Source organism: Barbus barbus (genome assembly GCF_936440315.1).
Source record: "Barbus barbus genome assembly, chromosome: 43".
Taxonomy (NCBI): domain Eukaryota; kingdom Metazoa; phylum Chordata; class Actinopteri; order Cypriniformes; family Cyprinidae; genus Barbus; species Barbus barbus.
In genome coordinates, this window is record NC_136721.1 from 19,255,905 (window position 1) to 19,400,083 (window position 144,179).

Sequence of the window (144,179 nt, forward strand, 5' to 3'; positions counted from 1 at the left end):
ACGGACCAAGAAAAATATTCCTCAGGTGTTGTTCCTCTAAAGAAGAAATGAAGAAATCTCTTCTGGTCATCAAGACTGTATTTATTCGATCAAAAATACAGAAAAAAAAAACTGTAATATTGTGAAATCTTATTGCAAGTTCTAATATTGGTTTCCTATTTTAATATACTTTAAAATAGAATTTATTTCTGTGACGCAGCGCTGAATTTTCAGCATCATTACTCCAGTCTTCAGTGTCACATGATCCTTCAGAAATCATTTTAATATGCTGATTTATTATGAGTCTTGAAACTGTTGTGCTGCTTCATATTGTTTTTTGGAACATGAGATATTTTTCCTTTGATTCTTTGATGAAAACAAAGTGAAACGAGCAGCATTTGTTCAAAACAGAAATATTTTCTAACAATATAAGTCTTTACTGTGACTTTTTATTCATTTAACACATCCCTCCTGAATAAAAAGAAAGAAAGAAAAATGAGCCCAAACTTTTGAATAGCATTGTATATTATAACACAAAATTATACTTTTTTTAATAATTGCTGTTCTTTTTCAACTTTTTATTAATCAGAGAATCCTAAAAAAAAAAAATATCACAAATGCCCCAAAAATAAAAAATGAAGCAGCACAACTGTTTCCAACATTGATTATAAATCAGCATATTAGAATGATTTTTGAAGGATCACGTGACACTGAAGACTGGAGTAATGATCCTGAAAATTCAGCTTTGATCATAGAAATAAATTATATTTTGAAGTATATTAAAATAGAAAACTTATTTTAAATTGCAATAATATTTCACAAAATAACATTTTTTTCTGTATTTTGATGAGCAGAAGAAACCTCTTTAAAAAAAACATAAAAAATCTTACTGATCCCAAACTTTTGAGCAGCAGTGTACATTTCCTACTGCAATCAATCTGTCATAACCAGCTATGAGGGTTAGCCATAATCCATATACCCTACCCTGAAGCACTCCCCAAAATGCTTTGGATGTCTGGGGGCGTTGGGTTGACTGGAATGTGCTTCTGCCAGCTAGAATCAATTCAAACCAGCTCATCAAATGCCTTCATGAGAAGAAAAAGCTACAGATGCCATAGACTCTGAACAACAGTAAAGGAAATTATCTTGCCATTAATGACACATTCTGGATTTTTTTTTTTTTATAATTCACATAATGATACAGTCTTCTTATTAACTGTATATATAAATAGTCTACACAAAATAATTTTGAGAAGTTAACGTAATGTGGTGTGACATACCATACAATAATTCATAAAACACATCAAAATTATGACATTTCCCAGAAGTCCTCTGATGTGGGACAGTTCCAACTGTTTAAAATTAGTTACTTTTCATGCTAAATACTAGTTTGTCAAACATATCTAATAGATCTCACCACAAAAATGATTTATGCCTTTTAAGCTTCAAAAAAATAGTCATGGAAAACTGCACTCTATTCATGAAATGTGACATGCATCTTAACTTGAAACTGGCACAGCTGCCATCATAATTTACACAATATACGTAAAAGTTATTATGACAAACGCAACATTATGTCCACCAAGACATAAAATTTTACGTATAACATAAAGTTATATAGTTGCAGTTTGCTTTGACATCAAACGAAGATTCATACACTGTTGTGTGTGATTTTTCATTTAGAAAAAAAGTTTTAAAGGCCTAAATTGCTCTTTACCGACAGAACTGATGACAATCGAGCTGGAAGAATAAACGACATCGATCGAGAAGAGGACAATGACTTAAATGACATTTTACCTTGCGTTCCTCGGAGAACTTCCTATGGACGCATGCTGGCGTCTTCATTATAGAAAAGAAAATAAACGCCTTGAAGGAGTATTAAAAAAAAAAAAAAAAAAAAAAGAGACACGTCTTTCCGATTCTCCGGCAGCGGAGTGATGCTTGTGTCTCCCAGCAGAAGCCGAACGCGATGTGAAGCTCGGTCACGCCTTTTTTCAGTAAATTGACAAAATTCCAAAATAAAAGTCTTTGACAAAATTTGCTTCTGCCGAAGAATTTATTTGTATTGTAGACTGAAGACTGAAGTGTGTGCGGTGGAAGAAGAGGAAGGACATTTGTTTAAAATAATTTTTTTGTAGTAGGCCTAGTATGTAGTAGTGGTTAACAGTTAAAAAAATCTGGGGTGCTAAAACAAAGGTTGCAGGACATTCCCAAATTTGGATGACCCAGATCAAAGGACTAGTATTGCAGTCTTCACTTTAAATGAAAAGCTTAATTATAGTTAATTAAAGACAAATAATCTCTTTCATAAAGATACTTCCCTAATGTGTGGTTGGCTGTAATTTAGAAACCACAAACTATACAAGCATAAATCATAATTAAGCTCTATCTGGACTCAGATAATACTGCTAAAGTCCGGCATCACTGTATTTTGAATATAAAAACGAATACTGAATAATTTAATAAAGTGATATATGAATTTGCTCAAAGCTTTTAGTTTAAAAAACAAGACAAGTCTGTGCTGTAACTCATATTAGGTGAAATATGAAATATGGCGTTCACCAAAGAAATATTAAATTGACAAAAGTGACAGTAAAGACATTTGTGACCCTGGAGCACATATTTGTAGCAATAGCCAAAAATACATTGTATGGGTCAAAATTATCCATTTTTCTTTTATGCCAAAAATCATTCAGATATTAAGTAAAGCTCATGTTTCATGAGGATATTTTGTAAATATACTACCGTGAATATATCAAAACTTAATTGTTTAGTAATATATGGATTGCCAAGGACTTCATTTGGACAACTTTAAAGGCGATTTTCTCAATATATTTAGATTTTTTTGCACCCTCAGATTCCAGATGTTCAAATAGTTGTATCTCAGCCAAATATTTGTATTAAATATCCTAACAAACCATACAATGGAAAGCTTATTTATTCAGCTTTTAGATTATGTATTTAAAAAAAACCTACCCTTATAACTGGGTTTGTGGTCCAGGGTCAAATAATACAAAGGAGCAGCACAACTGTTCTGAGCATTGATAAAAAGTAAATATATATATATATATATATATATATATATATATATATATATAAATATATATATATTTACTTTTTATCAATGCTCAGAACAGTTGTGCTGCTCCTTTGTATAATATATATATATATATATATATATTATTTAGCTCCAAATCAGCATATTAGAAAGATTTCTGAAGGATGTGACACTGAAGACTGGAGCAATGGCTGCTGAAAATTCATCTTTGCCATCACAGGAATAAATCACATTTTCAAACTGTTATTTTAAATTGCAACAATATTTCACAATATTACTGTATTATTAATAGAACTAATGCAGTCTGGAAAAGAGATTTCTATCCAAAACATAAAAAATAAAAAAATCATCAGTGTTTTTTATAACAAATATTCGATATTTATGTTAATTCCATTTTTACCAAGTGTGCAAAATATTTTTCTGCCCCAATTAACTCGTGTATTATTATTATTATTATTTATTTTAAATATTACCTATCCAAATATTATATTATGATATCATATTAGGCCAGGAGGAGGAGGCGTGGCTCTTTATTCTCCTGGCGCGCGTCAGAAAGGAGGAGGAGCGTGCTGTGATACGCGTCTCTGGTTTGAGTGCGCGTGTGTTGTATTTGTGGAGGGGAAGCGCAACACACGTTGTGATATTCGCACTTGTAAACTGAGCTAGAACCAACTTTATTTCCCCTTCTTTCGCTTTCCTCGAGCAGAGGAGGACGTCCCGGAGTCTTTGTTTTAGGAGTAAGAAGGCAAATCCTCGGCTGTGGGGGAATAATGTCGGCGTCGGCGGCGAAAGTGAGCCGAAAGGAGCAGAACTCGAATCACGACGGAGCGGACGAGACCTCGGGTAAAGTAATGGCGGCCTCCTGCGCACCGCCATTTTCAGTAACTTGCACTTATTGCGTTTAAAGCACGAATATCAGTTTTAAATAGCCGCTTGGCGTTTATTTGAACCTTTAAGCGAAGCCCGAGTTTGTTCCCGTTTAATCCTGCAAAAGTCGGTGTGATTTTAGTAAAGGGATGTTGCGCGCACCGGAGGCCATGTTTCCTCGCGCGGCGGCTTCATTGTGCCACGCGCGACGAACATTGCGCTCTCACGCCGTTTAGTTTGATAAAACATCACATTTCCCGGTGGTTTCTGCTAATTTATGTGCTCAGCTGTGTGTTTTTAAAACCAACGTGGCTCGAGTGCTATTGTGTTGCGCCCATGTTGTGTGCTAATAGGCTAACTGGTTATTGTGTCTCCCCCGCCATCATGTGTCCCCAAACCACGCCGCCGCTGCATCACAAATCACCTAAGAGGTGTTTAATGACGGTAAAGCGGGTCGAAATTACAGTCTGATCCGATCTAACTTTTAATGCCCGGTAGTAATGTGTAATTCATTGGTAGGAAGGTAAATGTGGCCCAGCGCGTGGCCTCCTCCCCCGTTTAAACCTCGCGGCCTTGCGCAGCTGCTGCTGAAACTGCACCGGATTGAGCTGGTCGTCCGGCGTTAACACCACGCTTTCACTTTTAATTTATGTGTATGGTTTTGAATCGGTTGAGGCTGCGTAAAATAATGTTGCTTCGTTTTGATATAAAAATTTGTGAAATAGATCGTGTTTACATTGTACGAATGCATTGTTTAGTATGTAGTTGCACGTGTGTAATTTGTGAAGTCATGTTTTTGTTAGTCCGTATATAAGGATTGCAAGCACGTGTAATTTTGTCCTACTTTTCGCAGAATATTAATGGCATAGCGAATTAACCTTTGTGTTAATTTGACTATTTATTGCTTTTCAGAAAAAGAGCAACAGGAGGCAATTGAACACATTGATGAAGTACAGAATGAAATCGACAGGTAAGTTTGCCAAGTTTTTGGAGCATCATTTATAAGTTTAGGTTTAATGCTTATTTTATTTATGAATTTGTATTTTTCTGCTTATGTTGCTTTCCTCAGATTGAACGAGCAGGCAAGTGAGGAAATTTTAAAAGTAGAGCAGAAGTACAATAAGCTACGCCAGCCATTCTTCCAGAAGAGATCAGAACTCATAGCCAAAATTCCAAATTTCTGGGTCACAACATTCGTCAACCATCCACAAGGTGAGACGATGCTTATAATATTGAGATTAGTTGGTTAAATCTGGTTTACTTCTGAATTAGATTAATGTATTGTATTCTAATATTTTATTTTTGACTTCTAGTCTCAGCCTTGCTCGGTGAGGAGGATGAAGAAGCACTTCATTACCTGACCAGAGTGGAGGTCACAGAATTTGAGGATATCAAATCAGGTTACAGAATAGATTTTGTAAGTACCCTTTTTCGTCTGGTTGAGTCTGAAAGTAATGCACAGCTGTGGCAAACCAATTGTGTGACCTGTGTTTGTATCTTCTCTGCAGTACTTTGATGAAAATCCATACTTTGAAAACAAAGTCCTCTCAAAAGAGTTCCACTTGAATGAGAGTGGTGACCCGTCTTCAAAATCCACTGAAATCAAATGGAAGGCTGGAAAGGTGGGTTAACAATTTTTGATTTTGGGGTCTGCCTGATGCCATTTCCTATTGGGTGTCCGTTAACTGGTTATGCATGATGCAGGACCTGACAAAGCGTACTGGACAGACACCGAACAAGGCAGGGAAGAAAAGGCAACATGAAGAGCCAGAGAGCTTCTTCACCTGGTTCACCGATCACTCCGACGCAGGGGCTGATGAACTCGGGGAGGTCATTAAAGATGACATCTGGCCCAACCCCCTGCAGTACTACCTGGTAAGAAATAACATTGCATTACTGCAGGTGTATTTTAGTGTTAGCAAGTCAGAACTTGTACTTATCTTTTCCCCTCTCTTCTCAGGTTCCTGATATGGATGAAGAAGAGGGTGAAGGTGAGGAGGAAGACGATGAGGAAGAGGAGGAGGGTTTGGAGGACATTGACGAAGAAGGGGACGAGGATGAGGGAGAGGAAGATGAAGAGGAGGATGATGGAGAAGATGGTGAGGTGAGATATAATTAAAGCTTTGGCTTTAATTTGAGGGCTAGTTACACTTACATTGTATTGTAATGCATGGCAGTTATTGTGTTTTATATGGGACACTGATTTAAAATGTATTTGTAACAGCTTCAGAAGCTGGTACAGTTTGACCCTAAATTTATTTTTCTTCTATTCTTTCAGGATGATGGTGAGGATGACTAAAGGCTGATAAGGACATATTCCAACACTCGTACCTGTTCTTTCCTTTTTGAAGTCATCCTCCAACCATGGGAGCAAAAAGCTTTGTTCTTATTTTTATTTTTTTTGTGCTCCATCTTCTGTTCTACTGAAGCCTCTCCTGTCCTGACCATGTCTAAACCCAGTTAATTCCCTGGACATACAGTTCCTGCATTGGAAAACTAGTGGCATCTCGTTGCTGAAGCCTCTTGCGTCATCTTTAATTACAACCATCTTCAAAGACAAATATGAAATATTAACAATCTGCACGTCATCCTCTGTAGACTAAACCGAAGTAAATAGCAGTTTATATATTAAGTATATGAAATGAATTTTTTTTTCTGTGAATGGTTGTGAGTTGAAGTAATAAGCCATGGTGCAGTGATCTAATCATAGCGTACATACCTAGCCACTCTTCTTTTTTTTGTATATTTTCTTTAATGCAGAGGTGGGCCCCAAAGAGTTGACACTGTTTTTCCTATGTGATATATTGGACAAAAGGAAAGCACCAGCTAGCTCCTGTCACCTCTTGTAAATGTTTTGGGGTCAATATCAGGGTATGGCAGTTATTATTGTTGACAGTTCAATGGGGTCGGTTGGGGCAAGTGGGCATTTGACATCAGCATTTGGGTTTCTGTTGATTGAATTTTCATTGTAATGTTTTACAGACACCCATGAGGTTTGAAACATTTTTAATAAAAACAAAACAAAAAAACTTGTAATTTTGAGCTTGGCTAATTAAAGGATTATTTAAATGAGATAATAAAGCCTGTAGAATCTTAAAGAACTCTACAAGTGGTCTTTTCTCCACCTGTTTCCTTTATTGGACATGTATAAGGTGTTTTTGTTCACTTATATAAATGTTTAAAATTTTATAGCTTAATGTTGAAACTTTTTGAGGTATTGCAAACAGCTGGGTTATTACTACAATTGAGTCCCTTTTAACTCCTCCAAACACATTATGACTTTTATAAGGTTACATTTTAACTGCTTGGTGCTTAAAATGAGACAAAAAAAAAATAATTACATTACACACTACTTTTTGACCTAAAAACTCCATTTAAGTCATTTAGAAAATATTGGACTGGTCATTTTTCCAGAGCTACACCAAAATATCCATTGCATTTTCATTGAACGGTATGAAAAAAAAAAAATCAGTTTTTTACTTTAATGGTGGTCTTTTTTTATTTTGATAATTCTAATTATTATTTGGGTGTGGGTGTGTCTGATTGTGATGCTGATCATTAATAGTGAAACATCATGTACACCAGGTTACTGGATATCCGAGGGAAACTAATATTTTATCTCTTCAAATGATTCATAAATTCCTAAAAGTATAATTCTACCATTAATAAGATGGCTTATCATTCACACACCATATGCATGTAAATTTAATCAGTAAGTCACCATGTCACCTCAGTCCCAAAAAAATCACCAAAATGTTAAGTGCTCAGTTTATATATAATATAAAAAAAGAACGGCGACACATATTATTTCGTGATGAAAATAAAATGTTGATATAAAGCTTATATTAGACGCCTGAGGCTATTATGTATTTTTTTTCCTGTGCCAGTCAGTTTTACACGATGTTTTTGTTTGTATAACTTCTGAAAACGTTCATGTCCAATAGCATTTTACCAACTAACTTAGTGCTTTAAATATGCTGATTTATGAGCATTTTACCAACTAGTGTTAGTGTTTTTTTGTTTATTTTCAAAGCCCAAAAGGCACCGAATTATAAGAATGACCCAGGAAAAATGTCATTTTATAAATTAAACCTAAACTGCGGAAAGTAGGTTGACCAATCAGAAGCTAACGCCAGTGACGTAGCGGGCAGCCAATCGTTGATTGGCTCACGGTATCCATGGCAGCGTCGTCACGGATGTCACTTCTAGGGTAACAATGGAGGAACGAGCAACGCTGTGCAGTGCCCAAATACAATCAAATAACCTGCTAAATTAGCGGTAAGAAGTGTTTTCCCCATCATACAAGCATAGAAGCTGTCAAACTCTTCCAGTTCACACAGCAGAGGCTGAAACACAAGCCAAAGATGTGATCAAGACCAGATCATTCAAACACTTGCCCTAGATCAAGACCTATCTCACTTTCCTGGTCTGCTGGACTTCTTGCATAGAGCTGAAGACGTAGTTATCAAAGAACTGGTGAAAAACTTTGTCATGCTTTTGATGTGTTTGACGTGAACTGGGAGGATTAGATTGAGTCGGTGAGAGCCTTGAATGCAAAATATATTAAAAATTGTATTAATCATTTTTTAAAATTATCTTACAACTGGTGATTTTTTTGCACAGGTGTCCTGCATGTACCGTCTTCAGCATGTTGATGCTCAGGAAAGGGGTCTGCAAGTCACCAGTGTGTCCTGGAACTGCACCGGCTCGGTCATAGGCTGTGCATTTGGCCAGTAACAGCCCTTTCCCCATACAGACACATAAAACCACCTGCTGTCGTAATGTTAATGTTGTTTTTTTGGGGGGTTAGTGTGGAGGATGGTGATTGGAGCAATGAGAAAGCTTACGTGTGCATGTGGAACCTGGACTGACAGAACCTCAACCCAAATCGGCCGGATGTGATCATAGACGTGGCCACTCCAGTCATGTGTCTGTGCTTCCATCCTCTGAAACCGTCTGTAGTGGCTGCTATGGACACACATTTACAAAATCAAGATTGTTTTTTTTATCTCTTGAAAGGTGAATCACAGATGCTTGGTTTATTTTTACCTCTAAATAAATAAAATACATAAAATGTGTAATATTTGCATAAAGAAAATGGCATAAAATGGACATTTTTGGTGTTGTAAAATTATTTTCATGTCAGTTAATTAATACAGAAATAAAAATCATCCTGCCTGGATGCAATGTTTTTATGTTTTAAATTAGCAATATTAGAGGCAGATAAACAACTATCACTATTAAATATGGATGGATGGATAGAATATTATAATGACTAAAAAAACATTAAACAGAACAACTGTTTTTGACATTGATAATAATATGTTTCTTGAGCAGCGAATCAGCATATTAGATTGATTTCCGAAGGATCATGTGACACTGAAGACTAATTATGTAATGATGATGAAAATTCAGCTTTGCCAATACAGGAATAAATAAAACAGTTTTTACATTAGTTTAAAAAAAAAGTATTTCAAAATATTGTTTTTCTGTATTTTCAATCAAATAAAAAAGCCTTGGTGGCCATAAGATACTTTCAAAAATACTAAAAAATATTACCCCAAAATTTGAACATTTTGTACTTTTGTATGTAAATATGAAAATAGAATTTTAGAGATAAATGTACTTAATAGTCATGAAAATAATGCCACGGTGCTAAAAATGTAAATGGCAAATAGACTTTATGGCAAGTTTAATTCTTAAGCATCCTGAAAAGAGCTAAAGAGCCAAATATTTATCAATAAAATAAGTCTCATGCAAGTGGTATTCTAAAATATTTTCATACTGCAGTATTTGCCAATTATTCTCCTAAGTGGAATCCTAAGCTTAAGTTATTAGGGACATATAAATATTGATGGCTCATTTCATCAAGTTCATTTCCAGTGGTCCTCTTTATGGTGTTTTTAGGGGGGTTGTACAGTGGTGAGGTGCTGGTCTGGGACACCAGCCGCTCACAGGACCTCATTCTGGCTCAAACAGGAATGTCTGCAGATACTCACTGTGAACCAGTTTATCAGGTATTTAACATATTAAATAAAAGTCTTTGACTGAAACGTGATAAGTATTCAGTGAGTCATAAATGCAGAGTGTTTCTGTGTGCACAGGTCAGCTGGGTCCCAGGGGCTCGCCGAGGGGAGTTTACTGCACTGAGCGCCGGGTCAGGAGGAAGAGTTCTGTTGTGGACTGTTGATGGAGCCAAAGCCAAACTCATCTTGAGTTCTGGATATGCTCTTGTCCAACAGCAAGTGCCTCAGAGTGGAGCAGCAAGCAAAGTGGGTGTCACAATATGGTCTTGGCAAAAAAATGATTTAGTAAAAATTGCAATCTGTGCAGTTTTCTTTGTGAAGATGATGTAATGAAAGAAGTACCCTAATGAACCGCATGGTTTTTACACAAATTAATGTAATTCAGTTTAGAAGTGATATCTAATTATTATTGCAACAGTCCCAGATAAATCAGAATGAGAAAAAGAATGTGCTAATGGCCTGGTAAATCTCAAAAAGCCTGTCATATACACATACATTATATTTAATCTCATTGGAAAAATATAACAAATTACATTGATAATTTTTTTTTTTTACTTTATATAATAAACACATTTTTGTTATTGTATATAGTATGTGACAATTTTATTTTTTGTATTATTGAGACAGTATAATTTTTTTTTTTTTTTGGTAATATTTTCAAATGTTTTATTTTTGCACTTTCTGTTTTCATTTACATTTTGGTAAAATTTTAGTAATTGTGTTGTGTTTTTGTCATTTAATGTTTAAAAAATATATGTTTATATAGATTTTATTATTTAAGAAAAATAATTAAATTCAAGGATTTTTATTTGTTTTTTAAGTTATTTTAGTACATCAGGTAAAACTAATTAAAATGAAAATGAGAAATGTTGCTTTGGCAACTAACTGAAATAAAATCATTTTTATTTATTTATTTTTACATTAATTCAGTTCCTGTTTATTTTACAACAAGTAACACTTTTTTTATGATTTATTTGTAAATACTTTTTAGCCATAATAACCTTGGTATGTAACGATAAATTGATATAGTATGTAATTTGTAAGGAAATTTGTATATATTATGGCAGTTTTTTTCACTGTGCAATAAAATATAATAATAATCTTTTGATTTTGGGATTAAATGTGACCATGACATATTTTTGCGCATTTCACCCTAATAATACAATACAATTGTTTCTCCCTGAAGACCCGAGGTAGCACCAATATAGGAGTAACCTCTGTTGCACTTTCCCTGTGGGACCTTGATATTCTTGGTGGGCTCAGAGGTAGGCCTTGTGCTCAAATGCTCCTTCAGCAGTGAGACAGTGGCAGCAGTGCCCCGTGATGGTGAGAGCGTGATACTGCGGGCCCCTGTACAATTCTCTTTCTCACAACGAGGGGGCCCAGTACACTCCGTCCAATTTTCACCATTCCATAGGTGAGCTTTGTGGTATTTTTTGTACTTTATTTACTTAGTATAATATCTACTTTAAGGCTAACTGGCAGTAATTGTAACATCTGGTGTTTCTGATTTTAGGAATCTGTTTGTAAATGTTGGGACAGATGGTTTGGCTCATCTGCACACTGTGCTCCAGCCCCGTCCCCTGCTGTCTCTACGGGTGTCTGATTCATACGTGTTTGGGGTGAGGTGGTCACCTACATGCCCTCTAGACTTTGCTCCAGCCACAGGACAGGGTGAGATGTTTGTAATTCTCCAACCTATACACATTTTAAATTTTTACCATTTTACATTTACATTTACATTTATTCATTTAGCTGACGATTTTATCCAAAGCGACTTACAATTGCTATATATGTCAGAGGTCTGTCGCACGCCTCTGGAGCAACTGGGGGTTAAGTGTCTTGCTCAGGGACACATTGGTGTCTCACAGTGGATTCGAACCCAGGTCTCTCACACCAAAGGCATGTGTCTTATCCACTGCGCCATCACCACCCCATTTTACTTTTTTTCCATAATTTTTAGGACTGGTTCAAATGTTTGATTTGGGTCAAAGGTCTTTAAGGCCAGTTACCACAATTGACCAGAACACAAGCGGTCAGCCAACGCATTGCCTGGAGTTCAACCCCAAACACACAAATCTGATTGCAGTCAGCAATACAGATGGTAGTGTCAACATTTGTCAGCTCAGTGGCAAGTTAATGGAACAAGGTACCAAGGAGACTGCAATGCTGGAACAGCTGGCCAATGAGGTGGCAGACTGAGTCTGTTTTAACTTTGTCATTAGAAACTGTCCTGCTTGAGTGTTCTTAAAACACATTTCTATATTCATTGTGTATATATATATATATATATATCTTCAACTGTACATTTACACCATAAATTAAAAACACTGACAACTCCTTCCAGTTATAACCAGTAGCGTTTATTTAAGCACACTGCAGTCTCATAGGTGATGTTACAGCATATCTTCTCTATAGGTTTGTTAAACAAAGCAAAGCACTTAGCGAAGACAACCACAATAAATGCAGACAGATCCACTACACTATTGTCAGTGAAGCACGAGGAAGTGTCAGATAAATACGCAGGGTTAAGAGTGATAGCAAGATACAGATATTGCTATACTGGGTGCTATAGAGAATTTAAATTCAGATCCATGCAGTTTGGCTGTGTGTTCTTGTGAAGGGGTGGAAACGCATCCCGATTGGTCACTGGCAGGCAGGGGGCGGGGAATCAGTTGACGAAGAGCGAGCGGGTGAATTCCACAAAGTCAAAAGCTGACGGGATCTCGCGGCCCTTGCTGTCCAAGTAGGGCTTCATATGGGAAATGCAGTAGTCTGCCTGTTCCTTTGTCAGGTTCTGTAAACACAGAAGGTTATTAAGATCATCTTTCTAACATCAAACATGAAACTGAGGCCAAAGGTTCAATACTATTTGTAAATGGCATGGGTTTGATATATTTTACCTGGTAGAGTTCTTCCTTTGTGACGTAAGGTTTGTTCTCAGCACTGAGAGCACGGAAAGCGCTCTCAATCTCCTCGCTTGACTTCACGTTCTCCGTTTCTCGGCTGATCATGAAGGCCATGTACTCTTGTAAGGACACGTTTCCATCCCTGAACAAAACAATTTGATGTTAGCTCCATGACAAAAACACTGAATATTTAGCTCATCCACAGATGACGTTTCTCACCTGTTCGGATCCACTATGTCCAGGATGGACTCAAACTCTGGGTCTGGTTCTCCTTCTTCAACCATGGGCAGGTCGTAACCCAGAGACCGCAGGCAGGACTTGAACTCCTGGTGATTGAGACGTCCAGATTTTTCTTTGTCGAAGTGCCTGAGAAACAAACATTTACGTTACATTTTCAAGAACGCTTGAGTTCAGCATTGCAATGTTTTGTTTTTCATTAAAGTGGATTACTCACTTGAACATCATGCTGAACTCCTTCAGGGCCTCTTCTGTTACTCCTGTAGTGTTTCTAGAAAAGAATTACAAGAAAAAGATTAAGTAAAATTACATGTAAAAAAAAAAAAAGAATAATTTATAAATAACAAAAACAAGGGTTTAAAAACAAAATTGTATTATAATAAAAAGCAATAATATAATAATTAAAAAAAGTTCTTTAAAGTATTATATTATAATGAAAAATGGACTGGTTTGAGAAGTGTCACCTGGCTTGGATCTGTTGTTCCAGGTTGTGTTGCATTCTCATGCCCAGTTGGTCGAGTTGGTCCCACTGTTGGGCCAGACCCACGGTGCTGTGCTCTGTGTATTTGTTGTCCAGGATCAGCGCCTCCTCCATGGCTGCTCCCAGATCCTCGATCTTCTTCAGCTGACTGCGCATGGCACGAATCTCCTGGTGCTTGCGCTGCAGAGAAAACCCCAGGGATAAGACATGAGAACAGAGCATTTCACAGTTCAGTGTGACCAAGTTATCTCTTACTGTCTTAAGTGTTCTAATGTCTTCTTTCTTGCAGACTTATAAAGTGAAATGTTAGTACACTTTCAGGCCAATGAATTCCATTATATAAATAGGACACACGCAGCAAAGTTTCAATAAAGAAAAACTTGAGTAACAGAGCGTGACTATAAAAATATTGTACTTACTATGTATATTGTACGGAGGTGTCTTGCAGATGAAATAATTTAGAGCTCAACACAACTAGATTTGTAAAAATTAATATTTTTAGAATTTTATTTTCATGACTAGGCCTGGAATTTACCATTTTGCGCATAATTTGATCAGAAACAACACTCACTATTTTTTATAATTCACACTACTGTTTAAAAGGTTTGCTGTCAGTAAGTTTTTTTTTTTTTTATAATGAAATAAATCCTTTTATACAGCAAATACACATTAAATTGATCAAAAGGCAGTGATTTCTTTTTAATAAATGTTACAAAAGACTTTAAATACTGTGCCTTTAAACATTCTATTTATTAAAAGAATCCTGAAAGAAATGTATCTCGTATCTCAAAAATATTTAGCAGTTTAAATATTAAACTGATTTCAACATTGATAATTATGGTGGCCCAGTAGTGCACAATAAAATCACTACAACACAAAGCATAGGACTAATTTCGTTGAGTTGAGCTAATTTTGCTGTTGGAACTTATTTCCGTTGTGTTGTGCTAATTTTGTTGTTGCGACTTGTTTCTGTTGTGTTGTGCTAATTTTGTTGTTGCGACTTGTTTCTGTTGTGTTGTGCTAATTTTGTTGTTGCGACTTGTTTCTGTTGTGTTGTGCTAATTTTGTTGTTGTGACTTGTTTCCGTTGTGCTGTACTAATTTATTTGTGTTGCAGCTTGTTTGTTGTGTTGTGCTAATTTTGTTGTGTTGTGGCTTGTTTCTTTTGTGCTGAGCAAATTGAATTGTGTTGCGACTTGTTTCTGTTGTGTTGTGGAGATTTCGTTGTGTTGTGCACTACTAGGCCACCGTAGATAATAGGGGTAACTGACAGCTGGGATGTTCCCGTGACAACGCAGCACAGTGTGCGTCAGCAGAAAATGTAAAAAAATAAAAATAAAATACATTTTATATTTTAAAAAGTTGTATACATATTAGTTTTGATATATTATATAGCAAAAAAACTTTAAAAACGTTTTAAAATATAAAATGTATGTTCATTTGCAACAGTTATGCTAACAACAATAAAAAGACTTTTATGACATTAAAACAGCGACGACATCTGACGTTGTCACGGGAACATCCCAGCTGAAGATAATGAGGAAATTTGATCGCTCCCTTTACCAAGTGCATTCCAAACGACTAAATAATGGCATACGTGCCCCATTCACTCCAAAGTCCCCACTGCAAGGGGACAGAGATGATCACTTCCATTTGGAATTTGCCCCGTCAACCATACGGTTCGATATGCGTACCGTGCCACCCCATATTATAGATAATAATCAGAAATGCTGAAAATTCAGTTTTGCCATCTAGAATATTAAATGTACTGAAATAGAAAACAGTTATTTTAAGTTGTAATAATTTCACAATATTGCTGTTTTAACTGTATTTATTATCAAATGCATTATTTTTTTAATGGTATTAAAACTCACCTTAGTGGCCTCTAGCTGTGACTCTAGAGTTCCAGATTCTTCCACCATGCAGGACCTGCCCACACACAGAGTGATGAAACCAGCAGCAGGAGCCCGAGAGCACATGGCACATCCACCCAAAATCATCTCACTCACTCCACATGCCAGTCTATACCTTACAAGAGCGGCTCTCAAAAGACTAGCTCACTTATTAGATCAAAGAACAAAACCAATTGTATTGGGCAGAGTAGAGCTTAAAAAGGTAGTTTTTATTTTTATATGACTATGAGTTATACTATATTGTTTAAAAGGTTTGCATAAACATTACATCTAGTTCTGTAACCTGCATCTTCCGGAATTTCTTGTACATGATAATAGGACTTACCAATTTTGTAGTAGATATGGAATACAAACTATAAGCCACCCCAGAATGCACCTACAGTAACCAAAGTCATGCTAACGAAGCCAAATTATATCCATGGTAATCCAGACCATGCTTGATTAGGGCTGCTGTCAACAGGGTTAGAAACTGCTATATTTGTACCACTGCTTAGTTTGTTTTATCTTGCACACTTTTAAAAGCAAAATGTGCAAAACCAAAGATTCAGAGTTCGACTTGACTAGCCATATTGTAAATGTCCAAAAAATGTCAATGCACAGTTGTTTGGATTCAGATCAGGATATTGAAAATGTTTACAAGTACTTTTTCAATCATGGAAATCACATTGCAGTTTCCACCCTGGATCTGGTGCATGAACATTTTCCTCAAAATGGAGGGAAAAAACCCCCCAAAACAAATAACAGAAACATGGAAAAAAACTAAGTTAAAAAGAATGAGATGAAGTGTTCACACTCCTCAACATCGGTGCCAAATGTAGCCAAGGCTTGTTGGATTAAGAAGCTGGAAGGGTTCATCTAAAAAAAAAGCCTCACATTGCAGTGAATGTTAGTAAAAGGGAATTGAACACACACAGAGCCTTTACAGTGGGGGTCAGACTCGAGTGCATGAGGAGAAGAAAACCCAAAAGGTGTGGGGTGAGGGGCAAGAGGCCAATCAGAGGAGGAAAAAAAGGGAGAAGACCTTCCAGAAAGATCATCATCGACTTCATACTGATAGACACGGATTACCCTCCGATAGGCTATGCTATTCAGAGACGAGGGAGGTGGGAGATGAAGAGGGAATGGAAAAAGAGTGTGAAAAACAGAAACTAATACATCTGGAAATATATAGTCAAAACATACAATAAAATACGCAAAATATATGTAAAGTGAGAAAGTCCTTCTTGAGACACCCTGTTTTATTTCTCTATCCAAATTATTGTTCTATTCTAAACTGAAACTCCCAAATTCCTGGTTTATTTTATACCAAATGTGTGTTTCTATCACAACGCTTCCATTAAATGCTATTAAACAATACATACACACTCACACACAAACATACTATAGTAAAAGAGTAAAAAATGTGATATTAACCCATCCAGAAGGTATGTCCTGATTAGAGAAATGATTCCAAGCATCAGGGTAGCAGCGAGAAGGACGAAGGAATGGGGAAAGAGAGACAAATAGGGGAGGGAGAGAGAAAGAAACAGTTAAAACATTGAGTGGTGACAACAACGCCACTACTCAACACTCACATAAAAAGAAAATGTGACCAGCGCAAAGCCCTGCTGCAGTATATCAAGCCTAGATGGGTTTAAGTGGTGTGATCAATGTGAAAACCTACCCAAACAGAAAACATGGCAAAGCAGGCAATGACTTAAAGACTGCAGTCACAAAAACAGTCGATGACACAAATGAAAATGGGCATCTAAGAAAGTTACATGGAGATCAGGAAAGCTTGATCAAATCCGAACAGATGTGTGTGTGATGTCATGCAATCGAAACAAATGTGTAGCATGCGGTGTGTTTAACCCTCGAGCATAACTCTACTCTAGAGAACACAGCACTGTAAGTAGTGCATGCTGGTCCTCTGTACCTGGTCTCCTGCAGCCATTGGTGGAAGGCATTGGCATGTTGGGCGAACTCTTGTCTGAGTTTATCGTTCTCTTCCTGTCTCCTCTGTTCCTTCTGTAGCTCCAGCTCTCGCTCCTATAAATCATGTTTATATAATTATTGAGTTTTTTTTACTCTACTTTATACACATTCAATCATGCTTCAGGATTCCATCATCACCTTGATGATCTTTTGAAGGTTCCTCCAGGTCTCCTCTAGAGCCTCCATGGTGAACCAAGTGTATGGATTGGAGGCCACCTGGTAACTCTTGATCTGGCGATCAAGTTCTGCCAGTTGGTTGAAGTCGGCCTCTGCAGAGCTGAGCGAGGAGCGGAAGGCATCATGGGCATCCCGCAGGGCCCTGATCTCCTCCAAAGAGTTGCACCTTACAGGATCTGTCAGATCTTCTTCAGCATTCTCAAACCAGCTGTTGAAGGCTGAGGCCTTCTTGGCAAAGGTGAGGAACAGATCCTCGACCTGGATGGAGTTATGAACAAGAGTTAAAGACACAAAACTTATTTTCCTAACTTGAGGCAAAATTCCATTCTTCACACCTTTCTGAAGTGCTCCTGGGCCTCCAGAAGCTTCTTCTTGCGGGCAGCTGAGTTGGACAGGAGCTGGTTCCAGCGCTTCATCAGGGTGGCATGACGAGCCTCAATGGCCTTGGACTGCACATGTTTGGCAGCCAAAAGCTGGTCTTTCAGGGCTGTGATGTTGGTGATGCCCTCCTGCTGGAAGGCCTGAAGCCCAGCATCAAAAGTTTCCTATGGCAGAGTGGAATAAAAACATTCAGTTACAGCAGTATATGGATATGCTGTGCTATGGCTTACGATTGCGTTGTACATTATTTCACATACTATGTCACACCTGTTTAGTGAGCAGAGTCTGCACCGAGGAGAGATCTCGACCATAGTCATCGGTCTTCAGGCTGTTTTCCTTCTCGCCTAAGACACATTTGAGTTACATATTACAAAGAAGCAGAGAAAATAACACTTTATTTCTTATCAAACCCTCTTTTAAATGAGGTTTGATGCAAATAAGAGGAAACATTTACTCACCAATCCAGGACTCCACCACATCAGCCTTCCAGTTGAACTGAAGGAAGGCAGAGTTCTCATCCAGTTTAGATTTCCTCTGAGCTGCAGCTCTCTCCAGCTCTGACACCTTCCCACGCAGGGCCTTCATTTTAGCCATGATGTTCTCCACGTTGTGGTTTTCCTGCACAAAAAGCCCCAATATGATATTATGATATTGCTATCAGGTTACATTCTACTTCAAAAGAACGGTCTATAATAAAGCATTTAAGGGTCAAAGGGGTAAATTTGTAGTATATGTACTTTGTAATAGTTGTAGTATACCTTTTTGATAAGTTCATCTCCATTGGAACACACATCATTCACTCGGTCCCTGTGCACGGTAAAATCAGTTTCAAATGCTTCGTGTTTCTTCAGCAAGCCCTGATAAACGAGAGCCGAATAAAGAAACTTAAGATAAAAGCTAAAAAAACAAACAGCAATATGAAGGTGTGTCCAAGATCAAGCCATAATCAGCTAAATGTAGTTTATTTCACACCTGCACAGCTGCCAGAGTATCACCGTAATCCTCACTTCCGACCAGGTTCAGTTTCTCATTAATCCAAGCTTCCTCTTCCTCTACATTTGCCACAAACTGCTGGTACTCCAGCGACTCCTCAAGCCTCTGTCCACTAAAAACCAGAAAACCAAAGAATTTTCAAATTCCTATCCTAGGCAATATATATAATCATAAGATTTTTGTTGATGTTTTTGAAAAAAAAAAAAAAAAAAATCTTATTGATCCAATCTTTTGAATGTGATCAGAAAAATAGACCAAAAAAAAAGTTAAATAGTAAAATACAGTACTGACCGAGCAGCAGCCAGATCTTTTAGTTCCCTCCAGTGCTCCACAAACTGGGCCAGCCTCTGCTGGATCTCCTCCTGTCCAATGGTGTTGTCATCAGATAGCTTCTTCCCAGTTTCTAATACAGACTGCAAGGCCACAAAACTATGTTAGCATTCAGAATGATGATTCACTTGACCCAAGACTTTTTCATTTCTGTGAATTGATATGCAACCATGTTGCAGGTGACTCCTCACCTGAATGGCTGGCTCGTGTGCTCCAAGCTCAGCCTCCAGACGCTTGTGTTTCTTCCTCAGATTCTGTACTCCTGTCAAATCACGTCCGTAGTCCTCCGAGCTCACCAACAACTTCTTTTCCCTAATGGAAGAGAATGAATTCAATCTAGTGTACAGCCTCAAATAATGCAGTTAGTTTGAAAAATGATAGATCACTCAGAATGATGTAAACCATACTTGATCCAAGATTCCTCATCGTCCAGATCCCTGAAGAACTGGTGCAGACGATGCGACTCATTAAGCTTGGCACGGCGCCCAGCAGCCATGCTCTTAATTTTGCCAAAGCGTCCGTTGACGGCATCACGCTTGTCCTTAACCTGAGAGGTGTCAAAGGCATTGCTGGCCATCAGACTGTCAGCCTGGCCATTGAGATCCTTTAGACGATCCTATAAGAACACGAACATAAAAACAAGCATTGATCAGGACATATTGGATTTTGTAATTGCTTTGAATGAGTGATCCCTAATCAGCATGTCTGAAGAGCTACCTCATGAGCAGAGATGTCAGCCTCCAAAAGCTGGTGCTTCTTAAGGAGATTGTTGACTGAGGCCAGATCTTTTCCATAATCCTCAGAGGCAAGAAGAGCCTCAACCTAAGAGCACAGGAAAAATGTGTAATGGACATTATTATTATTAATATTATTTAATGAAACTTTTACATTTCAGTCAAGATTTAAGTCAAGAACTAAGTAGCTACTAAGTCATATCTCAATACCTCAGACAACCAGAAGTCAAAGTCCTTGATGCCAGTGTTGAAGTTCTGCTGCTTGTTTGCCTCCTTCAGTTTTTGACTCTTCTCTGCAGATTTGTTGACGAGGAACTGCCACTGCTCATCCAGAGCATTAAGACGAGCCTGAGTGCAAATGTGAGCACGACCACAGCAAAATGAGCATCGACTGTAACTCACCAGCTGCCTATTTCTGAAATACTTCTGAAATTGTTACCTTGACAGCATCCTCACTTCCAGCACAGGCACCTCTCTGGATGAGAGCATTGCCCGTGTCAATCACCCCACGGATACGATCAGCATTAGCGTGTAACTCAGCCTCAAAAGCTTGGTGCTTCTGGTGCTTGCTCTGAAAGTGGCAAGAAAGCGAAATACAGCTAAACTGAGCCACACAGTGAAGTCATGCGTGGGTGCAGCTGTGATAAAGAAATAGCTGGTTTTGTATCTAACACTGTAGATGTGTACATGATACTGATATAAACGTCTCTGTGTAAAAACTCAATTTCAGTAAAAGCAGTGCATATTCAATGCTATTGTAACGTATGTGTGAGCATTTTATGTATATGCCTTTGTGTAGACTGCTTGTGAAAGATTGTCCTTATTTGTAGCCATAAAAGAGCAAACCTTTTCAAAACATCAATGTGTACATTGTGGAAAAAAAAAGTGAGGTGACTGTGAATTTACAAACCACCAAACAAGGACCAAACATGTAACGTGGAACTCATACTATGAACAGGACACAATCAAAGCCTGATGGAGCATTCAATAAAATGAACTGTGTGAACACAATCCAGCACAAAATGAATTCTGTGAGGAACCTAGGAGGAGTTGGGGTGTTTTGCCTGAGATCATTTAATATTTTATATCACCCAGAGAGAATGGAAGAAGGAAAAAGCACTTACAAATGGCTTATCTAAGCATTTGCTGATAGACTCAAAGGAAGCTGGGCTGCTGGTACTGTAACTGCATATAGATTCTGGCCATAGCACACGTGTAACCGTTTCTGTTGTTTTAACACGGTATTCCACAAAAAAGCAAAGCAGAATTACTTGTTTGAAAGCACCTCTCCACCTTCTCTCTCTGGGTTGATGCAGAATTGCGGCTGTGTTCGGAACAGCACTCTAACGTACTATGCATACTACTTTTGCAGCATGCATATTATATGTACTAGGAAATATTTGTATGCATGTAATATCTGGATGACTTCCTACATTAATCAAAATGTGCAGTACAGTCAGGGGCACACTGTAGGATACAAAGAGTTAAGAAAATTTACACAATTAAAAAAAATGTAATTATTTCTGGGATGAAAACTGAAACAAAGCAGTCACGTGACCATAGGATTGCGTGATTTTGGAAAAAACTAATTGCGATATTTATGATAAAATGCAATTTAGAAAAAGCTCCAGGTTTGCTGTGCTTGTTTGTAGGGTTGCACAATTATTTTCAAACATCATGCCATCGAAATAAGTAAAATTGTAGCAAAGTGCTACAGTACTATATGTGTATAATCACATACAGTATATGCGTTTATATTAAGTGTAATGTGTTCTGATTCACAAAGTAGTACATAAAACAGTAGGCAGCATAATGCATATAATTCTAGTATGCTATTCTGAACACAGCCAAAAATAGTCTTTGCATACAACTTTTTAGTTTGCTCTCAGATCCACAACTCTGAGAAGCTCAGCTTTTCTGTGTGGAACAAATTTAAACCAAGACATCCCAACTTCAATGACACAACAAGAAAATGGAGGCCATACCCAGCAACTAAAAATTAAATGCTACAAACAACTGATGATGCTGTACAAAGCGAGACACATAATAGACATACGGAACTCAAATACACATTTACAGACAAAAACAATGAGACAACGGACAAGTGGAGAGACCCTATTGGGGTTAGTTAGCTCTGGCACACTACTGCACTTACCAGAAGCTTGGATAGCTAGAAATAGACAATGGGAACACAGACAGAGTTTCAGTTTAATTTCCTATATAATAAAACACTTGGGATTGGTTGAGGCGGGGATAGTAAGAGAAACACATTTTAATTTGCACTGGAACATATTATGCTATTAATATATTTACAAGGTTAGACTTAAGCAGGATATTCACCTTTAAAACATGAAACATAGCATGTTTGCAAAAATATTGACATATCTGTACATTACCTGGATGTTGGTGGGGTCCTTGTAAGACTCATCGGTGGCGGTTTGGAGTTTTTCACTGATCCATGCTTCGATCTCATCTACATCTCTGCTGAACTGCTGCAGAGTCTGGGACTCACCCAGCTTAGAGCGTTTCTCAATCATCTGAGCCTTGAGACGGCGCCACCTGGAGGTAAAAAGGACATACTGCTTTAACTTAAATGACACAAATGGGACAGATTCATTCAGTGAGAGAAGCATCAAAAAGAAGAACCCTGACCTGTCTAAGACCTCATTACGGCGATTAAAGATCTCAGGTTTGGCGTAGTGGTCAGCGCTAATGAGCTGGTCAGCAAAAGACTGCAGTGCTGCAATTTTCTCTTCCTGTGAGAACAGACAAATTTAAATTATCGCAAAAAACTCTCCAGATTCAAAATCAAATAATCTCAAGCATGACTGCTTTATATCACAATGGCGCTTGCTGACCTGCACATTGATAGCCTTATCAAAGTCCTCATGTTTCTTGATGAGAGCCTCGACGCTGTCCAGGGAGTCTCCCTTGTCATCGCTGGCCAAGAAGGCCTCGCGAGCTGCCATCCAGTTCTCAGCCTGCTCGCAGTCACGGCTGAATAGCTGCAGGAGACAAAAACAAACATGATATCATTTGCCATCTTAAAGTGTTCAAGTTTTCTGTATTAAATTTATACATGGTCCTTGCTGACCTGCAGCTCCAGGCACTGATCCAGCATCATCCTGCGCTGGACCCAGGCCTTCTCCAGGTCAGCACGTTCCCGTTCAAGAGCCTCCAGCTTCTGCTGAATCTCGGGGCTGGCATAGTGGCCACGGGCAAGCAGCTGCTGTCCAAATTGCTCAAAAGCCTGGAAGGTGCCTGAACGGGCATCGATCTCAGTGCGGTGTTCCTACAGAATGTGAATATGTGAATGCTTAACATGTTCATGAGCTGAACAGGATTTTGACAAATATTATCAAAGGAAACGAATCTTCTAAACAGCAACTGTAACAACCCTAGTAAAAAGGTAATATATTTAAAATAAATTTATTTCATACAAAGTATCGTTCAAATCTATTAACATATTTACTGACATATCGCTCGAGACTTACTGATATAAAAATTATAATTCAACTTTATTTGTAGTAGTACTTGTGCACAATGCATATTTCATATTATTAAGCCTAAAGTACACTTTTAATAGTCCCACTTAAGCACAATCAAATATCAAGTATATCTTTAGTTCAATCAAGTATATCTTTAGTTGGACTTTAGCACTACTTCTGCAATTAAAGTGCATTAAGTACAAAATTAGTTTTTCCAATCCAATTTAGCAGACTTTAAGTATACCAGTTTAGTATTTTTTTAGTATTTAGTATTTGTTTATTAATAAATAAATATGTAAATGTATTTGTAGTATAGTTAGCTTGAAATAAATATTTAAATTACATTTCAGTATATTTATTTTTCACAAGGGAAAGTACATATCATAGGTGTTTTTAAGTACCTGATGTCTCTCCAACAGGGCTTCAGCTCCAGTGACATCCTTGGCCAGCTCATCTGAAGACACCAACCCTCTGATTCCATTGATCCAGGACATGAGATCTCTGGGAGAGAGAAGCACAGACTTATTTAGTCTCTTCTATATTATTGCTCGGATGTCAGATAGCTTCTCGAAGTTGTTTGTTTTGCATGTTTTATACTCTCTTTCCATCCCTCTTTTTCCTCCTCCTCACCTGAAGTCACTGAGGAAGCGCTGCAGGTCGTGAGAGTTGCCCAGTTTTTCTTTGCGTTGGTCAGCACGACCCACCAGGCTGCTCCAGGCAGTGTTCAGCTCGGTGCACTTCTCCTGGATGTCGTCCACAGACTCAGGATGAGACTGAATCAGACGCTCTGCGGTCTCACCAAGAGAGTTCACCTGCCCCAGGGAGAAAATTATATATCAATCATGACAACTCTCAAAATAGTTTTAGCATGTTAATGGATATGACAATATTAATGTATTTGGTCTTGGTGGACTAGATCTGCTACACCTGCTACACCAGAGCAAGCATGTAAGATATGCTGCTGCTGTTGCATGAATAGGCACATATAAATCCTGTAGCAGATCTAGACATGTGATGCTGGGGGAGGTGGGAGGTTTCAGAGGAACTCTGATAGCATGCAGGAGAACTAATTTACAGTATTTAAAATGTTGAGCAAGCAAGCTCACTTGCTAAAGAATCAGCAGAGGACAATGAGCTTGTGCTATGTAGTAAATAGTGTGATTTTTAGCAGATTGCATGTAAAGGACCAATCAGCCTGTGCCATATAAATCTTCATGACTGAACTAGATATTTAGCAGATGTTATGTTAGGAATGAACCAAAAAAAAAAAAAATTTTTTACCTTGTCTCCTAGAGCAGCCAGGTCTCTCTCAAAGCCTTCGTGCTTACGCTGCAGAGCCTGCACACTGGCGAGGTCATGGCCATAGTTATCAGTGTTCAGAGCTTGGTTCTTCTCTTCGATCCATTCCTTGGTCTCATCTGCATCCCTGTAAATCACACACTGGGCTGAATTCCTCTGCACTTCATGTGGCTCACATCACACAACTATAACATGAACATAACAGTATAATTTTGAGGTTAATCAGTGGCATATATGTACCTGTGGAACCTCTGCACCTCATGAGCACTGCCCAGCATGTTGCTTCTGTCTTCAGCCAGCTGCTGCAAGGCCCTCCAGTGGTTGTTCAGCTCCTATACACAAACATTAAACCATTAGCAGTTAATCAGAGGGCAGGTTATGAGTCCAGTTAAAACAATGATATGATTCCTAGCAGGAGATTTGACTCCCTGAGGTCACATCTAAAATGATATAAAATGACTGATGAGAAACAAACCTTTTTTGGCAATATACATTCAGAAACATAAAATTTAACAGCCAAAACACTATCCAAAGCGCCACATAAATGGTTTCATATCCTTTGCGCCATACTTTGCTCTTCATATCAGTAGCAAAAGCAACAGTATGGGTAAGTGGCATAAACAGAAAGGCTACAACATTAAAGCATATAGGATGAGTGATAACAGTTAGCAAATATGGAAAACTTGGGTGGATGCATCGGCCACAAATTGAAAAAGAGGCGTTAATGCATTCTAGAATGGCTGTTTTACCTCCACCAAAACATACAGAATGAAGACAAAGGAGTTATTTCAAATGGTCGACACAGACTCATGAATGGAAACAAAGGGAGGGGGATGCAACCGCAGAGTTGATGGTTCAGTAACAGGACATAGGGAACAAGAGACCATGGTAAGAGTACAAGACCACCACGATGAGTTAGTCCTCCAGGTACACGGGGCACAATGCAGGATTTAGTGGGATTGGTTGAGGGAAGATTTAAAGATTGAAACTAAGAACCTAGAATCTTACCTTAATAGTATTAAAGTTGGCCGTTGTTTGAACAGCCAAGCGAACAGACTATATTGAGTAAAAAATGTTCAAAAAACAGAGAGAGGGCAGGAAAAGAACAGAAAAATACACCAGTCATGAGAGTGTCACAAGAGGAGTTACAAGAACCAGACTGTTTTTGTCGTCCTGTAACCAAACACCACTGTGGATGACATACAGGTCAAACAAGACCCTGCATAAAAGCTAAACATGCATCAAACTCAATGACCCAAAATTAGATGATATAATAGATTACATTTAAAGCATTTCAAATTCAGCATACTATATTACCTTCCATGGAGATGCACCTTTGGAATCTGCTTCATCCTGTGAAATATATCCAATAAATAAATAAAATCAGTTAAAAAACAAACAAAAAAAAACAAATAAATAAACAAAAACTTTGATATTCATGTGTTTGTTTCATGCAGACACCCCAACTGTTGTAGAGACGTGATGAATGGTATAAAACAATAATGACCTTGCCAGGAGCTGAGCCCAGCATCTCTACTTGCTGATGGTGGGATGAAGGGGTGGAGTGATGAAGGAATGGAGGGTCGAAAGGAGAAAGGGGAAAAATAGGTAAGACCACCAGATCTATAAATCTCATAAATCCAGGCATATAAATAAGAATATTACTCTGATGTATACTCTCCTAAGTTTCAATGTAAACATAAAATTGATGAGCGGAATGACTCAAAATCTAGAAAACATCATGATGTATACTACTGTCAAAAAGTTTGGGCTTGGTAAGATTTTTAAGTTTTAGAAATAAATCTCTTATGCTTACTAAAGCCACAATTATATAAACACAAAATACAGTAAAAACATTAATTTTGTGAAATATTATTACAATTTAAAAATAACTATTTTCATTTCCTTTAAAAATCATTGTAATATGCTGATTTAGTGCTCAAGAAATATTTAGTTTTATTAGCAATGTTATAACCAGTTGTACTGCCTAATATTTCTTTGGAAACTGCTATTTTTTAGGATTCCTTGATAAATAAACTGAAAAGAACAGCAATTATTTGAAATTAAAAAAATTCTAAAAAATTCTAAATGTCTTTACAGTTTCACTTTTGATAAATTTAATGCAAGCTACAAAGAAAAAAACTGACCCCAAACTTTTCAATGGCAATGTATGTTAAATCAAATTCCCTGTGTGTGTTAAGTGTTTTTCTTCATACCTGGGCCTGCACAACAGGAGCCTCTTCAGCCATCAGTCCTTCAGACTCTAGCTCAGATGCCACCTTGTTTATATCCCTCAGCCGAGATTCATTTGCTTTCAGATCCTAGAAAACAATAAAAAAAAATACAAGCGTTTAGAATCAGGGAACACGTATTAGCTAATGCTAGTGTCCAGTGATAAATGAGTCATAAACGTGTATGAGAAACATGCCTTCTGGAAATCATCAAACTTCTTCTGCAGCACTTCCACTTGCTCCAGATCAGAGCCGACCTCCTCATTAGTAAGCGCTGATTCTTTCTCATTGATCCACTGCTGCAGCTCGTTCGCCTCACGGAAAAGCATGAACTTCTTGCAGCTCTTCTCCAGCATGTCCTTCCTCTTCTCTCCAAACTCTTGCAGTGTACCATACCTACAAAGAGAGATCAGAGACTTTAATGCAACTGCCACCTCAACACTGGGACTGAAACATCTCCTTCTAGGAAAGGAAATAGGAGCTGGAAACACGGACAGGGGTTCAACAAACAGCGAGAAATCTGCACAGTCAAATGCAGAAAATGCAGAGTGAAACATCTAGACACCAACTCTACAAAAGGAAAAGCTCAGAATGACAACATCCTCAGAAGAGATGTGAACATCTATCCCTTGATGGAATAGAAGAGAAGGAAGAATGAGACAATGATCTGATGGACAGAGAATGATAGAAGACTTGAAGCATGAGAAAAACAGCAAGATGGATGAGGGGCATGTGGATGAACATTTTGCAATGATGGAGGCTTCTTTGATCAAATAAATGACATTGGTCAGGCCTACTCACAGTTCCTCCACCTGCTTCATGCGTACAGATACGCTGCACACCTCCTTGGTGACCACAGTCCTGCCACAGGGCAGGGCAAGCAGACACATGCAAGCATTTCAATTAAGAAAGAAAGAAAACAAGAAAGAAAAGAAAAAGGAAAAAGAGGAGTAACGAGGGGTCAGAAACATTAGTGTTAGTTTTTAACAGATGCCTTATTTGAGCTGCAGGAAGAGTAAAGATATAAAGATCTTAAGAGGCTTTGTGTTAAAAAGAAATGATTTTGTTGGAATGTAAGTAGGTTGAAAAAATAATTCCAAAAATGTTCACATTAGGGCCATCAATCAATTAAAATTATGAATTAATATTTCTTAATATTTTTATGGAAACTGTAATACTTTTTTTTAGGGAATCTTTTTCTTTGATGAACAAATTGTCTTTGTGAATTGTCTTTAACATTAGAAATGTATTTACTGTCACTTTTGACAGTAAAAATATTAATTTATTTTTTCTTTCAAAAATGTTTTATTTCTGACCTCAAACTTTTGAGACATTGACAGCCCGAATGCATATTAGACAAAGTAAGAAGTCTGCCCTCAATCATTTGAATGAAAACCAAAGGCAGAATAATTCTTACTGATTCTCAATCTGCTCCTGTCGCAGAGCGATGCTGCCCTGTTCGTTTAGCAGATTCTCACGAGAGGAAGATTGAGTCGGGTCCAACTTCTTCACGTACGCTGCGGGAACAAAGCCCTGCCTGTCGTTCACTTCCACTTTCCACCAGTCCTGAGAACAAGATACATATATATATATATATATATATATATATATATATATATATATATATATATAAAAAACTTACATAAGTCCAAGCACTCATCTGGATTCAAACTGGCATGCTAAGTAACACATGCAGCGTGCCCTATTAATCACCTTGTTGGTGCTGTTGAGCAGAGTGAGGATGTCGCCCTTCTTCATGGTGACCTCACGTGGACTCTTCTCCTGGTAGTCGTATAGAGCAAGAACCAGCTCCTTGCCAGTCTCATCATCAGTGGGTGCCACTTGTTGCTGTTGATTAAATCAATGAAAAAGGACCAAATTTTCATTTCCATAAAATGTAAAACATTTACGTGTTATTTCCTTTTGGTCAATGCAAAAGTGTTGTTATGTGATCTTACTCTGCAGGCCTCAGCTTGTTCTTTTAAGGCCTGGATGCTGCTGCCATACGCGCTCAGATCAGACATTAGTGCCTCGTGCTTCTTCAGAAGAGCCTGTAAATGATAACACTGACATGTTAGAGCCATCAAATTTTTTTTGACACCACAAAAGCAACTGAGTTTAGCTCTGCCAATTAAGCACTTTAAACATCTTATGATGTATGAGGGATGCTGTATGAAACGATCACCAGAAACTAGATAAAATTTATTTTCTTTTTTTTACCTTACATTGCATTTTTTGCTCAAATATTAGCATCAAATGCAATGTAATACTCTAACTAATTTCATTCTAAATCCAGCCCTCCTCCTTGTTTACCTCTGCAGAGTCTTCATCTTTGCCGTAGTCGGTGCTTCCTACAATGGGCTCCTTCTCTCTCATCCAAGACTCAGCCTCATTGGCATCAGCAAAGTACTGCTGAGCCTGAAGGGAGTCCTCCAGATCCTGTCTACGCTGGGCCGCTTTTCCCTTCAGTCCATCCCAACGATTGTGCAGCTCTTGCAGCTTAGCTTTCACATCCTCCCCTGCAAAGTGACCTGAAATTTTGAAAAAAAAAAGCATTTATTTACATTTACAATATTTCAAATTTATTGTTTGTACTTTGAATAATGACTGTGGTGTTCTAAACCGATGCCTAATAGAAAGTCAGTCTTATGAAAAAATTAAATACTACCTTCTTCAATCATGGCCTCCCCCTTCTGAGTAACAGCCTTGATTCGGGGTTCATGGCCAGAGATTTCCGCCTGCAGAGCCTGGTGTTTCTTCAGAAGGTTCTGGACTCCAATAAGATCTTTTCCTATGAGAAGAGAGTACGAGAAAGTGGTTATTTTAAAATATCAACAGTTTATAGTCAATTAAGATTTCAGTTCATGTAATTTAATCACACTAACCCCTGTTGGTGGAGGAAGCAATGGGTTCCTTCTCTCGGATCCAGGTCTCCTCATCTTCCACATCCCTGAAAAGTTGTTGAAGGCGCAGGGAGTCTGACAGCTTCTGTTTGCGGGCGGCCATGGGTTCTTTTAGGGCCTCGTAGCGTGCCACCAGAGCCTCTTGTTTTTTGCATATGTTATCAGCGTCAAAATGGCCAGCCTCCTGGAACTGCCTGGCCTGAATAGTAATACCATCAATGCGGTCCTGTCAAGAGGAGAGTTTAGATGAATGAAGTTCAGATGTAAAAAAAACAAAACAAAAATACACTGCCAGCTGCACAGAATCATACAAAAAACATTGTAAATGTCTAATATCAGTTACTTTGAAAATCATTCATACACTGTTACCTGGTGGGCAGCCACATCAGCCTCCAGCAGAGCATGTTTCTTCTGAAGATTCTGGACGCTGGTCAGGTCTTTGCCAAAGTCATCGGAGGCTAGGTGTCCCTCCACCTCATACAGCCACAGCTCGATGTCCTCTACATTACGATTGAACTGCTGCTGCTGGTTCGCTTCACGCAACTTAATCCCTGAACAAGTAAATAATGTGAGATCACTGAAAAATCTGCCTTTTGTTTCATATTTACCAGTAATAAATCAGAAAAATCAGTTTTTAACTACTGACAACTGTCTCTTCCTGTGAAATAGGCAGTATTGTCACACTGTGCTATTTTCTCACCTTTGAGTTCAGTTGCCTCTAGAAGTTTCTTCCACTGAGAGCTGACCTCATCCATTCGGGTGGACACCTCGCTGGAGGCGTAGTGTTTTCCATCAATCAGCTCCTGGCCTGACTTCTGCAGTGCATCAATGCGGCTCTGATTGGCAGAGAGCTCAGCTTCGAAGGCCTGGTGCTTCTGCACCTTCCCCTGCAGGTTGGATGGGTCCTGATAGAGAAGGAATATATGGTGAGAGTAAGAAGCAAATATAAACAATTGATTCCAAATGTGTAAAACAACTCTAGGACAACATACCTTGTAGGCTTCGTCAGTGGCAGTCTTCATCTTTTCATTGATCCAGCTCTTGAGCTCATCAGAGTCCCGGAAGAACTGCTGCAGATGGAAAGAGTCCTCCAGGGCGGCACGGCGAAACTGAGCGCGCTCGTGAAGAGCGTTGCGTCTGCTCAGCAGCTGAAGTAGAAAAAAAGGTGTTTAAGTCATAGTATTACCAGTGATTCAGCACTTCTGTCAGCAATAATTGAGGGGAGGAAAGTGCTTGCGGTGTTGAAATAAAGGACATTTCAGGGTGCTAATCTCCACTTACTGCATCTCTGCGAGTGGCCACATCCTCCTTGGCGTAGTGATTGTTCTGGATCAGTTTGGTGGCAAATTCATCCAGGGCCTGTATATTGCAGTAGAGAATTAAAAAGAAAACGGAGTAAGATTTGTAATCCTGATTATAACAGGTCTTGGATTTTATGTCAAACTGTGATTTCTTACAGTGATCTTCTCTTCCTGGGCACTAAGGGATTTCTCAAAGTCTTCATGTTTCTTCAGAAGAGCTTCAACGCTGTCCAGTGAGTCACCCAAATCTTCATTTAGCAGGAAAGCCTTTGGGAAAAACGGTTTGAAATGTTTAAATCTTTGCTCTCAGTTGTAAACAAAATTAAAGTGTTACACGTCATAATATAATAAGCCTAGATGAATTTGTACCTCTTGCTTGCTCATCCAATTGTCGACCTGCTCAGTGTCCCTGTAAAAGAGCTGCAGGTCCATGCACTGCTCATACTGCTGCCTGCGTAGCTCCCACAGCTCCAGAAGAGACACTTTCTCTTCAGACAGGATGCCCAGCTACACCAACAAACACAAAATGAGGGTCATTCAGATTCTCACTTTAGAATTAAAAATGCATGAATGATGATTTTAAGATAGCCTACAAAAACACAGGTCCAAGGTCAAACACACCTTTTCCTTGACTTCCTCGGAAGCATAATGTCCGGTGTTCAGCAGAGCCTGCCCAGCCTCATCAGTAGATTTGAAACTGTCCTCGTGAGCATCAATCTCACCCTGGTAAAACATTATGGACATTATGGTCTTTCAAAGTCAAGCATCCTTGGTAGAGCAATACTATAAGTGCAATACTAAATCAACAAATCAGTTTAGAAAAATACCCTATATTTACTATCCAAACATAATGCTCTACTTGTTTAGATTTTCAAAGTTCAATACCTTATGCTCCTGGTGGCGGTCAAGCAGGGCCTCAGCTCCGGCCACATCGTTAGCCAGCTCATCTGCATTGATCAGAGCTTTCATCTCCGTCACCCAGCTGGTCAGGTCACGGAAATCTGCAGTGAAGCGCTGGAGCCTACAAGCAAGAGAACCATGAGATCACAAGTAAGTATTGTGTAAACTGAGCTTAAAATCTCAACCAATTAATTTTAAGTGGTGATCAAAAGCAAAAAAAAAAAAAAGTGTATCTTAGCCTACCTGTAGGAGTCATTGAGCCGAGTGTGTCGTTCAGCTGCCAGGGTACGGATCTGCTCCCAGTTGGTAATGAGTTCGTCTCTTTTCAGATGGATCTGAGAGGCATTCTGGGGGTGCGTCTGCTGCAGACGGTCTGCCTCACCGCCAAGAGTGTTCACCTGAAGACAGAACAGAATGTCTATATCATACATACTGAATGACTGTACAATGCTTATACATTCTGTTGCACATCTCTGCAACAAATTAAATGTTCATAAATAAAACAATAAAAGAATAAGTGTATAAATGTGATGGGCAGCTAGGTATTGAGGGATAGAAAAAGAGAGTTTGTGGATATGCTGAGACGGACCTTGTCCTCCAAGGCCGCCAAATCTCTTTCCAGCCCCTCGTGTTTCCGAAGCAAGGCTTGAACGCTGGCAAGGTCACGACCAAAATCATCAGATGCCATCAGCTGCTCCTTCTCCTTAATCCAGCTGATTGTCTCATCCACATCCCTGTAGGTCAGAACAGAAAATTTTAGTGACTAAACATATTCAAATCAACAAATTTGTATAGTAGTGCTTACAAAGGCCTTGAATAACTCACCGGTTGAAACGCTGCACTTCAGCAGCTCCAAATAGCTTGCCCTGCCTTTGCTGAGCCAATCCCTTCAGCCTCTGCCAAGCAGCGTTCACCTCCTCCTGCTTCTTCAGGATGAGCTCAGTCTCGGGATGGTTCTCTTGGGTTAGCTTACCGGCTGCCTGGTTCACCTCATTCACACGCTCCTCGTGGGCTGCCAGGTCTGTCTGGAACTCTTCAAACTTCTTCTGCAGAACCTCCACATGCTCCAGGTCCTGGCCAAGCTCCTCTGAGGTGGCAATAGCTTCCTGCAATAAAATATCGTCAGTGTGTCTTCAAATATCGGATGAAATTATTTTTCAGCATTGCGCAAATATATACACAGCGTAATATATGATGTCAACTGTGGTTTCTCACCTTGTCACTGATCCAGTCCAGGGCATCCTCACACTCACGGAGGTACTGCACCAATTTCTGGGCCTGCAGCAGACGCACTCCCTTCTCTTTAGTCTTCTGCAGCAGCAGGTCCCACAGACGGTGAAGTTCCTCTAGACGGGTCTGAATTTTAAGACGTGATCAGAAACAAAAACATTATTCAAGGACAGCTCAGATTAAAGTTACTTGAGGTAGAATGAAAAGGAACACCGCACTCAGTTCTTTTAAGGGACATGCACTGTAAAATGAACTACAACTAATTAAAATTTCACCGCACTCAAGTACCTACTGGAATAAAAGCGCCATAATTGACACTTTTTACTATTGGTCGCTGAGCGGTCCGGTAAGGTGTGAAAGACTGATCCATATAGGATAAAGTTAAAACACTATAAATTTCACTTTTCTCCATTATGGAACTCTAGCATGTGGTATTAAAAAGAAAAAAAGCCTTACTCGAATGGTTTCAGATGCAAAGTGGCTCTCAGATATCATGAGATTGCCGGTCTCGTCCAGTTTAATGATGGCCCCAGCGTTAGCCTGCACCTCTGCCTCAAAGGCTTGATGTTTCTGGAGCTTTCCCTAAGAGATGGGGAAAAAATGCTATATAAGACAAAAATGCATCATATGCAGATTTTTATTAATAAACACTGTATATAGTGAAAATGCATTTCTTCTGAGAAGGTTCCAACTTTGTAAAGCCTGATTTCAACCAATTGCAGAATTCTCTATAAACGTATACATAAGTCACAACACAAACCTTGTGACCAAAGTCACTGCATGCATGTGTTCATTTACTGTATTCAGCTATTATAACAATCTGATGACTCTATAAAGTAATTCACTGCTGATTACAGCCGACAGACCCAGCCGAGGAATTTACAGCTTAAGGGAGGAGTCACTTCAAAAACAGAGGTGACAGCACATTTTTTGCTAAATGTGATTTTTTTACTCTCACCTGTAGGTTACTGGGGTCCTTGTAGTTCTCATCAGAAGCGATCTGTAGCTTCTCTTGGATCCATTTCTCAAGCTCGTCAGCATCTCGACGGAAGAACTGGAACCGGTAAGAGTCCTCAAGTTTCTGTCTGCGCACAACAGACAGATCCTTGAAGCGACGGTACCGGTCAAGAACCTGCTGACGGCGCTCCTGGATGTCGTCGGCTGACTCCAGAACTTTAGCTCCACTGACATCCATTTTCTAAAAGAGGGAAAAGATAATGAATAAATCTCCAAATGTCCATGTCCTTCCACATGAACTTGGGCTTAGTAAGCAAAAGCAAAAATGTGAATACACTTTTGAAGAACCTTAGTATGGCTTCCTGATCAAAAAGGAACAAGAGTACAGCAAGGGTGTTACTTCCATGGAAACAATGGGAACTTCCAGGTAATAGGCAAAAGGGACAAATTCAAGAGTTTATACAGCAACATTCATGTTTTAACTAAGACAATCTTGTATTGGCGCAAATAAAAAAAATAAAAAGACACCACTAAATCTGCGTGGAACAAACACTCACTCAAGGGAGGAACCTAAAACTAGGCAGACATTTTATGTTAAGACACAACTCTCCCCAGCAATGGCCAACAGCTGAGCACATGGGGGGCCGGCGGAAATTCCTAACGCTTCTGAGCAAACCGGCACAAAGAGAGTGCTGCCATCAGCCCCCCGCTGACATTGAACACAACCCCCACCAATCCAAAGCTACATCCACCCCAATCCAACGGCATCTGTTCCATACTGTCAGTGGGGAAGGGGTTGTGTGATTTCAGCTGTATTCGAGGGTGGAGGGGACGAGGTTATCCTTGTGTCCAGAATGAATGAACCAGGGAAAGACAGGTCACACCCAGGCTACAGCAAATGCCTCTAGCTCTTTTTCTACGAATAGGGTGCTGTTTTATGATCTTGAACTGTTCCGTTCGTTCTGGGTCAGAAAAATTGTCACCACAAAACTGCTAATGTCAGAGGTTGGGGGATGGAATAATCTCAACAACAGTTTATTTTGATGTGAAACAAAACTAAATTGCTCTCAATATAATCAACAAAGCTGTTGACAGAAGAAACACTGGAAAATGGCTCAAAACTCTTCTCAAAACTCTTTATACTTGTAAATAAATACCATTATGTGTCATGTTTATTGTAGTCAGGAAATATAATAACTAAATCTGTTATGTCAGGAGAATCGTAAGCTGATTCTCAAAGAGGTTTGCTGATTTTGAGCGCCAGACTGACTGGATTTCTGGGAATGCAGGGTCAAGTTGTTGGTCCATTTCAGAAGGGTCTAAGAATAGGATAATAAATACCCTGTTAATGCATTCAGACACATCTGGCTCAAATCAAAATGATGTTCAATGCTCACTTAGGACAAAGAGTAGAAGAATTCACTTCACACACAGGTGTGAACATATGGAGCCATTCCACACTGACGTGTGAACATCTGAGCATTCTTCATCTGTTTTAGAAATAGCATGGCAACGTTTTAACCCTTTCTTTGAGGATTATTTAGTTATTCATCAAATGATAAAGGCTAAAGGTTATTTTCTTGACCAGAATATTGTAATTTAAATTTAAATTAAAAAAAAAATGAATCGTACGATTTTAAAACACTAGGCACTGTAAGCTACGCTTCTCTTGCTTTTGTTCCAAACACAAGACACTACCAAAAACATGCACCTTGTTGATAGGAGACACAAGACAAATTAAAACAATTTGTTCTAAAATCAGCTCAAAATATCAGATATGTTTGATATCCTCCAACTGGATGGAATTAAAGTCTAAAGCTAAAAAAAAAAAAATAGAGTCTGTGCCCATCACACAACTACGTGATTTTCTGTGAAATCTGTCAACTCTAACTACCCAAAATCTTCAGATTAGCAATGACTTCTGGCAACTACAGTGTTGACTCGTCTGTAACTGTAAATTGGGGCAAAAATCTGTGCAAAAGTCATGTAGTGTATTCCAGCCCTGACTATATAAAATTATATTATGACAGAAACATTCATTAAAAATCTTTAAGCTAATTCAATTACCACTTATTTCTATGGGTTTATTCAACAATAGCATTACTGTGTGACTGCATGTGGATGTTGTCTGACAATCACATGCTGTACTCCATTTGCTGAAGCGAATCCATCATAGGATGCATTTGGAAAGGGTTCAGGGCAGGCTAATCCAAGTTCAGGAAAACTAACAAAACAGCACTTTAACAATGTGAAAAGGGACCAGACTATGGAGTCAGCCATGTAATGCACTGTCAGCCTGGATCAATACAGTCTTTTTTTATGGTGGCTAGAACTGCCATATTTTCACTATAACCCTCCAAGCATGTACATAGAAGAAAAAATAAATAAATAAAGATGGTGGAACAAGAGCAAAGAGAAGATAATGCTAAATATAAAAGAGACAGAAATGGCATGAAGTCTCATGAAGAAGTTAAATAATTAACTGCAGGAGATCAGCCCTGAACAAAACATCCACTTGATATAATGACAGAAGGATGGAAAAGAGAAAGCAGATAAGGAAGTGATTAGCTAATGGCTGATCCATTAGTGAGGTCCGTGACTCAATCATAACCTCTTAAAAAAAGCATAACTCATCCAGATGAGAAACTATTCTGAACATAAATTAACGCATAATTTACAAAGGGCTGAGACAAAATATTAATTGCTGCAGCCAGTTTAAGAGTGTTTAATACATTTTTAATTGTTAATTTAAATATATTAAATATTTATTTAAAATAGCAGCTCTAGGCCACACCCATGCACAGATCAAAAGTCAGCAGATGTCAACCAATGATGAGTCTTTAATAAACATGAATTCTCAATATCTAGGTTGTGATGTTTTTTCAAAATGCTTAAGTATGAAATAAAAGAGTTGCAAATTAAAATGCCCCAAAAATGTAATAAAACTCACCAGAATATAAAGCTACGTGTTCACGAGGGTCTCACTGCAGTCCAGCTGTAGCAACAGATAGCACCTCTAAACGCGACTGTGTACTAGCGATAACACAAACTCAAATGTTCTTCTCCCTCCCCGTTCCTCTCTATCATTTGTCTTAGTCTGCTGCTTCTGAATCCAAATGAATACAGCAGTCCAGCAGCACTCTGGAATGTTCCCTTCTCTTTCCCACACGCTCGTTCATTGAGCAGAGAGCTTCAGTAACTGCCTCTCACATTCCCAACACATGATGACACAGGCAAAGTCCAACCTCTCGCCCTGCTGCAATACAGTGGCCATTTATGATTTATGAACAGGCAACCATTACAAGAGCTTTAAGATATGACATGCTGAAAATCATTTTATGTTCTTGAGGTTTGTGTAATAAAAAAAAACACTTAGTAAAACCAACCATCTTCGTTATAGTCATACTAAAACCATTATGGTCAAAACCACAAACCCACAAACCAAAAAAGGAAGAGAAGATAATAATAAACCATCCTTTAGAAATGCACAATATATTGGAATCAAATTAGTTATGTATACTAGTGATTTAAAAAATATAAATCAGTATTGGTTGACACTGGATACACTACTGTTTTGCGGTCAGTAAGCTTTTTTTAAAGAAATTAATGCTTTTATTAAGAAGGGCTGAATTAATTTGATCAAAAGTGACAGTTTTTTTTTTTTGTAAAGACATTTCTTTGCAAACATATAGATTTGAACACATCACTTAAACCAGAATTTTAATATCAGTGAATCCCTAACCAATTGTTTGCAGCCTATAAGATCCTTTTAGGATATTCCCACTCCAACCAGACAATCAGGACTCTCTAATAGCATCAAGGCTCCTATTCCCGCTCTGTCCTGATAATAAGGTTGTCCTGATAGACATTCTTAAGATTCTCTTGGAGAAGAGCTACGATATTAATAACCACAAGCCTGAAGGTGACACAGATTTACAAAGCCGTATTCAGAAGACAGTGACATCTGTGTGAAAAAGAACCACTAACCAGGAAACTAGAACATGAAAGTGAGTCAATCATGCAGCTACATTGCTAAAAAGACTAGATTCTTATTAGATGACAAGGTGACATGAAAAATGAAGTGACAAGCAATAAGACACCCATTTCCTCAAGCGTTCATGACTACCGTCCAGTCGCACTTACTCTTATCCTCATGAAGTGCTTTGAACGACTAGTCATGCACCACATCAAGTCTGTCCCCCCCTCCCTGGACCCCTTCTAGTTTGCATATCGGTCCAACCGCTCGACCGATGATGCCATCGCCACTGCCCTGCACCCAGCCCTCACACATCTGGACAAAAAAGACTCGTATGTCAGAATGCCGTTCATAGACTTCAGTTCAGCATTCAACACAATCATCCCTCAACAGCTCACTCACATTGGTCCAGCTGGGGCTTCACACCTCTCTGTGCAAAGTTGGCTGTTGGACTTCCTGACTGGGAGACCTCAGGCAGTACGGGTCAGCAGTAACACATCCAGCACCAACACAATGAACAAAGGGGCCCCCCAATGATGTGTGCTGAGCCCCCTCCTCTTCACTCTGCTGACCCATGACTGCACACTGTCACACAACTATAACCTTTTCATTAAGTTTGCGGATGACACGACTGTGATGGGTCTCATTAGCAACAGAGATGAGACAAACTATAAGAGCGAGGTGAGCCGCCTGGCCGGGTGGTGCAGTGACAACAATCTCTCTCTGAATGTGGAGAAGACGAAGGAGATTGTTGTTGACTTCAGGAGAGTGCATACTCAGCATGCTCCTCTGACCATCAATGGTGCGACTGTGGAGAGAGTGAGCAGCACCAAGTTCCTGAATCGTACGATTTTAACAGAGCTTCACAGAGGACCTCTCCTGGACTAACAACACTGCGGCACTGGCCAAGAAAGCACAGCAGCATCTCTACTTCCTCCACAAACTGAGAAGAGCCAGAGCCCCGGACCCCATCATGTGCACCTTCTACAGAGGCACCATCGAGAGCATTCTAACTAGCTGCATCACTGTGTGGTATGGCGTTTGCAACGCGTCCTGCCGCAAGTCACTTCACTTCAGCTGAGAAGATTGTTGGTGTCTCTCTCTCCTCCCTCCTGGACATCTACAGCACCCGTCTCACCCGCAAATCCTACCCACCCGACACACAGCTTCTTGCCATCAGGGAGGAGACTGTGGAGTCTCCAGGCCAGGACCAGCAGAGTGAAGGACAGCTTCATCCATCAGGCTGTCAGGAAGCTGAACTCCCTCCCGACCTTGCCCCCCCTCCCCTCTTTTACCCCACGCTAGGGATGGGCGACATCTTATCATTTGCGATATACCGGTAAAAATTCTCGCCACGATAACAATTAGTCTTCCCACGATAATAACGATAAAGTCTAGTTGTTGACATATTTCTGTGTGTGACAATGCGGAGCGAAGGCTGGACGTGAAATTGAGGAGGAGTAAATTGCTAAATGAGGAGCTCGAGCTCCTTTTACAATCTGTAATTATTTGGTTAGGACTGTACAGTGATAAAGGCATTATATACAGTGATAAAGGCAATATCGATTAGCATTACGCTATAAATATACTTTCCTTATAAAAATACTCAAGATTGAAAAATATATTTTGTGCAATCGTATGTTTATTGTCTTCAAGTTTCATCAGTTAAAAGTTCTCTATCTGCGTTGTGCGTTTTATTCAACTCTAACTGGATACCTTCATGGAGCATTGTCAGTAGTATTACTTCTACTATGGATAGTATTACTTCTACTATGGACTCCAGCCACCCGTCCCACAGACTGCTCTCTCTGCTGCCCTCAGGAAGACGTCTCCGCAGCATCCGATCCCGCACTAGCCGACTGAGGGATAGCTTTTTTCCTCAGGCTATCAGGCTAATGAACAGTAAAAACTAATACACCCTACAGCACACTCCCACTTTACAATATACCACGCACTGCACTTTAATTCCAATACAGTTCAAACTGGACTACCAGTACACTACTGCACAAATACAACAATCTTTTTGCCAGCACTGGATACCATCCAATGCACATCCATGACATTTGCACACCCGGTTTATATATAATCTGCTGCATCTTCGCATATTACTGTGTGTATATAACGTAGAATGTGTACTACATACTGTGTATAATGTGTATCGGTAACTGTATGTCTGTCTAATAGTACACTGTGTGTACTGAGTATATGTATGTGTATATTACACATTGTCATCTGTATAAGTCTGTACGTATGTATGGTAATGTCTATATGTAAATTGTTTATATGTAAATTGTCTATATGTAAATTGTTTCTGCAGTGTCTGGAGCACGCTCTCAAGAATTTCACTCACGAAGGCACACGTGCTGTGGTGATGTGACAATAAAAGTGATTTGATTTGATTTGATTTTTGATTTGATATGTGGAGTTTCTGCACAAGGGCGCTCTCCGGCTTCCAGTATGAATTAAACGGTGTGTACTCAGCAATGCTCCCAACACCCTATTTTGGGTAAAAAGATAATACTTTTCTCTAACGCAACAGGATTCACTGAATTATCGTCATTGTTATCGTTATTGCAATAAATACCAGAAATATCGTGATATATTTTTAAGCCCATATCGGCCATCCCTACCCCACGCACCACTGAACTCTGACCCTCCGACCCCCCCCAGAACCTTCCACCCCACTTACAATGTAAAAATACAGATAAATACAGTTTAAATATATGTACATAGAAACTATACAGATATACATATAAAAATCTGCTAAAAAAATTTAAATAAAATCTACTCACCATCAGGCCATCCAAAATGAAGACAAGTTGGTCTTTATTGGAACAGATTTGGAGAAATTTAGCATTACACCACTTGCTCACCAATGCGTTCTCTGCAGTGAATGGGTGCCATCAGAATGAGAATTCAAATTCACATTAATCTGATAAAAGCATCTGAAAAAAATCTTAATGATGAATTTATTATGAACTATTATAACTATTGCGATAACTTTTTCAGCTGTTTGGACTCTCATTATTACGATGGCACCCATTCACACGGTGAGTAAGTGATGTAATACTGAATTTCTTCAAATCTGTTCTGATAAAGAAACAAACTCATCTACATCTTGAATGACCGAAAGGCAAGTCAATTTTCATGTTTGAGTCGACTACACCTTTAAAGCATATCCTGTTAACGACTACTTTATTGATTAAGAGTTGAAAGCTAAATTAACCTTGAGAATGACAATGCACTGAAATTGTGTCCATCTTAAAACATGCAATATTTATGATTATAGTTTGCTGCAGGGAAAAAGGTTCTCCCATCACAACTGCCAGGGATCAAAACATCACACTCAGTCAGATTTTATGAGACTTAATTCATGGCAGCATCATGCAAAAAACACCCACATAAACATGCAACAAACACACAAAACCTGAAATAAACCAGCATTTCCATGCATTATATATAAAAAACATCCATAGACCTCAAAAATATCCTGTATCCTCTTGTTACATATCCTACCAGTTACATTCAGCTCAGGTAAGTGCGATGATGTTCCTTAAGATGATGATGAGTGCATGAGTATGCAGAAAACAAAACCTCTCTCTGACTGAATTTGTCTAACCATCTCCTCTGCCTCTCGCTGCAGTGCAGACAAAAGCATCAGCGCTGCAGTGACGGGCCTGTGTGGGGCGACAGCCAAGGTAGAGCCCAGCCCATGCGTCTCTCTTTTCCCAGAGAATAAGGAGAAAAACACTACACAGTTTTTTTCCCTTCCTACATTGACAATTTTCAGTTTATTTTCTCATTGCTACTACACAGCAAACCAGGACAGAGACACACACAAACTCACATATTTTTACCTTCAGTTTGGGCTTAAGAAACATGGTAACAGGAGTTTCGGGGGTGGCTACAAGGCGTAATGTAAAACAACATTATTGGTTAATACATCGAGATTGGTTAATAAAAATAGAACTTGGACAAATGCACATAAACTAGGGCTGCATGATTAATAGTATTTTAATCATGATTTCTGCTCCTCTCAATGAATCAATCATGATCGTCTCCGATCTCCACTTGTGAAATTCTTCTCAAATGGAAGTGCTATACAGCCAGTCTGTGTTCCATGAAGAGGCCGAAGAGCCACTTGATGTAAATCTACTAATGACAAACTATATTAAGTCCAAACATGAATCTTGACTACATTGTTTGTGAATGTGGCTGCAGAATAAATTCACTTATGCAACCTCTGTGCTGCAATACAAAGTCTTTGTTGTTTTAATAGAAATACCATAACATAATTTTTTTTAAATGTATTAAAATTAATATTAGGAATTTCACCATTTCAGGTTTTGAAATATTTTAAAGATTTTACCAGTTCATAATGTAGTCAGTGTGTTAATGTACATATGATAAATATGATCATTCAGAGAGAAAAAAAAAGGTAAAAATCCTGTGCATAAGTAAACATTTTCTGGAATTTTGTGCAATAATTCTGATCATATGTAAAAACAACAACAACAAATCTCAACCAAGAACAGTCATGATTAAAAATCACAATTATAATTTTTGAGCAAAATAACTGTGATTATCAGTTCAACCATTATTGTGCAGCCCCAACATAAACCATTTAATACAATCAAGACCTGGTTAAATTCAGGCCTTTCTGAGCCAAGGTAGAGCATGCAGTATTATATCAGCTCATGCAATAACACAACACAGACCACAGGAAAGAGTCCATCTGATACATGTCAAAGTGACAGAATAGATGTGAATGCAAAATAAGGGTGTCCCTTAGAGCCTGGTAAATAAAGTAGACCACTTCAGGTTTGTGTTACACCAGGATGCAATGTGAAACCAGAACAGACAGTGGCACAACACACAGCCTTTGGCCTGTTTTCTATCAGCCTTACAAGGCATCATGCTAAGGCAACAGTAACTGGTCTCTTAATAATATCTGCGTCATTAAACAGAGCTGCTATGAATACAAAAATCAAGTGTTTTTTTTTTCAGTGGCACCATAATGACCTGCACCAACCAATTTCAACGTCAGGATTGGTGCAACAGCTTAAACCAAGAAGATTTCTAAAATATGGTAATTTAAACAACTATTTGTCTTATTTATATGCAAAAACTTACTGCAAAACTAAACAAAGTATGGGACCCTGACACTTGGGTGGGGTCAACTAAAATAGTTACACAGCTGCACAAAGGCAACATGTCCCAAAGGAAACCCCCACCCATACGAAGACCCTGCATGTTATGAGTTACGTTATGAGACAGAAGACCACACCCTTTGAAAGATTCTCAACAATTTCAGAATGGATGCCGTCAGCCTTTGAGGAAACAGGATGAGGAGAACAATGAACATCGATGTATTTGTTTCCGAAACACACTAGACTGTCTACACTGTTGTACAGAGACTGACAAAATATGCTGATATGACAGGCAGTGCAAGGTTATTTCATAATGCGCAATTGCATGGAGGCACCAGATCTGAAAATAGGCCTCGAGTGCTGATTAAGGGCAACTAAAAATGTAACTGGAAAAGTCATATTATTAGAGATATAGCTTTTACATCTGATAGAGATTAGTTTAAATGTCTCATTTTAAGAACATAACATTTTATGTAACATTCAGAACATTTAACTACTGTTTTATTGATTTTTAGCACAAATGACACTGCACCATTTAAAAATGTAAATAAATATAAATATATATGACTACTGGTGTTATTTATGCCATTGAAGTTACGCAAAATTATTTTGCGATCTAAATGGTTGCACATTTATTTTCATCTCTGGTGCCAATACTAATAATTATCCAGAACTATATTTATTTAAAAAAATGTATTGTATTTGTCATTTATTCCTTTATTTTCCTATTATTACATTTATTTATTTTTGCAGGCTTGGTCCTCAATTTATTATAAGCAGGTCTGATTTTAATATCTATGTGATTTCAATATCAAACCAATTATCTGTCTGTCTCTACAAATTATAATGAATAAGGGTATGAATTTTGCAGTTTATAAGCAATGCATGCTAATGTCTGAACACAAAAACATTCATCTTTTTGACTTCAGGAGCTTTTTTATTTGCACAGCAGGGCTGTTGGCATGCATATTAAGTCTCTGCTTCACTGTAAAAGTCTATGGCTTCAAAAAGCAAAAGTGCAAAGCGTTAAAATCTTGCAGGCTGATTTTTTTTTCTTCAAACACTTTGCATAAGCCAGAAGACAGTGCAGTACAGACTATAATATAATGACAATATAACATACTATCCATTAGGCCTACTCCATCTACACAGTTTAGCCAGATAAAATAACGACCTGCCTTCAAAGAATATATACAGCATATATTTTATTTTAATAACAGTCCAAACATTGTTATTACCAGAGGTTTTCCAATATTCCCACATTTTATAGGAATAATCCATTATATAACCAAAACTCAAAGCTATGGTTATGCATGTTTATAATGAACAATGTACATTTAAGAAGACAGGCGCTGGGTGGATCCTCTATAGCCTGAATGCATATGTCTATAAATTCACATTAAGCCAATGAAAATACACAAATTGTAAACTGAATCGATAGAACAAGGTACCCTGTTGAAACGAATGTGTTTGTTTGGAAGAGCATTTGGAATCGGACGTTGCTGGTTTACTGATGCTTACCCTATAAACCTAATTATTATAATTGAGTTAAGTTTTATTTAATAATTTAAAATGTCCCTATGCAGTCCCATAGATTTGTATCCCTGTAACCGCGCATGTTTAATGTATAATCTAGGCGTGAATATAGGTTAACGTTAGCTCTGCAGCTAACGACATCTTTGGGCAGGGCAATGAAAAACGTATATATTCATGATATTGGCATAACAATGTAATAACAGTACATTTATAGTACAATGAGAGAGATGTGCTGTCCTGTATATCGTTAAACAGATGAAAACGGTCGCTGAAACGCCCAGCACGGCCCTCAGCATAGCAAACGCGACATAAACCCAAGCATTCCTTTAGTTTTGCACAAAAACGTCCAGGTATTGTGTTTTCTTTGTAAAAATACACAACTGTACCACTGAAATACTGTATAATATCCTACCTTGCAGAAGGATTTGCTCTGTTTTTCTGGGGCTGGGTGGCAAAACGGGTGGCGACCTCAACGAATGAAATAGCAGCGTAGCGCGAGACAGTGACATCATTCACTGCAGCAACGAGCCGAACGCTGACGGAAAATGCCGAAGATGTCTAATACGCCCCATAGCTAGTGCTTTGAACTTCAGTGCTAACAAAATAAATATATAGATAATATTTTTATTTATATTTCTGTATATAACATAAATAAATGCTAGCTCATTTGATTTGGCAATTTGCTGCTGAACGTAAATTTTGGACTCAATTTAATTTGGTGAATTTCCTGACTGTAATTAATTTAATTGCTTTTGTGTCTATTTGTTAAATTCCTGGTCTGGAAAACACTGCCATAATAAATCATTCTAGGATTTCTGCTGTATCACAGTGTCTTGGCACATCCAGGTGAAAGTTGCAAGAATGCCTATAAATATAACAGGGCAATAATAAAAAGAGTCAATACAGCTTGACAGAGATGATTTGACTGACATATTTTTCTTTTCTGACTAAAGCAAAGGTAGTACCTCATGGAAGAGAGTAATACGGTAAAGGAGACATTTTTGTAAATATAGTCTAGCTAATCATCTTTAAAGTATAGGAAAACAGAAATGCTTTTGTAAACAGAAATAATAATGACACACAATACATAGAATACATGTTTTAAGTTAAACTCAGTCCTCATTTTATGTAGCCTACACATACGTTAACAGCCTATTCTTTTGACTTGGGCAGATAATGGCTTGCATATCACCCAAGTCTTCCTATAGAGCCGTTCAAGGTGGTAACCAGTTTCTTTCACAGCCCAATTTTGTCTGTAGTTGAGATTTTTTCTGTTTAACAGTTTTTCTTGAAATAATTCATTTCTTGAATATGTGCGAGAGAAGAATGGAGGGCACAGAGAATTTAGCAGGGAGGAGCAATGCAGCAAAATCTGCCTTCAGGAAAAAAAATAAAAAATGTATAATAAAAGCTAAACAATGTGTCATGACTCATAATCACAATCAATAAAAATTTAAGATAAATCTACTCTATTTGAGTAAACTCGAATTGGCTTAAATTAAGAATAGGTTTAATTGGTTCAATTAAAACTCAACAATTTGCCAGTAAGCCAACTTTTTATCCTTTTTTATAACGTTTTGGGGGGTGTCTGAATGCTGCTGCAAAGAAAAGCCCATCCTACAACCATTATGTAAATAAAACACAAATGTATCTATTCACAGGCTATGTGTAAATCGCCCATTACCACAATTTACATGAAAGAGAAGCAGCAATCGCCGCACTGTGTATAAAGCCTGTGCATGCAGACATGCAGAATCATTACTCTTTGTCTCTGAGCTTTGGTTAGGGTCTGTAAACAGAGCTGAAGAGATGCAATCGTGTGATTTCTGCGGATGCGGCCCTGGCGAGAATATCCACGGTGTCTCATTCTACACGTAAGTTGCGATCAGTTTGCTGGTTAGTGGTAAAACCAAAACAAAACCGTTCAGTTACTGATTATCTCGTTTCTCTCAGATTCCCTTTAAAAAAGAACCATCGTCGCCACTGGATAGTGAATATGGGGAAGGACGCGGAATGGACTCCATCTGAATCCTCGTCTCTGTGCTCCGCTCATTTCACTCCGGATTGCTTTGAATCTGAATCAGCGCGTTTACACTCAGACGCGATTCCGACTGTATTTAATTTCACACAATCTAAGGTAAGTCTATCTAGGTTTATTCGAGTAATCATTAGAGCCTTCATTATTTTATTCACACAGAAGGTTTTAACAAACCATAAACAATTATATTTCAAAACGCTAAAACATTTTGTGTTTCAGAATCAGATGCTAAAGGACACTGAAAATCTCCCTCCACACCAAGGGGCACCTATTGAGCCCACTGCCAAATCCAGATCATCCTGCTGTGACTGTTATACACGTCTGCAGGCCACAGAAAGAAATTACCAGCTGAAATTAGCTACTGCTCAGCTTCAGATAAAAGAGTACAAAAAGAATCTAGCGGAGGAGTCACGGAAAGCAACACAATGGCAGAAGCGAGCAATAGTTTTGCAGAGCGCAATCAGAGCAATGAAACAAAGGGGGTCAATACCTGCATCAAGAAAAACATCTACACCTAAAAATAATCATTTGGAGTGAAACACATTTTGACATTGAGGATTAAATGGAGAAATGGCCTTTCTTAGCAAACTGAAGCATATAGCAGTTTTCAAAATACTTTAATACACTTAAGTAGATATTATACACTTTATATGTATACAAAATATTCTTACCAATTAGAAAATACATGTACTATTGCATTTCATATAAGCAACAGTGAAACATTACTGTTTGGATATTTCACAAGACAGGTCATGAGATAAATAAAAGACAAAAAAGTGCAAGTATAACTTTAAACAAAAAAGATGAATGGTTACAGTAATGTAAATGTATAGCACCAATAGACATACTGGAACTCTACGCTCTCAGCCTACTGACAACAACAATGTAACATTGACTAAAAAGATTATTTCTGCATTGTTATGATATAGATATATTCACATAATGGCCCTGTTATAATTAACAAACAACTTTGGCTGAAAAATAAAATGATAAATCCTGAGTTTGTTGTCATTTTGTCTCTTAAACCAACTCAAGTACTAAGCTAATACAAATTTAAACTGGTGATTGCGATGTTTTAAATGGTATTTTACGGATATAAGAGATTAATTATGAATTACAAACTCTTACTGTACTTTATACAACCATCATTATACTGTATACTGATATTATTTAAACTGACAATCATATACTGCAACTTCAAAGCAAAGTGTATGTTTTAAAACCAGATACAAGCAAAAGCTCAAAAAAGACAATATTCAAATTACTGTAAGTGCAGTACAACCTTCATTTTTGATATGTAAATTAAAGAAGAAAAGTTTGCAAGATAATATCTTGAACTTTATTACATAACAGCCACCTTGAGACAGGGCAAAATGACAAGAATTTGTCTATAAGACCATAATTCTCATTCTAGGATGGATATGTAATACTAAAAAGAGATCTTTCTTGGTACTCACCAGTAGCATGTACAATGACCATGTCAAATAAATAATCCTTCAAGAGTAAAGTACAAAGCACAGCAAAGTCAAGAGGTCATCAGTAGTGACAATTAGATGAATACATGTCTGTCCATGTAAAGGAAGTCTATAAAGACACCTGAGAGAGTTTTCAGATTGGTGAAGGGGTGCGGAACGAGGATCCAGTGAGAGCAGGATCTCCAAACACATTGACGTAAGAAGATTTGAGGAACTGGACATAGTTCTGGAGGCTGCGGTTTGTGCTGTCGGACTGCTCCAGTCTGTCCTTGACATCTTGTAAACGGCTCTGGTACCTCCGCTCAGCCTGTAAGAAAGTTATGGGTGTTTGGACAAATTTTTTACAAAAATATCTAACAGAAATTCACATACGGAGAAATTTTCACTGACCTCCTCTTTGGCTCGTCGTAACTGGTTGAGCTCAGTTGTTGTTCTGCTTAGTTGAGTTTCTAGGTCAACAATTTTGGACTGTGTAACACGTTCTTTAGAGGCTGCTCGCTCCCTGGTCTGGGTAACCTGTTAATCAACATGGTATCTTCAATAAAAAAACTGAGCAATGCAAATTATTAAATCCATGCGTTTCTAAAGATGTAGTGGTACAGACCTGCCGACGAGCATCGTCCAGGGCCTCCTCCAGCTGTCGAGTCAGAATACTGCACTCTCGAGACTTTTCTTCCAGACGCACCTGGTTGCTATGAATTGTTTCTTCACGTTTTGAAATTACCTGGATGAGGTCTCGATTTTGGGAGTTAGCCTCCTCTAGCTTCCTGTTGACAACAGAAGATAAAATGAAACCCCAAAATAAAAACACTATTTTTATTGACCCTCATGTCATTCCAAACATGCATGTGATATTTAATGCCATGACTTTATCAATTCTGCTCTGATTTAAGATGTTTTCAAGACCCGCAGAAACCCTGTTTAAAGACTGTTAGGAACCATGAACATTTGAGCCCATGAACAAGAAATACATTTCTTAAAATATCTTTTTATGTTCCATGGAAGAAAGAAATTCATACAGTTTTGGAACGACATTAGAAAATGTTGACAATTTTAATTTTTGGGAGAACTATCCCATAAATCATGAAACACATTAAAATGAATAAACAGAAAATTTGTGAGTTATAAAAGGACAAAGTGACAGACCGTTCAAGGCCCTCTACTTTGTGCTGAAGCTGCTTGTTTTCTTCTTGCAGCAACATGTTCTTGTGTCTCAACATTTCTGCCAGACTTCCCTGTTGCTCCGCCTAAACACAAACCACCAAAACAAATAAACTTCTATCAATAAAAACATAATCTATGTACTACTGGAGATCAGTAAAAATAAAACAGCCTTTACAGTTTGTTTGCTGTTGTTTTAATTGGAAAACTCAAAATTAACTCAAATTGGGTTTTTAAAATTACAAATAATTTTTACCCCACTTATGTTCATAGTCAAAGTTTCTTGCAACAGAAACTTCATCATTTAGATTTTCCACTCTGTTCTTTAACACTGACCCTCTTCTTGCTAATGTATCTTTAGTAATTCTGTATGTAAATTTTACAACCTTTGTTAGGAATGGCTAACCTATTTGCATATGAAATAAGACAACAGCCCTGCCAAGTTGCTGAATACTGAATAGCCATTGATATGGTAAATGTTGGCAGTCACATGTTCACAGTAGCGTTGTTAACACTATTAAGAGCCTTTTCTGTTAAGGCATTTGTGTTAAACCAGTTTTTCTTCATGAAACAACTGTCTGTGTTGTTTTTAACATTAAATGCAAACCGATTTCAAGGACTTATACTTAAACACACCTTGATGCGTAGCTCTGCGAGGGATGTGCCAAGCTCTGTGCTTCTTCTCTCTTGCAAGCGGTCTTTCTCATGAGCTTCCTGCAACTGGAGTTCAGCATGTCTCAGAGCTTCAGGAAGCGGCTCCAGCTCTGCCAAACGACCTTGAAGCTGCTTCCTGACCTTCTGGATCTCCTGGTCTAGCTCGTCTCTTACAGCCTGGGCTTCAGTTTCAGCCACCTGCAGACGTGCAGAGTACTCATCTGCTTCGGCACGGGTCTTCTGAACCTACGTTTAAAGACACAAAAAAGTCCCAAAACATTCACAATATTACTGCATTTTTAATCAAATAAATGCAGACTTGGTGAGCATAAGAGACTTCTTTCAAAAACATAATTCCAAACTTTGGACCAGAAGAGTAGCATATGGAATTCAAAATTTTAAGTATTATGATCACACCTGGGCTTTATAGCTGTCCACCAAGCTCTCATACTGTTTCACTGAAACTTTGACCTGCTGGACCTCAGACTGGGACAACGTCAACTTCTCTTCCAAGGTGGACAAAGTGGCCTGCACAAGCAAATCAATTCAGCTTTCATTTGTTTTCATTTATCATATTTATTCTAAAGGCACATGGAGGGATTATGGATAAAATGAGACTGGTTATCAATTGTAAAAAAGCACAAATTGGTGATTTGGACAGTACAACTGTAAACGGACGAACCTTAAGGCTCTGGTTCTCCAGGCGTATTGTAGTGCTCTCTGTATTGAGCTCATGAAGGCGATCTAAAAGGCCATCTCTCTCTGTTCGGGCTTTCTCTTCCTGGCCATGCAACTGTTCTGTAAGGTCTGTAATACGGCTAAAGGAACACACAATAATGGTTTGCATTAATTCAGGATTATGATTTGCATTATCATACCTAGGACACAAATCACCACTGACCTGTTCAACAATGTGATTTCCATCTCTAGCTGTCCTTTTTCCTTCATCTCTTTTGTGTGGCGACTGCTCCAGTTCTCTGCGGCTGACACAGCATCTGCCAACTGTGCTTCCTGTGAAGATCATTTTATCTTTTTATATCAAATACTGGCATGGAAAAAGACACTAACATTCAAAAGTTTAGGGTCTGTGAACTTTTTTTGCTCACAAAGGCTGCATTTATTTGATAGTATATGCAGTAAAAAATTATATTATTGTAAAATATGAATACAATTTAAAATAAGTGTTTTCTATTTTATTATATTGTGAAATGTAAAATGGCAAAGCTGAATTCTCAGCATTACTCCAGTTTTCAGTGTCACATGACCCTTCAGAAATTATACTAATATGATTTTTTTCAGGATTTGTTGATTAATAGAACGTTCAAAAGAACAGAATTTATTTGAAATGTAAAAAAACTAAACTTTTGTAGTATTATAAATGTCTTTACTGTCACTTTTGATCAATTTAATGCATTCTTGCTGAATAAAACGGTCCCCAAACTTCTGAACATTACTGTACATAGTAAGCCTTCCATTTCCAGAGTCATGAATTAACCATAACTGATATGAGAGTCAAATAACGGTGCTTTTTTTCAACAACATACTACTGCTTGAAACATTTATTGTAGCAAACTGTTATTAGAAGAATCTGTGTAAGCAGTACACGGTAAGCTCATTCAACTCACTATCTCCAAGAGCTGGGCACCGAGCTGTGCCACAGTGTCTTCACTGCGCTGTGCCCGCTGTTTCTGTGCCCGCGTTGCTTTTTTCAGGGCCTCCTTATCAGCCTCCGCCTGCTGTCTGAGGTCATGCAAATGATTCTGCAGGTGTTCTACCTCCCCCTGCTGCTGGCTGATGGATCGCTCTAGATTCTGAACCAAATGAACACACTTTCATATACCATATATGCTTCATTATAGCAAGTTATTTAGCTATCAACTAGACATACCTTGTAGAATAAACACTATAAAAGGACAGTGGAACATGCTGCTTGAAAACCATTAAGTTGTAAGCCAATGCTGTATGCATTACCCTGATCTGAACATTGAGGCGGTTATTTTCTGCCTCTTTGTTGCGTAGTTGACCCTGCAGATGTGCTCGAGTGGACTCCAAGACTTTGGACAGTTCAGTGGTGGTCTTTCCACTGTCCTGTTAAAATGGGGATTGATAAAGGTTCACAAATAATTGTGAGAGTCGTGTCTAAAAAACATGCTTAAAAATACAGTTTACCTTTTCGTTTTCTAACAAGGAAGTGAGCTGGTTAATCTCGCTGTCTTTGTCCTGAAGCTTTATAAGAATACGCTGGAATACAGAAAGGAGTTAACTGTTATAAAAAACAACAAAAACACCTGTTTACAGTGCAACATGCTTTATGCAAACTTAACACAAACCGAATTTTCTGCTTCCACATCAGAAAGTTTTTTTAGAAACACGTCTTTCTGCTCTAAGAGTCTTAGGGATTCCATCTGTTATAAAACACAATAGTATAGAAAAGCTTAATAACTGTTTTAATAACTTTTGTCTAATAATATTTTTTGAATTTGTGCAGAGCATTACCTCTCGACTATGCTGTTCTCTCAGAAGATGTCTGAGGGCTCTGTTAGTGCTCTCAAAAGTCTCCAGCTTCTGTAGCAAGAGCTCTTTCTGTCGGATCAAGAGCGTCGAATCTGATCCTGACATCTTTTTCTCCTGGACAAAGGTATACAGTACATTTTGTTTTTATTCATATCTGTTTCTGCCTCTTTTTCAAGATATTCTAGTTTCAAATAAAAAAAAAAATAATAAAAATCCACTCAGAAATGTTTTGAAAGGTGTGTTTTGCTCACACTTACACTCGCACTCGCACTCCTGGACATATGGCTGACCGTTTCACGGAGGGCTGACACCTGCTTGGCGGCTGCACTGCTGTCCATCTCTGCTTCCAGCAGCTTCCTGAGTAGAACATCTTTGTCTGGCTGCAAACTGTCTCTCTCTAATCTAGACAAGAAGAAATGGTTCAAACGGAATTTGAAATTTGTTATACGTAATAGCCAAATGTTAAAATGTCAGCAATTTCATCATACCTCCCAAAATCATTCCCCTCCATAATTTTTTCCATGGACTCCCGTAGACGGGAGTTCTCCTGCTCTGTGGCCTCCAGCTCCCGGGCGACCTCTGCAAGCTCCTCCTCCTGCTCAGCGATGACGCGTTGTGATGCGCTTAATCTCTCCGACTGACGCTCTAGCTTCTGCTCCTTCTTACGAAGCTCTACCTGCAAACACAAATATCACACACTTTTATTTATTTCACACATGTACCACATTAACTGTATTATACACACTATTCTATTCACTATATACAGTGTGAGACAAAATATACAATATGAGACAAAACTACAGAATGTCACATTTTATTATTAGCCGTTTCAACACATACATGTTTTACCAAATAAAAGAACAGCACTTTTAGAGTTCATCCCACTCATTGATGTGAGCATAAATATTGGAACAGTTGAACATAAGGCAGATATAAAAGATTTAAAGCTATTATTTAGTTGCAGATCCCTTGCGCACAATCACAGCAGTGAGTCTGTGACCCATAGACATCACCAGACTCTTGGTCTCATCCTTTGAAATATTTTCCCCAGCCTTTAATGCAGCCAATTCCAATTGTTGTTTGTTGGGAGTTTCTGCCTTTACTCTCCTCTTCAGCTGGTGAAATTCATGTTCACTCAGATTTAAATCTGGAGATTGACTCGGGCAATCTAAGACTGTCCATTTCTTTGCCCTTATAAATTCCTTGACTGAACTGGCAGGGTGTTTTGGGTCATTGTCCTGATGCAATATGAAGCACTTCCCAATGAATCTGGTGGCATTTTCTTGAATATTGGTAGGCAAGATGGTTTTGTACACTTCCAAATTCATTCTGCTACTGTCATCATACATTAAGTCATCAGTAAAGTTAAGAGGGGCTGTTCCAGAGGCAGCCATGCATGCCCATGCCATGACACCACCTCCACCATGCTTTACAGATTAGGCTGTATGCTTGGGATCATTTTCAGTTCCCTTTTTTTCTCCACATTTTTGCTTTCCCATCACTTAGATAAAGGTTCATCCGTGTCTCAAAAAACTCTTCCAAATCTCTTCTGGCTCACCTTTGACTTTTTTTCAAACTCTAATCTTGCCTTTCTATTTTTGGTGCTGGTCAGAGGTTTGCATCTTGCTGTGTAGCATCTGTAATTCTGTGTCAAAGTCTCCTTTTAGCATCCAAATTGCTTGCTTTTCTCTCAAAGTCAGATCCCTCATCTTCATCCTGGTTTGTGTGTGTCATCATCGAATGCAAGATTCAGAATACAGAAGTAATGGATATAACTGATGCAACACATTCCCTGCTTTTAATATCTGAAGAATTACTGCAACAGGACACAGCTGATCACTTAGAAAGACCTGTGAGGCAACTGTTCCAATACTTATTCTCACATCAGATAGAGGGATGAAACTCTAAAAGTGCTGAACTTCTTAGCTGGTAAAACATCTGTGTTGAATCACCCAATAATAAAATGTGACATTCTGTAGTTTTGTCTCATATTCATCTTTTAATCATATTTGTAAATGTATTGACTCCACAGCCAGCAGAGCAATTTTGTCTTTACTGTTCCAATACTTTTGGAGGGCACTGTATGTGTGTGCAAAATAATTATATTATTATAATTAATTTAATTAAAAAATATATATATTTATTAAAAAAAAACAAATTATTACATTTAAAATTACATTTTTGTATTTATATTTTTTCTAAATTTATTTATTTAAGAAATTAACAAAGTTATTCAGTAAGGATGCATTAAATTGATCAAACATGACAGTAATGGTTTCCACAAAAATATTAAGCAGTACAACTGGTTTTAACATTGATGATAATAATAAATATTAGATTTATATTAGAATGATTTCTGAAGGATCATGTGACACTGAAGACTGTAATGGATGCTGAAAATTCAGTTTTGACATGACAGGAATAGTTTACATTTTATACTATATTAAAATAGAAAACGGTTATTTTAATAATATTTCACAATATTACTGTTTTTACTGTATTTGTTTTTAACAAATAAATGCAGCCTTGACAGTTATTAGCGACTTCTCTCAAAATCATAATCACAAAACAATCTTACAGACCCAAAACTATAGTGTATATATGTGTTTAAATAGAAACAGTTTGTTTCTAATTGGTGAATGTATATTTTCTGGGATATAATTTCGATGAAAGAAAAGAATGACAATAATATTGCCTTTGAATAATTTCTCAAATCTCTTATTTCTCACCTCATTTTTCAGAGAGCTGACCTCTGTTATGAGGCTGTCGATCTTCCTCTCGTACTGATTGATGCGTCCATGCAGTGCCTCTTCTTCATCCATGGAGAGATCTTCTATTCGGAGAGGAGACTGGGAGCGCTCTGGTTCCTGTGGAGGTGTTATCTCCAGACGATGAGATGGCCCCTAAAATATACATAAATATCAAAACATCTAAAACAAAAAAATGGTTTTCTTTTCTGCATAGCGTGCAAAACTTTACATGAATTGTGCACAAGCACAAATGGGAATGTATCTATTTAATTGACCTCCCACTTATATGAGGTCTCTCGTGTTGAGACCTTGCCAGGTGGGATCCATGGGACCCTCGTCTTCACTTTAGCAGTAGGATGCAAGCTACTTTTTGTTTTAACCTGTAACATAAAAGACAAACATGATGAGTGATGGGTTTTAAGGAATTAAGGAGTATTTCTCAGCAGTATTAAAAGAACTGAAGCTCCACACCTCTATAGACATTTCTTTATTCTTGTAATAATCATTGTAATTATATATTTAAGTGTATTTTGAGGATGGTTGTCTATTCACAGACTACAAGCTTACAGTATACCTGGGCTGTCTTGGTAGGGCTGCATTTTGTGCTCTTCTTCACATGCACGTGCACAGGCGTAGTCTCGTTCACATGCACATGCAGAGTTGGGGAAGAAGAGCTTGTTCTCGTTGATTTTCTCTGCAAAAAAAAGATAAATAGCAACAAATAGGCCTACGTTAATTAATTGATTAAAAACGTCCAGATTGTATGACTGCTAAAACTTAACTAAGAAACATACAATTCTGTATATCATGTAATGCATTGTAATAATAATTAATATACATGATCAACATCACTGATATTAATTAGTAGGTTGCATGTAATATTTGTGGTCTTAAAAATTGGATGTCTGATGATCTAACAATCTAATTTAAAAAAAGCATAATATACAAATAAAAAGGAATAAACACATATACATTTTTTGATCACTTCTTTTCATTTTTTTTGTATTTTAAATTAAATGCAGGCATAACTACACACTAACTACTCAAGTAAAGTACCAGTCTTTGTTTATGGATCAGGGAACACATGTCTGAAGGATCATTTTACTGGTCACACATCTTCAGGTCATGTTTCAGAGGACAGTGTGCTCAGAGGTAAACCGAGACCATCATAACAGACCCTCTTACAATCATGACTGACATGTGGCTTAATGTAAAGGTGACATAAAATTCTCTATATGCAAGAATCTGTATGTACATAACCATATACCACCATTACATCACAAATGGATTCAGAAGTGAATGAAAGCCAAATAGGACACTGAGATGCAAGCTAATAGGCAATTAACCTTCTAAGGAAGCCGAAACTAGCTTTTACGGCACATAAACATAAAGAGAGCAAAACAGAAATCATGAGTAAGACAGAGAAGCTGCAAATAGAGCAGAATTGTCCATAAATCAGTAGAAGTATAGTTTGAAGATGCCTAAGTCGTTAAAACATAAGCGAAACGTATTTATATGCAAACCATCTTACCATGCGAAATTACAAACATTCAAACGTCGATACGGAAAAAAATTACATTAAAATAGTTGCGAACTACTTCAGCTTTCTTGTCACCCCAGAGTCTCGAAAGTCGAAACCCGTTACTTCCGGTGGGTAATCGGTCTTTCGTTTCATTGGCTGATTCAAAAGGTGTCGTTGCAAGTGCGTGATCGTGATTGGAGGAAATAGCCTGACCTTAGTCAGTTATGTAGTACGCTGTCTATAGCAACGGTGTCCCTAGAAACCAAGCCTAACAAAGGCCCAAGCTGCAGTTGTTGTCAAGATTACAAACAAAGCTCTGAATCTCTGTTTAACGACATTTCAGTGATAATCTTTGTTCAACCAGAAACTATAAACAAGTTGTGGAAATGCTATTATTTTGTTTCAGCGTCCGTTAATAAACCGACGGCTACAGCAACACGTGAAAACGCGAGGAAGCCTAAAAACCGTGAAGAGTTAGCTTTCAAAATAAAAGCGTCAACAATGACTGACTGAATGAATAAATATTTTTTATATTTTAAAAATGTCATCTGTTTGTTTAAACCAATCAATTTTAAAGTTTAAAATTATAAGTACATTTCACAGTAAAATATATCAAAAATAAAAGATATAGTTTTTGACTATAATGTTTTCCACAGTATAAATAATGCTTATTTCACATCTTTGGGATCAACAAAATGAAGGGTTGCTCTTTTTATACAGTCTATTATGGGTTTGCTGCAGACCGCTGAAGAGACTTGTGGATGTTGTTTCAAAATAAAAGTCATGCAAAGGAGTAATTTGAGCACAAGATGGTGATAGCGACACGTTTTGTTTTTCATTGACACTTGTCTTTCAAACAACAATGTTGCCACTTGCATTTTTTTTTACTTGATTTACATATATAAAACAAAACCACAGTATTTAACACACCAAACAATTCATTCATATAAATAATAATAAACTAGTAATATTTTAGAAGCATTCAATTATTATGATTTAATTTGCCAATAAACCAAAGCTGCTTTGATCTGCAGAACTACGTAATCTTTCAGTAGCTGTGGATTCTGTTGTTTTGCTGCACGATCTAATCGAATTTTCAGATCATTAATTATTAATCTCTACGTCATTATGGGAGGGTTCTGGACCCGGAAGTCAGATGTTGCTGTTGAGTCACCTCTGACTGGTAATAGCCAGATAGCGGAATACAACTAGAGAGATGATGCTGGAGAGTGAATAAATGCGTTTTTCAATTAGGGTATCTTCTTGAGCATTTGTGCTTTACTTTACAAGACTGACGTTTTATCAAAATGATGGAAGAAATTGACAGATTTCAAGTGCCACCAGTAAATCCAGAGATGAAGCTGCTGGTAAGTATCATCCACAATAACACGGTGTACCTTTACAGGACGTGGGAAATGGCACTGTGTGAGAAGACAGTAATTCAGTATTACCAAACTTAACCTGATAAAAGCTCTCACAACACAAGTTATATACATGATATTATTTTTGACCGATAGAAATGGCTATTTGTTATTACCTGTCTGTTATTTTGAATCGGAGCTTCTCTATGATTGAGAGTGATTATGAGAAATTGTAATTTTACCAAATCAAATAGCAAAAATGTTACAAATGAACAGCACTGGAATGTATTTTTTTTTTTTTTTTTTTGGTGTGTGTGTGTGGTAATATCAGGACCACGCAATGATACTTTATGATGACCCAAACCATTCCCTAAATGTTTTAATTGTTTTAAGCTCAAATTCAATTAGAATTTGTACATTAAATACAATTAAAAATAAAATAACAAGTAAACTCTTAAAATAACACAATATTGTAGAATTTAACTTGTAAGAAAGCACAAGGACTGTAATTACAAACAATACAATCCGGTAATTACTTGACTTGAGTAAATTTGAAATCGTCAACCCAGTCGACAGTAGTAGCAGACACATGCATCTTGAATTTCCTGAATATCTTATTTGTTTCTGAGCTCGTGTAAACGCATTGATGTCCAGCGAAGTAAGTATGTTTTCATTCAGTTAGTAGGCCTGCATTATCTGGTGGGACTGAAGTGTGCAGTTTAGAATATGCTGGACTAATGAGATATGGCCCGGAGTAATAATGTCATTCCTTTTTCACTGGCGCCCCAGTATTCCCAAAGTGCCAAAGACCCAGCTGTTACCCTAACTGTGCTTTCTCATGCTAATTCATTCTTCTGTGGGCAGAAAAGAACATACACCCACTGCAATACGTGTCCTGTTTTTGAGAGAAGAATACGCCTTCCTTTTATGAATTTACAAGTCATTGGTTTTCGGATTTGTTGTACAAATGAAGATGACAGTCTATTAGGCCACATAAATAAGAAAAACAAAAAACAATGACTAGTTTTAATTTCAGAATGCCATGTGGATAAAAGGAGGGCAGCAATAACAGTTAGCTGCCACAGTGCTTGTCAGTTTGCAGTGACTGTAATTTTGCCAAGTAGGCCAGTTTCCAGGATCAGCATCTTTTGTTGGTTCTAGAACATCATTACTGTCGATCAAACATTGTCCTGACACAAACCCTAACCAGTAAATACCCCTTAAATCAGTGGGAAATTTAAGAAGTAGATGAACCCATCTCATCCCTTTTATTTTATATATATATATAAATAATAATATATAGAATATATTTGTTAATAATTATATCAGTTCATTGTTGTTGGTATTCTGATTAACCACTATCATCTGGTAGTCACCTTATGGATCATGCTTTGCTGTGATTGGTCCAGAGTACATCTTGTCATATAATCCCACCAATCCTTTTCATTGCTTCAGCTGTGTCAGCATTCGCTCATCTTCATCTCCTTCATCAGCCAACATCACCAAAATGCCATATTGCCATGACATGTGATCAGAAGGGGCATAAAGATCCTGGAGTTCACATCATAAGGTCCCACATGATGCCATTAATTTATATTTAATCTATAATCTTTTCATGTTGTTAAAAGTTGACTTTCTCATTGACATTCTTGAGGACAAACATTAGTCCTTGTGAGAGATTTTAGACGAGACCTACAAGTGTACAATGTGTCAATGGATTCATCATGATAATCTTGTTTTTGATGTGTTTCTGTGGGTGTGTGAGACTTGCACTGCTCTAGATCAATGCAGACTTGTTTATGCATTTCAGTTCCTATAGATTTCAATCTTGTAGATTATTTTTAAACAATGAGACCAGAGATTAGGGTTGCATCAGATTGGGTTCTGTATGCTCTGAGGCTTGGTTTTCTCCAATAGATCTTGCATAAATTTCATGGGCAGTTGTACATGTAGCTGGTGGAATATGCATGACTTTGATGTTGTTCTTTGTGGTGTTGCTCTGAGATTTGTGCAGCCTGTGTAGTCCAACAAAGGCTGTCTGGAAAGCTCAAAAACATTGTCTTACTCAACAGAGTCCTTTGTAGACCACAAAGTACAAAGACAGATAGCATTTTTAAATTTATGTTGACTTGAAGCATTACCTTGCTTTGAAGGTGTGTCCTGACGCTTGAAAAAATTAAAATTACATTGTGGCCGAGCAACAGCTGAAGAGAAAGATGAATCACAATGTACTTTATGCCCAGCATATGATTAGATGCTTCAGGAGCTTGATGGTATCCTGCTGGGCTATTACCCACAATCCCCCGCTGGTCTCTTTAGCTGATGCTGAGCTTAAAGGGTTTGTGAGAGCTCTGCCAGTCCTACAGCTGGCACTATGCCACGACTGAATCAGTGGGCAAAGAGGTTTCCTTCAACAACAAGTCTACTTCATGTTTGTTCCACAAGTGAATTTCTTTGTCTTGCGAGTCATTTTTTACATAGTGACCCCTCAAAAGGTTTTAGCATCATTTAGTCACCGTTAACATTTAATATTACATTTTAATACTGATATTTGATATTGCTGATAGGTGCTCAGTGGGAAAGTTCTGAAATGTTCCAAAAAAAGTTAAATCTAGGTATACCAATGTTATTTGTTTATATATATATATTATACTACTATATATGTTTTTATAGTTATTTTAATTAGCTTTCATTTTTATATTTTTTGTTTTCATGTTTATTTTAGTAGTTTTGCTATGTGCTATATATCATTGTGTGTGTGTGTGTGTGTGTATATATATATATATATATATATATATATATATATATATATATATATATATACACACACACACACACACATAATGATATATAGCACATAGCAAAAGTACTAAAATAAACTACTAAAATAAAGTAATATATATATATATAAAATATGTGTATGTATGTGTATATATAAATATATACACACATACATAATGATACAAAAATCAGTGTCGACGTACGAAATTAAATCATTTATGGATACAAGTTTACACATTTATGACATTTATAATATTTTATTAGTAGTGTTTCATTTTTATATTTTTCTTTTTAATTTTAGTTTTAGTAGTTTTTTGTGCTATATTCTTTTGTCCATTTTATGTTTTATTTTTTCCTAAATATTTCTCTATAGATTTTCTGTAGCCTATGTATATATATAGTAGTCTATATTACTTGAATATTTTATTATATATTGTATTATATTTTATTATATTATTTGCAGAAAAACTATATATGTGTGTGTATATATATATATTTGTATATGTAATTTTTTTTGCTATGTTTCTATATCAAGTTTATCAACTTGATATAGAAACATAATATTTTATAGATACAATTTTATAGTATTTTAGTGTTTATACATGAAATTATATAGTGGCCTTTATATTTTCAGATTAAGGGTATCATCGTGTTTGGGTGTCTGTGGCATCAGAAAGTTTGAAAACCCTTGTGTTTCACAATTCACACCATTCTATCTACTGACCAGATTGTTTGTTGTCTGTGGTTTGACGTTTCAGTCATGAACTTCACCAAAAACATAGCATTGCTATAATCGTATGGCTCTAGGGGCTCATGATGACGGCCCAAAGACTCTCAGATGGCCACATGCAATAAAAGCAGGCTTTTTAGGTCATAATAGGCGCTCTGTTGGCAGAGGCAGCTTGGGTGTGCTGTCAACATTCCTCCAACAAGCTCCCTCTGTTCTGCCTCTCCACGTCCAAAGTGATGTCACAGAGCACTCCGACCCTATGTATTGAAGGCTGGAGCAACAAAACATGCCTGGTGTCATTTGAGCCAACTATGCAGGAAGTACTGGCCAGTTACTATGACAGCTAGAATCTCCCTCCATTCATCCATCTCTCAACCAAGCAGCTGTGCAGAAAAGAGGCTGTGGAGAAAGGAGGGTGTGTATTGGCTCGGACTTTGAGTAGTAACGAAGGCTTGTTGTAAATTTTATATTGTACAACAAGACAGGAAGATTTGTCTATCCATCTGTCCAACTGTAGCGCCATTAGTTATGTATATTTCTAAAAGAAATTAATAAAGAATCAAGACTTTTATATTGTAAGAGACCTTTGACTGTTTGACTATTTTACTGGACTGTCATACTTTTAATTTTACACCACAGTTTTGTTCAGAAATTTTGTTAATAGATGTTTTGGTAACACTTTACTTAAAGCCTTTATGTATAAATGCATTATAAAAGTTGTTAATGCATTAATTATGCCTTGTAATGCACATTATAATGCATTTTACAATCTCATGAATAATTAAATTAAATAACCACAGTTAATACACAATGGCCCGGTTTCACAGACAAGGCTTGGGTTAAGCCAGGTTTAGGCCATAGTTCAGTTAGGACATTTAAGAAGCTTTTATTAGCATGCCTTGGATAAAAATACTACTGGTGTGCATCTTTATACATAACAATAAAACTGACATATTTTTAATTCAGTCAGTGCACGTTTCTTTCAGTAAAAACAGCCGAGACATGCATTTTAGTCTGGGACTAGACTTAAGCCTTGTCTATGAAACCGGGGGTTTAACACTTATAAATTCATTGTTAGACTATGCATTTTAAAATCGGTTATAATTATTTACGACAAGATAATATGAATAATTATAATGCATCATACCCTTTAATAACCCTTTATAATGCATTATACATAAAGGCTTTAAGTAAAGTATTACAGATGTTTTTCTTACTCGAACAAATTGTGAATTTCTGTCAAAATATTAATTATATATTAAATGTATTTTTTAATGTTAGATTTTCTTTGCCATGACTATAACCTAAATAAAATAAAATAAAAGATTTATTTATTATCATTTAAGGCAAGACATCCCAAAAATAAACTAATAATTCATTTATTAATTTCTTACTTCCCCATTGACTACATTAATAATTACAAAATATTTTTTTACAGTTTCCTAATTGTTTAAATATGCAAATAATACATTATCTAATTTAAATATGAACTAATTATATAATATATATTTCCAGAAGAGAGTCTGAACATTGGATGAAGGCAGTTTTTCTTTTCTTTTTTTTTACAGATTAAATGTTGGATATCTCTTTTTGTCACTCTATAAATCACCAAAATTTCACCATGTTTTTAGGAATAAAATCTTTTATAAATTCAGCCAAAATCAAGATTAATCTGATAACCAGTAGCTTTACAGTACATTGGGAGTTTACATCTATCCCTACATCTATCTCTGCTCCCAGAATCAATAAGCTGCTGGAGCACAGCTGTGAAAGCAAATCTGAGACATTTTGAGAGAGATGTATTAAAACGACCCGTTCCGGTGACGGCATGGTGACATTATGCTGACTCGTGTTATTTCACCCAACCCCAGTAAAATCAACACCCTTGATACATGGCCTCCCTCACCAGATGCCATTATTTACAACCGGTCCGATTTTTGCTGTCTGTTTTTCATCAGCACCCTGAGAATGCTTGGAGTTTTGTACCAGAGGGATCCTTTCTACATTACACCGTTTCAGATTTGAAAGGGTTTTCTAGACTCTTTCACTCTGAAACCGCAACTTCCTCAAAATCCATTTATCAACTAGTCAATTTTGGAATTGTGTTGTTTTCACATTGCTAATATCTAGCATCTGCCCTTGAGAATGTAGTGTTGCATCTACCTGATAAGTGTGATTGTGTTTTTGCCTCCAGGATCCTGCAGGAACGTCCACTTTGGAGGCTGAAACCGGAACAAGAGAATCAGAGTCAGTCGCCATCAACTACAAGCCCTCTCCTCTACAAGTGAAGATAGGTGAGGCACTTTGATCTGATGCCATACCGTCACCAGTGTAATTTGTTAATTTGAGTGTAAAAACGACTGTATTGATTTTCCCACTTGATATTGTGATTGTGAAGCATACGGTTTGGAGCGAGAGTTAAGAAGCGATTAGCAGTAGGCCGTGTGAAATGGATGTAATGAGTCTTCAAGTCTGAATGTTTCTCTCAGATAACGTATCTACAGCTTTTTAAATACAATTGTGGAGCCTTTTTGTGCTTTCCTTTTCTACAAAGAAATATGAAACATGAGCATAATTAATTTTTGTGTAAAAACATCCTTATGTGATTTGTCAGGTTTCAAAAGTATCTAAATAGTCATCCATATTTTTGACCGTCTTTTTGAATATTAAAAAGTTTTAATGCACAGTTTAATTTAAAGCAATCTACTTTGTGTCACCGGTAATAATTTAATAATTAATGGAATAATTAAAAAAATTTATAATTTGGTATAATGAAAAATATATACATTTATCAGTTATCAACCATAACATTAAAGTAATTATTGGTAGTCTGTTACCAACCATGCAGTGTTATTTAACATACTATCGTAAAATGTATTAATATTATCTTTCATTGTACATTATTTTAAATTTAAATTTTATTAATGTTGTTATTTGCTTTTATTTTAATTGTACGTTTTTTTTTTTATATTTCTATTTAGTTTTAATTTATTTTTATTTCAGTAATTGTAGCACTATTTAAGTTAGTACTATTTCAGATATTTATATTTCAATTATATAAAAATACTTTATATTTTATTTGATTGTAGTGTCATTTCAATTACTGAAAACAATTTTCAATCATTTTAGTCTTAAAGAAACACTCCACTTTTTTGAAAATAGGCTCATTTTACAACTCCACTAGAGTTACCATTGAGTTGAGTTTTACCATTTATGAATCCATTCAGCCGATCTCCGTGTCTGGCGGTAGCACTTTTAGCACTATTTCACTCTAGGGGAGTTGTAAAATGAGCATATTTAAAAAATAAAGTGGGGTGTTCCTTTAAAAATAACAACACTGCATACATAACATTAAAGTTACTATTGGCCATCTATATTATAAAAAAAAACAGCAAAAATTAAGCTTTGAGGGGTTAGAAATAAAGTCCATTAATGTCTTTAATTTTTAGGTCCTATTTGATTGCCACACAAAAAATAATATATATATCTCTCCTATCCTGCATCTGTATCTCACATCACAGTGTTGCTTGTTTAGGGCATGAATACAGCAGTTGCTGTTGTTAATTAAACTTCACTTTACGGTCCTCCCTCTGACAGCCTTATTATTTGTAGCACCGCAGAGGAATCTCACACACACTCACATACACACAGATCAGTGTGTGTAAGTCACGCAGAAGTCAAGCTCAGACTTCACGCCTGAAGAAACTGTTCTCCAGCCAGAGAACCACGCAGAATGGAGAATATTAATAAGACTGTAGTCTCAACGCATTATAAAACTTTGTGTGTTGCCATGGTATTTATCTGGATTCAAAAGAACTGCAGTTTATTACATGTATGCAAGGAAGACTCAGTCTTCAGTATGCAAATGAATATGAGAATGAAGATCAATAACAATTCTGTATGCAAATATTACGATCGCACAATCGCTGTTGGTTATATTTTGAATGCTGAACGTTCTATCAGTAGGAGATTTACAATGTCATTTATTTTGGATTTGTTCTTTCGGTAGAGAAACAGCGAGAGCTTGCAAGGAAGGGCTCGGTGAAGAACGGAACTCTGGGTAGTCCAGTCAATCAGCAGCCCAAGAAAAATAACGTTATGGCCAGAACAAGGTGAAGTAATAACTGAGAAACACCAAAGAATATATGTGCATGGCTCTTTAAAAAAAAAAAAAAAAAAAAAAAAAAAAAATTTATGGCCTCATAATAATGGTTGATTTGTTTAGTACATCAAAAATATGAACATCAGCAACTTCAAATCCTATAAACAGCAGCTTTATTTGAAGGCTTTCCAGTCTGTGAATGTTAATTAGTGTTAGTGCAGTCCGTATGAGGACTTCTGCCATCCCATTGGTCCCTAGTGCCCTGTCAGGATTAGCTCAAATGCGAGGAAACGTCCGCAGGCCTGGTTTAGAGCACAGCTTTAGGCCTGAAGATTAGCTGCACACAGGCCTACTTACTTTAATAGCCTGAGGGCCAGAGATTAACTTCAGTTTTTGTCCCAGAGAGGAGGAACAAAAGATGTCTAGCGCCGGGTCTGGCTAATGTTACAGGGTTTGATAATGTTAAACTCAGCCATGCCTCTTATTTAGTTGATTTCCCTTGCCAGATTTGTCCTAGTACTAGTGCGATTTGGGAAAAGTGGATATTAAAATTAAAGTTTAGTAGTTAAAATTAAAACAAAAAAAATGCTGCCTTTGTTTTTGAGGGTTTCTTATAAGGAGAGATAAATAATTTAGATGATATTTGGCCATTTCTATATTATTGGTATTGTGCCTGTGTATAAAAAAGTTTATATTATATTGCTATTACATCAACCATCATCTGTCTGTCTGTCTGTCTGTCTGTCTGTCTGTCTGTCTGTCTGTCTGTCTGTCTGTCTGTCTGTCTGTCTGTCTGTCTGTCTGTCTGTCTGTCTGTCTGTCTGTCTGTCTGTCTGTCTGTCTGTCTGTCTGTCTGTCTGTCTGTCTGTCTATCTATCTATCTATCTATCTATCTATCTATCTATCTATCTATCTATCTATCTATCTATCTATCTATCTATCTATCTATCTATCTATCTATCTATCTATCTATCTATCTATCTATCTATCTATCTATCTATCTATCTATCTATCTACATTCAAGCATAGATGTACATGTTTGATTGAACTGGTCTGACTGTCTCTTCCATTTCTCTACACTTATTACAGGTTGGTTGTCCCTAATAAAGGCTATTCATCCTTAGACCAGAGTCCAGATGAGAAGCCGCTTGTAGCACTGGACACTGACAGGTATTCACATTAAAACATCATTCTATTATTCTCTGGGAAGTGCTGTAGAATTCTTTTGTGGATATTTCTGAATGCTTCACTTCAAGAGAAGGATTAGAATGTATCAAATGCAGAGAAATGGAAATAAATCCTCTAATTAAAGCTTTGTGCCATTTTCCTAGCAGACGCAACGCCAACAATCTCCAGCTAAAAAGGACCTGACATTTAATCAAAATACCAGCTAATTTTAAAGCGAGTAAAGCTGGTGCCCTTCAGACTGGCGTGAGAAACTGGCAAAGCATAAAGGATTTAAAATTAATGTGCTTTCCTGAAGGCAAAATTAATCAACATTTGCTCTTACAAAAAAAAAAGAGAAGTCACTTCAGAGATTTTCTCATCCATCACAGCAGAGTCCTTTTAAATATCAACAAAATTGTCTAGAAAGGCAGAAGCAAGTGTCATTATCTGGTTCTGATTTGCAGTATCTTTCATAATATTATCTCTTGTGTTAAACTTTAGGGAGCACTTTCACTTCAAGTGGACATTCAACACTTTTTTTTTTTTTTGCTATTTTCCCCCTTAAGTAAACATATGATGTAAAAGTCTCTGAAACCAAAAATGTAATTTAAAAAGAAATTTGATTATTAGCATAATTTAATGATTTATTTTCACATGACCATTGTCTACCCTCTCTCTGATCCTAATAATTAAACTGGCTTTTTTTTTTTTTTTTTTTACCTTTAATATTTACACTACCATGCAAAAGTTTGAGGTCAGTATGATTGATTTTTTTATTTTTTTTGGAAGAAGTAGTCTCTTATGCTTACAAGGCTGCGTTTATTTTAATAAATACAGTAGAAACAGTAATATTGTGAAATATTATTACAGTTTAAATGACCTGTTCTATTTCAATATATTTTAAAATGTATTTTATTTCTGTGATGCAAAGCTGAATTTTCAACAGCCATTGCTCCAGTCTTCAGTGTCACATGATCCTTCAGAAATCATTCTAATATGCTGATTTGTTGCTCAAGGTTATCAGTGTTGAAAACACCTAAATGTTTCTAAAAAAAAGTCTTGACCTTAACTTTTGAGCAATAGTGTATGCAAACATGCGTACTGTAATGCATTTTCTTAATGATGTGTTCTGCAGCTTCCTTTTCATAATTAGAATGAATTTTATTTAAAAAAATAGTGTAAAAATAGTTTTTTTTTTAATGTTCCCTTTAATACAGATTAAAGGGATAGTTAACCCAAAAATTTTAATTTTGTCATTTACTCACCCTCCACTTGTTCCAAACCTGTATAAGTTTCTTTTGAACACAAAGGATGATATTTTGAAGAATGTTGGTAACCAAACAGCTTGTTGACTTCTACTGAATCCCCATTTACAGTATAATTCTAGTCAGGATTTGCCTGACTAATAACAGAAGTTTCCTGCCCTGAAAGTTGGAAAAAAGCAAGAAAATAAGTTTGCTGACAGAAGTCCAAAACACTTGAAATCATCGGTATCATTTGTGTAGCCTACACCCTTCTGTAATGAGATGTGTCACAGTATGTGTTCAGCCATAATAGCGTGGTTGCTGTTCGGTTCAGATGATCAGGCACAGCGTGCAGCATCTCACACAGATGGGTCTCTTAACTTAATGCTTTCTGTGCTGCCAGCTGTCTGCAGGATCTCCATGACCTCAGCTGCCTGCAGTTGTGATTAAGTCATGTTTTAGGTCACCCATCGTTCATTGTCTCTCTGGTTCTGTTTTTCCATTTCAGCCTCGCTGTATGTAACACTCATCCCCTGACATTTAGTACGTACGCCCACTGTCTGTCACATGCTCAGGCGTTCTGTCCGTCACATGCTTGTACTAGTTCATGTCATACTCATTCTTGGAGAGCTCAGCTTCATTAAAACAACTCTCTCTCTTGCTCTATTGTGACTAAACAAAGTCTCTTTTGTAATTATAAAAATGTGTCTAATATTACTAGAATCATTATAGCGCCTGTTGAAAAATAAATGAGGGAAATCAACATTCAGTATGGCAGATATATTTGAAATACCTCAATAGATCTGTGTGTAGACTTTATTTTATGTTTTTAAGTGCGTCATTTCTTCTTGCAACTGCTGCAGAAGGGCTGATTTCATTGGTCTGTAGCAGCTTGTCTGAAATAAAGGTGCCTGTTTGTGACTGTGTAATTCCTGTTGTCTTTTAGTGACGATGACTTCGATATGTCAAGATATTCATCATCTGGATATTCCTCAGCTGAGGTGAGATCTATATAATAATTTTTTTTACTTATTTTTTATTTTGAACCACAACATTGCATGAAATACAGTATTACAATTTGACATGTTAGTCCATCATATTCTGGCAACATTGACAATTATTCTTAATTAGTCTTAATTATATCAAACATGTTATCACACATATATATTTTTAGTACATTTTATTATTTTATTTTAGATTTAGATTTATTTGTGTTATGTTTTATTTTATTTTATATTTCATTTTATTGTTTAGTTATTTATTAAGTCATCGCATTTTTTCTAAAGTGGCTTCTTAGTGGCTTCGTGTAATATATTTTAAAAGTTCAGTTCACCTAAAAATTATACAGGTGCATCTCAAAAAATTAGAATATTGTGAAAAAGTAAAAACATTTATTTCAAACTTATTTCAACTTATTTCAAAAAGTGAAACTTTCATTTATTCTAGATTCATTACATGTAAAGTAAAACATTTCAAAAGTTTTTCATTTTAATTTTGATGATTAGAGCTTACAGCTCATGAAAGTCAAAAATCAGTATCAAAATATTAGAATATTTACATTTGAGCTTGATTAAATGACCATACCTACAGTATAAATTCCAGATATCTCTTGTTCTTTGAAACCATAACAATGGGGAAGACTGCAGACTTGGCAATGGTCCAGAAGACAATCATTGACACAGAAGGTCATTACTGAAAGGGGTGGCTGTTCAGAGTGCTGTATCAAAGCATATTAAATGCAAAGTTGACTGAAGGGAAGAAATTGGGTAGGAAAAGGTACACAAGCAACAGGGATGACTTCAAGCTTGAGAATACTGTCAAGCAAATCCGATTCAAACACTTGGGAGAGCTTCACAAGGAGAGGACTGAAGCTGGAGTCAGTGCATCAAGAGTCACCACGCTCAGACGTCTTCAGGAAAAGGGCTACCAAGCCACTTCTGAACCAGAAACAATGTCAGAAGCATTTTACCTGGGCTAAGGAGAAAAATAACCGGACTGTTGCTCAGTGGTCCAAAGACCTCTTTTCAGATTAAAGTCAATTTTGCATTTCATTTGGAAATCAAGGTCTGGAGTCTAGTGGAAGACTGGAGAGAGACAGAATCCAATCTGCTTGAAGTCCAGTGTGAAGTTTCCGAAGTCAGTGATGTCGTCTACCAGGTGATTTTGGAGCACTTTATGCTTCCATCTGCTGACGAGCTTTATAGAGATGCTGATTTCCTTTTCCAGCAGGACTTTAGCACCTGCCCACAGTGCCAAAACCACTTCCAAGTGGTTTGCTGACCATGATATTACTGTGCTTGATTGGCCAGTCAACATGCCTGACCCTTAACCCCATATGGAATCTCTGGGATATTTTCAAGAGAAAGATGAGAAACCGTCTATCCAGCAATACAGATGGGCTGAAGGCTCAACAGTGCCTCAGCAGAGCCATAGGCTGATCGCTTCCATGCCACACCTCACTGATGCGGGAGTTTGTGCTAAAGGAGCCCCGAGGTGCATAAATTGAGTATTGAGTACATAAATGAACATACTTTAATGAACTTGAACTTTTCTGTTTTGCAAATCCTTTTTTTGATTGATCTTAGGAAATATTCTAATATTTTGAGATACTGGATTTTTGACTTTCATGAGCTGTAAGTTCTAATCATCAAAATTAAAATTAAAAAAACTTTTGAAATGTAGAATATATGAAAGTTTCACTTTTTGAAATGTTACAAAAAAAAAAAAAAAACCTTTTTCACGATATTCAAATTTTTTGAGATGCACCTGTGTGTGTGTGTGTGTGTGTGTGTGTGTGTATATATATATTATATTCTCTGATAAACTAACCATTTTGTTATTTTTTTCTTTTGCCACAGCAAATAAACCAAGACTTGAATATCCAGCTGCTGAAGGATGGCTACCGATTGGATGAAATCCCAGATGATGAAGACCTTGATCTCATTCCCCCAAAATCAGTCAACCCCACCTGCATGTGCTGCCAAGCCACTTCCTCCACAGCCTGTCAAATTCAGTAACCCCATCCTCCCTTGAACCCCCCCCAGTCCCAACCTTGTGGGTTAAGCTCAGTTATAGCACCCTCAGCATAGATTAACTACTAAAGAACTTAAAAACAATAGAATGGGTAACATAAAATAGGGAAACATAATGAATGAAAATGCACAAGTATGTAACTGTCATTGGTTCCTCCTATGGTAGGACGCGAGTCTTTGTATCACCAGAGGGCTGTAAGATGTGTTGAGGTGTATATAAATGCATGGTGCAACATTAGAAGAATACAGCTGCTCAAGTATCTTTTAAAATGGAACAAAACTGAACATTTCATCCTTCTATAGAACAGTTTTCCCAACCTTTTTTGTCTCAAATATCCTCACAGTCCATCAGAAAGGGCCCCTTTAGACTAAACGAGAAACGTGTAGCTTTTAACTTATATAATAGGACTACTTACTTGAGAAAAAAATGCTTGAAGAGTAATGTCTTTTGGCATCCCTAAAGATTTTATTTTTATTTAAACTCAGTTTTTGGTTCATAGGTTTATCAAAGCTAAATCAACATTTCTTTTCTCCTTTTTTGGGTTTGACTGCTCTAAAACAGAGGTCTTCAACCCTACTCCTGGGGACCCACTCTCCTGGAAAGTTTATTTCCAACCGGCTTCAGCACACCTGCCTGCAATTTTCAAGCAGTCTTGAGGAGCTTGACTGGCCGTGTGTGTTTGATTAGGGTTGTAGCTAAACTCTTCAGGATAGCGGGTCCCCAGGAACAGGGTTGAAGACCTCTGCTCTAGAATATTCGCTTTTGTTTAGCTGATGCTTTCTGATGTTATTAGGACAGGTGTGCTTGTTTTCTAATGAAAGGGAGTGTATAGTGACCAGGTGAATTTGTTTCTCAGATCATTTTCATTGCAAACTTACATATTAATATATTATGAGTAGCTTTGTAGCAAACACTAATGAAGGGAATACTCTTAAATTGAGATATCCATAAAGAAGACACTGATCTGCTACAAAACTGACAGCAGATGTAATTATTAAGTCAGGGAAATCTCATTGAATTGTAAAGATGCGTTTACTAAGACTTTTTAGTTTTAGACATAAGACATATTTTTTGTTTATCATTAGGTTTCGGTCAGAGTTGCTGCACACAAACCCAACAGACTAAAGAAATTGTATTCACTTAAATGTTAGTGTTCAAAGATGAACTAAAAATTTACCTCTATATAGGACAAACAATATAATTGAGTACAATTTTCTGATTCAGTGCATTTCATTTTTGAGTGCTCTTTGTTTTGAGAATTGTTGCAATTTATTAGGAAGGGAAGAAAGCTTGTGTTGATGTACTTGAAGATAATATCAGCTGCAGATACATATCCCATAATCTCTGTTATTAACAGGACAAAAATGCTATAAATTTAGTTAATCTAGTTTGTGCCAAAATGCATAAAACGCATTGTTTCTTTATTTTATAGATGAAGAGGCCTGATTATGCCTAAAATCAATTTTACACTTTAGTGCTCTCGTCTTTATAGTCATTTTAAAGTGCAATACCATTTTGTGAGACATTAAGTGTAGTACTCTGGAACAGGATGCTCTGCGTTTGCTGTGTTGCTTCAATTTGATGCCTTTCCTAACACACTTCTTTATAAATTCATCTCAGCTGTTTCAGTCAGTGGCCAAATCAATATCACTTCTGATAAGCAACATTGAACACTCATAGTATGGAAGTCCTTGCATTGATCTGAAGATTGTACTGTTCTCTACAGTATTTGTCTTCTTTTTGTCATGCAACTTGTATATTTTTTGCAACTTTCAGAGCACCTATTGTCTTGCGTGTACTTTGCCAGCTGTAATTAGATGCTCTTGCACTAAGAACATAACCTAGTAACACTCCAGTTTTCATCTGACTTGGCAAATTAAGAGAATGTATGAAGAGAGATTACAATATAATAGTACAGTAATCTAATATTTTGTTTTATACACTACTGTCTGTTCAAAGGTTTGAGGTCAGTAGGATTTATTTTTTTCCAAATAGTTTCATTTTTTCAGCAAGAATGCATTAAATTGGCAGTAAAGACATTTATAATGTTAAAAGATTTCTATTTCAAATAATTTTCTTTTTAAAATCCTCCCAAAAATAGATTAAAAAATAAAATAATCATAATCATAATAACAATAACAAAATGGATTCCACAGAAATATTCAACAGCACAACTGGAAGCTTTTTTTCTGCCATGGAAAAAAAACAAACAAACAAAAAAAAAAAAATTAAGTTAAGCTAATTGCGACTTTTTATCTCACAATTCAGACAGTTTTATTGCAATTCAGATTTTGAGATTGAGTTTTTTTCCTCACAATTTAAACTTTTCTTTCAAAAAATTCTGAATTGTGAGACGTAAACTCAGAATTGTGAGAAAAAAGTCTGAATTGTGCGATTAAAAAGTCGCAATTACTTTTAACTAATTTTATCCTGTTGTTGAAACAAGCTTCCACTTTTTTCAACATTTGCAGCATATGAATCAATTACATTTATATATATATATATATTCAAATAGAAATCAGTTCTTTCAAATTGTATTAATATTTCACAGTATTCACATTCATAGACTTATTTCAACAACATTTAAAAACATCTTACCAACCCCAAACCTTTGAACACTAGTGTAGATCTGATATATGAATTGACAAGCTTTTTGTTTTGAATATTGTGAATCAGCATATCATTTTAAAACTCATTTAGAATAGTGTGATGACATTAGCCAGTTACATATTTTCATTTTGCTGCTTCTCATATGGATACAACACACAACAACTCCCCAAGCCCATATGCCAAATGCTTACATATTCATTATATTAGACAAATATGTCATACTACACTGCCATGTAAAGGTGCATTCACTCAGTATTTTTGTGTATGTTGAGGTGTCATTGACACCAGCATGAGCATTACACAAATGTTTTCTTTTGCCAATGCCATTGTTAATTTATTCCACAAGGGAAAATGTTCACTTATGGCCATGTTTCAGTGGTATAGCCCTTAGCGTAGCAATAGTTAAACTACAGAATGCCTGTTCAGTAGACCTACCGTAGATGTGTACAATAAATGGAGAATTCGATGGCAAGTTCTCTTAAGCCTGCCGTCTCTAAGCTGTCATGCTTCTTTACAGACGTGCCGTAAGACTGACTGATCTGTGTCTGTCATCCTCTGTGTCTCTGCTTTGGTTATTTGGTTCAAGATAAACACTCTGTTGTGTAATGCCTAATTCACTTTCTGTTACTACACTGAAGTAGAGGATGCCTCAAGTCAAGCTATACAATGGGTCTTGCTATTTATTGTCGGTGGTATGTTTTTAATTTATTGATATACAGGATTTTGATAAACATTTTATTGTTTTGGTTTATTTTCTTTCCTACATTTTTTTTTTTTCTTTTCCCCTTTCTGTCGATAAATATGATTGTAAAGACATGAACAGTTTCCATAGCAGTATTTAATAATGTTTGTTGTTCTGTGTAGTGAATCATATCAGTAAATACATCTGAAACTACAATTGCAACACCCTTGTCCTGCGTATTATTATGCTATCAGAAAAAAAGAAGAAATTAAATAAAACAAATAATGTTTATGAAATTAAATGGTTTTATTTGATCTTTTATTGGTGATATTATACTAATGGGAAAAGAGTCATAAAACAGAATGGGTAGGTATGTCAATTTTGACTGGCTCTTTCCTGTCTTCAACCATATTTCTTCCAATTTTGGGGTTAAGACTTTAGTGACTTAAAACAGGAAATTGTAACAACTGGAAAGCGGGGTGTGGAAGTGTTGTAGGTTGTGTGGGATTGGAGGAGAGCACTGATTAGCCTGGCTTTATCCCGTCTGGGCCAGATGGTGCGCTAGGCTTACCTGCGGGCCTCTCTAAGCCTCATCCTGGCCATGCTTCGGACATCACATCCTGCTCAGAGCACAAGACAGATCGTTTTTCCACACTGAGGAAAATCTAACGTGGACTTTGGGTGAGTTCCAGTCTCAAACTAGGGCCATGTTGGGCCTAGTACTGCTATAATATCTCATTACATCTATTGTACTTTTAATCAAGTTTTACAAATGTCAGCAAATCTCAATATAATTAGTGTATTGATGTGAAGTGCTAAGGCTGTAGTCGATACTCACCAATTTTTGTTATTGCTCATTACATTGTGTCCATATTCTCCGTGATTAAATAACTTGCACCATGCATAATATTGGATCTTTTTAATAAAAAAATGTCTTTTAGCTTTTAGATGTATTGCTATTTGAACACAACCAGTCATAAGGGTGAATTATTTTAAATTTATACATAGTCTGAAAGCTGAATAAATAAGCTTTCCATTGATGTATGGTGTATAGGATAGGACAATATTTGGCTGAGATACAACTGTTTGAGTGTGCAAAAAAATAAAAATATTGAGAAAATCGCCTTTAAAGTTGTCCAAATGAAGTTCTTAGCAATGCATATTGCTAAACAAAAATTAAGTTTTGATATATTTAAAGTAGGAAATTTACAAAATATGTTCATGGAACATGATCTTTACTTAATATCCTAATGATTTTTGGTATAAAAGAAAAATTATCATTTTGACCCATACATTGGCTATTGCTACAAATATACCCATGCTACTTAAAACTGGTTTTGTGGTCGAAAGGTCACATTTATGTTTAAAGCTAATTCTGGCATTTATGCAAGATAATAGTTTATTTAAATGAAAATGTCAGTATTTAAAATAGTTTTTTTATGTCTGATTATTCAGTAGATCAGAGTTTTGCAAACTTTATAGGCCCAGAAACTGCCAATTAAAATAAGTGGATTATAAGGTTTCACACACAGGTTTACACAGAAAAAACAGGTTTATAGTTGTTTTCAATATTCCGTTTTGCAGTTTTCATAGACATCTTTTGAGGACTCAAATGTGGGGTGTCGGCATGACTCTTCGAACCTTGAAAGTGGCGGCACTTCTGCTGCTGTCAGTGCATCTCCTGCATGCGTCTGCCCTGCCGGCTACATCCTCCTATGAGTTCAACGCATACAGGATGCAGCAGTACAATTTACATCAAGACAAACATGGTAACATGCAGTTTAAAGGCATAGTTCACACAACAACTACAATTCTGTTTTCTGTTCTCATATTTAGAGTGATTTTCTTTCCTCTGCCGAACTCAAATGAGATAGTTAAGAAGGAATGTAGGTAACCAAAAATTTTTGGTGCCCATTGAAATACAGACTATGGACAAAATGCATTGGAACATTTTTCAAAATATCTCTATGTTGCACTGAAGAGAAAAGTTATACAGGTTTGGAATGACATGAGAGTGAGGAAAAGTATAAATTACAGCATAATTTTTATTTTTAGGTTAATTATACATTTTAAATGATAAAATACATCTTAATGTCTACAGTTGTGCATTTACCTCAACACATTATTTGCTTATTTCTTTGCAGACTTTTCAAATAATACTTGTGTAACTGGATGAGAAAAATAAAAAGTGAATAATAAATTTAGTTTTTAATCCCATTTTGTGAAAAAAACGCTACCAGTCAAAAGCTTATTTTCTGAATGAAAAAAAACGTTATGCTTACCAAAGTTAATCAAAAATTAATTTAAACAAAAAACAGTAAACAGTACAGTAAAACAGTATTTTTGTGAAATCAATTACTTTTCTTCAGCAAGGATGCATTAAATGGGTCAAAAGTGAGATATTCATCAAAGAATCAACATAAATATTAAGTAGCAAATGGTGTTAACATTGATAATAAAAAGAACCATTGTGAATATTTGATAACCAAGTCAGACTGGAGTAATGGCTGCTAAAAAATTTGTCATGAGGAATAAATGACATTTTAAAGTATATTAAAATAAAAAAATGGTTATTTAAATTGTAATAATATTTCATAACATTGCAGTTCTACTGTATTTTGGATCAAATCATTACAGCATTGGTGAGCATAAGAGACTTCTTTAAAAAAAACAAAAACCTTAGAAAATCCTAATGATGCCAAACATGACTTTTTTTGTCAGACTAAAAATTTAAGAAAAAATCAAGCACAATTTCATTCTGAATTCAGCAATGGCATTTTCTGATTTAATTATGAATGCACTCATTTGAAAAAGGCACACACTAATTTCATTATATCTGTGCAAAGGTGATCATGATATTTAGACTCTGACCTTTGACCCTCAGGTTGCCGTGGAGCTATTGTGGTGGCAGAAGCAAGATCGGCTGTGGATACAAGTTTGACTCGCCGATGTGTGATCATGAAACTGCCTGATTTCTCCACAGAGCGCTACCTAGAGGCCAAAAATCAGAATGCAGCAGCGGTTTTGATACTGCTACCCCAAAACTTCTCTTCAGTACCAGAGGATATTGTGCAGGTCATTCAGGAACATCTCTTGCTGTTATGCCCAATTACGCTTGATGTATAGCTGCTGATTCATTGTTTCTTCCAGTAACTGTAGGTTATTTGTGATCAACAAAGGAAGTAGATTACATTTGATACCTCTCAGTTCTCCAACCTGGTTAGCTAAAGGTCAGAAAATAAATTTCTTGTCTCTAGGGCTTTATGGTGGCTGAATTTCAGGTCCTGCAGAAGGAGACCCTCATGCCTGTGTATGTTGTCCCAGAGGATGACCAGCTGCTCTGTATGTATGAAGAAGTCACTCAGGCTGCAGCAACTAAGTCTGCTTCTGTTCTAGTGAGAGGTGAGAGGAACACTACCGAGTACCAGCAGTCATAAAAAAGACAAAATAATGTAACATTTTGGCTGTAAATGCTGTAGCCACTCAAATGTATTATAGTATGACATATTTAGCAAAAAAAAAAAAAGTAACACACACACACACACACACACACACACACACATATATATATATACAGTGCCGTGAAAGGTTTTTGCCCCTTTCCTGTTTTTTTTGTTTTTTTTTGCATATTTGTCATACTTAAAAGATTCAGATAATCAAACTAATTTTTATATTACACAAAGATAATGCAAGTAAATACAAAATGCAGTTTTTAAATGTTGATTTCATTTATTAAGGGAAAAAAGCTGTCCAAACCTACCTGGCCCTACGTGAAAAATTAATTGCCCCATCCTGTTAAATCAAAGAACTGTGATTAACCACATTATTTTAGAAAGCTGAGTTAAATTTTAACTAGCCTGAGTTGAACCCAAGCCTGATTACTGCCAGACCTGTTGAATCAAGAAATCACTTTAATAGAACCTGTCTGACAAAAGTGAAGCATGCTTAAAGAGCAACACATCACATCATGCTGATCTGAAGAAATTCAAGAACAGATGAGAAACAAAATAGTTGACATGTATCAGTCTGGAAAGTGTTATAAAGCCATTTCTTAGGCTTTGGGACTCCAGCAAACCACGGTCAGAGCCATTATCCACAAATGGAGATAACTTGTAACAGTGGTGAACCTTCCCAGGAGTGGCCGGCCTACCAAAATTACTCCAAAAGCGCAATGATGTCACATCCAGGAGGTCATAAAAGAACCCAGAACAACATCTAAAGAACTACAGGCCTCACTTGCCTAAATTAAGGTCAGTATTCATGATTCAACAATAAGAAAGAGACTGGGCCAAAACACCATCCATGGGAGAGTTCCCAGGCAAAAGCTATTGCTGTTTTCGACCAAAAAGAACACAAAGGCTCGTCTCACATTTGCCAAAAAATATCTGGATTATCCCCAAGAATTTTGGGCAAATATTCTGTGCACTGGTGAGACAAAAGTTGAACTTTTTGGAAAGTGTGTGTTCCGTTACATCTGGCATAAAACCAACACAGCATTTCATTAAAAAACATACCAACAGTCAAACATGGTGGTGGTAGTGTGATGGTCTGGGGCTGCTTTGCAGCTTCAGGACCTGGATGATTTGGCATAATTGATGGAAACATGAATTCTGCACTCTATCAGAAAATCCTGAAGTAGAATGTCCAGCCGTCAGTTTGTGACCTCAAGATCAAGCGCACTTGGGTTATGCAGCAGGACAATGATCCCAAACACACCAGCAAGTCCATCTCTGAATGGCTCAAGAAAAACAAAATTAAGGTTTTGGAGTGGACAAATCAAAGTCCGGACTTAAATCCGATTGAGATGTGCTGTGCATGATCTTAAACAGTCCATTCATGCTAGAAAACCCTCAAATGTGGCTGGATTAAAACAATTCTGCAAAGAAGAGTGGGCCAAAATTCCTCCTCAGCGATGTGAAAGACTCTGTACCAGTTATCGCAAATGCTTGATTGCAGTTGTCGCTGCAAAGGGTGGCACAACCAGTTTTTAGATTTAGAGGACAATTATTTTTCATGTAGGGCCAGGCAGGTTTGGACAGCTTTTTTCCCTTAATAAATAAAATCATTATTTCAAAACTGCATTTTGTATTTACTTGGGTTATTGTGTAATATCAAATTTTGTTTGATGATCTGATTCATTCAAGTGTGACAAATATGCAAAAAGAAAAAAAAGGAAGGGGGCAAAAACGTTTTCACACCACTGTGGATAGCTAGACAGATAGATAGATAGAATACAAAATTAAATTAAACAAAATAATAATAACAAAGAATGCCATTATAGGTGCTTGTGAGTGAATGACTTGCCTAATAAAATAAAATAATTGCACCATTATTAATTAAACACCAATGCTAAGTAAATACTTATGCCTAAAATTAAAATGTATATATTTGAATTGGATATAAAATTTCTATACGAATTACACTGTTTTAACAAAAACTAATTCTCAGTCTTACATACATGAAACAGGAAAGAGATTTATTTTTTTAAAGGCAATGTTTATTATTACCTTTGCATTTGGCTGATTTTATTTAAATATTGAAATTTATAAAAAGATGTATTAATTGAGATGGTTAAGAATTAGCATAATTCTGTTAATTCTGGAAACAATTAAATTGAATCTGTTAAGAAGTATCAACATGGTTAAAATATGATATGAAACAAGCAATATTCAATTTATTAGTACTACAAACTACATTACATTAATTTTTGTTTTTCTTGGTTTGTTTGTTTTAGTTTATTAGTTAGATTAAAACTGCAATCCAAATGGAAATTATATATGCATAAATTATACATACATAAATCTTAGGCCTACATATTTTTTGAGTGTACCAAGTGCTATACTAAGTAAATATTCATCTAAGCAGATTTAGTGTAAATTTTAAGTCATGTGAATCAACTTTCTTTTTTTCTCAGTTCTCCGTAGTATCATCACCACCACTGCCTTCCAAATATTAGTAAGCAACAACTCCCCCATCAAACCTATTACTGATACCACCATCATTACTTTAGAGGTGAGAATGACAGCTACCCACACACAGCAACTCTATCCTTTTCAGTACAACGTAATAGTGTTGGGCTATAATTAAACCTGTCAGTCAAGTCGATTTACTGCTTCATTTCAAGGGAGTACTTCCTGGAGCTGGAGAAGACCCACCCACTATTGTAATTACGGCCCATTATGACTCGTTCGGTCTTGCTCCTGTAAGTCACCCTCATTAATGTCCACACACACACACACACACACACACACACACACACACACACACAGGGAGATCAACTAGATTGAAGGAACCTTTTTGAGTGTATATTAATAAATGTAAATTAATCATTTGTGGTCACATAATATATCACACTCCCCCCAAACATGGTTCTGAATGATTAATGTATGTTGCCTATTGGCATGGTTCACTTAACTGTGGGAACTGACCTTTTCAAACCTTGGTCAGAAATGAACATATTCACATTGCCGGCCCCTCAAAGCCCCACCTGTGAAAACTGAATTGAATTTAGCGTTGGGAACTGATAATTGTAATTCAGAACTGCCACAGCTTTATTCAGTGTGAAACATACAGTATTGTATACCAGAATGAATGACTCTCATGACTCATTTTAGTGAATCAAAAACATGCAGCACAACCAGTCCAATTCCCAAAAGAATGAGTTTTATGAGTCAGTTCTTTTTAATGAATCAAAAAACATGCAGTGCAGCCTATCCAATTCCTGAACAAATAATTTTATGAGCCGGTTCTTTTTAGTGAATCAAAACCAAATCAAAAAAGCATTATCAATGTAATGTAGTATGATTTGCAACTAACGACACTTATGAGTTAGTTGTTTTTTGGGTTACACTTTATTTCGATAGTCCACTTTAGACATTCTACTAACTATAAGTAACTTTATTAACTACATGTCAACTAATTCTCATTAATTTGCAACTGCATGTCTACTAACTCTCAGTAGGGTAGGTTTAGGGTTAGTAGAGTAAGTTGACATATACTTGCAAAGTTCTTATAGTCAGTATGTTGTATGTTGTGGACCCATCAAAATAAAGTGTTAGAAGATATTAAGTAGACCGTCTACTAATACTCTAATGACTGCTAGTTAACATGTAGTTGCAAAATTACTTACTGTCAGTAGAATGTCTAAAGTGGACTATCGAAAAAAAGTGTTACTGTTTTTTGTGAATCAGAAACATACAGTGCAATCAGTCCAGTCCCCAAACTAATGACTCTTATGAATCTGTTCTTTTTAGTAAATCACAACCAAATGAATGACGCTCATAAATTTTTAAAAATTGAATCATATCCATGGAACACGACCGGTCTAGTCCAACAGATTCCATAACCAATTACTCTTTGACTCTTTAAAAAAAACAAAAAAGAAAAAAAAAAAAGAATCTGGATCACTGAATTCCGTATGATTCCCATGCATAATTGAATTTATGCTGTGTTGAAATCCAGTACCTTTGATTTAAGTACCAGTAATGATACTGTGGTAATCTTGTAATCACAGCAAAGCATTTTATTACAACTGTGTTTTATGGGTTCAGATGGTAAAATTTCCCACTGGTAATAATGAGTTTTACAGTCACCACCTGGCAGATCACATCCATTCACAAAGTGAAACAATGTACTTGGCTGTATGCTTAGTATATTGCTGATACTTGAGCTATCGCTTCTTTACCAAAAATAATAGGGATGCTTTTGATATTTTTTTCTTAAAGTACATGACTTTTTCTTTTTCCTGTGTATGTGTATTTAGTGGCTGGCGTATGGTGCAGACTCTAATGGCAGTGGCGTCACTGTTCTTCTTGAGCTGGTTCGACTCTTTCATCACCTCTACAGCGACCCACGAAGCCAGGCTCCGTTAGTTTTTTCTGTAGTTTATAAACTACTATGTTTGTATTGGGAAAATAATTTAAAAACCGGCAACATGAACACAATAGCTTGCACTACCTGATTCATATTCATAATTTTTTTTTTAATCAATATCTTGCAGTTACCATCTTTTATTCTCCCTGACTGGTGGTGGTAAATATAATTTCCTGGGCACCAAGCGCTGGCTGGAAGAAAATATGGACCATGCAGGTGCGTGAATTATTACCAAAATGTATTCTTGACACGTATTTCACTCGTATCATTTGGTCATAAAAATAAAGATTCTTTATTGGCATCTATGGTTCCATAAAGAACATTTAAAATCTATGGAAACTTTGCATTCAACAACAGTTTCTTTATAGCAGAAAATGGTTCTTTAGATTTTTAAAATGTTGTTCACACTAAGAAAAAATGCTTCTTTTAAGAACTGTTCACTGAAAGGTTCTTTGGGAACCAAAAATGTGTCTTCTATTGCATCACTGCGAAAAGCCCTTTTTGGAATCTTTATTTAGAAGAATTATGAGCCCTCATACAATAAAAACACCAAAGTTTGAAGTCTGGATCTGTCTTTGCAGAATCCAGCCTTTTGCATGACAACGTAGCGTTTGTTCTATGTCTGGACTCTCTTGGAACTGGAGACGAGCTTTTCTTGCATGTTTCACGACCACCTAAGCCTGGAACACCTCAGTACAGCTTCATTCAACAGCTGGAGCAGGTTAGGATGAGTTGGATTCAGTCGATGTTCTATGAAAATACTGTTTTGAACTTAAATGTTGATTGTCAGTTGACCCTCTTGAACATTTTTCCTTTGTCTTTTCAGATCATCTCTACCAGGTTCCCCTGGGTGAGATTTGGAACTGTCCATAAGAAGATCAACTTGCAGGAGGCCACCTTGGCTTGGGAGCACGAGCGCTACGGAATGAAACGTATCCCAGGATTCACTCTGTCGCACATTGAGAACCCTAAATCTGAGCTAAGAGGATCTATATTGGACACCATGTGAGAAGAACCTAACAATTTTTTTCAAAAGTTTAGAAAATTCCATTCTGGAACTTCAGTCAGATGTAGTCAATGAATCAGCCTCTCCATTCCACCAAGATATAAAAATAGCATTCTTGCATGATAAATTAACAACTGAAACCTGCTTGAAGCTGAATATGGGGTAAACTTGAATAACCCGCTTGAACTTCACATTTAATAGCTGCCTTTTGAATGTGTAAAATGATTGACTGGTGGAAAGAGCCTCAAAATCTTCTGATTGGCTGAACAGATTCAGAGTGTGGTCTACAGTCTCTCTCTTTTTTTTAAACTAATTTAGTGATATCTGTCAGATTATATGTATATTTTCCAGTGCCATTCCATGAAAAATCTCCTTTTAGACCTTTAAAACATCTTTAATCCTTGAAAACAAGTGTGAATAAGGTTATCTGTCCAATGCAGCTCTGTTATAGCAGACATTTCCGAATACATTTTAAATGATAGATGCACCGCTTCTCATCTCACTGTTATTTCTGTATATTTAGGGCACAGGTGGACATCAGAAAACTCAAGCGGAACACCATTATGGTTGCTGAGTCTTTGGCAAGATTCATGTACAATCTTTCAGACAAGGCGAGTCAAACATTTGGAGTGTCTTGCCAAATTTAAACGTTCACTTTAACCTTGAAAGCACACACACACACACCACTTTTGTCTTTGTTTGCACTTTTCATTAATACATACTTTTTTTCTGTAGGGGTCTGCTAAGGACATGCAGGTTTTCAAGGGTAGTTTGGTAATACATTTTTTTCTACTCAAGAAAAAATTCTATGAAAGAAGACTTTACTGTCAGTTTTGATCAATTTAATGTATCCTTGTTAAATAAAAGTGCTAATTTATAAAAAAAAAAATTACTCACCCTAAAAGTTTGAACTTCAGTACGTTTATAAAGTAAACCTAAAACTGTGCACCCTTATTTGCTATGTAGGATATTCAAGACAGCCGTTTGTCTGCATTGATGTCCATGATCACGTCTGTTCCACGAGCCGTTCAGCTGATGGACCGAGAGCCAGAACACACACTCCTGATCAGCAGCCTGGAGCAAGAGTTCAAACACTATCTACAGCAGGTCCATAGACACACGTTCCACCTAGACCGAAGGTACACACACACAGACATGGCCAAAATATTTCACCTCATCAATGGCCTGAAGCAAGACTTCAAAAGACTTCTGTAGCAGGTTTACAGGTGCAGATTTCAAATACGCATAAATTCACAGAGCCAGGATTTTTCTTTTTAACCTGCCTGTAGCAAATGTTCAAACAATGTTTACCAACACACTTTCTGAAAACTACAAACCCACACCTACCCAAACACACACAGATACAGACATATTAAGCCTGTTTTGTCTGACTTTTCTAGGGATCCTGAAATCACATTCTTTGATCAAATGAAACAGCCAATGATGATGTACAGGTGAGTCTTCTCATTTGTTGTTTTGAGGCTTTGAAGATGGTTTTAAAGTCAACCTGAAACAGCATTAACAACCCTTTTTATATTAGTAATATGGTGCATTTCCAAATGATAACGTAAATAAGGTTAACTTAAAATCCCTTATTGTTCTGTTGTTATTGTTCTATTATTATTTTTTTTTTTTTCGAGAGTTTTAAATTTTTCCATTATATCTTCCTTTGGTTACTTTAGTTTTTGTATTTTCCAGTTTCTACATTCAGTGTATTAACTTTGTATATTCGTTTTTATTTTATTTTAGTTTAGTTTAATACATTTTTTTAATAATTAATACGTTTTTTAATAAGTTTTAAAAAATAATAATAAACAATGTATTAAGAACTAAAACTAAAATGAATTGAAAGAGTGGTTATGAAATCATTTAAAAATAATTGCAAATTTGTTAATTTTTGAATTTTATTAATTTTCATTTTACTCTTCACCTTTTTTAGGGTGAAGCCTGCCGCCTTTGACCTGTTTTTGGGTGGCTGTATAGCTGGATACCTTGGAGTAGTTTATTATTCAATCCAGGTGAGCCGTGGGTAATGTATACCAAACTAATTAGAGAGCTGGGGTCAGTATGCTAATTATACCTGCATAGGTTGAAATTGAAAGTCTATCAGTAATCAGAATCTGTAATCCCATATTTGTTTAATGTGTCTTGGTTAATTTATTTTAATCTTTTCTTTTTGTTTGCAGACCTTTGGCAATGTGTACAATAAACTGAAAGCAACCGTGAAAGCCAAGCACCAATAAATTGGAGTAAAGCAGACACATCAAAGAACCAGTGCACAGAGATGTCTACAACACAGGCTATGTAATGCCTGTGAGGACTGAACATTTTTGGAATTCACATCTAGAATTTAAAGTGGCTACCTTGATCACTTCTCTCTTTTAGTAGTTGGCTACTTTGCTCATTCTGCAATCAGAAATCCTTTTGGAAGTTGACTGTATGTTTACACTTTGGTCAATGAAGGAAAAGAGAATTAATTAGATGATTACCCATGTAAATTTGATATGTCGGGAGTAGAACAGAACTCATGGATAAGTTATGAGTCGCTTATGAAAGGAACCTGCTGCCAAGTAAGAGTGAGCAGGACTGGGTCACCTATATGTAGTGGAATTATAGTCACTGAACACCTATATGAAATAGAAGCTTTTGAACACCAGTTGATGTTGACTGTTTTGTTAAAGGACTGGTTCACTCAAAAATGAAAATTTAAACTCCAGTTACCAATATGTAAATGCGTTTATTTTGTTAATCGGAACAGATTTGGAGAAGTTTAACATTCCATCACTTGCTCATTGGATCCTCAACAGTGAATGGGTGCCGTCAGAATGAGAGTCCAAACAGCTGATAAAAACATCACAATAATCCAAAAGTAATGCATATGACTCCAGAGTCCATCAATTAATGTCTTGTGAAGTTGAAAGCTGTGTCTGTAATAAAGAAATCGATCATTAATTATTGTTGTCTCCAGTGAAAAGTCATCTCGCAACAGATCAAGCACCGTTTAGAAGCAAAATCAGTCGAAAAACAAATATGAAGGTGGATTTTATTATGACTTATGGCCAAATACATTTTTTTCACTTCACATGATGTTAACTGATGGACTGCAGTCGTATGGATTACTTGAGGATTATTGAGATGTTTTTGTCAGTTGTTTGGACTCTCATCTGACAGCACCCATAGGTTATTTCTTTATGTGAGTGATTATTAAAAAAGTAGAACTTGACAGAAACCGCCCTTTAGACCCATTTTGTGTCATTAATTATGTATGGAACATTTTTCCCTGTGGAACTATCTGAGTAACCTGAAAGCTGTCCTGTGCATAATACGTTTCTGACGGGATATTTGATTTACTTGGGTTGGCACGGCCACAGAGGATATTTTGTGCTGCTGACAGTGCCTAACGCTCCGTTAAATGAGGACTCTCTTGATTATCTCTTAGGAATGAAGAACTCCTTTCATTTATACAGTCATCCACAATATATCTACTATGATGACGTGAGAAAATTCCCCTAATGTATCAAATCGTTATACTCTACTGTGGAATTTAATATCTGAACATTAACATTCTGAAGTTACAGCTGTAGATTCATTCATAAAAAAAGAAAATTAATTGTGTTCAGTATTCTTGAGTGCAGACTATTCAAAGATCAACAAAGTAAGGTGTTTTTTAAAGAAATTAATACTTGTGTTCAGCAAGTACACATTAATAATGAAAAATACATTTATTACAGTTTCCATTAACATATTTAGCAGCGCAACTGTTTGCAGCATCGATAATAATAATAAATGTTTCTTAAGCACCAAATCAGCATAGAATGATCTTTTCAGAAAGATCATACACTGAAGACTGGAGTAATGTCTGCTGAAAATTCAGCTTTAGCATCACATTAATAAATTACATTTTAAACTATATTAAATTAGAAAACGGCTAATTTTAATAATATTAAATACCGTTGTTTTTATGATCAAATAAATTCTGGCATGGTGATTTAATTTAAATCAAATATGAGATATTAAAAAGCCACATTTATCCATTGTTATTTCTCTCTCTCTCTCTCTATATATATATTAAAGAAAATACTTCCTATCCTACACAACTATTTGCTAATATCTTTTATCTTTTTCAAAAGTGTATGAATGCTAAGTAAATAATAAGATCCATAGTTTTCATTTAAATTTAGGATTTTTAATTTTTATTTTATTTCTGTACGTCTATGCAAAAGTAACATTCCTATTTTCCAGTTCTATTTCTGGCATTTCTCCAGACCAACAAACAGATCTCACCTCACCTGTTCAACTCTCAGTCAGGCCCCGCTGAACAGGGGCCTCAAAAAACACACAGGATCTAAGGCTTGAATTATTGATCACTGGCTGAGGGGGGAATGAAACCTGGGGCGGTTCAATCCTGGTGACAGACGGATGTCTGTGCAGATTATCCAGTCACCAGCTCTTTTTCTCTCCTCACTGGAGCGTGTAATACAGAAAAGGACCAGAACGCCAGAATGACATCACATGTGATTGATTAGGACATGCTTTGTATGTACTCCGATTTCAAATGTGATCTAAACCTTTTGTTTGATCTCAATGTCAGTGACAGCCAAAAAGGGCAGAGTGATAAATGGATGAAAGAAAAGTTGAAAGAAACATGCTGTCATTTTTTTTCTCAACTTATATTGTTACAAACCTGAGAATGAGTTAATAATTGCAGAATTTTCATTTTTGAGTCAATAAATCCCAATACTCCATGGAAAGATGAAAGGACTGAGGGATTAAGATAGAGAAAAGAGGAAGAGGAGCATGACAGCACTAGAGCAAAGGTGCTGATGAGAGGGAGGGAGTGAGGTAGGGTTGATCAGTCTATGAGCTGCAGACACACTCTCACCGTACACCGGGGAAATGGGTCTTCAGTTACACTTCAGCAGCACCTACTCAGAGGAGTTCAGTTACCCGGCTCGGGTCAAACCCACCCGGCCCAGACCATCCTCTGCATATCGCAGGAACAATCCTCATCCACGGCCGGTAAGAGCTTCCTGAAATACTTTAACACATGATCGTCACCATAAATGAGCATTTGTTCTATTTATGTGGGTCTCTTTTTAGCATTATGGGTTTTATATTTCCTTTGTATATACATTTTGTCATTTTATATAGATAGAGCTATATATTCACTTAATTTGAAGTTGATAAATTTTCTTAAAAGTCTCCATGGCTCACCAAGGCTGCATTTGTTTGGTAAAAAAATGCAATATATAGCCTACAATGAAATAGTGAAATATTATTACAGTTTTCAGCAGTCATTACTCCAGTCTTTAGTGTCACATAATCCTTCAGAAATCATTCTAATATATATCAACATATATATTTTGAACATACATATTTTGATGAACAAATGTTCAAACGTTTTTGATCATATCAAAGAAATTATAATTGCAAATTTATATTTTAGAAGATGGAGATGAATAATAAGCATTTATGCCTTATTTTGCTATAAGCATCTAACCACAAGAAAATTTGGAATCAAAGTCTTTTGTGGAGGTTAATGTAGCGTATAGGATGTAAAGTGAAATGTATAGCTCTTAAGGTGCGTTACATTCATTATTTACTTGTTTTGACATTTTGTAAGGTGTTTGTTTGTTTCCATTCCCTCAATTAGCATTATTTCACTGCTAATGTGTGAATGACTCACACCAGAATGAGCAAAACAATTGGGTTAAAATGCAATATTGAGGTAAGAAAAGCACTGTAAACAACAACCAACATTTTTTTCAATTAACTTGAATTTAACTGCCCTGACAAAACATTAATAATTCACCAGCCCAGAGAACATTGTAGCCACTTGATTCTGCAAAACAACCTACATGAGGGGGGCCTTGTACAGGAGGCTCCGGTTACACTGTTTCCAAACCACTGAACAGGGATCAGAGGTTGGGATCGACTCTCACTATGTTAGCAAAACAATCTAACCTCTGCTGGGTCAGTGTTACAGGCTATTAAGTGCCACTTAGGTTTGGTTTTCTGAATCCCTTTTGCCACTCAGGACTTCCTGATGCCAAGAACGCTGCAGACTGGATACGGCTCAAGGAAATACTTTCAGACAACAACTCCTTCTACCTCTTTTCTACCTCCAGTCAGACACATATCAGTCCAGTATCCAGGTATCAATACAATCTGTGTCACTACAGCTGAGGTCAAAAAAATCACTGTCGTTGCTCAAATCAGTGTTGTTGCAAATACTTGAGTGTTTAGTACCTGTTCCAGACTAATATATTTGCATATATTGGAACATAATATGATATATATCTACAGTATATCACTATTTTCTGTATTCACTTTAAGAAGTACAAACAGCACATGGACAGTCAATGCAGAGCTCATCACAAAGAGACTCCAAACCACCTGTGGTCTCGTCTGCAGTTTGGACACTGCCACCTGCTGCCTTGCTTCTCAAACCACAACCAAACAACTTTGCTCATGCAACAATCCCAAACACACAAGGGTAATGCTTTTGTAATTCCATATTTGAAATGCATGGGCATTGCATAATTAGTTTTAGTTTAACCTAAATGTTATTTTATGACATTGTTTTATGTTTTTGTATACCTGAACTGTACTATTTTTCTGACTATCAGTTTATGACCAGATCATGCTATGATTTTGTCCTAAAGTTCATATCTGCCATACTTTTTAGGATAATTTCTTCTTTGTACTCAGGAAATATTCAGACACAGATCGTATCAGATCAGCTTGGAACCAACAGATGGACATCATGCCATCTATAAAAACCTTCAAACCCCAGGTTACCTATCATCACAGACCACGCTCAAAATCCACTACTGATTGCAGGTATTTTATTCCAAAATCTGGAGAGAAAAAAAGCAAGCAAACAAATAAATCAAAACAATAATATAACTAACTAAATAAACAAGGCTCACCAAGGCTGCATTTGATCATGCAGTAAAACAGTAACATTTTAAAATATTACTATAATTTAAAATAAATTGTTTATATTTGACTATATTTAAAACATCAATTTATTCCAGTATTTATTCCATGATAATGCTGAATTTTCTATTAGTCTCCAGTGTCACGATCTTTTAGAAATCATTCTAATATTCTGATTTGGTGCTAAAGAAGCATTTCTTATTTTAAAAAGTCATTAATAAAATAAAACAAAACAATATAACAAAATAAAATGCATAAATACACAAATCAAGTACATAAATAAATAAGCCAAAACAATTTTAACTAACACACTGTAAAAAAAAAAAAAGTTGAGCCAACTTAAAATTTTAAGGCAACCAGCTTTTTGAGTTCTCTCAACTTATTTTTGTAGGAGATTCTCAACTTTTTGTTGCATAAACTTAAAACAACATGTTGGGAAAACTCAAAAATCTGCTGAAGCTGGTTGCCTTAAAATTTTAAGTTGGCTCAACTTTTTTTTTTTTTACAATGCAGCAGGCACTAGAGATTGATCAGATTTAAAACATATTATAACTGAATGTTTTGATTCAGTCCTTTTTCATTCTGCTCAGCTGTAAATGTGTGTTTCAGCATAAACATGGCTCTGTTGTTGATGCATCTGAATGTCTAAGATTATCCTTTTAAATCCAGATGTTTTGGTTTGCAGTGAAGGACACAGCTGTTTCCATGTGGTGAAGCCATATAAAGTTAGACACTACATCATCCACCCAGAGTTTGTGTCAGAAGTAAAACAATACTAAAAGCCACAGTGTTGGGTATTTTATATCTATTTTTTATTTATTTATTGTCAGTTTAATAATGTAATTTTACAGTGTATTACTGAGGTAGCCTATGTGTTTGGAGATCCTGCCTTGTAAAATATGTTTGGGTGCAGCTTCATTTTATTGACTGTATAATGCAGGGGTGGCAAACTCAGTTCCTGGAGGGCCGCAACCCTGCTCCAACTCACATACCGTGTAGTTTTCAAATTAGCTGCATCAGCTGTGTTTAATTAGGGTTGCGTCTAAAATGTGCAGGGCTGTGGCCCTCCAGGAACTGAGTCTGACACCCCTGGTATAATGTATTTTTGGATCTAAATGTGCATTACATGACAAATAAACAACGTTTATGATGTGCCTGTTAAATGTTTATTTTGTCTTACAAACATTACCATGGGAAGCATAGTAGCCTAAGTACAACATACCCTATTCAAGCTTTTTCATAAAATAGGTTTAAAAAATAGGTCAAATACATTAAAATGGGTAGCTTTTTTCGAACTCACACCAGTTCAAATATTAATATAAAATATAAAACATTTCAAAAACTATTTTAAATATTTACTGAATTCAAAACCATTATAGGCTACATTTTGTATTATTATTTAAAAATGGCTAAAATATACTTCCTTTAAAATAAAATGTGCTAGTAATTAGAATATGGAAAAGCTATTTAATTATATTTAAACCACACTCTTCAAAGACACACATATGAAAAAAAAACAAAAAAAAACAAAACGCAATATTCACAATTCCGCTTTCGCTGAGTAGCCCATATTCTATATATCTATGGAGTAGCCTATAAAACTCAATTTCCCAGAGTTGCAGAGTTTGTGTGAAGAGCGAGTCGCCACATAAACTCCTCCCATAACAAGACACGGAGTTCTGCGTCTTGAATTCTTCGAGAGAACGTCAACTCAACAATACACGAAACCAACAGTCCTCGAGCTGGTAAGTATGTTATTTAATGTAACTATTCATGTTTAGGCATTTAAATAGCGAATTCCTCTTGTCAGTCTCGGTAATGCACTGCGTGTGTTTTACAGTCGACTCCCCTTTGCCTCATATCGACCACTGGCTCTGTCTTGCCTTGTCTCCTTTTGTGATAAAATACTGAACAGTTTTGTAAAGAGGTTTTCTTACTCGTCATTCTATTCTATTGTAATGTGACCATTTAAGCAGTTTTAGACCAGTCACAATGTTTGTGGGGACTACCTCATGCCTCAGGGCTATGTTACACTTTGACCCATGTGATATGTGTGTATTAGGTCTCATCTGTCCTGAGTTATTAAAATAAGAAGCATGCACGCCTCTTTAAGAGGTCAGCCAATATGAATTGTGTGTCCAGTGCTTGGCTATTTTAGTAAAAGTTCACTCATCATATAACGTGGTGATACAACTCTTTGACCTATTTACATGGCCATGTATGTACTGTCAGTGTCCTGTTGAAAAAATGAAGGTAGCAAAGACTGAAGAACCAGTTTTTATTTGTAGTCACATGTTCCGAATCAGCAAAAGTTTGTTTACTTGAGTGCTGTGAGATAATACATGATTGCTTCATTCCTTCAAAAACATTTCATGTTAGGATAGGCTTAGGCAAGATAGGAATTTAACTATTAGATTTATTCATTTAATACATCTGCATGACAAACATACCCTTTTGTTGTCAGTCACTGTTTCTTCTTCGGTCCGTGTCTCTGCATGACAATTACTCAACCTACTTTGCAAAATCTTCTTTCATTTAGGGAAGAACTAAAGTTTCTGTTGTCATAGAATCACATGCCTCTCTTGTTAGTTGTGAAAATGTCCATTATCAGCAGTACTGAATAGAGCGGAACAGCAGAAAAATGTAGGATATTTCAATTATATTTTACTAGTTTTGATAGCATTATGTGCATTTTTAAGAGTAGTTTTGTTCTTTTACTTTTTCCAATTTCTTCAGCATTGTTGCTACAGCCGTACTAGTCAATTTTAAAGTTGGCATGAAAACGAATGGGCCCTATCTATATTTTAAATGCATATTATGAATCCTATTATAAACAAATTAAATTAATCCATGTATATTTTTAATTTTTTTAAAAACATGCATTGAACAAAGACCATGCCCTACATTTTTGTTAATCACTAATCAGTTACACTTAGATATACATTACAATACAGAAGAAAAAATTAACGCAAACTTCCATAAAGCATTGTGAAATGACATCAATTCGTACATTTTCACACAACTATGGTGAATAGTTTAATATTTGACCATTATTTCTTAATTGATTTAGCTGTTTCATTTACAGTGCTTTGTGGGACAGTTATAAATGTGTGATAACAAGAACAACCTTTTTTACTTCTCAAATATAATATTCTGATTAAAAACATTAATTTGGTTATTTTTATTCAAAATCTCTTTATTCATTTTTTTGTGACTATTGACAAAATGAGACCACTAAAAGGTGGGCAGTCACTGTTGCACCTTATTAGTGTGTTGTACATCTCCTTCAAAAACATAAAGAGAGAGCCTCTGCATGGGCAGTTCAGCTCTTCTAGGTCTTTCTTCAGGAGAAAACATTGTCCATTAACTGTGCTTTTCATTTGAACCAAGTGTGTCTGGTGGCACTTAGCCAGTCTCAAAGTTTTGCAGGTGGCGTTGCATACTGCAGACCCAGAGGCCCTTGTGTTGTCCTCTATTGCAGTCAATTCACACACTGCCACAGTGAGAAACATTGGCAGCATGAATAAACTGCTTTTGTTTTTGCCTTTACCTCCCAGCAGACAAATTCAGGTCAATATCCGAGCTAAAATGATAGTGTTTTTTGAATACTTAATGCTGGAATTTGTACTGATTCCTACATCTGCATGACAAGTAGATTTCTGTTTGGACTTTGTTTCAGCCTTTTACATTGACACTTTTTTCCACTCCTTTTTTCACAGGCTCATAAGGGATAATGAACAAGGGATAATGAAAATGCTACACTGAGAGAAGAAAAATGGATGCATGACTCCATTTTACACAAATTTAGCAAGTTATTCCCTTTTGTTCTGTCTACCAAATGTCTTCTATAGACTGTATACAATTTTAGCCTTCAGTTTTTATCTTCTTTTCAACTGTGAATTCAAAAACTAAGACTCAGAATGTACCAAGTAGTCCCAGGAGGCGCAGGAGGAACAATTACTGATGGCATGCCCATCAAGAAGATGGACAAGGACAGTCGCCCTCTGGTGGGGGCTGGAGTTATTGGTGCGATTCTGGTGATTGCAGCAGTGACTGCATGGTGCTACTATATTGCCTCCCTTCGTAAAGCTGACCTGCTGAAGACAGAATTGCTTGATCTGAATAAGGATGGCTTTCTCATCCGCAACCAGGCTGGGGGGATTGTCCTGAAGATGGGCTTCAGGTCAGTATGCATGGTGCTTATATTCTTCGGAAAATGGTACCGATGGCACTTCAGACACCAGTAAAATGGGTCAGTGAAAAAGAGAAAAAGCACTTTAAAACATGTGCCAGGTTCAAGTCATTCTTCAAATATATTGAATTATTAATACAATACCATTGTTTTTGGGGAGTTGTAACAAATATGTTTAAGTTGTTAAATATGTTTTCACTGACAAGCTACGCAATATCATGTTCAATATCGCAGGCGATTCATCTGCGATTCTGAGCGTGAATTGTGTAGCTTGTCGGTGAACTATGGCTCTGTGTATTAAATGCTGCTCCATTTGAAAACAGATGATGGAGATTTACCGCTAATCACAGAACCGGCTTTACTGACTAGATGCGCATGACAATCGCATGCAATATATCGTGCAGCCATAGTTCTAAAGGAAACTGATTTATGCTTGCTTATTTCAGATCTGGCACCCTTGATCTCGACTCCTGCTCAAAGGAGGGAGTGATCCTTCGCTGCTCGCGTTCGTTTGCTGGCAAGGTGAACTTCTTCATTATGACGGTGAAACCAAAGGAAACGGTGGTGTGTTACCGTGTGCGTTGGGAAGAGTTGGAGTCAGACCGACCTGTGGAACATGCCATGTCCTACAATGAATCACATTGGTATGGTGGTGCTGAGACTGCTGTTCAGCATTGGCCTATCGCCATCTCAGGTCAGCAGGCACCCAAACCTTTTGTCACTAGCGACGTGTATTCCAATCGCCATGACTTCGGTGGCATCCTGGAGCGCTACTGGCTTTCATCCAATGCATCTGCCATTAAGATCAATGACTCTGTGCCCTTCCACCTGGGCTGGAATGATACAGAGAAAACCATGTACTTCCAGGCACGATATCAGGACAGTCCATACAAACCTGCACCTGGAAAACCTCCCTATGCTGAACTTAGTTACAGAGTCTGTGTTGGCCCAGATGTGACCTCTATTCACAAGGTCATGGTTCGTCGATACTTCCCGAAACCCAACAAAGTCCCTGCCAAGGAGATGTTCCAGCACCCAATATGGTCAACCTGGGCTTTACATAAGACTGACATCAACCAGGAAAAGCTTTTAACTTATGCAGAGAATATACGCAAACATGGTTTTAACTGTAGCCACTTAGAACTTGATGATCGTTATACTAGTAAATACGGGGAGTTTGAATTTGACACACAGAAGTTCCCAAATGCTTCTGGCATGTTTCAAAAGCTTAAGGCAGATGGCTTACTGGTATCCCTGTGGACGCATCCTTTTGTGAATTATGATTCTGCTAATTTTGGGCCATGTGTACAGAAAGGCCTGTTCGTGATGGAGCCAACTGGCCAACTTCCTGCATTGGTTAAGTGGTGGAATGGCATCGGTGGAATCCTCGATTTTACCAATCCAGAAGCTCGCAACTGGTTCACATCCCATCTTCGCTCTTTACGCCACAAATATGGCGTTTCTTCCTTCAAGTTGGATGCAGGCGAGACCAACTACTTGCCCTGGCAGTTCAGAACTAGAGTCCACCTCCCCGACCCAAGCACCTTCACTCGCCGCTACACCGAAATGGCCATTCCTTTCAACGAGCACGCTGAACTTCGGTCCGGCTACAGCTCTCAGAATATCTCCTGTTTTTTCCGTCTAATTGACCGGGATTCTGTGTGGGGCTATGAACTTGGCCTCAAGTCCCTGATCCCAACTGTCCTCACAATCAGCATTCTGGGCTACCAGTTCATCTTGCCAGACATGATTGGAGGCAATGCCTATCCCAACCGTACTGATGGAAACGGCAAGCTACCAGACCGTGAGCTCTATATTCGGTGGCTGGAGCTGTCTGCTTTCATGCCCTCCATGCAGTTCTCTATTCCTCCATGGGAGTACGATGATGAAGTGGTGGCTATCGCTCAACGGTTCACTGAACTACACGAGACACTGGTGGCTCCCAGGGTCATAGAACTGGCTGGAGAAGTTCTGGACACTGGGGACCCCATAATTCGCCCATTATGGTGGATCGCCACTAGTGATGAAACAGCTTATAGAGTTGACTCACAGTTTTTGATAGGAGATGACTTGATGGTGGCACCAGTACTGGAGCCGGGCAAGCAAGAAAGGGATATCTATTTACCAGCTGGACGCTGGAAAAGCTACAAAGGAGAACGATTTGACAACAAAGAGCCAATACACCTAACAGATTATCCAGTTGATCTTGATGAAATTGCTTACTTTGAATGGGTTCAGTGAGACTTATGGGAAGCATCTGGAGTTTTGAGCATGTCTTCCATTTAAAGCGTTTGTGAAGGTGTCAATTTTTTTTTTCAGGGAAATTAGCTAAAGTTATTCACCCAGGGTTTAAATTTTACAATGTAAAACAGGACTGTTTAAGAAGCAAGTTTCTGGTTGCACATTCTGACATTCTTCATCAGCTTGGCTGGGATGTTTTGTGCCATTACGACAGTTAAACATGCATTAGATATACTTACTTACTTACTAAGCATTAGATATCTGATGCTAATGTCTTAATCCGTGCCTTGCATTTAAATGATGAATGTCTTTGAGATTCTGGCCCAAAACCTTGACATAATTAAGCTTTTACATATGCATCTTGCCAAATAAACTAACTTTAAGGATGCTAAGGATGTATTAACGGGCTGTGAAAGTTAATTTTGCACAATATATGCTTTGTGTTCGCTAATCTACATTTTTTAACAAGGGAAATTTTACCAGTACTGTACATAAGTCTTCCTCTTGCAAGGCATACAATATTAATTACTTTTCAAATGTTCTTATAGCAAATCAGCTTGATTTCTCTGAAATGTTCAATTTTGCGACTGGATTTAAAACAGTGTATGGCTTTTTTAACTGCAAGCAATAGCAATGCTGCACTACAGTAAAGTTAGGCTATGCATGCAGCACATTTGAGCATAATCTGCCCTACTCTTGTCTCATAAAGCACCAATACGTGATATAATCACATTAGAAGTTTGTATGTGTAATGGGTGCTTGTGGCTGCATTGGAAATGATCAGTAGTCTTTTTACTCAACTTGCTATACTGTCATCACGTAGTGCCAAATACATCACCAACAGACCTTTGTTCAAGCATTACTCCATTACTGCCACAGAAAAGTTTCCTGCCACTTAAAATACAGTTGTTTGTCTTTTCATATTAAATCAATGTGTGCTGCTCATCTTGTTTTGAATATTATGCTGTGCTCCCTATTTTTTGTTTTGCAATAAGGGCACAACACTAAATGCTTAGTCAGTTAATCTTTATCAGATTATATTTTTGCTGTGCAAGGGTCACCTTTGTGTTTGTTGTGTTTGTTTAACGCTCTTCCAGCAGACTGACAATCAACTCGCACTGCAAGCTTTCTCTAATCTACGACCTTCAAGCTTATTTTTAGCTCTTCTCACGCAACTGTGAAAGCACACTCATCTACTCTGGTGAAACAATGAATCTGTCAAGCGAAGTTTCTGCTATAAAAGTAGCTACAGAGTACGTAGACATGGGGCAGCTGCCTTTCCAGTACTTGTGTACCTCAAATAACCGTTTAGTGTTGCTTCATGTTATTTTAATAACTTATTTGAGGAGAGGCATTTGGGTGATTTTCTTCACTGGGACTGTATGCTTGTGGATTTTACACTGTTGGAGATATTGTTAATAGGCCCCTGACAGTGTGGGCCCCTGGTTGACTGTAGACTGCTGATGTTCCAGAAACTCACCAGAGCATAGCCACCGTCAGCTTTCCACAGACTGGAATTTCATGTTTTTTTGTTTTTTTTTGGTCATAAAGATTGATATTGTGTTAACGCATAAATTCCCAGAAGAAAAAATGCTTTGTTTGTACATCTCACAGACTTTGTGTGTGTGTTCCTTCACCATCATCTGTGTGTGGCTTTTAAAAATGTCTGAATATATGCAAAATGTCTCGGACTAATACATTTCTGTTTGTATTTCAAAACAAATAGTAGTGAATGAAAGTATTTATTGATTTTGTGCGTAAAACTGCATTTTGCATTGCATTTCACATGTCCTGGTGAAGCAAATGCTAAGTTTGACCAGCTGCACTGAAAATAGTATCGTTCTCCAGAGCGTCACAGGAGGGCAGTGTTCACCTGCTTTTCTAGTCCTTCACTTGAAGCTTGTTGAAGTGTGTTGGCATGGCACAAGAAAATCCTGTACTTTGTTATTTCAGTATTTTTCTCTCACTGAATATAATTAGCCTGATATTGAAGTAAACTGGTACCATTAAACTTTTGACCTCTCTCAAGAGTTATGAGTTATTAATTGTACTTTTTCCTCTGCATTAATTGTACTGCCCTACATTAGCGATAGACTGTCTTCAGTGGTCAAATGATGCCACCCACTCACTATTCAGTTCACTATTTTCCCATTTGATAGTGTTATTGGGTTTGAACAGCACATGGATTTTGGCACTGATATGCAATGCAATTTTGGCTCATCTTTCCAGTGGTTATTAGTTTAGTTTCTTTGGTGTTATGCAGTTGGTTCTGCCAGCCTCAGTCCTCTGTGTAGTTCAGTATGGATTTCCACCGTGTTACTAATTTGTGGGCAGTAAATGAAAAAGTTAATGAATGATTTTATGGAACAACTTTGTTGACTTTTGTTGTAAGGTTCATGCAGGCTGTAGGATTTCTGAACGACTAAAGAATGACAGAAGTAAGGGAAGCTTAAATAGCAACTTCAGTGTTAATATCAAAACTAGTTTCCACAAAGTTTGTAATTAAAAAAAGGTTTAATAAAAGTAACGACTCACTGTTCACACTGTCCACAGGTTTTACAGAGCAGTCTTGAATGTCGGTTTGCTCCGTCTCCCTCATTTTCCTTACATGGCAGATTGGGCTGCATTTCTTCACTAAGTTCAAACAAGGCTTTGAGGCAGGGCGGTCATGGGTCCATGGATTCATTGAACCTCCAACCTACTCTAGCCCCTCACAGGAATAGTAATTATTGCAAAGCAGGTTAAGCCTGATCAAAGTTTGAATCAGACTTTGGTCTAGCATTGAATGAAGTCTCCTCAGAGAGGCACCTTCTTAGTTTTTTTGGACCCTGCTCATCATTGGTAGATAATGACACAGTGTTGAGGTAATTTACAGGTTATATGGAGGTTGCCCTGGATCAATAAATCATTTAGTTGGGTTTGGGACCGAGGTGGAGCAGTGATTTGATGAGCAGGAAAGGGCAAAGACCAAGGGTGGCCTGACAGTAATTTGTTTGGGCCATTCGTTGGACAAGACTTACAACACAATACCACATTAAGTGAATTTAGTTTTCTCTATAGCATTTCTTTTAAAATCTAAGATTTAAAGGGCTCACAGACGTTGCTATGATGCAATGTGTTTATGCGGTTTAAGGTTTAACAAACATTATTTTCCACATTCTGTACATTATTGTTGCTCCTCTATGCCCCGCCTTTCTGAAACGTGTCCATTTTTACAAAGCTCATCGTTCTGAGAAGCGAGTCGTGCTCTGATTGGCCAGCTATCCATTGCCTTGTGATTGGCCGAATACATCAGGCGTGAGACGGAAATGTTACTTCCCTAAACGTGATGCCCTGTCCTGGCGCAACGACACAAAAACAATAAAACCCATTACAAACGAGGCATTTGTTGCATCCAGTGGAGACATAATTACTGATTATAATGACTTATAATCATGCCACGTAAACATTACCATGTCTGCATTTGTGATCGGAGAAACGACAAACAACCAGCACTACTTGACACTGCTCAACTTGCATTTGAATAGTCAGTAGCAGAAACGTACTTACAGGCTGTGAGTCAGAAGCGTCAGACTGTCAGACTGGAATTGCCCTACTTTATAGAAACAGCCTTTGTGCACAGCTGGCATTGTAGGCTCCTCTCTCAGGTTCAGGAAAAAGTCCTTTGTAAAATGCACTGCACACACTCTAGTTCCGCCTTCTTTCCTTGCATATACATTTGGGTGGTGTTTTGCAAATCTTCCCACACCATAACGTAGACATATGTGGGGGCATGTTTAAATGAGCCGTTATAGGGGAGCGTGGCAGAGTCTTAACTTTTATAAAGAATATCTCTTTGGTTTTGTGACTTTAGTCTTTCCACCTTCAGGGATCTTATCGATGCACAATCAGCTTGTAACACTCCAAAGAGAAAGGAAAACTTGAAATCGCATCATATGACCCCTTTAATACTCTGAATACACGTCAACATGTAATTAGATAGGAAACTGTAATTTTTGATTTCATGTGTTGTATTGTTCATGCATTATTGTTGCAAAAGAAAAAACGGTTTGCCTTCATAATGTTGTCAAGATATAATTATTTGCTTCTCTAAAGCAAATTTTAGCTGACGTCACCAATGCTTCTTTTTTTTCCCTTTATGTTTCGACTACCTATCATTTCATTTGTATGAAAGCCCTACATGGCTATGGGAGAAAAAATGTCAATGCTTCTGTGTTCTCTCCCAAAGTGCATTCCACAGAGAAACTTTTTTTTAATTTGTTTGCAGAACAGTTGTTACCTCAGGGGAATGCAAGGCATTTGGGAGAGAATGCAAAAGCAATGAAATATAATTGAATATAATCCTCCCATCTCATACTTTTTACGTCAAAATGTCCCTTTGGGGGTCTGTAAATTTGAGACTCATGATTCAATCAATTCCCAATGGATAAATTCAGAAAAATGCCTACCACTCAAATATTAAGCATATTGATTTTAAATGCAGCTTCCAAAAAACCAAAAAACAAATCTTTGCATGATTGTAATTTACATGTGTATGAATCACACATTTGCCTGTTTAAATTTGCTCACTCCAATACCATTACACAGTCCCGACATAGACAAATATGGAGAACCAAGTTATTAAAATGTTTTTTCCTCTGGTCACGTCTTATCTTGCCTAGGGCATGATGCCTCAGGATAATATTAAGTCCAGTCTTGCATTGAATATCCTATTTCCCACTGTAATGCAAATAATATTCAACAGCATTTCATATTTACTTGAAGGGGTAGGCTAGTTCACCCAAAAATAAGAACATTTAGGTTGGCTACTTACCCTCATATCATTCCAAACCTGTGTGACTGTCTTTGTGCAACACAAAAGTTATTTTGTAATAATAAGAAAAAGTAATAAAGGTTTGGAACGACCTGAAGGTCAGTAAATGATGACAGGATTTAAATTTTTGGCTGAACTACGGTAAATGTAAGAAACTGACCCCAATCGCTTGATCTAGCGATCTCTCAGCAAGTCTTTTGCCTAAAACGATCAATTTTTGTTGTGAATGGAGCGTTCATGTTTTCACCTGAAGTTCCAGTGTGATTTGGACAACATGTGGCTCTTCTAAAATGTTGGCGCTAACCAGGTCACTAAACTGTGCTTTAGAGCAGGTTTACTTTGCCTGTCAATGATGCCTCCACGACATTGATTTGCACTCACAGCCTGTGCAGAAGACACACTCACATCGATTAACTGTCTGGATTCCATTCCTCAGAAATCAATGCTGTTTGTGGCTTTGCCAGTCTACAATGAAATATTTTTGTGAAGCAATTGGGATAAAAGACAGCATTATTTGAGGTTAAGTTTAACGGGTCGTGGGCGGGTCGGTTTAATGAGGTGGGCGGAGCCTGCGTTTCGATAACTTGCCATCGCTTTGGTCACTGATAGTTTTGCCATTGCTCGGCTGTTGTTTATACCAGCAGAAGCTCAATGACTCATGATGACACATTGTGAGTAAGCGCATTTGTGCCCAAAAACAACAAACAACGCGGCTGTTCTCATTTAGACCCAATTGAATCGCTCGTTCCACTGCTTGGTGATGGAATGACCTGTTAGACTAAATCTGTTTAACATTTACTCCAACTGTGCATTCATATCTATTTCATCCGCTATAAATGGATTTGGTTGCTTTGGAACTGCATAAATTCCCCTTGAAGTTCAAGGTAGTTTCATCCGAAGGCGTAAAGAGAAATATATGTATTATAATACAGTGTTTGCCAGTTGGTGGTTCCACGCAGTGGCGTGTAGCTCCTTTAGGGGTCAGTACAGCTTCACATTGATTCTCCTGTTTGATAGTGAAGCATTGTGGACCTCAGCCCAGATGTGATCAACTGGAAAAAAGAAGTGCACCTACTCTGAGCTACAAGGACGACACAAACCTGGCAGAGGTCCCCTGTGCTCCCTCCTGTCCTGCCTTATGCCCACCTGCGTGCCCATCTGCAGAAGAGCCCCGCCAGTTGTTCTGTTTGTGTGCCAGGGTGAATCAAGCCCATCGGCTCCACTCCCAGGTGTGTCCCCTCCTCAATCCCCCCTGAGAGCATACTACTAGCCTTCCTGGGAGGAACCAGTGATCAGATGCCCAAAAGTCCACTTGCTGTATTATGGTTTATGAAAAGGAATGGAACCAGATTGTGCGCTGGTTGGTCCATATACAGTTTTGGCATCAGAGCTTTGAAAAATGAATAATTTCTTAACTTATATGCCATCAGAGAAGCAAAGGCGAGTTTTTATGTTCTTTAATATATGCAGTATTTATGTCATATATGTGTATGCAATATACAATAGCAATGACAGATATGTCACCTATACTTGTTTTCCCCCAAAACAAAATGCCTTTCATACCACATGCCTAAATGTCTAAAATGACCTTTAAGTCAACATGAAATCAAAATTGACCCGATTTACTTTAACACTTTCCTGCTCTTATTGTGCACAGTGCAATGTTAACTAATATTCAAAAAGATACTGATGCATTGATTTAGGTTCTGTTTAATTATTTAATGTATTTAGTTTTTCTAAGGAATACATTAGCTATGTAAAAATATATATATATATCAGTTTAATGTCAAATTTAAGGTCTTTTGTGTTTCGGTCTATATGTTTGTGCCGTGCTAAATTATGGAAGTGCCAATTTGTGAGGACCCTGCTTAAAACCAGGTTGGTGGTTTAGTTAATCTTGCATCAAGACCAGCTTGCCCCAAGGTGGCCAAAAACCCTCTAAAACCTTTTTAAGACCAGCTCACCAATCTTAGGTTTTTTTTTTATATATCAGAGGAATAGTGGAGACTTTTAATTTTGGCAGTTCTTTCATTTTATTAATTAATTTTTTTTAAATCAATGGACATTAGGATATGCATAGCAAATAAAATAAATGAGCGGCTCTGAATTATACACTCAAGCTAATGAAAATTGAGTGTCACAATCTAAAAAGCTCATCTGCTGAAATAGTACATGATAACTCCTGTGTGTGGAGACATTTTAGAGCACCTGTAGCCCTGCTAAACCATTTCCGTACATGGACTCTTTTCTGAAGTATGTACTAATGAGTGGTTAAAAGCATGCTTTTAATAGATTTCTTTTCTTGCTTCAAAGTTACAGATGAAGATCCCCTGTGGGGACATGCCACATTTAGCATCTTTACTTATCCATGAGTTCCCTGAGTGATGACGCATGCCAGGCCTTGTGTGAAAGGTAAACTTAAGTTCTGGTAGTTCTGTCATGAAGGGTTGATTATTTAATGAGAGGTGCATCGATCTAGCTTCATTTCGTTTCAAATTTTTACTCATTAGTCATGGCTGGAGGGAAATAATAAAGATGAGGCTAATTAATGAGACTGGAAATGGGCAGGATCTCCACAGTGGATCATTCCTGTTTGAGGACCCAGCTGTTCTGATGGACGAGCACGCTAAGCTTTGATACCGAGGAATGGAAGGAAGAGATTACTGCTGGAAACAGGACCTTGGCTGCTCCGAGTGCTACTTGACCTTGAGTAATGTCATACTTTATGAACTGTGCCGAAGTGAAACTCTGGTTCACCAACTGCGATGCCTCTCAAAATCAGTGTCTGAAGAAAGATTGAGATTGAGAAAAATTAGCCGTAATTTCTGAAGCTGAAACTTTGAAAATGTCAGAAATGGGTGCTTATTGAATGTGACATTGATTAGCCGAGGGAGCAAAGAGAAAGATGATGGACTTTTTCATTAATTATACAATTTTATGACATTCATAATTACACTGATGTAATGGTGGAATTTATTTGATTGAATGGATAATGTTTTCTTTTTATTTTTGATGGTGGATAATAAATCTTCTAACTAAATGTACCGTTTTAATTATTCGTTTTTAGGTAGATGCAGATGGTGGGGTGGGGAGCTTTTAATTTCTCGGAAACAACCAGAGGCACAGTTCTACTGATGCATTTTATTTTAAGTCAAGCCATGTACTGTAATTAAGACATAGCTCACCCAGAACTTCAAATTTTGTCATCATTTATAATTGGTTAAAAATATACTCAAACTTGAATGAGAGTTGAGAGCTGAGGCAGAGAATGTTATCAGTGAATGAATTTCAGCTTAAAAGGTTAGTTAATTCAAAAATGAAAATTCTGTCATAATTATTCACCCTCATGTCATTCCAAAAGTATTTCATTCTTCATATGAAGTGATTCTGTCTCTTTAGGAGACTTGGAGTAAACAGCTGAATTCATATGGGTTAGTTTTATAATAGTTTTATGAATTTTATGACTTTCAATTTTTTTGAGTGAAATCTCAAAGATTTTGAAATTTTGAAGATGACTTTTGTGCTCAACAGAAGAGATGCAGCTCTTTAGGTTTTGTAACTAAATGAGGGTAAGTAAATAACGCTGAATTGTATTTTTTAGGTGAACTGTCCCTTTAATGACAGAAGCTGTTTTGAATAAGCTGTCAATTCTAAAATGATTGTTTCTGATGATGTTTCGGATTTCTTTGTTTGAAACTAACGGTCAGACTTGTAACATCACAGGGCTACTTAAACCACTCCGAGTCGAAGGTTTCCCACCATCACAAGAGTGACCTCCCATCTGCCGAGTCGTGTCTGAGGGGAACTTGTCTGTCCTTGCTGGGTAACAAATGACCCTGACACACCAGAGACTCTGTGCTTGCACCTGCTTAACTTTTCTCACCCGTCTGTCTCCCATCGCGCCAGACTGACAAAGCTCAGGGCCCTGTGGGCTCCAGACGATTCTTTTCGGACCGAGTGGCGCGCTAGCCAAAGCCAGAGTAAGATTAGATTAGATTAGATTAGATTCAACTTTATTGTACTTGTACTCTGCATAAATGACAATAAAGTTGAATCTAATCTAATCTAATCTAATCTTACTCTGGCTTTGGCAGCATCTGTCAACTCTGGGGTTGGTACAGCCCTTGGGGGGGATGATAGACTTGCTTATAAATAACCCTGAAATGAATTAAAAGAGATAAAGTGGCGCCTGTTGCCGAGGAGACGGAGAGCTCTCTGCTTTGGCCAGAGGGTACAACGGGGGTGTCGGGACAGGGCGATACGGTCGAGAGGGAGCGGGAGGTATAATTGAAACATTGCGCCATGGCAGAGTGGCCTTTGGTGTGATTGATACCGTTTTAGAGTACTCCTGTTCGCCCAGGCTCCGGGAGATTTACCTGGGGTAGAGAAGGGAAGGGGGGATGCTTAGGTGGCTCATCTGGGTTTGCCAGAAAATTGGTGCCATCCATCAAGCACCAGATTTAACGAATGCTGAAACCGGGCTGCCCGGCAAAGGATTCTTATTTAAGGCAGTGAACCAGGAAACGTGCGAGGGGCATGGACTGGTGCGGGTCTATCAATCAGCCAGTCAGCTCCTTTATTCAACAAGCGAGCAACAGCCCCTGAGGCCAGCGCATGGGGTTCCGGCTTGTTGGCTTTGCAACACTGTCCCTGAAGGGAAGTGGTGGGAAGTGAATGCGAAAGAGAGGTGGAGAGAGTTTTGGGGAGGGGGACAAGAAGAGGAGAGGCATCAGGGCTTGGCCATGTCCCCTGATGAGCTAGCATGCTTCATCTTTCTTGCGCGTGGACCTGGAACTGCGGTTTGATGGGATTTTCAGCACTGTGGCCTCCATGTCTCACGAGCGAGCGGTTGGGGGGCCTAAGGCCAGGCTTCCGAGCTCTGCGGCAAAGCTCTGATGCCCTCGCTGAGTCTCGGACTCCCTTAACACTGCGCCACTTTTGCCTGAACTTGCAGAAGAAAATCCAGAGCGCAGGGTTTAATAGCTCTGCAAGAGTGAGAAATGAAATGCAACTTCACATTTTCTGCGGTTGTAGAATGCAAAAGCATGGCTGAAACCCAGGGGCTCAAACTCAAATTACCTGGTGGGCCTCTAGCCAGACTCCAACAGGGTCCAGTTGAATAGATATAAGTGTGTTTATCATATGAATTAGAACTTTATAAAGTTTTCGGTGCAGTTGTTGAGTCATTAATGCATGGACAGATGTTTTCAAGTTCCTCGCAGATCAGACAGGTAGCAATTGCAGGAAGCGACCAGTCATCAGAAACTGGTTTTAGGTTCTGGTAAGAAGATTTTGTTCATGTTTTTTTCTGTAATAATATTAGGCAACTCACTATCATTAAATCCCAAACCACAATGCAGAGAATAAAAAAACACATTGTGGGATGCATTTAAAGATCAGCTATTTAACTCTTTGGTTGGTAATTATGCATGTTTAGCCATGTTCTGCATTATTGATGTTGGATTTTTAATTATGCTCCTTTCATCTATTTTTACATTTAAATTACCTGTGCTATCATGTTACACTCACCTATAATGTTTAACCTTTAAAAACACTAATCATTTAATAACACTGTTAAATGCAATCTTTAGCAAATCTCAAAATTAATATTAAATTTTTCTACTGTGTATTGTAATGTGGCACCTCCAATCAATATTAGTATTTGAAATGAGAGATTTAATTTTAATGTTTTGGTTTTAATTTTTATTTTAGACAAAATAGTGTATTTTAACATTAGCCATTTATCAGTTATTGGCCATAACAAGAGATTCTTTGTCTACTTATCATATCTGACAGAATTTTAATGTCATTTGTAATTTGAAGTCAAAATGAAATAAAATCTACCTTATTAGTACTATTTTAGTTCCTTATCAGTACTAATATTATTTTATAGTAACTAAAGAATAGTAATCGATTATTATTTACTTTATTAGTCCAGGGCTGTGTTCCCAAAAGCGTCATAAGCTTAAGTACATCACAGACCCATTGAAACCAATGGAGTTACAATCAATTTAGGCTTATGATCCTTTTGGGAAACGCAGCCCAGGTTTCTTGTCTTATTGCAGACAATTCATAACTGGATGTGTTTTCATTAACCCCTCCTCTCCAACCAAATTGATTCCTACTAGTACATGACTCTCACTTTTCACGATCCAGTCAGTTCCTGATGTTAACTTTAAGACAACAGTTTGAGATTTAACACCAATGCAACTACAAAACCACTGCTTGTTTGGCAGTAAACATTTGGTTGAAGTACTATTTTGATTAATGCCTATGTAAGGATGGTGTTGATGGAACTCGTTGATGAATTGCAGAGCGACGCTAAGAGGACACCTGCACGCCTTGTGGCACGGAGCAGAAAATGGACCTGTTCTATTTTCTTCCCTCCCTTTGTCCCTGGATCCCTCTTCTTTCTTCATTCCCTGAGAAGGTTACATTTTTTCTTCTATTTACCTATTGTATAGATTTTTCCACCATCTTCTGTTCAGACAAAATGCCGCCCACTAAGAAACTGTGGAGTAAACATAGTTTCATAGCTTAGCCTGAAAGGCGGGCAGGAGGCGAGCGAGGAGAGACAGAGAGGGCGGTGCACTTGCAGACACACAAAATCAATGCTGATCAATGTTTTATATCACCAAGATGCTGCTCCTCTCGACCTGCTCTGCCTGGGAAAAAACCCCACCTCCCAATCATCTCTTCTACAGGAGGGCGTCAAGTCCCTCTGGTGTTTTACCCAGAGTTCAATAACCCACTCCACCCTCAATCAAGAGTGAGAAATGAGGACAACAATAAAGGAGAAGCTGAGGACACTCAACAGGCATGTAGAAGGTTGGTCCAAGTTTGTCCATAATAGTGATAATAATAGTGTGTCAGTGAATCACATACATCAACATTTGCTGAGAAAACCTTTCAAACCATGATAAAATATTTTTATATTGTTTGTTCTTTTTCTATATTTATGAATATAAGTTTGTTCACAGGGTCCATTTAGCTAAATCTGTCCAAGGTAGATATAGAGGACACTTTATATTAATATGAAAACTTATATGAAGTTTAGGGTTCCAATTTTGAAAGACTCACTTAAGCTGCGTTTAATCAAAATACAGTAATATTTTAAATTTGAATATATTTTAAAAGGTAATTTTCAGCAGTTATTACTTAAGTCTTTAGTGACATGATCCTTCAGAAATTATTCTAATATGATGTTTTGAAAACATTGCAAAACATCAATGCAATGCAAAAAAGTTAATATTTTCTTTAATCATTTTTTATTAGATTTTTTTTTTCTCAATAATTGATTTATTTGGATTTTCCACAACTCTCACAAGCTGTTGTCAGATCCCCTAGCACTTATTTAATTATAAAAAGCTCATGATATTATTCCAAAAAAACGTCTTGTCTTGTTTTTCAGCATCTATTGCCATGAACAACACATTTTTATGACGGTGTGTCAAGTTTAAAAACAGTGCATTCTGTTTCATTCTGTTGCGCTATATCTAGTTGTTTTTTAAATCAAGAGCTTGTCTTAGTTAGTCATATTATATTATCATATTCATCTGATCGCCCAACTAACAATATGACGCCCAACTAACAATATGAAGTAAGTTTTACAGTGTCTGCATTATTAGACAATGCTGTTATTTCTTTATGATTGTCCTTTGGTGAAGGAGTTTGGCCTTATCTGTTAACAAGTGCACACACGCGTGGTGAGGAAGGAGGGAACGTGACTGGTTTTGGCGATACAGGGAAAACATGTATTGCATTCACAGATAGAGTTGGAGTATCCAGTAAGGAATATTACAGACCAAAAAGATAAGGTGTAGCACAATTTGTGTAGCGCCTCAAGCTTCTCTGTTAACACCCATAAATAAATAAATAAACAAAAGATCCAAGATATCCCATGTAATTTTCTGCCCGCCTGTGTTAAAGAGATGGAGCGTGCGTGTTGTGTAAATGGCCCAATATACTACCAAGACACTAAAATTCAATACCGTCTCCCCTCACACAGTAAACAGTATTTTTTAAAAGCATGACCAGCAAACACAGAGACAAGCAAATTTAATCCAGAGTTTTTTTAACAGGTCTGAGTGGATCGATACCGCAATCCCTTAGACGCACAGAGCATTTCTAAAGCGACAACAACAGCAGGAAATAATGATACTTGGGGCAAAAAAAGGAGCAACTGTCAGAATAGAGGCTGGCACATCGGTGATGGTGTCTGTTCTTTCTAATTAATTTTCTCAGAAATGGAGACAAAGTGTGCCAGAGTTTTATTTCCATGCCCAGCACAAGAAGCTAATGAGTTTCCTACTGAGCAAAGCTGAAGATAACCAGGAAGGGGGTTGCGGGGGGAGGAACACATGCATACCATTCCAACTTAATGTGCTTCTCAAATGAATTTCCTATCAGCTCAACTTGTGCCATAATGGTGATTTTATAGCTCATGGAGCTTCAGCAGTGGTGAATTGTGTTGCGGATGGTGCACAGGAGATAAAAACCTTAGGTTGCTTGTGAAAGTGTGCTAATTCTGTAAGTACTGGAACTGCTGTTGTTGTTTGTAGTAATGCTGTCCAAAGTTTTAGAATGGGAAATGCATAAATTCACAAGTATTTAAAGGGATGGTACACCCCTAAAAAAAAAAAAGTAAAATTCTGTAATTTTTTCAGTTAACAATTTATATAAATTTTAGTTCATTCCTCCTTTAAAGCAATCATATGCCTACGTCAGGCTTGGTGTATAGCACATAAGTTGCATGGGACACCTTATGATACATTTATGGGGCTTTTGCATAATTTTCTGAATTAATTTTTATTGCGCGGCACACATATTCTTTAGAATGATACTTTTTGTGTTCCAAGAACTGTTTAGCTCTTGCTTTAAGGAGCTTGTTGGACAACTTGTCTGAGAATGAATCTCACCAAGTCATGCCCACGTCATATAGCAAATCAAAACCAATACAGTTTTACTGCACAAAGTACTGTAATATAAAGATTAAAATGAAAATTAAATGAACTACAAAATATAACATTTAAAAATATATATTGTAATGTCTTAAAAATTAATAAGTTTGACTTTTTTGCAGTCCGGTATAATAATCCTAATAAAGAAAACGTTTTAACTTAAATTTACTGTTAAATGTATTTATTATTATTATTAATATTATTGTGAGTGATTAATTAATTTCAGTATTTTTTCCACAATTTACTATATATTTTTTTATTTAAAACAAAAATTTACTTAAGTACTACCGTGAAGCTTAAATATTTAGATTTTAACTTTTATTATTATTATCATAATGTATTATTATTATTATTATTAGTAGTAGTAGTAGTAGTAGGCTAGTAATAGTTGATGTTGTTGTTGTTTTATTTTTTAAATTTTGATATTTGGATAGAATATGACGTTTTCTTGCCAGGTTTCTTGGATTCAGCCAATAAACCCACTCCATATCCCTCACCAGATGTTGTCAGGGCACCTAGCATTTTTTGTTGTTGTTCATTATAAAAAGCTGATGGGATTACTCCAAAAAATGCCTTGTGGTTGCTTTGTTTCCATCCTAGCTGCAGCCTCATGCAGTTCCCTCCCTCTTCCACTTCCTGTGGAGAAACTTTCTGTAGCCAGACCTTGATTTATGCCTCGGGCTTTGCAGGCCAAACAAAGGTTCAGCGGCACAGGGGATCGATGGGCAAGCCACAAAATAAAAGGCAACAGACTTAGCAATGACTTCAGCGCTGCATACCGAGTGAGCATCTCTCAGCTGAGACGGCGCCCTCCGCAGGCATATGCTGATTTGATGAGGCTTTAATAAGCACTCTGGAAACACTCTGAGTTTAATGAATGATTCAGTCATTCTGATGGCTAAGATGATGTGTTTTTATATTATTAAGACCGTAAGACAGTGCTGGATCACATTGTGACTGTAGCCCTTTTTCCTGCTTTGCCAGTATGTGACGCTGATTAAGTCAGAACATGGTTGTCCTGTCTGCAAACTGATTATTGCAAGTTGGACAGTGGTGCCCACCCCATAATGTATGATGTGCCATCATCCATCCATCTGTCTGATTGTCTCCCTCATTTTCCACCTTGTTTATTTTTAGGTAAACACCAATGGGAGGGATTCACATGCTGATGGAATGACGGTTGTCAGGCGGATTAAAACTAAAGATGAACCATGTGGGAGTTTCCTCCAAAGAGCCTGTGGATAAATCTCATTAGCATACCTGCTCTGTGGACGGCTGTAAATTTAATGAATGACGTGCTGGAGAGGATGAGGTTGGTTGAAAGCAGAGGGTGAATAAGCAGGCAGACGCAACACCATAGTGCCACTAAGACCCCACCTGCCCACAATTAATCATTAGAATAGCACTCCGCTTGTTTTCATGTCATCTCCAAGGCCTCAGAAACTATTAAATATCTTGTCTCGATATGATGTTTGTACATACTGAATTTTGATATACATTGCCATGACCAAGGGGTCAGGGTTGGACTTATTAGTATGGCCCTTTTAGATGCCATACAAGCATCTTTCTTCATTGATGATCATTAGAAAGTTGCTGTTTACTTTAATACACGCGCACACACACACACACACACACACACACACACACACACACACACACACACACGTGACCCTTGACCACAAAACCATCTCTTAAGTAACACGGGTATATTTGTAGCAGTAGCCAACAATATACATTGTATGGGTCAAAATGATTGATTTTTCTTTTATGCCAAAAATCATTAGGATATTAAGTAAAGATCATGTTCCATGAAGATATTTTGTAAATTTCCTACCATAAATATATCAAAACCCTTATGAATGGTTTTGTGGTCCAGGGTCACATATATATTAAAGAAAATCTATTATAAATTATATTATATGATCTATATACAACATCATCTGTGTTCATAATTGAATGTATAGAAGTTCAGACGTTTTTAATCATAACATCAACTGTCCTTTTCATTATGTAGTTTAATATAGTATTCTGCTAAAATAAGATATGCTTTCAGTTTTCTTTATCATATGTCAGCAGCCAGTGTTTGGTAAAAAGCTTAAAAAAAAATTAAACATTTAGCATACCAAAATTCTAGTTCTAACAAGACTAAACTTCTTTTTTTTTTGTTCTTTAAAAAGTGTAATTTAATTTAATTGAAAAATTCCCCCTAATTGAATTAAGCTCATTAAAAACATATTATTTTTGAGTACATTTTATGTAATTAGTTTGTTTTCGTGAGATTTTTCCCCTTTCAATTTCCTACTCTCATTCAGACCCCCTGCTGCACAACACAAACATCTGTTGTAGTTTTCTTTTGTTCACGCAACATAATTAAAGCTGCTTACTGAGTGAGGGAGAGTACAGGATACACAAACGGTCAATCTGTACAGCTGATAATGGAGGTTGAATTTGGAGCCAAATAGGCTTGCATTTACGAGGAATTTGTTGTATGAAGGAAAAGCTGGAAAAGGTACCATTCTGTCTTGCCGTACATCTCCTTAGAGATGAACGGCCTGCCAGGCTGCCCGTGATGGCCTGGGCCAAGGTGCCATATTGTAGCAATTGGTCCTTCACGCTGGTGGCTGTCACTTAGCTCTGCGTGTGTGATAGCCTGAGCTCTCTGTCTGTCTGCCAGGCCTCACCACAAACCCCAACCCCCATCCATCTGCTTTCGGACCCTCTGAGATGGCACCTTGCGCCCAGAGACTTAGCTCGCTATGCTTCCCATGACTGCGTTACATATTTAACTAGCTGCTCCAAGCTCAGTTCCTCTCTCGTTGTGCCACATTGCCCCAGTTGCTCTGAACAGAATCCACCTCACCCTTCTTTCCTGAAAGTTGCCCACCTGTGGTCCCTGTGAAGATGGGTCCAAGGGATCTAGGTTTAGCTGATGAGTTGGCTCTTGCTGGTTGATGCTGTAACTACACCATCTGGGGGGCAAGCAGCATTATTCCCCATTGACAGGCATTCAAAAATCGAAATGCATTTTTTTTTTTTACAAACAACATACATATTGCTAGTATTTTGAGTTATATGATAGTAGATGTTTTGCAAAAAATAAAACAAACACAAAAAAACTGTCATTATTTACCACCATAATTTTCTTCTGTGGAAATTTCTGGGAAAAAAGGACAGAAGCAGTTAATAAATTCTTCAAATATAGTAGTTTTTTTGTGTTCCAATCAGTGCTATTTTGGTATAATTGATGTATTAAAGTTTTAAATAACATTTTGAATCAGTTTTTATTTTTATATTTTTGTAGTTATTTTTAGTACATTTATTCATTTGTCTATAGTTTTTATTCCTTTTTTATTTCAGTTTCAGTTTTATTTATTTTAGTACAATTTAAGCTAAATTAAACAGCCTTTACAACTAGCTGAAATAAATATTTTTTAAATATTAATTTTATTTCAGTTAACGTTTACTTTATTTCAAGTAAGGATTTTTTTTATGGTTTTAATTTTAGTTTAAGTTTTAGTTAATAATTATAACCCTGGTTCCAGCAACATGTGGGTGAGTAAATTTTGGCAATCTTCAATTTTTCAGTGAATTATCCACTCAAAAGCATGAAATGTACTTTGGGATCAATGAGATTAATTTTTTTTAATAATGAGATTTTAATGTTTTTAATTATTTTTTTAAAATAATGCTTTTAATAATATTTTTTTATTTCACCAAGCCTGCATTTATTTGAACAAAAATACAGAAAAAGCAGTAATATTGTTCAATAATATTACTATTAAGAATAACTGTTTTCTATTTGATTATATTTAACATTTTTATTTATTCATGTGATAGCAAAGGTGAATTTTCAGCAGTCTTTACTCCGGTCTTTTCCTTTAAAAAACAAAAACAAAATTGCTGACCCCAATCTAATGTCTAATGTATGTCTTTTGTCTTTCGTATCACAGATCATCTGAAGAGTTTGGGACTATTTGCATCTTTGTTGTGCCAGCAGCAAATCAGAATTGCTGGTTCGAGCTCAGCTTAGGACGATCCGGCGGGATTGTTCTTGTCGGTTAAATGACTGCTTACTTTCATCAAAAGCTGATGAGGTACTTTGGAATGGCTTTGGTCCACATTAACTGGCCATGTTTGATGATGTCATATCAGGGTGAGCAGAAAATTTGAATACTTTGTAAATGAATTGAAACCTCAATAAGAGGGTTTCTTTGTTCACGCCATCGTGAATCCAGCCACATTATTTGTGTCAGAGCAAAGCATATCATCTCCAGATTTAAAGAGAGTGACTCAGACAGTAAGCATTGCCAGAATTCAACACTCGCTCAGTTTCTGAGCAGCTATTTTCCAGGCTGTCTGCTGGTCGCCCATGCCAATGAAAGACTCCAGTCTGCAGCACGCAAGCCATTTAATGAGAGTTCTGTGCTGATCTGAGCACAAATGAGCCAGGGGAAGTTTGATGTGCCACTCAAAACCGGTTTTCCATCATTATCTAAATCTAGCATAAAACCCCCCATAATTTTGAGGCTCAAATTAGTTTTAGAGAATTTTTTGCTCATTAATGTCATGTCAGTCTGCAAGATGTATCCGAAAGATAAATGAGGAAATAGAAATTGTATAGCACAAAGGACCGCTCTGTTGAGAGATGCCGGGTGTTGCCGTCGACTTTTCGCACTCGTGTTTTAGTAAGCCTTCCAAATAACCTTTTTGTAAAACTTATTTTCTTCCTCCATTAATTCCAGGATGTTGAATATTTAGATGATACCTGTCCGTGGCACTGTGACCTAACACTTTGTGTTCAAAAAGGTCATAAATATCTTTAGAAATGCTTGAGAATCTGTCTTGGGGATTATGCCGGCTCGGAAAAGTAATTAGTTGCACCATAGATGTATTGCGGAACGACTCTGCGAGGGAACTAAGAAGCTTTTGGGGCTCCAATTAAAACTTCATAGGAAACTAAGATCTGTACGTTACATTTAGAGAGTGAGAGAAAAGACACCAGGTAGGGGAAGATAAGGTTGATTTGCATACGTTCTAAATATACTGCATGTACAGTCAGTGCTGAGGTTGTTGGGTTTGCGGTTGCGCAGTACATTTTCGCTGCATGATTTTGAGGTCTTTGAGTACATTCTGATGCATAAAAGGAGGCATATGTTATTTCAGACATTCTTTGCTTTTCATTATGTTTTCCAGGAAGAAAGTGAATAGACTATTGACATTAATGAGCTAGGTCATCCGCAACCACTTGGTAAGCTGTGCAGGGAATATTGACCTATACAGTGTAAAGGTCAATGATTGATGCTCGGAACTGAAGTAAGTTTTTGAAATGAGCAGTAAGACTTTATTTATATATATATATACATATACAGTGCCTTCATAAGTATTGGAACAGTAAAGACAAAATTGCTCTGTTGGCTATGGAGTCAAGACATTTGCAAATATGATTAAAAGATGAATATGAGACAAAACTACAGAATGTCACATTTTTATCATTACATTTTATTATTATTACATTTTGTTATTGTTTCAACATATACATGTTTTACCAAATAAAAGAACAGCACTTTTAGAGTTCATCCCACTCATTGATGTGAGCATAAGTATTGGGACAGTTGAACATAAGGCAGATATAAAAGATTAAAAGCTATTATTTAGTTGCAGATCCCTTGCACACAATCACAGCAGTGAGTCTGTGACCCATAGACATCCCCAGACTCTTGGTCTCATCCTTTCAAATACTTTTCCCAGCCTTTAATGCAGCCAATTCCAATTGTTGCTTGTTTTGGGGAGTTTCTGCCTTTACTCTCCTCGTCAGCTGGTGAAATTCATGTTAAATCGGATTTAAATCTGGAGATTGACTTGGGGAATCTAAGACTTTCCATTTCTTTGCCTTTATAAATTCCTTGACTGAACTGGCAGGGTGTTTTGGGTCATTGTCCTGATGCAATATGAAGCACTTCCCAATGAATCTGGTGGCATTTTCTTGAATATTGGTAGGCAAGATGGTTTTGTACCCTTCCAAATTCATTCTGCTACTGTCATCATACATTAAGTCATCAGTAAAGTTGAGAGGGGCTGTTCCAGAGGCAGCCATGCATGCCCATGCCATGACACCACCTCCACCATGCTTTACAGATGAGGCTGTATGCTTGGGATCATTTGCAGTTCCCTTTTTTTCTCCACATTTTTGCTTTCCCATCACTTAGATAAAGGTTCATCTTTGTCTCATCGGTTCCAAAACTCTTCTAGCTCACCTTTGTGCTTTTTTACAAACTCTAATCTTGCCTTTCTTTCTATTTTTGGTGCTGGTCAGAGGTTTGCATCTTGCTGTGTAGCATCTGTAATTCTGTGTCAAAGTCTCCTGAGGACAGTAGATTGTCAGAGCATCACCCCAGCTTTCTGGAAGTTGTTGGTGATTTTACAGACACGTCTTTTAGGGTTCATTTTCACAGCTTTTATGATTTGTCTGTCATGTTGTTTTCTCAGCCCATCAGGTCGTTGTTGGTTGCTGGTGGTTTCCAAACTTTTGATTTCTTCATGCCCTTTGTTTTTTGCTATAGCTCTAATTGACTTCCTCTTTTCTTTTAGCATCCAAATTGCTTGCTTTTCTCTCAAAGTCAGCTCCCTCATCTTCATTCTGGTTTGTGTGTGTCATCATTGAATGCAGGATTCAGAATACAGAAGTAATGGATATAACTGATACAACACATTCCCTGCTTTTAATATCTGAAGAATTAATGCAACAGGACACAGCTGATCACTTAGAAAGACCTGTGAGGCAACTGTTCCAATACTTATGCTCACATCAGATAGAGGGATGAAACTCTAAAGGTGCTGAACTTCTTAGCTGGTAAAACATCTATGTGTTGAATCACCCAATAATTTCTGTAGTTTTGTCTCATATTCATCTTTTAATCATATTTGTTCAGAAGTCTAAGACCGCATCTGTCAGTTTTAATATTTTGGGATTAAAGGGATAGTTCACCTAAAAATGAAAATTCTGTCATTAATTACTCACCCTCATGTCGTTCCAAACCCGTAAGACCTCCATTCATCTTTGGAACATAAATTAAGATATTTTTAATGAATTTCCGAGAGCTTTCTGATCTTCCATAGACAGCAAGGGTCCTTAAGAGTTCAAGGCCCAGAAAGGTACTAAAAACATCAGCAAAGTTGTCCATGTGACATCAGTGGTTCAGTCAGAATTTTATGAAGCTACGAGAATATTTTTAATTTTTGGGTAAACTATCCCTTTAAGCAGTGCAACATGTTCTCAACATTGATAATAATCATGGGACATTGATAATAAGCACCGAATCAGCAATATTAGAATGCTTTCTGAAGGATCACGTTACACTGAAGACTGCAGTGTTGTTCAAAATTCAGCTTTGCATCACAGGACTAAATTGTTTTATTAGCATTTTGTAATCAAGTGTATTCAGTGTAATAATATTTCATAACATGAATATTCGACTGCGCTTTTGATCAAATAAATGCTGTTTTTTTTAAAGAATTAATGACATTTTAAACAAACGTTGAACATAACGTCCTTCAAAAACATTTTTAAAAATCTTACCGACCACAAACTTTTGAACTGTAGTGTATAAAGAAGTATATTTAAGAATCGACACTGTTTCTAAGTCACACTAGTAACGGAATGTCCATAAAATTAATGGATATAATGTCTTGTGTAATGAGCTGCCAGTACCTTTTCTGTTATTTTATGGATTTTTTTTTTTTTTTTACAGTGTGCTAGTGATATTCATTTATTGCAATTTGGATCATTTTCAAATTATGCTGGATAATATGATCATCAATGCTTACCAAGAATATTGTCGAATATACAAAGGAATTCTGGAATGCATGTAAAATGTTCAGTTTAATTATTCTGATTATATAATTGAATTAAAACAAATAAATTAAAAACAATAAAAAACATTTTTTTTTAAAAACTTCTGCACCCCACTGTATCTTTCCCAATTAAATTGTGCACATAAATCTTTTGTACACTTTGCAATCTTCGCCAAGATATGAAGTAGTAAAATGTTCAAAATGTAACTGAATTAGATTAGCCATTTGTTAGCCAACCCCTTAGCCATTCTCTGTTTCCCCCGAGCACTTCCGCATTTAGTGTTTAGCTGCAGTTCTCATAGACTGTATTCTAATGGAAATGCAGTAATTAATTCAGGCAGACAAGGAACTTGTAAGGATGTTCAGTCTCTTGTTCAGCAAGAAACAAAATCACTACTTTATCAGCTCACTCTCTTTAACAAGTTGAGCCAGAACCAATTTATTCTAGAGCAACTTTGACAAGGAAAAACTTACAGTGGTATGTGTGAAAAAGGAGCTAGAAAAATGCATGTGCAGATGCATGCAGCAGCTCAAGAGGTTTCCTAGAGGAAGTGAGTTAGAGTTCTAAAGATGTCACACAAACCAAGACATTTCAAAGGAGCCACGACAGACAAGATACAATAATGTCCAATAATCGGACAGAAGAACCAAAGGTGGCGCAATTTAGGATCAAAGAAGTGGCGAAAAATTGGAGATAATCATTCCATCTTAGGTTTGATACAAAGGGATCACGCCAGGAGTGTGGAAGTGTTTACGCTCACACTAATCAGTATCCATCACAAGCTGGCCCTGAGCTACAGCGCTGGCCTCTTTGCTTCGTGAGAAGGTTTCAGCCACTGGAATCACTGGCTCTTTGATCATTGCTACACTAAGCAAGTAACCCTTTTCACTTTTTCCAATACTGTTAGTTCCTTCATTTCAACATTTTCATGTCCTTAAGGCTTTGAAATGACCGCTGTAAACTTTTCTATTAATACTGTGTAGGATTTACTTTGAAACAATTTTCCCTTAGAAATTGCTAGTAAATTTCACAAATAATGAATTAAAGTTCAATGTTCTGGAGCATAGAGACTAAAATAGTATTTTCTTTAAATGTTTAATACATAACATAAAATGTTAAATACATATCACAGGAATTATATATTAACAAAGCCCTCTTTAGAAACTTTTTTGTGTTTTCGTGCTACTGAAGGGGACATTTCTGGCTTAGTGTATGAAAGAAAAAACTCATTTTGAGAAAACTGCCTTTAAAGATATGTATTATGATTGAAATCGACAGATCTGGAGGCTTTCTTTTCACTAGTCTGAAAGAAGACAAGTTATAAAAGCAAAAAAAAAAAGCCTAAAATCTCTAAATTGACCAGTGCATGAAAAATTTTTTCTGCCTGTAGTGTATTGCCTTAAAAGAATAGTTCACCGAAAAATGAACAATTGCCAAAACATTTACACACCCTCAGGCCATCTGAGATGTAGATGAGTTTGTTTCTTCATCAGAACAGATTTGGAGAAATTTATCATGACATCACTCCCTCACCAATGGATCCTCTGCAGTGAATGGGTGCCGTCAGAATGAGAGTCCAAACAGCTGATAAAAACATCACAATAATCCACAAAACTTCATCAGTTCAAAAGTTCATCAGTTAACCTCTTGTAAAGTGAAAGTTTTACTTTAAACAGGCACTTCTGGATGGTGCTTGATCTGTGCATATTTCTCTCCTGATTCAGACAAGATTTTTTCACTAGAGAAAACAGTATTATGGATAGAGGACTCATGCTTTAGCCAGAAGCAACAGTTTGAAGTAGAAATATATATATATATATATATATATATATATATATATATATATATATATTACAAATATGCAGCTTTCCGCTTTACAAGATGGACTGGAGTCTTGTGGATTACTGTGACTCTCATTCTGACGGCACCCATTCACTGCAGAGGATTCATTGGTGCAAGTGATGTAATTCTAAATTTCTCCAAATCTGTTCTGATGAAGCAACAAACTCATCTACATGTTGAATGGCCAGAAGGTGAGTACATTTCTGGCAAATTTTAATTTTTGGGTGAGCTATTCCTTTAAAATACTATCCCATACAGTACACAACATACTGACATAACCACACATTATCAATGATTAATTGGTACAAAAATCATTCAGTGCCTCAAAATGTACAGTAACTGCCTCAGAATCTGGGAGGTTTATGTTGCTGTCTGAACAGTAAGAATATGGCTAATATATTCCAGAAAGGGTTTGTGCTAAATGACAGGCAGTCATTTAAAAAAGATGGTTAAATGGTTACTTAAAATAAATAAAACATAGACTGAAATAAAATATGTTTTTTTTATGTCAAGGCAACATTTCTCAGTTTAATTTAGTTTAACTTAATTTACTAAAGCAACTAACTTAAATAAAAATTACAAACTACAACAAATCACAAGAAAATGACTAAAACTTCAAAATGAAATGGAAAATATATAAACTACTGTAATATTAATAAAATATTAATTTAATATTAATAAAATATAATAGAATCTAAATTATACTAAAATAAAACTGCTATATTCACATTTTATTTATTAAATAACCCATTTATATTTTGTTTTTGAATCTCGTAGAAGTGTTTTATTTTAATATATATATTTTTATTTTAATTATACTTTTTTCAGCATTTCTATCACAATCTCACAAACTCCCTGCTGTTGTTTCATTTTCAGACTGTTCGTATGACTTCAGAAGACCTATGGGGAAATATAGGGTTTGTGTGTTGTGGACCAGTTTTATGATCCTTCTCTATAGTGCTTCTGTATCGTCTTTGAAGTGTGAGAGCCTCAGCTCCAGTGGAGACTAATTGCACGGAGAAGCACAGTAAAGCTCTTTGAAAAAAATCATACAGGTTTGGAGCGTCATGCGGGTGAGTAAATGATGACACAGTTTTCATTTTTGCGTAAAGTATTCCTTTTAAATCCACCTCGGATCTCAGTGTGAATATATTTCACCGTGTGATTTCATCAGGGATGCAGGCCTGCTGCCGTTCTCTCCCTTTTCACTCTCACTGAAGCCCCAGACAGAAGCTCCCTGGAGACTTTCACTTCTTGTTTAAACCTGACACAAATTCCATGTCACAATGCCCAGAGTGACGGTGCTTGCAGGCACAAAAGCAAATATTTCCGTTCCTGGTCGTACCCAACCCCCTCTACACGTCCCCACCGACACCTGAACCCTCCCTTTCCTCACCAGTTCCAGCACTGCAAGCCAGCCATTTGTCACAAAGTAATTACAGAATTATCGATTGGCGAGCAATTAACAGTCCCTCCCTCTTCACTATTCCCCCCTCCCCATCTTTTAATTTGCAGTCAGACTGGCAAGAGCAAAAAAGCTTTAGGAGTAACACATTTAATCCCTTTGGGATTTCTCTACAGTCTTCAGATTAATAGCGGGACGGGACAAAAGGCCTTTTTTTGCCTGCTGTTTCCTTCTCTGTCTGGCTGCATGTCTCCAGGTCCTGGCTCTCCCCGACAGCGTTTCTCATGCCTCCTACAGACTCGCGTCGAAAAGCTCCTCGTATTAGCATTGTGATGAGATGTACTGTCGGATATCTGCTGAATTTGATAAACTCTGAGAGAAGTGCAATATAAAGGAATGAGCCGCTGTAACTTCCTGAGGGTGTGTAATCCAACTGACCGCTTTGATCATTCCGAGAGAATGTGCGGGGGTTTGTGTTATTTGCATAATTTCAAATGTTTTTGCCTTTTATAGGTTACCATGCAGAGGTAATGATGACATGCAATGAGATGTGCTGCATTTTTTATTTATAAGGAATTACAGGTATTTTAAAAACCTATACTCAGAAACTCAAAGGTTTTAATAATAATAATAATAATAATACTACAATTATTTATTTTCATTCATTTTAAGTAATCTTGACTTTTGAACACTTTTATTATTATTAATAAAAACAACAACAACAACAACAACAATTTATTTACATAATATTGACTGAGCACTTCATGATTAATAATAATAATAATAATTAATAATGTGGTCATAAATCTTAAATGCATTATTATCATTACTATTAACAAGATCAACAATATATATTTATATAAATATATATATATATATAAATATATATTTATTATAAATATTGTGATAAAAAAATCTGTATTACTTAAATATGTCATAAAATGAATAATAATAATAATAAAATATATTTTTTATTATAAAATACATTTATTTATTTATTTTGTAATATTGACTGAGCACTTAATGAATAATAATAATAAAATAATAATAAAAACACTACAACTTTACACATAACTTAATAACAACTAATACAAACTTAAACAACTGTGTGAAAACGTGTAATCCATTTTTAAGGGCAGTATGATTGCAAAAACAATGGTGTTTTTTGTTTCTCAGTTAATTTTGGATCCATCAAAGGAGGTTCAAATTGGGTTCTTTTAACAAGAATTCATGTTTAAAAACACTAAGAATCAGTGTATTCAGTAGAGAAAAAGCATTAATACACCTCATAGTTTCTGTACATGTCATAAATAGGGTCCCAGAATTAATGTTTTCTTTCTTTTTTCTGGTAAAGTTTGCAGTTGTTACCATAAAAGTGATACAATTCAAGAGTTATACCAAAAACAAAACAAAAACAAACAAATCCTGATGTTTTTTTTTTTTTTTTTTTACTTGGCAAGGGTGTTTTTGAATGCTGAGGCAGGAAATTACTCTGACTATCTCTGTGTATATGCATTGATATATGAAGCATGACAGATGATGCTTGCCACAAAACCACTGGAGAAACTTAATTCAAATTCATATAAAAGGGATCTTCAGATGTTTAAAGTGAGATATCAGTACATCTAACATGACTTAAAATAAGGATGAAAAAACAGAGATGCATATTTTCTTTTCTCAGTAGCCTGTAACGCCTACTCGCACTTTTCCAGTCATGCCCAGATCAGCATACAAAGAGCCAGCTAAGACTCTGGAAGCCCAAGTGCTGGCAGATATTAGGACTGGGATCGATTTCATGGAACATCACCTTGGTAACATATGGACACAGCTGAGGAAGTTGATTTCCTTTCTGTCGTCCTTTATAACTCCAGTCTTTTCTTTCCCCCCCCAAGTGTTTCATAGCTTTCATTTTTTTCTTAATCCCTCATCTTGGCAGCCCAAGATGTGTTAGGTTTTATTTCATAGACAATGCATACATTAACTACAAAAACATTTCCACATTTGTCTTAATGTGTCAGCTTGTATGTTTATGTTGTGGCATTTTTGCACTGATAAAGATCTCCTTTCATATTATGTATTGTAAAAATCAATACTTTCATATTCATTGTAAAAATCCAAAGCGTGTGAAGAAAGACCTTATCGGGATGATACAATATCCCCTCACACGGCATCGCATACCCACGGTCGGGACACACTAACAAACATGCAGCCAAAAGATTTCCACCATTGCCACCTGATAAATGAGAAATTTTTCAATATCCAGGAAGCTGATTACCAATTTACCGCTGTCAACTTCTATCTCTGCACCAATAAGGACGTTCTCTCAATGCATATGCCATCTCAGAGAATATTTCTGCACATATTGGAAATGTGCTCTCTCAGCTAATGTAATAGAACCCAATAGCTGCTGTGATTTTTAGCTTTCTGATTAATATGATGTCATGTACAACACTCTAAACAAGCTGCTGAGGAAATGCAGAGCGTGACAGGATTGCAGACGGCTGGGGTCATTTTGAATGTGCTACAGACTGAGCGGGAACGATGTGAATAACGGTAGAGGATGGTAGCAAATACACTGATGGATGCAAATTCATATTCTCGTTAAATGAAAACAACTCAGACCTCTTTTGATGAACACAAAATTAACCGAAGAACAAAGAACCCAGGACCTTTGCGTTCACACTGTCCCTGCCCTTAAAAATGGAAATGAAGTTTTTTAGTTATGTGTTAAGTAGCATTGTATATAATTATTATTAATAATATCAATAATGATAGAATAATAGTAAAAAAAAAAGATTATGATGATGATAAATTGGTCTCGGAAATAAAAATAAATTGCTATTATAAATTATAATGATTTACTTATTCTGTAAAAGTGTAATTTTTTTTTTTTTGGCAATCCTAAATCATGCCAAAGGGATACAAAATTAATGTGTCTAGAAAGAGATGTTAATATTGTGTTACTTTTGAATTTTTATTTTTTGAATTTAATCAAGTACATTTAATTAACTAAACATTCTTTTTTTTTTTTTTTTTTGAGCCCTTTCTCAAGTCCACCTCATTTAATTTTAAGCATGTTAATTAAACAAGGTAAAAAAAGGAACATTTTATTCTAAAACAACAAATAATTTAGAACAAATACATACATAAAACATGGACAATTAATCAGTCAGTCAATCAATGGTGTATGAGTATGTTAGTCACGTTCACAATTATCAAATTGTAAATTTGGTAAATTTTTGTGTATAATTATACACTGTGAAATTAAACATCTCATCTCATTTTGTTCAGTCTTTGTTGTTCCTGTTGAAACAAAACAAATGGAGAAAGTTGTGTAATGGCACGTTTTAGTTTAGAAGTTGTATTACAAGTCTAGTTGAAAACCTTAGTTTAGTAGTAAATGTGCTTATTCAGATGATTCCAGTTCAGAAGTGATTTGCATTTTTTTGTTGATTGTCTAGAATTAAAATGGTATTTCTTGTTCTTTTATGCATTTTTTGGTGCAATGAGCTGAATCAGCCCTTGTCAGGCCTTCTGAAGACGAATGGAAGAGGACTACTGGATGCTGGTGGGCTGGGTTCATCTCCGAACGGAGAGGATATGAAGCAGTGGAGCTGGTTTTGTTCCGGTCGGGTCAGGTCCCAGGTGTGTCGCCCCCTCATCTGTCTACTCCTCTCTTCCTCTTCCTTCTCCTCCTCCATTCCACCAAAGGCCTCATTTTCTGCATGATTAGGCCTCCACCTGTCCTGCTCTTGGCCCCTGGCCCTCGCCTGGGCTCCAACACACCGTCAATTAACACCAGCAAATTTTTAGGTGAGTCACACCAAAATGAAACCGAAAAGGGAGAATAAAGTTAAAATATGAATTCATATTAAACTTAAGTTGAAAGACTGGTAGAAGAATAATGCATTCATTTAGTCATATATATGCTTTTTGTGTCGCTTTATTGAACTCTTTTCTTTAGTAGCAAACAGTGTGGCTTTCTAAACACAAATCGTGTTGTTTTCAAGTAAACATGCATTTGGTAATTATTTTTTTCAGTTCCATCTCTGATTAATTTGATATTGAAATCTGTCCATGTAATGCATAATAATCCTCATATTGCCAAAATATCATTTAGGCATCTTTTGGCCCGCAACCAAATTACTAGAGAATGAAAGGACCTGTGCCAGGCCTTTAATTTCACCCCTGTAAAGGGAACCAATGAGCCAAATAATCTGGCTGGCCCTCATTGTTGCAAATGTGACACCTGTTGTAAGTGGCATGACTTAGAAGTGCCAAAACACTTTTGTAGATTCGCTTAGTCTTATCATTCTGATTTGTTGCGGTAAACAAGCAACCAGATAAAGGAGAACAACAGTACCCTTTTTTTAAACAAAGACAGATGGTCTTGTCAAAGTTACACTTGTTTGTCAAAGAAGCTAAGAGCTCTAGTGTTATCAGGTTACAGAAATGCAGAGATTGCAATTTTATCGATATGTCATATTTAACAAATTCTAAGTCTTCAAAAGTTTTGTGAGAGGGAGAGAGCAAAATGTGAGTCGAATGCAAAACTTGAGTGACATTTGCAATGGAAAAAGGTTGTTTTATTGTATGACACTTGAGGACCAGGCATTGACATTTCCAGTAGTGACTTTAATTGCTTGACATGAAGCTATTATATTGCTTCAAAATACAACAAATACAGTGCATAAATTGTATGGACCACTTTTATAGTGTTTTCGGCTTAAGAAGTCCTTTTGTGTTCAACGGAAGAAAGAAAGTCAGATTTGGGGCAACATGGGGGTGAGTAAATAATGACAGAATTTTGTAAACTTGTCCAAAATAAAAGGTTGAAGACGGGGTTAGAAAAAGTTTGGGATAGTTTAAGCAGATAATTAATAACTGATTAGTGAGTGAAATTACTTTAAGATGAATTAGATGCTATTTAAACCATTTAATTAAAGTGTTTTTACGAATCAGTAAAAGGCGGGGCCACCGACATCAATTGTCTTCTATCTACTCAAAGAGTTTCTCTCAAAGGAAGTTCCACCTGTCACTGAAGTAAATTAAATGCTACTTATCTGCGTTGTTGCCTTGAAAGCTGTTTATCTTTTGTCTGCAATTCCAATCAGCTCGGTTTGTCTTGCTTATCGTCAAAATTAAACATGCACAGAAATATTAAAAGGTCATTTGCCTTAATGAAGCCATAAATAATTAAGCTCACTTATAATGCGAATGGCGAAAAGAAGATTGGAAGTGATTTTAAGACTAGATAAGAGCAAGAAAACAACTTCATCAAAGATGAAATCCCAACTTGGCCCAACACTAAAGTTCACCTCTGTTTATGCCTGTTATTGTCCATTAATGAGAAAAATGCATTTTATGTATTCATTAGAATTCAGCATAATCTTTGTCATTATTGTTATAATCTCAAACATACAATACGTATATGTAACCTTTCCACCAGCCACCAACGGAGGGCAATGTTTCCCATGAAATGCAATGCAATGAGGCTAAATGGAAAGAATAAGTCAATAAGGTTGTTTCCCTTGCTCATAAACTGCTTCCATATTACCATACCTTCATAATATGTACTCAAATAGTTGATGAAGTCCTTATTTCTTGACTGTTGATGATGTATGCTCTGTATTTATGGAGGTGTGTAGCATAAATAGGTTCTCATGTTGGCATTTTCCTTTGACCTGTATTTTTTGGAGCCATGATGTATAACAACAGCCATGAAATAATGTATTAGCATGAGATCATTAAACAACTTCAGCATCCCAACAAATGCAGCTATATAGAGATGAACTATGTTAAAAACTAATGGAAAGATAAATATTTGATATTTTTATGAATGGATGGAAAACAAGATTTAACATAATTACTTGCAGACAAGAAAATAAATATATACAGTATGTGTATTATATATATATGTGTGTGTGTGTGTGTGTGTTTACTGTAACAGCTATAATACAATAGCTAATATATGTAATAAAAATCAAGTTAAAAAATAGTCAGCATATATCATCCAAACCATGTTATTACATGAATTCAATGAAGAATATAATTAGAAAAAATAAAATACATAATTTTTAATGCACCAATATAACAATACATACATGCACAGATTTGAACTGTTAGCTGTTGATAAACATAAAAATATTTCTTAATTCACTAGTCTTCTGTATAGGCGCACACAAGCAGAACCTTTTCAAAGGGTAAATTTACGAGTCCCATTTGCACCAGACAAGCTTAGATTCTTTAAAGTGAATGCCAACCCAAAAAAGAGACTGAGTGTGTAAGCAATCGATATATTCGTTCTCAAAAGGCTGTAATGTTCTGATGCTTCACTTTTTCTGCATTCAACGCTTTGATTCGTGTTTATCACAGAAGGTCAGATCTCATAGAAGAGCAGGGTGGAGCAGAAGGAGAGAGGGAACGGAGTTAAATTAAGGATAACATTGGACTGACAGTGATCGGGGCAAGATCCGTGGATCTGCGGAGCGCCAGACGACGGCAAGATGGGGAGGGGGAAGGGGGGCAGTAAAAAGTTTTCCGAGCCGTCGTCCCCCTTCAATTTGCATGCTTAATGATGCTGAGCAGGAGTTAATAGTGGGTGTAATGGCTTCTGACTGACCGGGCTCTGGAGTGGACCACAGGCTGGGCCACCGGAGCAGGGGTGGGGAGGGGTTAACGCACACCATACGGCTCCACACTCACTCGCTCTCTCCCTCTGCCTCTCTCTGCTGTCTTTTGTGAGATAACAGAGCTTGCCGCTGTGGCCTTGTCTTATTAAACATGTTATCATTGCCTGTAACCTTTCTCTCCAGTCCCTTCCTTTTCAAAATAGAGCAAAAGCTGCCTTTGTCTGTTTTTATTCAGGGACCTATCTGACCCACTGCGAGAGGAGAAAGAGACCTGAAAGAAATCAAATGGCAATTCCTGTCTACATTAATGTGCTCCTTTGTTCTGAGAGGGACGCCTTTGTGAGTATCCGGTACACTTTGTGCGTTTAGTCAGCCGGTGGATATACTCGATTGTCAGCAGCATGTCCTCTGTGTAGATACAGCCATCTAAACACAGATCAGCCACTCCAAATCACACAGGAAATAAAAGCAATGGAAAACTCGTTTTTTTGTGTGTAGATAAGGACTAAAGGGCAAAGTTCAGAAAAAACAATGTAATAATGGAAAGATAGCTCTATTGTCTGCAAAATGCATGTGGCAAGACCATATTTCTTTGCTATTTTATGGACGAATGAAATTTTTTAAGCAAAAATTGTGTTTATAGTATTTCATGTACAATGAAATTCATAAAACAGGCAGTTATATTAAATATTTACAGGTTTACCAAGTTTTTTTAATCTTATATTTCTGACTTTTTTCTTGCAAGTCTGAATTGCGAGATATACATTTAGAATTGGGAGATATAAAAGCAGAATTGTGAAATATCAACTTAGAATTGTAAGATATAAACTTAAAGCATGAGCAAAGTCCAAATTATGAGATAAGAAGTCGCAGCTACCTTTTATATTCCATGATGAAAAAAACTGAACTGCGGTATGAAAACTCCAAATTCAGAGAAAAAATGTCAGAATTGTGATAAAAAAAAAAAAGGAATTAAAAATTATGACGCAAAAATCATGTTTAGATGACTGCATATTAATATATATATATATATATATGTATGTTAAATTATTATTAAAATTTATTTAGTTTTTAACTATATTAAAAATGTATGTGTAGTATATATTTAAAATATTTATATATTATTAATAAATAAATGTTCAGTGTTTTTATTAATAACATGGTAATGTTAATAAAAAAAAGCATTAAACTGTGTATATTTTAACATTTATTCCTGTGCAGTGCCTTTCTATAAACCTCAAATTTAAGTGCTTTACTGTAAACAATATATTTTACAAATCAAATGCGGTAATTCACAGTATAAATATAGCATTACCATAGAGTTTAACTTGATTCCATGACATTGCTTTTAAAGTGAATAAAGTGCTGCAAATAATTCAGTAAATGAAGCAAAAAGTGAGGAATTTTCACTCTTTCAGTTTTTTCAAAACACTTCAGCTAAAAATATTTGAGGTAATCTCATCTAATAGCTGCAGTGTTTTGTATTCAGTTGATAGATATCATGATTTTAATGATTCAAGAGCCTCTTTGGCATGATGTGACTGATCATCGAACACCTGTGAGTCACGGTGACCAGTACCCATAATCCATTGTGATACACGTTTTCCACTTTAATCATAATTGCACACATGTGCTCAAAGAGCAAATATCAGTAATGTGTACCCTGTCTGAATGGTTTTACACCTCAGCTCTCAGTATGTGTGTGTGTGTGTGTTGTATCCCCTATCACAGCTGTTAATGTATTTCAAACATCATTTCAGTGTTGATTTGTTTGCCATGTGCTCTGGCACATACCTGCTCCAGGTTGGCATGGCCCTAGCGGGCCCCGGTGCCAGCGGCTGTTCCTGATGGCCACAGGTGCAGTTGTGGCCAGTCGCTCTCCTCCAGGTGTGACCTCACCGCTGAGTGTCAGTCTGAGACGCTTCCATCTGCCACCGAAAGTCATGTAGATCCCAACCTCTCCTGTTTGCTCTCTTCCTCTCGATCTTTCATCTCTCTCGTTGTCACATTCATGCAGGGATGATGTCCGTTTATCCACCAGATTTAGCACATAGACAGGATATAAAGCAGTTTTACTGTAAAATACACTCTTGTAGACTGATTTTAAAACTAACCATCTCCGAAAGAAATGTCATGAGTTCTCATCAGTATCTCAAATATCTTAATATTTAATATTTTAGAAAAAAACATTTATTTATTTGTGTTTCAATTGAGGAGTATTTAATAATAATAATATAAAGAAATATAACATCTATAAAGTAATAATAATAGTTTATTATTATTAGTATTAAATATTCCTCATTTGAAACCTATATGTATGTATATTTAAATAACTAAATAAACAAACCTAAAACACAAACATAAATAAATAAAAATAATAATACATAATTATTATTTTCTTTATATTTGTGTTTTAGGTTTAAACTATTATTTATTTATTATGCTTCTAAATATTTATTTATTTACTTATATCTTTTTATATGTTGTATTTTAGGTTTAAATTTAGAAATATTTATTTATTAACACTCTTCCTTTTACTTGTATTTAAGGTTTAAATTAAGAAATATTTATTTGTTTACTTATTTTGGAGAGACATTTTTTTTATTTATTTATTTTAAAATATTTATATATATATTTATTTATTTATTTAGTTAAAAAAATTATTTATTTATTTTTCTTTACGTTTGTATTTTAGGTTTAAATTCAGAAAAGTAATTATTTATTTACTTTACGAAGAGTCATCTCTTCAAAGGCTCCAGAGTTATGAATAATTTTGTGAACAATAGTGAAATGGTCCTAAAACCTGTGCAGAAAATAATAATAAACTGCTGTGGATACAGTCTCATAGGCTTCTTTGGTTAGAAAGCTTTTGCAAAGCATATAAACACAAATGGCAGTGAAACTGATAAAAGAACATGATTACCGCATCGTTTCATTATGGTGACGTGAGTCCACACAGTACAGCATTGCATTCGCCTCTGTTATTTGCATTTGCAAAACAAGTGCACAGCAAGCCCTTGTTGTTGTCATCTGTGGTTACAAGCGTCCTGTAGGAACAGATGTAAGGGCAACAAATGCTCTGCGTCAACATGCAGAGAAAGACTGGAGCAGCATCAACGCTCAATGGCAAGAAAAACCAAGAAGTGCTCTTAGATATAATGAGTGCAGCTCCTAAATTAAAGAATTGCATGCTGTTTTTCTTGTCATTCCTCAACCCTGACCTGTGCTATTGTCATCCCATAATAACATTGTTTTATGGCAGTGATTCATCACCCGCCCAAAAGGTAATACAATACTGAGGACCTACAGGCGGCACAATTAAGTTTGTGTTTGACAGTGGGAGATGTTTGTCTCCCTCACACACTTGCATACGTAATACAAGTACCCCTCCCACACCAACAGACGTCTTTGAAACACTCGGCCTGCACTTGAAAGCCAAGGATGATCTAAAAGTAGATCAGTGGTTGACCTTGTCATTAGCATTTATTAGATATTCAAATGATGAGAAATTGCAAATGTTAGAAAGATGAAATGTTTATTTTGAGAGGGTCCAGATGAGCCAGATCTCAAAACATTATATTACAATTGGTAATAATTATTAATAACATGTTCTATTGTCATCAGATTTGAATTACTATTATTGCATGTTTAACATTTTTTCTCATAATATGCTTAATATTATGCAGGTGCACATGGAATCAAGGTCCTGCAAGGCCTTGTCTCACGTTAGGATGCCTTATCCTACTTTAAGTGAGTGATCTGGCTTCATTTATTTATTTATGAAAAAACTGTTTTGGTGTGCTATATAATATATGGTTATTTAAAAATAGTAACAGGGCCTCGTGATTAAGTTTCTGTACTTTGTAAAGCTAATTTTAACTTTGTAATGCTAATATTAATGTGCTGCTATAATCTCAGCCCACGGAACTTTGGCTAAACGTCTGATGCAAAAACAAAAGTTGAAACACTTCAGGAGTTTCGAAGTCATTGTCAGATTGGTTGAATTATGCAGGATTTCCGGGAGATGTGTGTGTCGCATTCTTTAAAGTTCCACCTGGAAACAGAGAGGCCGTGACGCCAAACCCCCTCACGAAAGAAGAAAGCTGTTGTGTTTACAACTGTGACGACAAATGCTTATCAGGGTCAAATAAACGCTGGATTTTTAAAGGTATGTGAAATATTTAAAGTTCGCGGCATAGAATCTTTAAAATACGTCCGAGAGTTTTACACATTGGTCTGTTATTGTGGCGACATTTCCACGCCCCGAAACGTGACGCTGAACGAAACGAACTGTGATTGGATGTTTGACATGTCAGTCAAACGGCCTCTTGGGCGGGCCTTGGCCAATGAAAGCTAACATAGATTCCAGACCTTCAGCCGCCAGTCTAAAGGTCTGGCTACGCTAGACTATATGTGCTAATATCTTGCTAAAATCCCTGCAATGTTCAGATTTCTGTTCTGGAAATGTATAGAAATTACTTAAAATTGGTCAAAGATGAATCTAAAGTTTCAAATAACGTTTGTGAAAATAAAACATCAAAATATGGGTGAAATAATGTCATCATTTAGCGTAATAGGCATATTTATGTAAAAATGAAACAACATAATTATTATGACTTGCATCTAACGATTCTTGTTGTAAATATGCGTCAAAATGTTTTGGAACGTAAACTATTATTACACTGAATGACATTTTATTGGGTGTCTTTGTTAAAATGTTTTGGCTCAGAAAAAATAAAATAGAACACATTCTAAAGTACGGGAAAAGATTTAAAGGTGTATTAAACTTTCATTGCTTTGATACTTGAAAACCTTTTCATACTTGACCCATATTTAATTAGATAAGGCCTCATTTGAATATTTAAACCTAACATTTCAGATCGCTTAGCTAAAATTTGTACCCGATTGACCTGTGATGTTTCGTCTTGAGACCAATTAAAAATATTTAAAGTAAATGAAAAAAGATAGGAAAAATAAAAATATCAATAGACACGAAACGACCCTAATCTCTGCAATTTCCTTCTCTCTCTATCTTTTTTAATTTCTGCTCTATAAGAGTATAAATGACTGATTCTTCTTGCTGAGAACAGGAAGTGGCTGCCTCCTGGACAGACTCCCTCTTGTTTTGGTGCAGCTGCACTCAGCGATAGCATCCCTGCCAGTCCGTCCGCGTCTCTCCTGTCCAACTGTCCCCGCGGTCCCTCGCTGGGTCCGTGTCCAGACGCATGTGAGCGTGCATCTGGCCGCATGGCGCGGCATGGCGTTGTGTCCTGTGGCCCTGTGCTCCCGTCATGTGAAGATGAATGGAGCTCTGTCACTTGGGCCGCTCTTCAGAGGCCCGCGCTCTGCGTGAGGAAAGTGCCAGTCATTAACGGCAGAGGCAGGATGAAAAATGAGTTCATTTACAGCCAAGTCCTGCGAGAAGGGTAACGTCGACGTCGCCCGCTCCTTATCCACCTCACCCCTTTCCATTTCTCTTTCTATCTCTCTTTTTCTCTCACTCGCTGTCTCTCTGTCTCTTTCACATTCTCTCTGTTTTACTCTCAAACTGGGCACCGGAGGGAGGGAGAATTACTTTTTGAAAGAGTGGCAGGGAAGTGGCCTGCGGTAAGCGAGACGAGGAGAGACGGAGGAGGGGTGGGGAGGGTGACGGGATAAGACAGGGTGTTAATCAGACAGGGTTTTGCCAGATGAGAGCTTATCCCTTGCCTTTACAGCAGCAGTGCATGACATGGGCTGTCTACTTCACACCTTAGTCATTATGGCCCAAAGCCACCTTTACAATCCACCCACGCTAAGTGTCATGAGCACGACACATCTTGTAAATCATCAGTGGTCCACAGTTGCCACTCTACTTTAATTTAAATGCTTTATTTTATGCTATATTTTATTTTATTTTATTTATTTAAAAATAAATAAAATAAAATATTTATTTATTTATTATTATTATTATTAATACTTCTTATTATTATTTCTTCTTCTTCTTATTATTATTATTATTTATTGAAAACACTTTTACCACAGTACATGATTTGCAAATTAATACATTTGTCATTTGCATTACATAATCCACTCCAAATGTATCACTTTTCTGACGTAGTAAGCTTGCTCAGTAGTTCACCCGGTGTAGCATTACATTTGTGTTGCCTTTGCCTTGTAGAATAATATTTTAATTTTATTAATTTAGTTTGGTTTATTTAAAGTTTATTTTATTTAACTTCTGTTTTCTGTTTTGTTTCACAGAATATAAATACTGCACTTTTAAAGGTCCCATCTAGATTTAAATGAAAAGTAATTAGTTTTTGATGGCTTTTCTCCATCATGAAGAAAGAACAGAACAAAACAATAGCTTTTCACAAAAAAGGTACAAAATAGGGCCTGAAACTTTTGAAATTCTTTTACATATAACACAAAAATATATCAAAAATTAAACACAAACCAGATGCTGACATGGGGTAGTCAGACAGCAACTACAGGAAAATGAATATTAATCAATAAATGGTATGATGTGTACTTTGTTCACAGTCCTTAAAGCAATAGTTCACCTAAAAATAAAAATTCTGCCATATACTCACCCTTACATTGTTCCAAACCTGTATGACTCACTTTTTGTTGAACACAAAAGAAGATACTTTGAAGAATGTTTTAGCTAAACCGTTTCCCATGACTTCCATTGAATTTGTTTGTTCATCCAATGGAAGTCAATGGGAACCAAAACTGCTTGGCTTTTTTGGGTGGACTATCCCTTTAAGATTGTACTATAAACAAATGAATACAAGTAGAGGGAATATTGTTATGGCACGGTGGTGGATGTTTTAATTTGATCAGAGGTATTTTGCATGAAATTTCGACAACCACTGCGCTTACACATTTAATTCCTTTTGAATTAATGACAATAGCATTATACGTAACAAAGATTACTTTATTGATATCACAGGAATTAAATGAACCTTTGATTTGCTTGTAGCTGATATTTCATACTTTGTGAGCTCTGGTGATAATTAAATTCCATCATGCAAAGAATGCAAATGATTGTTTTTGTTAAAGGTGAACCAAGTAATTTTTGTTCATGTTTGGCTGGCATTTTTGTGCAGTCAAAAGGGGAGTCACTGAGATAAAGTGAGAAGAATTGAGCTGGTCATGTGATCTCAACATGGTGGCCACCTGAGAGGAGGACCGCCTTTATGAAGACAAAAACTGCTGTGTAGGACATAATGTCGTGTAAGTGTACTTCACTTTACACATAGTTGTCAAAAGGACTATTTTTTCACTTTTAAAGTCCCATGTAGGTTTAAAAGAAAAGTAGCTTTAAAAATGCTTTTCACATCACTGTTAAAAACATGGATTTCTATGAAAATAGGGTACAAAATACTTTTGTAGTTTTCAACAAACAATCAATGAAAAGAGGTGCAGGAGGTTATACTGGTTTTATTTTCTGTTTATTTACTGGTTTTAGACGAAATGTCTAAGCATTTAATGAGTTTAAAACCAGGTAATTTTCATGCCTGCTCCATTTTATGTTAGATTATATTTTATGTAACATATCAAATAGTTCTTATAACAACAACAACAAAAATGCCTTCTAATGTCAAAATAATTCAATGCATTAACTGTGTTAAATAAGCTAATACGATAACTTTGCCAGCCCTAATAAAACTTCATAATACAGAAGTTGGGATCTTGCTTTTCAGTCTTGTTAAAATCACAGCTCAGGCTTGATGTGTGCAAACGCTGGCGTTCCCATCAATACGAGCTGTCAATTGAGTCAGAACTGATGTTTTGCTATATTACTTGACGGTGAGTCTCAGAGACCTGTGGGGCTTCCCTGTCCTGTAGTCACCCAATCAAAAATATTTATGATCTATCATGGTTCTTTTTTATTAGATTGTGGTTTGAGATTTCACCCTGCCAGAAGGTCTCATTGATATAGTAGTGAGTAAAAACCCCGAAAGCTTGAAAACTGTAGCTATACTGTGTGGGAGGACGTTTTGGCATTGTACAGTTGTACTGTAGGTCATGTGTCATTTGATCTTTTAACTGTCATTATATGCTTTCCATTTGTCATTTTTGCAAACGTATCCTTAGTATAATAAGCACAATAACACCTTATAAGGGGCTGTTCACATAGAACACGTTTTTCAACTTCAGTTGTTTACAATGTAAGTGCACTAGACAGATTTGTTTTGCACGCATCTTTTGTTAGCATCTCAAACGAGGGATCATTCACACAGAATGCATTTTTTGCTTTGTAAAGCGCGAGACAGTCAGCGAAATTGGAAAAAATGCAAGGTCTCGAGATGTGTTTTTTAAAAGTTGATAAAACTACTTTTAACTTGAGCACCATATTTTTAGAAAATTTTGCTGAAGAACATGAGTGCAATAGTGAAACGTTTGTATAGCATGTTTAACTATGGAAAAGTATCACTGTGGAATTGAAAAACGTGTTGTGTGTGAACACCCCATGACAGCATTCTAAAAATGGCAGTACACTTTCAAAATATGTATACTTTGGGTACTAATATGTAGTTTTAAAGTAATAATATGTGCCTCCAAAAGGCCGTTCACACAGAACACGTTTTTGATCTTGAGGCAAGCTTTTTTAAAAGTTGATTTTTTTTTTTTTTTTACTTGAGCACAGCATTTTTTGAATGGTGTGTCATGTGCAAGATCCTGTAGAAGATGTAAATACAATGGCCAAACACATAGAAAAACAATGGAAAAGCATAGTGGAATGGAAAAACACGTTGTGTGAACGGCCCCTGAAACGGCATTCGAAAAATGCAGTGCCAACTTAAATGTACCATAGTTCAACTTTTTAAAAATGCTCCTTGAGACCTTTTTTCCCCATTCCATCACTTACGTCTCACATTTTTCAAAGCAAAAATGCATTCTGTGTGAATGGCCCCCTAGACTTCAATTAAATTAAATTCAAGTTTATTTGTATAGCGCTTTTTACGATACAAATCTTTGCAAAGCAGCTCTACAGGAATTTAAGTTTCCACAATATATTTATATTTTGCAGAACCTTAATATGTTTGACTTATGGCAAAATTTGGTAATTCTGTATGTTGTCTGAGCATTGGCATCCTCCGGTTGGCAAAATTTGGTAATTCTGTATGTTGTCTGAGCATTGGCATCCTCCGGTTGGCATTATCTTTTCTCAGGTGTTTGGTTATCTCAGATCATTTAAGGGTTGGATCCAGACTGAAGCTTCTGTCATTCCTAGTTACCATGGGATGTTAACAAATAGAGACATAATTAGCGTAGCTGCTGTTCCATCTAAGCAAAAATGATTTGTTCAACCCAAGCTAAAGAATAATAATAATGTACATTTGATCAGATATAACTGAAGTACAAGATTATAAGATGCATTATGTGAATGCTTGGCTAAGGAGATGTGTCTTTAATCTAGATTTAAACAGAGAGTGTCATGAGGCCGGGCTGCAGGTTTGCCCTTCCCCGCTAGAGGTCGCTATTCCCCTTTCCCCCGGACTCTATTCACTGGATTATGCACATACACCTGTTTGATCACACACACCTGGCATCTCATTACACACACACCTGATTCTCATTACCATGGACTATATATGTTCCCATTTCCCGATGTTCTGTCTGGTTGCATTGCGTATGTTTGTTTCCCGTGATTCTTGTCCTGCGTCATGTTCTGAGATCTGTTGAGGTTATGTTTTGGTTTTGTTTATTTTGCCGTGTTGGCTTTTGTATTATTCGTAATAAATAGCGCTCACCTGCATCTTGGACCCAGCCCTCATCTGTTCTCGCTCTGCGTCGTGACAGAATGCAACCAGCTGAAATGGGTCCAGCGGGGAAGTTGCTTAACATTCGCCAGGGAGTCCGGAGCACGGAGGAGTACGCCAGGGAGTTTTTCGATTTGGCTCGGCGATCGGAGAGGGAGAAGACCTGTCTTATGGTCTTTTTCAGGGGTGGCCTAGCCGAGCCCTTCAAGTCCCTGACACCATTCTGGGACCCTGAGGAGTCGCTGGAGGAGTACATCAACCTGGTTCTATGGATGAGCGGCTCAACCTTCAGGGTGGAGTTAGCGGCGGTGCCCGCTCACAAGGCTTCCGAGACAGCTGTGATCACTCCCGTTCCTCCTGAGAGCGCGGCGTTCGCTCACGTTCCTCCCGAGACAGCTGTGCTCACTCACGTTCCTCCCGAGACAGCTGTGCTCACTCACGTTCCTCCCGAGACAGCTGTGCTCACTCACGTTCCTCCCGAGAGCGCGGCGCTCACTCACGAAGCTCCCGAGACAGCTGTGCTCACTCACGAAGCTCCCGAGACAGCTGTGATCACTCACGTTCCTCCTGAGAGCGCGGCGTTCGCTCACAAAGCTCCCGAGACAGCTGTGGTCACTCACGTTCCTCCGGAGAGCGCGGCGTTCGCTCACGAAGCTCCCGAGACAGCTGTGCTCACTCACGAAGCTCCCGAGACAGCTGTGCTCACTCACGAAGCTCCCGAGACAGCTGTGCTCACTCACGAAGCTCCCGAGACAGCTGTGCTCACTCACGAAGCTCCCGAGACAGCTGTGCTCACTCACGAAGCTCCCGAGACAGCTGTGCTCACTCACGAAGCTCCCGAGACAGCTGTGCTCACTCACGTTCCTCCTGAGAGCGCGGCGTTCGCTCACGAAGCTCCCGAGACAGCTGTGCTCACTCACGAAGCTCCCGAGACAGCTGTGCTCACTCACGTTCCTCCTGAGAGCGCGGCGTTCGCTCACGAAGCTCCCGAGACAGCTGTGATCACTCACGTTCCTCCTGAGAGCGCGGCGTTCGCTCACGAAGCTCCCGAGACAGTTGTGCTCACTCACGAAGCTCCCGAGGTGGCAATGCCCGCTCTCAAGGCTTCCGAAGCGGTGGTACCCGCTCACAGCACTCCCGAGGCGGCGGTGCCCGCCTGGTTTGTCCCTCCGGTCCCACCCTGGCCGTTCGCTGGGGTTCCTGTTCGGCTGGAGTCTCCCTGCTCCATTCCTCCGGATCCGCCCTGGCACCCGGCTCGGCCTCTGTCTCCCGGTTCTCTGCCTCCACACGGACCTGGCCCACCATCCCTCCCCCGGTGTTGCCGTTCTACCCCCCTACGGATCACGGATGGAGCGTCTGGAAGCCGCTCCTTTGAGGTGGGGTACTGTCATGAGGCCGGGCTGCAGGTTTGCCCTTCCCCGCTAGAGGTCGCTATTCCCCTTTCCCCCGGACTCTATTCACTGGATTATGCACATACACCTGTTTGATCACACACACCTGGCATCTCATTACACACACACCTGATTCTCATTACCATGGACTATATATGTTCCCATTTCCCGATGTTCTGTCTGGTTGCATTGCGTATGTTTGTTTCCCGTGATTCTTGTCCTGCGTCATGTTCTGAGATCTGTTGAGGTTATGTTTTGGTTTTGTTTATTTTGCCGTGTTGGCTTTTGTATTATTCGTAATAAATAGCGCTCACCTGCATCTTGGACCCAGCCCTCATCTGTTCTCGCTCTGCGTCGTGACAGAGAGAGTGTGTCTGAACCCCGAACGTTATCAGGAAGGCTATTCCAGAGTTTGGGAGCCAAATGTGAAAAAGCTCTACCTCCTTTAGTGGACTTTGCTATCCTAGGTACTACCAAAAGTCCAGAGTTTTGCGACCTTAGGGAGCGGGTTGGATTGTAACGTGGTAGAAGACAAGTTAGGTACGCAGGAGCTAAACCATTTGGGGCCTTATAGGCAAGTAATAATATTTTGTAAATGATACGGAACTTAATAGGTAGCCAGTGCAGAGACTGTAAAATTGGGGTAATATGATCATATTTTCTTGACCTGGTAAGAACTCTAGCCGCTGCATTTTGGACTTTCTGTAGCTTGTTTATTGAAGATGCAGGACAACCAGCTAGCAGTGCATTACAATAGTCCAGTCTAGAGGTCATGAATGCATGAACTAGCTTTTCTGCATCAGAAACAGGTAGCATGTTTCGAAGCTTGGCAATGTTTCTAAGATGCAAGAATGCTGTTTTTGTAACATGGGAAATATGATTTTCAAAGGACAAGTTGCTGTCTAATATAACACCCAGAATTTTGACTTTAGAGGACGTAACAGTACATCCGTCTAGTTGCAAATTGTAATCCAAGAGATTCTGTGTACTGTTTTTTGGTCCAGTAAGTAATATCTCTGTCTTATCTGAATTTAATAGGAGGAAATTATTGGTCATCCAATCTTTTACATTTTTTACACAATCTTAAATAGCTTAAATAGTTTACAAGTTGTTGAGATATATAGTTGAGCATCATCAGCATAACAATGAAAACTAATCCCGTATTTTCTAATAATATTACCAAGAGGCAACATGTATATTGAAAATAGCAGAGGACCTAGGACAGATCCTTGTGGTACTCCATACTTTACTGGTGATAATTGTAATGAGACCATATATGGTCTCATCACAATAGACCATATATGGCAGCATTTTTATGCCAATCTGATTCTAAGATCAGGCTACAATGCACAGCAATTTGGTTAAAATAAGTAAGACTGATGAATCATGATTTCTTTGTGAAAATGCATGCTTAGTGAATGTGTGTGTGAGTAGTGGAGTGAAGACTTTGATAATCCACTGCAATAATAAGACACCATTTAAAAGTTAGTGAATTGAAGATAGAAAGAAGGTGTGTTGGGCTTTATGCATGGTGGTGTTCCTGTGTAATTTAATTTTATACATCATAAAAGCCAGTGAGCGCTGTAGTCAAGCGTGTTCTACCACTGTGGCAGAAGCTATAAATTAAAGAGGAACGTTTTCTCTCCTCTGAACCCTTTTTTCTCCCTTATTCATTTCACTTAGATGGAGAGGAAGTGAAAAAGTGAGAGAGAACAATGGAAACTTATTAATGCAGGGGAACGATGGTGCTTAGTTTTCAAAATAAATGAAGGAGAATGGAGACGATGAGGGAGATAGGAGAACTGTTGCAAAAACTTGGCTTTCCAAATACAGGCTCTGTGACTCTCATCATAATATATTCATGAATCCTGACTGCATTTAATTTTACGATTCTCTTTCATATAGTGTGACTCCTCTCATTTAAAGTCTCTTTGTAGAGTGATCCAGTTTTCGTATGAATCATACCCACATACTGCAGCGTCTCAACTAGCTATTCCCGAGACAGAATGGAAAATAAAAAGGTAAGGGGGAATGGGGTAAGATGTGTCGCCCCTCTAAATCAAGCAAACTGTGCAGATTTTTTTGTCATGTCACCATATATTTCCATCATTCACAGTTTGTGATTGAGTAAAGGGATAAGCATTTTTTTAAAGCTAAAACTGTTTTTGCACGTCAGAGTCAATTTTCTACATGGCAGGTAAAATTAATTTTATGCCAAAGCAAATTTTGCAGGCCTAAAAATATAAATCAAACATCATGCCGTTGAATTGGCAATATGTAAAACCATGCAAACTAACTGAATTACCATAAGGAAGCATTTTTCTTAAAAAGGTACCTTATAGTGATTTTATTTTAAAATGTTGAATATAATTTCACTTTATTGAAATATTCTGATTAATTCTGGTTATTATTATTTTCTTCTTGTTTTGTTGCCTCAAACACTTGATCACAGCACAATAACTATAATCATTTGCCCATTTATTTAGATTTGGACATGAGTGCTTTCATCCAAGTAAGTGATTTTTTTATTTGATACATAATCTGTTAATTTCAACAATTTTGATCCATTAGGGCAGATTTACGAACCAGTTGTGGACATAAAACATGTAGCCAGTATTGACATTGACAGGATAATCGGTCAATCACAGTTACATAGACGCACCTTTAGTCTGTTTTTCATTGTATCCACTGACTGAACAGTGATACACACTTTGCACACTCCTAATGTCATATTTGTAATATATATTGAGTTTTAATTTTGAGTTGTTGATTTAACTTTTCATCATAATTTTTTGAGCAACTGTCTCCCTTGCCTCTGAAAAATCGGCGTTGCACTTTTATAAGCTGCTGGTTAGAAACCGGCATTTAAATCTATTTCCTTTTTTAATTAATAATCGTGGTAGTGAGAAGCACATCTCTCTGCTTAATGACCGAGCGCTGGGGAATCCTCTGTGCTATCTCCAATTTCTGCCATCTACTGGAGGTCCACATTAAACGTTAATGGGATGTCAACTATTGATTATAGTGTAAATAACCTACATTACAATACAGAGGCCTTTGATTTTCTTTTACCTCTCATTACGCCTCTTTTCTAGCTGGCTTTTATGATGCCATTTTCTTTTTTTCATCCTCATCTGCTTTGTTTTTTCTCAAACTTTATTTTTCCTTCTCTCTAAGGTGTTTTGCTCAGCCTGATACCGTTTCGACCTGTAGAAATAGTTTGCGTTTTGGAGAGGGTATCTTTGAAGATTTCGCTCTCCTGCTGTGCTGTGTATTGACAATCTCTCACAGTTTTTGTCCTCTCACCTCAGATTAAAGGAATATGTTGGGCTCTTTTAAACTTCATGTCTCTGGATGTCATCCAAGTCCTGCTGTCAATTACCACAGACACTTATTTCAACTCATCCCTCAGTGAGTTTATGCTTCAAATGCGTTACGGTGAGTACACTTATAATGGAAGCTCAGCGTGCAAGTGCGAATGTGTAAAATATGCACGCTATTTCATATGGAATTAAGCCCCTTTATGCCCAGAGTGAAAATAAAAAAAAGGTAATTGTAAGATAAAGTTTAAAATGAAAATACAGTAGCACTGAATGGGAAATATAAAATCATAATTATTTTGACCATAACACTAAAATAATATACATTAGCATGAGATCAATGTAATAAACTAACCTTCTTTGTGCCAAGTAATATCCAGTCTTTCAATCAATTTTCAATCATGAAATATGAGTCAAAATATAATTAGCCGAAATATAAGTAAAAAATAACCCAAAATATTCCTTCAAGTGAGTAGAGTTTTTACTGTGTAGAAACTAGTTTATTGGAATAAATGCACAGAGATTTTTTTCTTTTCCCCCTCATCTCTCTCTCTAGTGTGGCGGCATTAGCGGAGCAGCTGTGGTTGGTTGCTGTGTGTCAGTGCTTGGTGGCCTGCTATGCAGTACAGAGACAGAAAGGCATAAATGATTATTTATGATCTGTCACCTTGCATCTCCAGACCTATCAGCACAGAGATTCATTAGTGCAACAGACTGTGTGCCACATGCACGCAAATACACACACACACATACTACAGTACGTCTCCTCAGGCCCATACCTTCTTGTTTGCATGATCGGTTCTGTATTCGGTAATTGTTCTTAATCACCTCATGCTCTCAGCTTTCTGGAAACGAATGAAGGCCTAATAAGTTAGAGCTGATTCCATAATATAACATTTGTCTGATGGAATCAGCTCAGATGCTAATAAATGACAAAATCTGACACTCCTCCATATCTCCGGATGTAATGATGAGGCTGAAGACATCTCTCATTTGCCATCGAGACATTTTCAAACATGAAATTAATGACAGAAGGTTGCACACGTGACCGTCTCCAGCGGAGCTCAGCTCATTTGAAGTTCACATATGTTGTTATCTCTCAC

At 37.1% G+C, this 144,179-nt stretch overlaps 7 protein-coding genes and 1 pseudogene across 16 annotated transcripts; 6 read left to right on the forward strand and 2 right to left on the reverse strand.

The window, feature by feature from the left end:
- Window positions 1-3,587: 3,587 nt before the first annotated feature.
- setb (SET nuclear proto-oncogene b) lies at window positions 3,588-7,746 on the forward strand. Of its 2 annotated transcripts, none has more exons than XM_079405931.1 (8): window positions 3,588-3,880; window positions 4,817-4,874; window positions 4,974-5,116; window positions 5,218-5,321; window positions 5,413-5,526; window positions 5,609-5,779; window positions 5,865-6,008; window positions 6,183-7,746. In XM_079405931.1, exons 1-8 carry the CDS (start codon window positions 3,808-3,810, stop codon window positions 6,201-6,203), a joined length of 828 nt encoding a protein of 275 aa, XP_079262057.1. In that variant the 5' UTR covers window positions 3,588-3,807; the 3' UTR covers window positions 6,204-7,746. The 2 variants fall into 2 exon arrangements, with proteins under 2 accessions (XP_079262057.1, XP_079262058.1); XM_079405932.1 differs by having other exon boundaries at window positions 3,629-3,880; window positions 5,865-6,003; window positions 6,183-7,098.
- A 336-nt stretch (window positions 7,747-8,082) lies between these two features.
- On the forward strand, window positions 8,083-12,132 carry LOC306862676 (cytoplasmic dynein 2 intermediate chain 2-like; annotated as a pseudogene). Its single transcript has 9 exons — window positions 8,083-8,114; window positions 8,216-8,442; window positions 8,528-8,637; window positions 8,715-8,902; window positions 9,812-9,921; window positions 10,009-10,176; window positions 11,117-11,347; window positions 11,447-11,604; window positions 11,894-12,132. The product of its transcript is annotated as a cytoplasmic dynein 2 intermediate chain 2-like (transcript).
- Window positions 12,133-12,273: 141 nt separating this feature from the next.
- Window positions 12,274-45,551, reverse strand: LOC306862373 (spectrin alpha chain, non-erythrocytic 1-like). Of its 5 annotated transcripts, none has more exons than XM_079405150.1 (55): window positions 45,442-45,548; window positions 34,369-34,608; window positions 33,867-33,992; window positions 33,396-33,536; window positions 33,006-33,286; window positions 32,770-32,914; window positions 32,424-32,578; window positions 32,166-32,301; window positions 31,902-32,003; window positions 31,650-31,787; window positions 31,437-31,547; window positions 31,261-31,338; window positions 30,972-31,127; window positions 30,680-30,884; window positions 30,349-30,530; window positions 29,962-30,205; window positions 29,745-29,867; window positions 29,390-29,607; window positions 29,035-29,127; window positions 28,790-28,924; window positions 28,494-28,642; window positions 27,274-27,472; window positions 27,062-27,166; window positions 26,353-26,385; window positions 26,163-26,198; window positions 25,854-25,901; window positions 25,086-25,177; window positions 24,828-24,972; window positions 24,177-24,358; window positions 23,948-24,047; window positions 23,153-23,350; window positions 22,917-23,063; window positions 22,711-22,814; window positions 22,455-22,617; window positions 22,214-22,228; window positions 20,498-20,629; window positions 20,269-20,406; window positions 20,042-20,146; window positions 19,732-19,940; window positions 19,516-19,636; window positions 19,286-19,407; window positions 18,974-19,106; window positions 18,760-18,858; window positions 18,460-18,619; window positions 18,269-18,345; window positions 17,956-18,165; window positions 17,582-17,878; window positions 17,385-17,497; window positions 16,883-16,900; window positions 15,431-15,485; window positions 13,541-13,737; window positions 13,294-13,347; window positions 13,059-13,205; window positions 12,834-12,981; window positions 12,274-12,727 (listed from the first exon to the last, which is right to left on the reverse strand). In XM_079405150.1, the coding sequence occupies exons 2-55, from the start codon at window positions 34,603-34,605 to the stop codon at window positions 12,602-12,604; spliced, it is 7,383 nt and encodes a 2,460-aa protein (XP_079261276.1). In that variant the 5' UTR covers window positions 34,606-34,608; window positions 45,442-45,548; the 3' UTR covers window positions 12,274-12,601. The 5 variants fall into 5 exon arrangements, 3 of the variants coding, with proteins under 3 accessions (XP_079261276.1, XP_079261277.1, XP_079261278.1); XM_079405151.1 differs by lacking the exon at window positions 45,442-45,548 and adding an exon at window positions 37,318-37,426; XM_079405152.1 differs by lacking the exon at window positions 22,214-22,228.
- A 1,287-nt stretch (window positions 45,552-46,838) lies between these two features.
- LOC306862677 (THAP domain-containing protein 2) lies at window positions 46,839-47,604 on the forward strand (the record flags this gene model as incomplete). Its single annotated transcript, XM_079405600.1, has 3 exons — window positions 46,839-46,903; window positions 46,983-47,166; window positions 47,287-47,604. 3 exons carry the CDS (start codon window positions 46,839-46,841, stop codon window positions 47,602-47,604), a joined length of 567 nt encoding a protein of 188 aa, XP_079261726.1.
- On the reverse strand, window positions 47,196-57,611 carry LOC306862139 (outer dense fiber protein 2-like). Of its 3 annotated transcripts, XM_079404795.1 has the most exons (20): window positions 57,153-57,270; window positions 56,196-56,315; window positions 55,897-56,001; window positions 55,601-55,774; window positions 53,360-53,547; window positions 53,129-53,273; window positions 52,854-52,985; window positions 52,688-52,762; window positions 52,527-52,598; window positions 52,329-52,445; window positions 51,983-52,168; window positions 51,259-51,368; window positions 51,040-51,175; window positions 50,775-50,885; window positions 50,340-50,603; window positions 49,689-49,789; window positions 49,147-49,309; window positions 48,933-49,058; window positions 48,664-48,849; window positions 47,668-48,561 (listed from the first exon to the last, which is right to left on the reverse strand). In XM_079404795.1, exons 1-19 carry the CDS (start codon window positions 57,153-57,155, stop codon window positions 48,676-48,678), a joined length of 2,502 nt encoding a protein of 833 aa, XP_079260921.1. In that variant the 5' UTR covers window positions 57,156-57,270; the 3' UTR covers window positions 47,668-48,561; window positions 48,664-48,675. The 3 variants fall into 3 exon arrangements, with proteins under 3 accessions (XP_079260920.1, XP_079260922.1, XP_079260921.1); XM_079404794.1 differs by having other exon boundaries at window positions 47,196-48,849; window positions 57,153-57,611; XM_079404796.1 differs by having other exon boundaries at window positions 47,196-48,849; window positions 55,930-56,001.
- Window positions 57,612-58,301: 690 nt separating this feature from the next.
- On the forward strand, window positions 58,302-73,758 carry fam219aa (family with sequence similarity 219 member Aa). Its single transcript, XM_079406020.1, has 6 exons — window positions 58,302-58,510; window positions 64,210-64,309; window positions 66,025-66,127; window positions 67,207-67,287; window positions 69,475-69,529; window positions 71,387-73,758. Exons 1-6 carry the CDS (start codon window positions 58,451-58,453, stop codon window positions 71,543-71,545), a joined length of 558 nt encoding a protein of 185 aa, XP_079262146.1. The 5' UTR covers window positions 58,302-58,450; the 3' UTR covers window positions 71,546-73,758.
- A 1,687-nt stretch (window positions 73,759-75,445) lies between these two features.
- Window positions 75,446-86,965, forward strand: LOC306862324 (BOS complex subunit ncln). 2 transcript variants are annotated; one of them, XR_013783554.1, is made up of 16 exons: window positions 75,446-75,534; window positions 76,438-76,622; window positions 77,738-77,928; window positions 78,111-78,255; window positions 80,768-80,865; window positions 80,978-81,055; window positions 82,616-82,719; window positions 82,853-82,941; window positions 83,307-83,446; window positions 83,552-83,730; window positions 84,255-84,342; window positions 84,467-84,505; window positions 84,698-84,957; window positions 85,132-85,185; window positions 85,671-85,749; window positions 85,918-86,965. XR_013783554.1 is itself a non-coding variant. In XM_079405075.1 (16 exons), the coding sequence occupies exons 2-16, from the start codon at window positions 76,466-76,468 to the stop codon at window positions 85,972-85,974; spliced, it is 1,671 nt and encodes a 556-aa protein (XP_079261201.1). In that variant the 5' UTR covers window positions 75,446-75,534; window positions 76,438-76,465; the 3' UTR covers window positions 85,975-86,965. The 2 variants fall into 2 exon arrangements, 1 of the variants encoding a protein (XP_079261201.1); XM_079405075.1 differs by having other exon boundaries at window positions 84,698-84,870.
- A 5,354-nt stretch (window positions 86,966-92,319) lies between these two features.
- Window positions 92,320-99,139, forward strand: myorg (myogenesis regulating glycosidase). The gene is made up of 3 exons (XM_079405799.1): window positions 92,320-92,418; window positions 94,393-94,856; window positions 95,312-99,139. The coding sequence occupies exons 2-3, from the start codon at window positions 94,594-94,596 to the stop codon at window positions 97,104-97,106; spliced, it is 2,058 nt and encodes a 685-aa protein (XP_079261925.1). The 5' UTR covers window positions 92,320-92,418; window positions 94,393-94,593; the 3' UTR covers window positions 97,107-99,139.
- Window positions 99,140-144,179: the final 45,040 nt, after the last annotated feature.

Excerpts from the sequence above, each read along its gene's own strand:
- setb (XM_079405931.1), top strand. The coding sequence starts at position 3,808 with ATGTCGGCGTCGGCGGCGAAAGTGAGCCGAAAGGAGCAGAACTCGAAT. Across the intron at positions 5,322-5,412 it reads CAGGTTACAGAATAGATTTT|TACTTTGATGAAAATCCATA; the intron begins GTAAGTACCCTT and ends TCTTCTCTGCAG. Across the intron at positions 5,780-5,864 it reads ACCCCCTGCAGTACTACCTG|GTTCCTGATATGGATGAAGA; the intron begins GTAAGAAATAAC and ends CTCTCTTCTCAG.
- LOC306862373 (XM_079405150.1), bottom strand. The coding sequence starts at position 34,605 with ATGGATGTCAGTGGAGCTAAAGTTCTGGAGTCAGCCGACGACATCCAG. Across the intron at positions 25,178-25,853 it reads CCAACTTTAATACTATTAAG|GAGCTGAACAACCACTGGAG; the intron begins GTAAGATTCTAG and ends GTTTGTGTATAG. Across the intron at positions 18,620-18,759 it reads GAGATGAACTTATCAAAAAG|GAAAACCACAACGTGGAGAA; the intron begins GTATACTACAAC and ends CTTTTTGTGCAG.
- LOC306862139 (XM_079404794.1), bottom strand. Across the intron at positions 56,002-56,195 it reads GCCCTACCAAGACAGCCCAG|GTTAAAACAAAAAGTAGCTT; the intron begins GTATACTGTAAG and ends TTTATGTTACAG. Across the intron at positions 50,886-51,039 it reads TGGAGAACCAGAGCCTTAAG|GCCACTTTGTCCACCTTGGA; the intron begins GTTCGTCCGTTT and ends TTGCTTGTGCAG.
- fam219aa (XM_079406020.1), top strand. The coding sequence starts at position 58,451 with ATGATGGAAGAAATTGACAGATTTCAAGTGCCACCAGTAAATCCAGAG. Across the intron at positions 64,310-66,024 it reads TCCTCTACAAGTGAAGATAG|AGAAACAGCGAGAGCTTGCA; the intron begins GTGAGGCACTTT and ends TTCTTTCGGTAG. Across the intron at positions 66,128-67,206 it reads AACGTTATGGCCAGAACAAG|GTTGGTTGTCCCTAATAAAG; the intron begins GTGAAGTAATAA and ends CACTTATTACAG.
- LOC306862324 (XM_079405075.1), top strand. The coding sequence starts at position 76,466 with ATGTGGGGTGTCGGCATGACTCTTCGAACCTTGAAAGTGGCGGCACTT. Across the intron at positions 83,447-83,551 it reads TCATTCAACAGCTGGAGCAG|ATCATCTCTACCAGGTTCCC; the intron begins GTTAGGATGAGT and ends TTGTCTTTTCAG. Across the intron at positions 84,343-84,466 it reads TGTACAATCTTTCAGACAAG|GGGTCTGCTAAGGACATGCA; the intron begins GCGAGTCAAACA and ends TTTTTTCTGTAG.
- myorg (XM_079405799.1), top strand. The coding sequence starts at position 94,594 with ATGTACCAAGTAGTCCCAGGAGGCGCAGGAGGAACAATTACTGATGGC. Across the intron at positions 94,857-95,311 it reads GTCCTGAAGATGGGCTTCAG|ATCTGGCACCCTTGATCTCG; the intron begins GTCAGTATGCAT and ends TGCTTATTTCAG.